General features: G+C 36.0%; 5 protein-coding genes across 7 annotated transcripts; 3 read left to right on the top strand and 2 right to left on the bottom strand.

Annotated features, from left to right (window-relative positions):
- Positions 1-8001: 8001 nt before the first annotated feature.
- LOC121407680 (DNA replication complex GINS protein PSF2-like) lies at positions 8002-14692 on the bottom strand. Its single transcript, XM_041598867.1, has 5 exons — positions 14585-14692; positions 11162-11832; positions 10189-10288; positions 8955-9081; positions 8002-8150 (listed from the first exon to the last, which is right to left on the bottom strand). Exons 2-5 carry the CDS (start codon positions 11364-11366, stop codon positions 8025-8027), a joined length of 558 nt encoding a protein of 185 aa, XP_041454801.1. The 5' UTR covers positions 11367-11832; positions 14585-14692; the 3' UTR covers positions 8002-8024.
- A 6981-nt stretch (positions 14693-21673) lies between these two features.
- On the top strand, positions 21674-53068 carry LOC121407679 (anillin-like). The gene is made up of 18 exons (XM_041598865.1): positions 21674-21811; positions 26675-26822; positions 27492-27617; positions 28749-28930; positions 29982-30989; positions 31856-31936; positions 32820-32937; positions 33235-33392; positions 34019-34216; positions 34596-35030; positions 36562-36697; positions 37330-37509; positions 38637-38757; positions 39285-39441; positions 40985-41116; positions 41724-41918; positions 49478-49650; positions 50362-53068. The coding sequence occupies exons 1-18, from the start codon at positions 21794-21796 to the stop codon at positions 50477-50479; spliced, it is 3684 nt and encodes a 1227-aa protein (XP_041454799.1). The 5' UTR covers positions 21674-21793; the 3' UTR covers positions 50480-53068.
- A 5045-nt stretch (positions 53069-58113) lies between these two features.
- LOC121407678 lies at positions 58114-108532 on the bottom strand. Of its 3 annotated transcripts, none has more exons than XM_041598863.1 (4): positions 108411-108532; positions 84360-84445; positions 66279-68421; positions 58114-65691 (listed from the first exon to the last, which is right to left on the bottom strand). In XM_041598863.1, the coding sequence occupies exons 3-4, from the start codon at positions 68376-68378 to the stop codon at positions 58876-58878; spliced, it is 8916 nt and encodes a 2971-aa protein (XP_041454797.1). In that variant the 5' UTR covers positions 68379-68421; positions 84360-84445; positions 108411-108532; the 3' UTR covers positions 58114-58875. The 3 variants fall into 3 exon arrangements, with proteins under 3 accessions (XP_041454797.1, XP_041454796.1, XP_041454798.1); XM_041598862.1 differs by lacking the exon at positions 108411-108532 and adding an exon at positions 88812-89209; XM_041598864.1 differs by lacking the exons at positions 84360-84445; positions 108411-108532 and adding an exon at positions 80510-80876.
- Positions 108533-113321: 4789 nt separating this feature from the next.
- On the top strand, positions 113322-121333 carry LOC121409707 (cysteine-rich secretory protein 2-like). Its single transcript, XM_041601616.1, has 7 exons — positions 113322-113843; positions 117306-117542; positions 117980-118095; positions 118972-119063; positions 119591-119620; positions 120327-120416; positions 121116-121333. Exons 1-7 carry the CDS (start codon positions 113463-113465, stop codon positions 121331-121333), a joined length of 1164 nt encoding a protein of 387 aa, XP_041457550.1. The 5' UTR covers positions 113322-113462.
- A 1409-nt stretch (positions 121334-122742) lies between these two features.
- LOC121409706 (cell wall protein RBR3-like) lies at positions 122743-129187 on the top strand. The gene is made up of 6 exons (XM_041601615.1): positions 122743-123220; positions 123673-123834; positions 124888-124946; positions 126576-126682; positions 127736-127959; positions 128967-129187. The coding sequence occupies exons 1-6, from the start codon at positions 122743-122745 to the stop codon at positions 129185-129187; spliced, it is 1251 nt and encodes a 416-aa protein (XP_041457549.1).
- The last annotated feature ends 264 nt before the right edge of the window (positions 129188-129451 follow it).

Below are 129451 nucleotides of genomic sequence, written 5' to 3'. Positions count from 1 at the left end.
AAAATCTCTTGTAGGTTTTATATTGATGCATTAAGGTAATTGATAACTCAAATAAATCAAGTCATTACTTATTCTCTATCATGTTAATTGTGACAACAGAATTGACATCTAAATTTCTATTTTGGTACTTGAATGATCATGATAGAACTTTGTGTATAATTGAAGTCCAGAGATAATTTTTACAGAAATTGTAATGTTGCAAAAAACTTGTATGTTTACTAAAGATGATAAATTCAATGTATAAACTGAATACATTAAATATTTAGCTTTAAATAAGTGGACCAAGATCATTCTAATTAAAAGTCCGACTCCTTACTGAAATGATGAATTTTCCTTCTTTTTTTTTTCCAACCCCTAAAGTGCAGCTGTTAAATTTGTGAAGTTTTTAAAATTATTTTTTACCAAACATGAATACCGCAGTTAGGTTCTTTGCATGCCAAAAGAAAAAATAAAACACAAGAAAATACCTGCAACTAAAATGCGTTAAACATACGTCAGACAAAGTCTGACCTAGAATAGATTTTTCCAATGTTATTTCCTTTTTAACAGATATCAAATTTAGTTACTTTTTCTCACTTTGGGAATACTTGTTTCAAAGAATTTTCTTTCATTAAAAATTAAAAGAAATCAATTTCAAGAAAATAAACGCAAAATGATTGTGCAGTCGGAAGTATTGTACAAATGGATGTTAATGTTTGCAGACCTATGTAATGAAGTATCTGCTGTTAATGAAGTTACTGTGAGCAATGCACATAGAGCTGCGTGGTGTAATTGAATGGAAGGCCAGAATCATCAAACTTTATATTTCTATTTATTCTGTGACTCGATATGCTGTCTTGAATATATTTGTCCGGCTAGCAGGGATATTTCTATTTATTTTATTTATACACTCAATTAAGTTATGATTTGTCTGCATTAGATTCTTTGTGTTTTTGGCAGCTTGTCTATGTAGGTTAGCAATTTCCATGTTAGTTTACCATTTTTCTTTACACTGAAATGTTATTATTCAGGATATAAGTATTATTGCTGATTTAGTGCCTAACACTTACCTTATCATTCGATACACAATTCTACAAAATATTGGACTTCCTGATCAGTTTTGTAATTATTTTTCTTTTATCAAATAAGGAGGAAAGGAATTTGAAAATAAAATATAAAAACATGGTTGGATTCCTCCTCCATGTGCGTTTCTGAAATCTATATAAGAATATATTTTGATTGATACAATTTCTCTTTGGTCTTCGTTCTTTTCCAAATAATGATAAAAATGTTTTCAAGCTCCATACTAGATTCTTCATGGTGGTGTTACAAAATGCATAAGTTTTGACTACTTCTTAAAAATTCCTTACTCAGTAGGGGCTTTGATTTTGAAGACCCTTTACAAACTCTATACTAAGTGCTGCTACTTCTTTCAAAGTAAGAACATTTGTTTGAGGCAAAGAGAGTATGACTTTACCCTTTTAGTTTAAAAAAAAGAAACTTAGGTACGTGTACATGTCTTGATTTCATGCAAGCGTTTTTTCTATCTTTCTAATTGTTATGTATCCAACTTCTCTTTTGTCGTCCCTTATCGTTATTATTAAAATTAAGAATATTTTATAAGATTTTGAAGCAAAGTGCAATCATGTATCATACATTTCACTTCATGTTCTTATCTACTATTATCCATTGTTGGATTTAAATGTAGTTTTTCTGAGATGGTAAAAAAATCTTTCATTATTTATTTGAATATGACACTTCCCCCACCCACATAGAATTTTGCACCAACTTTTTTGTTTTTGTATGTTGAAATGCAAAATCAGTGCACCTAGTTAAGACTCATTCATTTATTCTTTTATTATTTTTATGCTTTTGGGGGGAGATTTGCTGTTTGTAAATTTGTAAATATGGCAGGTTTTATAATTCAAAGCATTTTTTGTCATTGCATAGTTCCCTCGTGTATGTGGCAATATATGTATACACGTGTATAGATATGCACATTTGCATATATATATTGTCATATTGGCAGTTTTATACTTTGGATTTCATATTCAGTAGATTTTTCTAGTTTTACACAATTAACCATGAAAATGAGCAATTATAAATGTTAAATATATAGAACTTTTATGTTTGATGATCATGTGATATCTTTAAACAAGACAATCTCTCTATCAAACGTAGTATAAATACTTCGATCAATCCATCCATCAAGGTATTTGCACATGAGAATTACAATCTTTGGTTATATTATCAAACATTTCTTTTCACCTTTTTGGCCATTAATCACAAATCTTGGGAAACTATCTCAGCCCAATTTCCATGAGAAAATAATCTCTTACAACTTACAATTGCACTTCAGTTTTAGAAATTTATGGTGTTGAAATGATTTAGTAATATGAGGACCAAAAATAAGTGTCAACGGTGGACCAACTCTTCCTATATTCTCCCATTTTATTGTGTGTAATTCCATGCCCACCTAAGAAGTAGATCCATGCAGTTGGGGGGGGGGATGTTTAATGATTTTCAATACATATATCTGACATTTAGCAGCAAAAACTATTCAAATCCATTGTTGTGTACACTCTGAAAAAAATTATTGTCTTTCGTTTAAGTTTATTTTCACACAGGGTAATGTTCATCCAATCCAGTCTGCTTTCTTTTTTTGAAAAAAATGTATCCAAATTATAATATAAAGAGAACTAGAAAAATAATCAATTCAACTGTCAGTTATTGCTAAAAAAAACATGCTATAATATTATACATAATACATAGTTGTAATTCCCAAGCCGAAGCTGGTTTCATTGTTGAATTAGTGATGTTGACATGAACGAGATGAAAATGGCTTCCTGACATGTTGCAGTCAATTCATTCTTCTTTTTTAAATTAATGTAGTCTATCAGTTGACTTAAAGTCCGTACAATGCGAATGAAACATTATTAAAATCATGAAGTATATCTATATGTATATGTCAATTCAAAAGAATTAATTTGCAATCCTCATCTTGATAAATTAAGAAGGCAAAAGGAAGATTTTTTTAAAAACATTGAACAGCCTCTTTCACTGATGTTTCTCTTGATTAAAACAAACCTTGTATAATGTGACTAGCATACATGTGTGCAAGTGTATGATAAGTTTATTTTTTTCTTTTTTTTGTTTGCGTTCAATCAAAAATACAAATATCTGTACTTATTGTGCATTGTTGTCTTTGGAAGTAGTGTAAATTTTATGATCTCATATGATATGAAGCACATGACTTTAACGAATGGTTACAACTGTAAATAACACATTTTAGAAGAGACAAATTCTATCACGTGATTTGAATGTGATTTTAATTGAAATTGGATGTTAATGAAAGTAGACACAAACTATGTGTAGGTCATGTACATTTCCATTTATTTGTAAATCTTTCGAGATTTTTTTTTTCTAGTGTGGTTTAACTTAATAAATTGTTTGAGTATATGTAGTGGGAGAGAGAGAGAGAGTATGCAAGAGAGAAAGATAAAGTGCACAGAATATCAGTATGAGGAAATGTCCAATGTGTCTTTTTTCATTTCCTCTTCAAATTTTAGGACCGAAATGTTATTTATTCCACGTTTTTTGTGTTTTGTGATGAATTAGACATTTGTGATGTCTTTACCTAGTTTTTCTTTGATTACTCTTCTTGCAAGAGTCTAGAGTGCATTGTAGTTGTGTAAGATTCTTTCCTTTTTGTCTCTCAACCTTCTTATTTTTGGTTTTTTTTTTGTTTGTTTTCTTTATTCCAAAGATATGTTTCTTGAGGAATAAAAAAATTGCAATCACTCGTACATGCCATGTCCTTTGTATTTATTTGATGTAGCCAAGATTTGCATGAAAGAGAGAATGGGAGACTGAAGAGAAAATGTCAGTGCAGACAGAAGAACAGGAGAAAAATTAGCCTTGTGTCACCCCAGTTTTTTTTCACCAGCTCCAACCAATGATATTTCTGCATTGACTGGATGATCATGATAAATTAAATAAAGAAATACATAAGAAATTCAGTGTAAAAAAAAACTTTGAAATTTAATCAATTAAAGAATTTAATTTCGTATCAATATTAAAGCTAAACCTTGATATCAAATTTTGCACCTTTCAATCAAACGATGGGAAAATGGAATTAAAGATTTCTGAATTTCTTGATTTTCTTACTTGAATTTATTGGTTTGTTACATGATGATATTGTTGCATTCTAAAATCCTAGTACTTTCAAATAATATGGCAGCACCCAGACAGAATAAAGTGATATTGTAACATGAATGATAAATTCAAGCCATCCTACTTCCAAAGCCCCACTTGATTTACTATTTTACCATATGAAACTTTAGGAAATTCAGTCCTTAAATTGAATAAGGTTCAGTCTTCGGCACTAAATTTTCTTGCGTATTTCTTTGTTTCATCAGCCTGCCAGTGGCCTGTCAAACTCTACTCTGGCCTAGAAAAATGAAAGATGGATGATGAAATTGCTAATAACATTGTAAAAGCCAAGCCAGCCTTTAGTTTGTACCATACTGAAGTTGAGCAAAGCAGAGATAAATAAGTAACATTTAAAGAAACCAATTTTTTCATTATACACCAATGATGATATGCATGGCATTAACTGAATCATGAGTAGTGAACTTGCAATTTTGAAAATCACAGGAAAATTGAAATATTTAGAATCTCATTTTACATCGGTATGTCGTCGATTTTAAAACTAGATTTTAAAATGCTATAATGTTTAAATTTTGTAGTAATTTGAAGTGATTTCTATTTTCCTTGTTTTTCAACTCTGCCTGTCCAATTTACTCAATTTGAACAAAAGCGATGTTAGGATGGACTTGACCTCTAACAATTATAAGAAATATTGGAGATAAAATTGAAACAGTTGAAAAATATGTATTTACATATATATTTATTAATGAATTGAATTCAATTTAGTCGTATCGGGAGACATTCTGGTTTTTTGAAGTATAATTTACAAGGCAAACATGGCTTGAAGACACATATCTTGAATATTTACATACTGTATACAATTACATTGTAAATTAGTCAATTATTAAACACCCTTTGGAAGGGTGTTTTATCCAACCCATATGGTATCTATCTGTGGAGTTTCTTAGATGAACATGAGACAGTGAATGCAAAGATCACCTTACCCCCAAAGCAATGCATAATAGCAATGCACACTTTCTGCCATTGAGGCTATTGAGACAATGTATAACAATAATGAACTTTCAAACATTTATTTATCCACCTGACTTTAAAATTTAAGATAAAAATTAAAATTCATTCATGCCACAAAGGAAATTTGGTGCATTAACACTCTACATTTTACTTGAATGTTTCTCCCAAAGGATCCAATGCTAAAGTTTACAGATTCCAGGTTGACGACACACAAAAAATGTGTCATATTACAAAAAATGTTCATTGTAAATTCTCTTAAAGCAGATATCCATGAAAATATTGCCATATGTTGTCTCATTACATGAGAGCGAGGAAGAATAGTCAATGATTGCCTCTTATGATATCAAACAGGCACTGCTTTAGCCTTTGGCACAAGTCAAGCTTTTGCACTCTCACAAATAATGTCCCCTGTTTGTTCAAACAAATACCACACAAAATTGATATCATATAATTTCAGAAACACTTCATAGAAGTTAACATCAGGAACAATATTGTTGACCTACACCATCTCAATATAGCCTGATTAGCCTCCATAGCATGAAGGGAGAGTGGTGAATGGTTGCCACAGAGAATGACAGCACTACTTAGGCATTACTTTGCCTTTGATTGGAATGTATTCCAATTATAATCCAAGTGTGAAGAGATACCACACAAAATTGATACAAAATGATTTGGGACAAATGAATTATTCTATCATATTGTTTTCAACATACTAAGGGTAATTTTTACCGGTACTCTTTTTTTTCTTAGACCGTGGTATGTTGGAAATCTGACTTAGAAGAGGAATACAATTTCTTTGCATAATCTCGTCTAAAAAATTGCTTCAATTTAAGTGAATATCTTTACTAATGAAAAGTCAACTTATGCAAGATTTAGAATTCTTAAATCTTTTCCAATAATATTGGTGTAAATTTGCTTTTTAGTCACTTGGTCAATTAACTTTAGGTACTGGTATAACCCAGTAAATAACTGCTATTACACTGCTCCAAGATAAAATACATAGTCCTTATATTGTTTATAAGGGTTGCTGTTTACAGATGTTATTGCATCATCACTGGAGCGTGGTAACTTATAGATTGAGACAATTAACTCTCTCATTTGCCATTGACTTAATTATCAAAAATATGTGAACTTCTTTGAAGCACTTTTACCCTCAGCAGTAATTGAATATAACATCAGGGCCCCGTCTTACAAAGAGTTACAATTGATCCAATCAATCGTAACTATGGAAATCCATCAGTGTCATAATTTTTTCTACAGGAAATGTGCAAAACATCATTTGTAAACAAAGGTGAACGCACCAATCTGTCAAATCAATGAATTCATGGATATACATTCATATCTAGAAATTTTTTTGAGCAAACATGCATTTAATATGTTGAATTTTGCTGGCTTTCCATAATGCCGATTAATAAGATAAATCGCAAGTCTTTGTAAGATGGGCCCCAGGAGTTTATTGTTATCGTTACTCAAACAAGGAATGCACAATTCTGAATAAATCTTTTGACTGGAGCAAAAAAGTTGCCCATTCCCCCCCCCCCCCACATCACAGTCACAATATCTTCTTTGGCCAATTTGAAATCCCCATCTAGGTATAAATAATGAGTCAAATTTTTGAAAATTCCTCACTTTCTTATTTCTTGTCTGATTTTGTCCAAACTTTCACAATCTGCTGCCTGTCTGATGCCTCTTGGGATCATTCACCTTTAATGCAGACATACCACTTTGTATTGTTGTGCAGGGAATGGCTGGAGGTGCCCACATGAGACATCAATCTGAAGAAACAGATATTACCAGTCAAGTAACACCCTCTCAAATAAAATGTTACTTTTTTATGAAAATGTTTCTTTAGCAAGATAACTTGAGTGGATTTTCTTGCACTTTTCTGTGAATATGGGATTTTTTTTTTTTGAGTAAGTAGATCAAAGATCATCACTCTTCTAAGATCAAAGGGTAATTTAGTGAATTCTGCAAAGTGTGAGTTTAGTTAATTTTATTCATAGTGCCAATGTTACGATTGGTGTTTACCATTCATCATTTGTCCTCAGAAAGAGTTTATTTGGTAGTCATTCCCAGGCCATATATGAGTTGCATCATGGGCAGCTGCTAGAATCAATTTTTAGAAGTAGTACACCAATCGCACTTTAAAGAATTATTTTAACTCATATAAAATTACTGCTGTCAGAAAATCACTTGTCTAGATATAATTCTCACATGAATTTTTAGGAACTGCTTCCACAATGTACAATAATTGTTGGAATGCTGCAAATACAATTCAAAATAATAGCTGTGAATATTCTCTTAGCCATTTACAAAGCCTTTCATCACTATATGCTAGGTTTTATTGTATGAATTGAATTCAGAGTCAGTATGTTACAGACATGTACTCAAAAATTCATTAATATCAGCATGTTGGCACCAGATTACAATTGGTTTTACTACTAATCACAATTTTTCTGAATAGTCAGCTCTGACAATTTCAGTGAAATCACTGATTTGTTTGGCACCAGTTAGTCTCTTATTATGTAACTGTCGAAGAATGACAATTTGTCAGAAATTTCAGCATTCAGGAAAGCGTTCCTAGGTGAAGTAAGCGTGCCTAGGTGGATAACTGTCTCTCTTTCCAGGCTTTCTGTGTGCTCTTTGTGGTATATGACTTTGCTGATGCCTTCATTTATAGATCCTGATCACATTAGAGGTTCATGGAGGCACTTGATTGCTTAATGCTTTACATTTGATGAAAAAAGCATGCATTACCAGAGCAGTTTGTCATTGCTAAACAATCCACTGGGTACTAACGAAAGTGCAGATCCAAGTAGCAAATAGTCTCATACAATGGTTCAAGTCTCTTGACAGACCCAGTCTTAGCTGTCTTGAGTAGGACCTGGGCCTGCTGTTAAGAGATTCATGCGTAATGTGTGCATGTGGTCCAGGGCTTCTGTGAGGAATGGTCTTATCGTGTTGATCTCCATCAGTGACAAGTTGTCGAGCTGCAAATGAAGTAAAAGTTTATATGATTATTTCATAGGAACATATTTCTTACGTTACATTGCAATAATTTCTAAGGTACATGTATTTTTCACTATAGAGTTTGCAAACTAAAGGTACATGTAAATTGCAATCAACATGTCCTATTTATACTAAGCTTAATTTATACAAAAGTCAAGAAAGAAAGCAATCAGAAACTAAAAAACATTACAATTTAATCAATAGACAGTGAGCAAATCAGAAGTAAAAATGGGGGAAATGCAAACAACCAAAATAATGTTTGTAATGCTTAGTTATTGTAAAGATTCCATCATATAAGAAGGTGGATATAAGACAACTGGTTGCATATAATAAAGATAAATATATCTAGATTTTATAAATTAGATAACATGAACATTATCTAAGAAAAGTGAATAAAATAATATCATGAGGAATGTCAGTGTCTCTCAGCATGTTTACAAAATAGTCTTTATGGATTATTAGCTTCACCTACAATACAATAGTCAAGTTTATTAGAATTCATCAAATGGCTTTAACTTTACAAAAACTCATGATACATATATCTATGAAATAAGAAAGAAAAAAAACACAGGTCTAAAACAGACAAGTCCTTGTGAATATTCCCAATATAATGCACTTTTCTGCTAAATGGAAATTTAATCAGTGTAACCTATTATAAAAAGGTAACCATAATCTCCTTCCCGTGAAATAAATCTGACATTTTTTCATTACCTTTCTTGACATAAATGTAACAATTTTTTTTAAAGTTAGATGTGGAACAAACAAAGAATGATGTTTAAACTCACCCTAGCATGTGTTTCCTGATCTTTGACAAACTTGTCAATACTCTGCCTCAGTTTGGCCATCCTCACGTCCCATATATCTTTGATCAACGTGTTTACTTCATCGGCATTGGGAATGTCATCTGTAGCACTGACAGAGGATAAAAACTTTCAAATATATTTTTTTCTCTTATGTATATCATCCCTCAAGAAATGGAATAGAATATATTTTTTTTCATTTATTTTTTTTCATTCGCCTTTTTTTTAAATTATCTATTTATGATTTGGGGGAGGGGTATACATACAATGTTTATCATGCAGTGATAAAGGACATGAGCAGTGTACATGTATATGCACGTACAGTCATGTAGTCACTTTCCTTTTTGGTTGAACTTTACAACTAAAGGCCTGGTCACACCGCCCGAGCATTGTTGGAGCAGTCGTGGAGCAGTAGGGAGAGAGGGTCGAATTTCCCTCACAAAAAATCGAAAAAAAAAATTAAAAAAAAAACAATCGAAATTGAAAATGGTGAACGGTAGCGAGCGGTGATGATTTTTTTTCTCTCCGCTCCACGACTGCTCCAACAACGCTCGGGCGGTGTGACCAGGCCATAAAGAAAAAGTTTTTATTTCAGATGAGTCGGTTTTTTACTGTATTTGGCTAGCATAGAAACGTTGCTTGATTAATATTCAAGGGTGCTGTTGTCGAAGCTGTACATGATCATCACCACCGCTGTCGTCAGAAAAGCAGTGCCTAGAGTCTAGAGCTCTCTGCTATTCAGGCCAGACAAAAAGTTATTGAAATACATGTACAGACGGATGTTGATAACAGTGGTAATGATAAAGATGAGTGATGATGATGATAATGATGGTGGTGATTTTGACAAAGATGATAAAAGCATTGGCAGTAAAAACAAAATGTCAGTGGCCCGTATTCTGGAGTCAGATTTAACTTAAACTCAGGTTTAAAGTTGTGGTTTAAGTATGGATAGCCAATTGTTACATAAATCACTAACAGTAGAGATATATTTCAGTTCATCTGGCTCTCAAAATCATTATTCATTATTGTCTAGGAAGTACAAATAGATGATTGTCTTCACCATCGATGAATCAGAAAAGAGCACAGTAAACATAAGAAACATACAACTTAATAAAAAAAATTGACACTTTTGGCTTCCCATAATTTTAGCACAGAGTTAGACCATGGTCTAAGTTAAACCTGACTTCAGAATACGGGCCAGTAACTTGATCAAGCTTACTGGCTGAGAAGTAGTTTAGTAACCTCCATATAATGTGGGTTCACCATGGGTTGAAAAACAGCTGAATCCTGCTCTTGTTTCTTCACTTCTTCTAGTTTCTCTAGTAATCAAAATAGAAATTATTTTTGTCATCGTTAAAGACATCCATCCACTGGCATTTCTCAATAATTCCCGTGAACACCAATAAATGTATTTCCCACACAAGTACACAATAGTGATCACTTTTTCTATCTTTTTTTTCAAAAAAGATTATATCCGATCTTCCCTAGTATCAAATCAATATTTGTATTGCCTGTAATAGCACCACAAACTCCATCCTAAATGCTCAATATCGACATCCACCATTATCCAATGAAATCCTGACTTTATTTTTTAAATTACACAGATCATGTTGAGCTAATAGATAATGAAACAATCCATTCATCTAGATCTTTTCTTATTCAGTTCTGATTTGGAAAAAAAATCATATTAACTGATAAGTATAATTGTAATAACTTGCTACATATTTTATTTCATTTCATTTATTTCATTTTCAACAAAACATAAATCAAATAAATACAATCATAACAAGTCAACATCATAAAAAATATACCAATGTCATAAAATCAACTTGAGAAGGACATGTTATAAAGAAAGTTACATACAAAATAATCATGTGTAAAGGATTTGTGATTTATAATTTGTGAAAATGGAGGATCCCACTAAAAAGCAAAGCTTGTATGTTATGGGCTCCTCAAAACACATAAACCACCTCCCCCCTCCACCCCACTACCTGCATAAACACCTACATGTATTCCATTCCATTCAGTTCATTTCATGAACTGTCCCACATCCTCAATAATTAAGTTAATCTTTTTTTTAAACGTATGATTCCTTACTTATTCAGAATCAACTAGAATATTTAAGAACATTTCAAATCCCTGTCCCTCTCCCAACCATTCCATCCTCCTTTCACAAACCATGAATTACTTACCGACATTCATCCAATCAGGAGGTTGGATCCTGCACTTCTGTCTTTGTTTCAGATTGACAGCCATCCAGAGGGGGACCTTCATGGGTAAACTAGGGTTGAACGGTCCAACGTTGCCCGCTATCAAGAAAACTTCATCATGGGAGAAGTTGGGAACAATCGTGACCTCCTGCTTCTCTGCCAGGAACTCCACTTCAGATGGATCCATGCCCACGCCGTTCAATTGTTTTCGGATGAAAGGTCTTATGAGTATGACCTCTGTGATTTAGTGTGCACAGCCGATATTTCTCTTCAAATCAGCACCATCTGAGTTGTCTCGCTTCAAGGAATATGCACCAGAGTGCAGTCTCAAGTCTTGATATTCCAATGTTCTTTAGCAAAGTAGGAGCAATTCAGCAAATCCAACACTATATGTCCCACTTTAATCCTCTTATCTGTGATTGTGTAAAAGTGCACATGACACCTTTAGACTTTCCCTTCCCCCTTTTTAAATTAAAATTCAAGGGTTTTTTTTAGATCCTAAACTGACAGGTTATTTCTTAATTTATCAGTATCATCAAATGAGGTGAGTCTGTCCCTTAGTTCATGAAAGTACATTTAGAGGCCTTGAAAGTTTGTGAAGGTAAAGTGACAAGTTTCCTGTTCCGCGGCCTCTAGTTAGTTGAAAATCAGTCCTGAAACAAGTGAGAGAAGAAAAATACATACTGAACTTAATTTAGTCAAATCAGTTGTTATATATGGGCATAAGTACAAAGAAAAAATATGATTATACATTTCAATACATTCAAATTTTTAAGTGGCAGCTCTTACTTTTAAAGTTAGAATAGCCTTACAACAGTGTCTATGGTTGAACCCTTCTTCGTAAGAATTACTCAACTTTTTTATGAAGCCGATGGGGGGGGGGAAATACAAAGAAAAATCCTTAGAAAGACATCAACTACAGACACGTCCTCCAGCTAAGAACAAAACCCAAACAAGATGTCACTCTTTTCATTTACAAAATACACAAGTTTGACAATTTTCTTGTTGATCTCCATGTCAAAACATAGAAAAAGAGACTTTTGGAGTTAAAACTAGAGATGCTCGGTGGGTCGAGCAGCCGAGCACATGTATCCCCCGAACTCACTGTGTCATCCATCATTGTATCGGCGATATATAGAGTTCACAAAGAAATTTGACAAATAAATACAATTATCATGGCAACAATGACCCTAGCATGCAGGTCCCCCAAGCCCATCTACCATCCAAGTGTGGTTGAAAAGTGACTTCAGGTGCGGAGAAAGAGAGTCTCGCACATTTACCTGAAAATGACCTTTGACTTTACCATGTAACCTCTGACTGCAGCATAACATGCAGGCCCCCCAAGTCCATCTACCATTCAAGTTTGGTTGAAAAGTGACTTCCTGTTGCGGATTTAAATGTAGGTGTCATAAGAGAGTCTTGCATGTAAACTTTAATGTTGACCTGAAAATGACCTTTAACCTTACCATGTGACCTCCGACTGCAGCATAATATGCAGGTCCCCCAAATCCATCTACCAACCTAGTTTGGTTGAAAAGTGACTTATGGTTGTGGAGTTATGTGTCATAGGGTTTGTGACGGACGGACAGACGATGTTTGGATCCATCATCGCTCAGACTAAGTCTCGCCTTCACCTCTGGTGGGCGAGACAAAAACTCTTGTTACCAAGGCAACAATTTCTCCGCCCACACCAAAATCAATAGGCGGCTTTGCGTTACCATAATGTACATTCATTCCACATTAAAAGATGATCGGAGAAGAAATGCAGCGCGTAGAGCGCTCACAAGGGCATCTCTGCTAAATTTCCACAAAAACTCGTTACCATGGCAACGATGTCTCTGCTCACACCAAAATCAATAGGCTTCTTCGCTATACCATACTCAACCTTCATGCCAAATTTGAAGATGATCGGAGAAGAAATGCAGCTCCGGTTATCCTCAAAATCACCTATTTTGAGGGTAATTGGAGGATAGACACAGAGTGAAATAAGGGTGAATAGTAAGAAATAAAGCTATTTTTCATTCTTGTTATATTTTTTTTCTATAATATTTACAATAAACAACCATTTGATCCCACCTTTGTCACTCGGTATATCCGAACTGGTTCACCGTCCTGAAGTATTTTTTTTAATCCAAGTAAGCAGCTCTACAGTATAGAGCAGCCAACTTGGATTAAAAAAATACTTGCATCTGCCGATAGATATCAGGAATCGCAAAATATTTGTTTTAATCAATAAATATCATATAAATTACTTTATATTTATCAACCGAAACAAATATTTTACGAATCGTGATATTAATCGGCAAATGCAAGTATTTTTAAAATCTAAGTTGCAGTTCTGCACGCGTGTATCTAGGTATCGATAACAAAAGAAATAAAATGGCGACGTAAACAGACGGGGTAAGTGAACGCTCTTGCTCTTAACTTTTTTCAATTTTACTACTATTTATTTAATGAAAATTCAGAAAAATGCAAAAAAATGGGGGTAAACATAAACTTGCCCATGTAGATCTACCGTACATACAGTAGAGGCGCATGGCCAATATGGGAGACTCTCTCTAATAAGGGAGACAATCTCCCATATTGGAGACTTGCTTTGCAAAAGAACAAAAGAAACAACACCAACAAAAGCATGATTTTTTCCACCCAAACTTTTGTCCCACTGAGGTCAGAAGCCCATTTGTTTTGTGTGTGGATGACAACAAAAATCCTTATAAAAACAAAAGTAGACGGTGAATTTTCAAAGTAGACGGTGAAAAGGGGTAATTTCTCATGAGGAATCTGCTTATCACATTTTTATTTGCTGCCAAGTTAATCCTTTTGAAGCAAATGTAAACAAAGAAAATTGGTCTCCCAAACTGCAACTGGAGACCGTCTCTGAAATTGGATACCCAAATTCTTCACAGAAGTCTCTGATATTGGAGATAATCTCTCTCTTGGACTTGGGAGACAGTCTCCAATATTGGCTGTGCGCCTCTACTCACTACTGACATAATTTTGGGCGAAAAACAAAAAATAAAATTGGTGATTTAGGTCTAGGTTCAACACCCTCACCTCTACAGAAAGGCATAAAAAGCAAAGCCAGGCGTTAGGGGAGTAACCTACATAGGTAGATGAATTAATTCCAGACGCCTCAAGGCCACCTAGGCCAGGTTGCACTTGCAGTGAGTGGTGAGTGAGCAGGTGCCCGGCGCGGCGCCGGCTCTTCTACTACTACTACTAGCCTACGCGAATTACAATGAGTGGGACCAGAGACAGAGTAAGCAGTTCACCCAGTCTTAAAAAAGAAAGCATTGATCTTTATGAATTATAAACCTCAGAACCTTTGATTGATCTTAGATTTGGAGGAAAAAACGAGAAAAGCATTAATCGTATGATCATTCCAAACCAATGCATAATACATACCATGTTAAAATATCTCCCAAAACCATGAATATGGATACAACTTGCCCAGTTCTCTCATACTGAATCCAAATATCCAATTTCCCGCTGGTGTACTATCATTTCGCTGCTTCTTCTCGATCTCTCGATCTCTCTAATCTCGACGGCTTTTTAGCTAAAGCTAGCTACTACCTCAGCGAAATCCCATTAAAGGGCTCGGGGGAATTCACCCCGACTAAAAAATTGGTGAAGGTTTGAGGACAATCCATCAAAGTTTTCAAAAAAGCTATTAGAATTAAAAGAAGAAAAAGGGGAAAGAGAAGAGAAACGGAATAAGAATAAGAAAAAGGTTAAAGAAGAGGATTTTAGGAATCGGGGAAGAAAAGTGAAGAAAATGAGATGAGGGGAGAATAACAAAGAGCAAACATTTTCGCTTTTTCTTGTCTCCATATCATAACAAAAATTATGTTAACGCTTCAAGATTTCATGATAGAAAATTAATATTATTCCATTTTTCCATAACCTATAATCATTATCATTATCTTGATTGTCACTTTATGATGAAATCAAATCGAGAAAATGTTGATTTTTTTACACTCGCTTCGCCCGCTCGCAATATGATATTGTAAAAAAAATAAATAAAAAGGCAAACGGGTATTTACACATAAACATACATAAACTTATGGTTGCTTGTTGTATACACTGACATACACACACCCACGCACACACGTAGAGAATGGGGGCATAAATTAAGGCCCCTTTGAATAAATAGAAAAGAAAAATCCAAATATACTGAGGAAAAAAAAGGAAACCAAAACAAAAATGGTGAAAATTATATTCTTCTAAATAACGAGTCAAAATTTATGATTTCATTGGAAAATGTAAACTGAGATCGAAGCCCAAATGTATAATTTCTGCACTAGCCCTCAAAATTATTTGATCATTGCATCACATCACACATCTACCGTATATTAAAGGGGAAGTTCACCCTGGCAAAAGTTTATTGTAAAAATAATTTTAAAAAATATTGACGAGGGTTTGAGAACAATCCATCGACAAATAAAAAAATTAATTATTTGATTAGTGACGTCATATGCGAGCATTATTCCTACACATGTAAAAAAAATCAATGAAATATCTTTTTCTCAGAAAATTGAAAATGGTTTTATATTGTACCTTTCACAAAGATGCTATGAATTATGACCCCCCCCCCCCATTTACGTCAGTGCATTCAAATGATGCTTAATTGGTTTATGATCTAAGTATATTGGTATCATGGACCTACAAGTATAAAATGAAAGTGTTACACTGTAACTATATGTTCTCATGCATGATGCAGCTGATGGAGCTGATATAACCTGTGCAGAAGCTAAACGTACGGTTTTGCCAAATTAGATTGAGCGCGGAGAGCGGAGCGACCACGAGAAAAATTGCGGCCATCGTTAGAATGCAAAATTCATTGGGCCAAACTAAATGGAATCTAGCCTCGGTCATAAAATGTTGTGTTGGAAAGGGGAAAAATAAATAAAACAGAATGGCGAAAGTTTGAATGAAATCGGACAAGCATTATGAAAGTAATGGTTGCTTTAATTGAGATCCCTATTATAGAGTATATAGATTTCAAATTGGCAACTGGCTAAGTTTATATGCAGAGGGATTTGTTGCTTTCTTTAAGTACCCATCCCCCTGGGATTATAATCCAAATTTAACCCAGGTAATAAATTGTTTTGAAGTGAAACTTTTTGGGGAAATGCCATTTTAGCCATTTTATGTAAGAAGAATTGCCCATGGAAATATTTACTAAATATCTCTATGTCCTTGGGGGTCCTTGCCTCACATCACTTTACATCATATTTGTGGCCAGTTTGAAGTCTCTATTTTACAACTTTATATTTTGTCCGATATTGTTCAAACTTTTACCTATCAACATTATGCCTGATATTTCCTTTAAAAACAAGTTTTTATTTGGGTTGGATTCCCCTTTGAGCACCTGTTGACTGTAATTAAAGATTAATCCACGCATAATCATTTGATGATTAAAAAATTGTTCTGTCTTGGGGGGATCACCCCCATCCCCGTGGATTTACGCCCGTGAATATGAATAAGCAATGAATCAAACTGGCCTAAAATATGAAGAATAAATTTGCAGTTACCTATCCCCCCCCTCAGGCCTATACCCCTTTGAAAAAAATTACAGGGCCTATATATTCTTATTGGTGAATAAAACAAATCTCATAACAATCACAATATTTACAAGTAATCCATAATTGGAAACAATCATATAAAATAATAACAGCAATAACAATGAAAAAAGGAGTTTGGGGGTCGATTTCAGTAAAGACAATTTATTTCAAGTTAAGTTCAAGATATGGCTAACCATACTGGAACCCCCCCCCCCCAAGGGCCCACACACACACACAGAGTAGGCCTGTTATAACGTTAAAATTTGATGTTCTCTCCCTCCCCGCTATACATCAACGATCCGAAAAACTGCCAAACTAAATAGGCCTAAACCCTGTAGCTTATAGCTCAGGTATGGCACGCATATAGGGAATCAATTAAATATATATTTCACTTAAAAAATATATCTTTCTCTTCCACTAAACCATTTCACTTAAAGAAATTTATATTTCACTTTCAAAAATATATTCCACTTTATCAAAAAAATATATTTCACTTTAAAAAATATGTTTCACTTAAAAAAAAAAAGTATTTCACTTTTCCCAAAAAAATATGTTTCATTTTTCAAAAAAATATATTTCACTTTTCAAAAAAAAAGATATTTCACTTTTCAAAAAAATATATTTCACTCTTCTAAAAGATATATTTCACTTTCCAAAAAGAAAATATTTCACTTTTCTAAAAAAAATATATTTCACTTTTCCCAAAAAATATATTTCACTTTCCAAAAAAATATATTTCACTTTCCAAAGAAATATATTTCACTCTTCAAAGAAATATATTTCACTCTTCTAAAAGATATATTTCACTTTCCAAAAAAATATATTTCACTTTTCCAAAAAAATATATTTCACTTTTGAAAAAAAAAATGTTTCACTTTTCAAAAAAAAAAATCATTTCACTTGATACATTTTAATTTTGAGAGAAAACAAATCCTTTCACTTTTGTTGGATAACACATGCGGCTGCCGTATTAGACCGTAACTATCCTCACGGAAATATCCATTCCTCTCGCTACGAAAAACATTTCACTCGTGTTGCAAATTCATTTCACTCAATTGCAAAAAAATACGTTCCTCTTTTTTCTCGGCCTGTAGGCGGCGCGCACCATTGTTGGCGGGACGAGGAGAAGGTACATGATATATCTATCTATCTATCTATCTCTCTCTCTGCCTAATATATATCTATCTGTTTAAATATGTCTATCCTTCTATCTATCTATCTAATATCTATTTATTTCGTTTAATATGTCTGTATATCTGTGTATTTATCATTCAATCTTTATATCTATCTATCTATCTATCTACCTATCTATCTTATGTCTATCTGTTCAGAATACATATGTCTATCCGTATGTCTACTTTTTATCTTTCAATCTAATAACTATTGATCTGTCTAAATAGTTATGTCTGTTTATTTGTTTGTTTAACTATTTAATATCTATCTATCAAATTTGTTTAATATGTTATTCTATCTATCTACCTATCAATAAATATATCGATCTATTTTCTCTCTCTCTCTCTATCTATCTATCTTTCTATCTATCTATCTATCTATTTATCTATCTGTCTGTCTATCTGTGTATGTACCTATGTATCTACCTGTCTCTGAATCTATGTGTATATCAAATATGATATCATTATCACCGCTGGGAATCATCGTATTTTTTTCATCAATCATTATCAGTATCAGCCTCCTCATCGTATCTTTTTATCGTCTCTGTCTATCTGTCCGATACCTATCTATCTGTTTATATCTATCTACCTATCCATCTGTCTATCTATCTATCTATTAATCAGGGGCCGCGGAACGGTTTTCAAAGCGGGGGGGGGGGGCTGACCATGCAAAAAATCACAATCATACGGTCATTTTTACGGTTTTGGAAAAAAGTAAAGGGGGCTGCCCCCCAGCTTCCGCGGCCCCTGTTAATATATATCTATCTATCTTCTATTATCTATCCACCTATCATTTATCTCTCCATCAATCTATCTATTTATCTATCTTTCTTATATGTATCTGTTTGAATATGTATGTCTGTTTGTCTATTTATCTTTCATACTTATATCCACTCATTTGTTTAAATAATTATGTTTGTTTATCTCTGCATCTACGACAGACCACCTAATTCGTCCGTACGACGAATTAAAATCTAATTTCACTTGTTACATTTTAAATCTGAGATAAAACAAATCCTTTCACTTTTGTTGGATAACACATACGGCTGCCGTATAGACCGTGAGTAAATTTCGTTCTTCACGTAAATATCCATTCCTCTCGCTACGAAAAACATTTCACTCATGTTGCAAATTCATTTCACTCAATTGCAAAAAATACGTTCCTCTTTTTTCTCGGCCTGTAGGCGGCGCACACCATTGTTGGTGGGACGAGGACAATGCACCACGAGGTGGGCCCATAAACACAAATTGTAAAGTTTGAATTTATCGCTGATTATGCACAATAGCCAGGGCAATCAGCTGTTGCATTCGGCCCTACGATCAATCTTTAACCTTAGCACGGTCTGGCTATACGTTTTGTAGGCATGAGGCATGAATACTTCATACATACACTATCTACGGAGCTGAATGGTCAAGGTAGAAGTGTTGAAATTTCCCTTTTCTCCCTTCCGTCTGTCTTTTACTTCATTGACATACGATGGTCATAATGATTGATGAAATGAAGCTTACAAAAAGCTACATTTCACCGGTCAACTCGCTTGTACCTGCACTGCAAAACCAAATTCTCTCCATTTTGTATGAGACATGAATGGGGGGTCACCATCCTTAGAACAGACATAAAAAGTGAGTATACGGGACTGAAGTTGGGTAATGACATCATGGACATTCTCGGCTAACACCACAGAGATGTATACTAATTGCGCGTTATATAAGTATCTCTATGGCTAACACCAACCTTTTCGAGCTGAGCGATGACGTCATCATCCATCTTCAGTCCCGAATACTCACTTTTTAAAAAAAAATACGATGAGGAGGCTGATACTGATAATGATTGCTGAAAAAAATACGATGATTCCCAGCGGTGATAATGATATCACATTTGATATACACATAGATTCAGAGACAGGTAGATACATAGGTACATACACAGATAGACAGACAGATAGATAGATAGAAAGATAGATAGAGAGAGAGAGAGAGAAAATAGATCGATATATTTATTGATAGGTAGACAGATAGAATAACATATTAAACAAATTTGATAGATAGATATTAAATAGATAAACAAACAAATAAACAGACATAACTATTTAGACAGATCAATAGTTATTAGATTTAAAGATAAAAAGTAGACATATGTATTCTGAACAGATAGACATAAGATAGATAAATAGATAGATAGATAGATATATCATGTATCTTCTCCTCATCCCGCCAACAATGGTGCGCGCCGCCTACAGGCCGAGAAAAAAGAGGAACGTATTTTTTTGCAATTGAGTGAAATGAATTTGCAACACGAGTGAAATGTTTTTCGTAGCGAGAGGAATGGACATTTCCGTGAGGATAGTTACGGTCTAATACGGCAGCCGCATGTGTTATCCAACAAAAGTGAAAGGATTTGTTTTCTCTCAAAATTAAAATGTATCAAGTGAAATGATTTTTTTTTTTAAAGTGAAACATTTTTTTTTTCAAAAGTGAAATATATTTTTTTGGAAAAGTGAAATATATTTTTTTGGAAAGTGAAATATATCTTTTAGAAGAGTGAAATATATTTCTTTGAAGAGTGAAATATATTTCTTTGAAAAGTGAAATATATTTTTTTGGAAAGTGAAATATATTTTTTTTGGGAAAAGTGAAATATATTTTTTTTAGAAAAGTGAAATATTTTCTTTTTGAAAAGTGAAATATATCTTTTAGAAGAGTGAAATATATTTCTTTGAAAAGTGAAATATCTTTTTTTTTGAAAAGTGAAATATATTTTTTTTGAAAAGTGAAACATATTTTTTTGGGAAAAGTGAAATACTTTTTTTTTGAAAAGTGAAACATATTTTTTAAAGTGAAATATATTTTTTTGATAAAGTGGAATATATTTTTAAAAGTGAAATATAAATTTCTTTAAGTGAAATGGTTTAGTGTAGGAGAAAGATATATTTTTTAAGTGAAATATATATTTAATTGATTCCTTATATGCGTGCCATACTCAGGCCTATTTTTACATTATTCTTAACCCGAAATTCTATAACCACTGGCGGATGAAGGGTGGGGAAGGGGGGGGGGGGGAATCTGACCCGTGGCTCCATCCCCTTTTTAGAGCCATAACCCCGCCACAATAGGCGTAATATGTAAATATACTGCTTTTATCCAAGTGTGCTTCCCCCCTTGAAAGTGAGGACTTTTTTTGGGGGGGGGTTCAACTTTTCTGCGGACGAAATGACCTCCGATTTTAGGCGAAAACTTTCTCTCTTTTTTTTTTTTTTGGCTTGTTAAATTTTCATCGGAAATGTGCCCCCCCCCCCTTGCAAATCCTGGATCAGCCCCTGTCCCTTTCTGTAATTCTAACCCATCATGCACTAAAACCAACCAACCGGAGCAAATGTCGTGTCAACATGTAATTCAATTAAAACCATATTCCCATAAAAAACAACTATCCGGTAGGCCTATAACAAAACTGTTTTGAAAGCCTATATTCATTTTGAATCTCTAGCTCTCGCTCGCTTATAAACGCTTGCAGCAAAAAAGAAAGCAGCCGTCGTATTTAGAAGAATCCAGTGATTATGACTAGACTTTATTTTATACAGTTTAAAATCCACCAAAAAGTATAATAATATATATTTTAAAAACAAACAATAATAAAAATTATTATATTATTATGAAATATTTAAAAATATAGATAAAAAGATTTTTATTTAATCTTTCATACTCTAAATATATGTGATCGAGGACAACTTGAATCGTGATCGCGAAATTCAAATTGCAACGTTTATTTCAAAACAACAGTTCGCAGTTCCTGCGCTCGGTTCATCAAAAAAACATTGAAACGTAGACCGTTTAGAAGTTTGAGAACATAATTTTGCTGACTTGTGCTACTTCCAGGGAACATGGACCCTCTGACAGAGGTTCGTATGATTTTTATCATGTAATGTAAGCGAAGTTGTTCATTATTGTTGTCTTTAATTTTGGAATTGGATAAATGTTGTTGGTGCCGACTTGTGTGACTTTTTTGTGTGTGATGTGACTGTGACTGAGGTGGCCGTATGTGTTGGCTGGCTGCAGCTGCATGACTGTTGAACACGATGACTTGGTTTTGGGTGCGGCTGCAGCCTCGCAGTCGCAGTGCAGTGCCAGCATGGCCAGTACATTAATGGTTATGAATCATAACCATTAAACCTTGTTCATTGAATGAGTGTACTGGCGCCATGCTGGTTTGTTTGTTCTCAGTTACATCTCTATGTGTGGCAAAATATTAAGGTTGGCAATGTGGGACCTAAAGCTACGCACTTTGTTTACAAACGATAGAAACTATGCCAATTTTAATATTTGAACAAATTATCTGTCGCTAACTTGTGGCAAATATTCTAAAGATCTGTAGTAATTGGTCCATGTACATGCAGTACCCTATATGTATTAATATGTATAAGTCTATGTATTGATCTATGCTCATGTATGTATTAAGTCTGTGTGTGCTGTGTGTAGGCGAGGAGCACTCCTGATTGGAGGAGCCTTTATATGCTCCTACGCCTGCTACGTACAATGTATGTACTAAGTCCGTGTGTGTGCTGTGTGTAGGTGAGGAGCACTCCTGATTGGAGGAGCCTTTATATGCTCCTACGCCTGCTACGTACGTGTGTGCGTTGCACAGCACGTACACAAGCTGGTGCTGGGCCTTCAGAAGAGATCCAGCGTAGACACCAAAGAGAGAAAATAGAGAGAAGACCGCCATCGAGTGAGGACATCCCAGAAGCTCCCCACTCGGCGCCGTGGTCTGTTAGTTAGTGTATAGAAGTCTGCAATATCTGTTGTCTGTATCTACCGTGTGGCATCGTCTGTACAAGTGTCAGGTGAGTATTAGTTGTTGTCTCTGTCTTGTACCGTCGAAGTAACCCATTCGTGATTCGTGAGTAATAATCCTTGTCAGTGTCGTACCTGTCAATAACCACTCGGTCATTCGTGTATCTGTCTGTCTCGTGCCATCACCGCTAACCCATCCCTCACTCATTCTCTATCAATTTTACTTCAGATCATTAAGCAAGAACAAAATATCACAAAACTCACTAATACGAAAATCCCGCCGTGTTTTCCGAACACCTCTTGAATTCGCCGCCCGATGTTAGAAGGGGTCCTAAAGCTACGCACTCGATTTATCATGCAGAAAAATAGAATTTCCTGTGCCTCAATTTCTAAGATATGTTCATACTATTATAGGATAATATGAAATTAAAGAGAATATAGCTAAAAAATTCAAAAAAGTTGTGGGTGTTCTCTGCATTTAGAGATTTACTGCAGCCTCTGTAGAAAAAATTGAATAGGAATCGTTCGTCACTCTGCAGTCACAATTCCACACAAAGTGCGCATTTGCCATTAAAAACTGCATGCGCGATGAGTGGTGCGTAGCTTTAGGACCCGCGCAGCTTTAGGACCCCCTACCATACTATCGGATTATTTTCTCTTTTTCTTTTGGACAAATGCTTGATTTTTTACACTGTCAAGTGTCAGTTTTGATTAGACCTGTTCATCATATACTTAGACTAATTACAGCTGGCAGCCGTCTGTTTCGAGGAGTTTTTAAAATTTTTTTTAAAAATATCTCCTTGCACACAGACGGCTCGCTATTGACATTGTGCAGCCACAATTAGGGGACTTGCAATGCAAAATCCCCCCTCGGGGCTCTTCAATTTTTGTCTGTAATAAATAAAAATTTTGAAAATTAACGCGACCAAAATGCAAATTGATATTCCCTCTTGGCATTAATTGCCAAAAAACGGAGAAAAATAAAGTTAAAAGGAACAAAAACAGTGACTTACCTCGGCTGTCGCGCAAATTCACTTCCCTGTTTTATCCGATCTTAAGTACATAAACACAGGCTTGCATAAACATATGGCCATTGAGCCCACCCCCTGTACAGATCGCGCTAGAACTTCGGTCTCTGTATTTGGTGAGTGAAGTCAACGGAGTTCAGCTGAACAACCAACATAACAGAGACCGAAGCTTTTGGTCTACATATAACTTGGCTTGAGTCTTATGTAAATTTGATTTTAAAATTATTTTTTCTTAATTAAGAATAGAGATTGAAAAATGAAAATTTTCTTGCCATATTAATTTCCACCAATAGAGGGCATACACAAAAATATGCCCAAAATTCATGTTTTTGAGCGCTCTGGTGAATACAAAAATTATTCTTAATTACTAATGAAAAATAAAATGCAACTGTATGAAAATTAGTAATTTTGGTCACAAAACTTCTAAAGTGACATTTTATTTAATGTCATGATTTTTTATAGTGTGTGATATGTTCAGCATTGGCAGACCATAGCATAGGCCACTCACACATTGTACGAGGTTAGTATGTACTAACCTCGTACAATAGACCGTGTTTGACCCTGGATTTCGAAGTAGTCGGCAAACATCGCTTCATTGCTGAAGTAATATTTGCCGAAGCTCCTTCTCGCTACGCACCGGGGCTCTTGCCGGTAAGTAGCAAGAGTTTGTTGAATATAAAAATAATAATAAAATAATAATCCGATAAAAAAAGCACATTTTGCTTACCTCGGCCTCGAAAGTGACTTCGCTTGTCTCTTCCACGGAAATACAAGGAAGCCCGTTGGTGGCGCTAATAATTTCACAACCTTGATTCAGCTCCTCGGTAATTTTATAACTATCTAAATTCTTTGAATGCGCAATCCTCATGATTAATTTACTAATTATGGGCACCAATTAATGAAATGCCTTCAAAAAACATAATTAATGATTAAAATTTGGTGATGATAACACTCATTTGCATTAATTTAAAAAGATGACTGATAAAATACGTGCCTGGAAAGAAACCAGCAGTACAAGCTTTGACGAACGTCAATAATACGTATACGGTATACCAAAGTCTATACAATGAAAAGATTGGACACTTCACGGACTTTGCGTAATGCCTTGCGTCGATATGCGTGTAAAATAGTGTAGGTGCCTATTCTTTCCCTTGTCGTGTCTTTGATATGAATATAAATCGCGCGCCCTCTTCAGGAGAAAATTGATATCAACGCTGACTGATTTCTATCTCCGTAAAATCTTCACTAAAGATCAAGAAAATATACATATTTTTAGAAAGAAACTTCAAGGACAAGTCACGGAAGGATCTAAATGATTCGGTAAGTGTCATAGCAGGATGTGGAATATTTATTTATACATAATATTTTATGTGGGCAAAAGCCCACTGTATTTTCGAAGTGTAGTGGTGTGTCGCATGCGTATGACTGATAATCCTTCGCTCGCGAGACGATATGAACCCATGGGTGAGCATAGGCATAGTCCTACCTGTACTTCACCACAGGCAGGGTGGTAGTAGCCTGGAGGCATCTGGGAAGTAAAAATCATAGTACTATCGTACCTTTACTCCCCTAACGCCTGGCGCTGGTCTATATAGGCTCCCACGCACCGAGGGAAAAGGCAACTATACAAATGCACCAAACTGCTAGTTATGTTTAGAATCTGAAGTTAACACTTCTGTACATGGGTAAAAGTATCGGTTGGCAACGTTTGGCAAAAAATGGATAGTAATGGTTAAGAAATATCGCAGTTCTAAATGCGATGAAGAAATAAAAGTAGAAGAGAGTTTACTCACATTTGTTGTCATCGCCATCTTTGATCCATTGTTAATGCAACCTAGTTACGTGACGCGTATAGAGGGCGGCAAAATCATGAGCGGTGCTAGATTAAAAAGTGCTAACATGTCCCGCTTCAACCACTGAACTGAAAATACGTATTTCTATTTTCTAGTTGTCGCCAGGACAGTACAGCGCGCGCGACATTTGTGTAGTACACATACGGAGCTCACGCTCGTCCATTCTTATGCTGCAGCTTACATACAGTAGCTTATGTAAAGCACGCTAGCGGCCGGCTGGCTGGCCAGCTGTGTATAGCTAGCTCATCGGCTTCGGACTAGACTGCATACATGCACTGGACGTCGCTGGTAAAGCTAAGGTATTGAATACTTTTTGAGATCGGAGAAAAGTTTTCCTCGCTCTGAAAAAAAGGTGGACTTTCAAAAGGGGCACATAATATATCAGAAAAAGGGCACCACGGCCATATAAAAAAGGGCATATTTTTAGTGGCCGAAACTTTTAGCAAAAAGAAGAAGGGCATGACGGCCAGTAATTGGGGCATTACGATTATTTCGTCGATTATTTTGAGGCCTGCATTATAATCATCTTCACTCACAGGCCTTCAATTTTTCTATTTAAAGAGAAGGTTGGTTCACGTCAATGCACATGTACATCACAACTGATAATAAATAAAAAGGGCACATAAATATCCAGGGCCAATTTAAAGGGCATCAAAAGCCATGAAGTCAGGTTTAACTTAGACCATGGTCTAACTCTACTAAAATTATGGCAAGCCAAAAGTGTCAATTTTTTCATGTTTCTTATGTTTACCGTGCTCTTTCCTGATTCATCGATGGTGAAGGCAATCATCTACTTATACTTCCTAGACAGTTACGAATGATTTGAGAGCCAAATGAGCTGAAATATTATATCTCTACTGTTAATGATTTATGTAACAATTGGCTGTCCATACTTAAACCACAACTTTAAACCTGGGTTTAAGTTAAACCCGACTTCAGAATACGGGCCATGATCTTGGTGGCCATATCTGTAAAATGCTAATTTGTAAATTTTGCTTTGTTCCCTCACCTAGTCACCTTCCTTTCTTTGATATTCACATCAGTAATTACAGCTCACCCCCCCCCAAATGTTATGTGTTTTGCCTAATAGAAATTACTCGAAAGAGCTAGGGCAAGGCGAGAGAATTTAGCCCGGAAGATGGCTGAATCTAACATGTCTCCTCGAAAGACAACAGCTACCACGGCACCATCTCGGGTGCCCCTGAGGGAAAATCAGCTGCACAATTTAGAACCAAGAGGTAAGAATTTTCTGGACTTGAGCTTTTGATTACTTACACCAAAATAATCTGGAAATTGAGCAAATTTTGGGGGGATGAAAAAAAAATGCATTACTGCATGTGTTATAATTGCTGTATTCATCTTTATTTTAGGTATTTACAATTTAAGATAAATTCCAATAGCATTAGACCAAATAATGCTTCTAAGATTCATCACACTTACATTGGTCTGAATGTCACCAACCTGTGTCATTTGATCATTAAGATTTGTGTCAAAACCAAATGTCATTTTAATAATTTCATCCTTACAGAATTTAAGAAATCACATTTCCACTATTGGACAGGATGTTACATTGAAATGGGGCATAACTTTGAAGAAATTATCTGTCAACCTGTTAGAAATGTTAAAAGTGAAAGATTGAAATCATTTTCTATTTATTTGAATTCTTTAGATTATTAGCTCGGCTGAAATTAGCTTTAAGGTGATACCAAATTTGTTGGATTAGCCACCTTAGGTTTGGAAATAATTGAGAATAACTACATGAAAACACCAAAATATAAAAACCACCACCCGTTTGAGCAAGTGACCTCTTGACACATGGCCATTAATATTATATTAACAGATATTATGATTTTCTTTGCTTTGGATTTTTAAAAACAATCACACAACTTTTCCTTGATGTGATATAGGTTCACCAGTGAAGGCGAGAAGCGAAGAGCTTGCACTAAAACCAGACACACCGGCAATTCCTTCTGTCAAGAGCAGATTACATCGCTTGGCTGAACAAAGACAAGACTGGAATGTTTCAAATACATGTAAGATTGAATAAAGGGCAGTCTAAAAACTTTTTTTTTGTTTGTAATTCATTTACTCTTTATTACTTATTACTGCTGAGTCAAAATGTTTAAATGCCATTCAAACGATGGTTGAAAGCATAATAATAATAGGCACTTATATAGCGCCATCTATCTAGAAATATTCTATTCCGAGTCGCGTTATTATTATTACCCCGGCTCTAGCTCGAGCTGACTTTCAGCGCTCATGTATTCAAGGAATTAATCCTGCCGGGTACCCATTCACCTCACCTGGGTTGAGTGCAGCATGGTGTGCATAAATTTCTTGCCGAAGGAAATTACGCCATGGCTGGGATTCGAACCCATGACCCTCTGTTTCAAAGTCAGAAGACTTACAGTATCCACTGGGCCACAACGCTACACGTTTACCTATTTTGACGATGACTAGACATTTGCTCCAGGCTTTATTTCATATAAGATATAGGGTTAGGTTTGTAATAGGGTTTTATGTTAAGTTGGTCATTCCATCAATGTGTGGAATTGGCAGCAGTTAACCATAAAGGTCGGTTTATTAATATCATTTCAACGTTTTTCAAAATGAATATAATGACTGACCTACTTTTTATTGAGGGTAATGATTGTTATTGGCCATGGATTACGCTCTTTTCAAACATGTGTATTGTTTGAAAAGGGCATTCTTCTTTTTCTCATATAAAGTTTAGGCTACCAGGGGCCCGTTTCATGAAGGACTTGCAACTGTTGTAACTTTGCCAAAATGGCAACTAACATGGTAACAGGGCTCAGCACCCAATCAGAATCAAGGTTTCCATGGTAGTTGCCATAATGGCAAAGTTACAACAGTTGCAAATTCTTTATGAAATGGCCCCCTGATCAGTGAATCTTAGTACTTGACATTGTCAAAGTATTTTGGGAGAACTTAAAAATGTTGATATACATGTAGGCATGTATAATAATAATATTAATTACTCAGGGAAGCCACTTCGGTTCTGAAAACTGTTCTCCCAGCGGGCCTTGCTATTATTATCATTATTATTTACTTCCATGTTACCTTCAATTAAATATGTACCATCTATTTGAATCATTCTCAAGTACACCAAGTTTTTCCTAACATCATCTCCCAACCTTGTACAGGTGGAACAGAAGTGGATAGTCCTAAGAATGTACTCCCACCAAAACGACCAGACTTTGAGGAAGAGGAGGTAGCCCCAGCCCCTAAGGCACCTGTTTCACGTCGATCCAGATTCGCCGCTCTTGCTGCCAATATTAACAGTTGGGAAGATGACACAAACCACCCTAGACACGATTTTCCAAAGGTTTGTGGAATAGTAGTAATAAACATTTTGTGGGTAAAAAAAGTGAACTATATGTTTTGCATACTGTCTGTATGTGTACACATTTTTTCATGTCTTTGAGATATTTTTAAAAGTAAAACTGGAAATTGAAAAAGTCATGCAAACAATAAATAGGGCATTTGGTCGAGAGAGATAAATCAATGATCTCTTTTCAAAATGTTCACATTACTAATTTCTGGGGAAAATCACTTCCTTTCATACCATGTGATGTAGTGCTATACTAAACTGGAGGTGTCTTATCTTACCATATATATTTAAAGGACAAGTCCACCCCAACAAAAACTTGATTTGAATAAAAAGAGAAAAATTCAACAAGCATAACACTGAAAATTTCATCAAAATCGGATGTAAAATAAGAAAGTTATGATATTTCAAAAATTTCACTTTATTTCACAAAAACAGTTATATGAACGAGCCAGCTACATCCAAATGAGAGAGTCGATGATGTCATTCACTCACTTTCTTTTTTTTTTATTGTTTGAAATATGAAATATTTTGATTTTCTCGTCATTGTCATGTGAAATGAAGTTTATTCCTCCCTGAACATGTGGAATTCAACTATTTTAACCTTCAGGCAAGGAGGTCCTAATCGTTAAATTCGTAAAAATTGAAATATTGAATAATAAAAACAATAAAAAACTAAAGAAATAGTGAGTGAGTGACATCATCGACTCTCTCATTTGGATGTAACTGGCTCGTTCATATAACTATTTTGTTAAAAATATGCGAAACTTTGAAACGTCATAACTTTCTTATTTTACATCCGATTTTGATGAAATCTTCAGCATTGTGCTTGTCTGATTTTTCTCTATTGATTCAAGTCAACATTTTTCTGAGGTGGACTTGACCTTTAATTATGACTTAACAACTTTTGTCATACATTTATTATTTGACGTCATCAACATTGAAATATAGATAAGTCGGTTCTGGAACATATTAACCTTCATTTGGGTGTAAGCATCTATTTGGAAGATGTATTTTACATACAATTGTTTGGTGGTTGCCCTTTCAGGAGAAGCCAGCCACTCGCAAATGGCAACCGCCGAAGAGACAAGAGCCAGTTGAAGAACCTACTCCAGTCCCAGCCAAACGCTCTGCCCCCACCACCTTTTCCCAAACAAGCTCTGCTGAGATATCAGCCCCCTCTACACAGCCCTCTCCTCCAAAACGCACTAAATACGAAGAGGAGAGCACGCTCCAAAGAGAGCCAAGCGGCAAAGGTAAGGCCCAATTCAAAAGCATTCCATATGACTGGCACTCCTCTACCAGGAGTGGCCAGAAAACTCACTCCACCTCCATCACTAAGTGTCCATCTAAGATAGTGCATGGTACTAGTAGTCAAGACACCTCATCTAAATTATCATCCTCCTCATTCAAAACCGTAATAACCGTGCAGTCCAGCAAGAACAGTCCCATCAAGAGACCTAAATCTCCCCTCTCTGGTCGCCTATTTGTTGCAGTGGGCACCAGGAAACAGTCTTCATCCTCTGACGAATCAGACAGCTCCTCGGAACAGCCAGTGCCTGCTCCTCGAGCCGCCAAAACCGATGGGCCAGCCGCTAAAAGTCCTGTGAAGACACACGTCACAACTGCCACACCAGTGAAACGCCCCATACTGCAGTCCTGCACACCAGCGACCCCTAAAATTGAATCGCCCCGTAAGCAGGCGAGCATTACAGTATCCCCCAAGAAAGCTGTCACAAAAGTCGCATCCTCCCCACTAAAACACAACTCCCCCATCAAGAAATCCCCTGTCAAACAGCAAGCTATCAGGTCTTCACCTGTCAAACAGGTCAACAATGCAAGAAACACTCCCCTTGCCAAGAGAGGGGCAACATCACAGAAGTTTGCACAAGCGAGGGCGCTGCTGGAGCAGGGCTGTGGTGGGGGCGGGGCAGCATCCAGGCAGAGTCCTGTCAAGACCACTCCGAGGGTTGGAGCCATGGCTCAGCGAATCCAGGAACGACTGAAGGCAGACCAGAGCAACTGGCAGAAAAATGCTATCAACAAGAAAGTACAGGTAAGACAGTTGATGTATTTTCCCATATATCTGTTTTGCAAGTCTATCATTCAATAAATTGTAATGAGAATTGCAGACAAGCAGAAACTAAACCAAAAGTGTAAATTTCTTCTAATTTGAAAATGCCTTTTTCATTTTTAGGGACCAGCAATCATAGAGAATGGTAATGCAGGAATGAAAGAACTACAAATTAGATTTTTTAATTTGAGGTAATACACTGCGATGGACGAAGGATAGATGGGACCTTTGATGATGTATTTAACTGAAAATCAACTTGAGTAATCACCATGAAAACCATTCATAACTGAAAAGGAATCATGCTTTCTTTCCACATCCATCATATGCAGTTTACCATGCATTCCCACCTTCATTTTCTCTATTATCTCAATTCTCATTCATTACCACAATATCCTCTTTTCCATTTTTATATGTACTTTGTACAATGTACCAGCACCATTATAGATTTCTTTGTAAAAAAAAAAAAAAATTGTGACTTTCTTTTCATATCAATGCTGTCAAATTTTGTTCATTCACCTTTTTTTGCACTTAATGTTTACTTTCACTTTAAAAAACTTTTTTTGCACCCTCATTGTCATTTTATATACATACATGCATTAGATAGAAATTATATGTTTTATAATAAATGAGTGGAGAATGTGAGATCCTGCTGTGTAGTATCAAGCAGGATTCATTTTAATCGACACGGCATAGAATTTTGCTATTAAAGGTGGCTTTACCGTAATTCAGAGCATTTCTCCATGGTTATCATTCAGGAAAAATAAACCAATCGATGTCAGCTATGAAATATATAGGAAAATGGCTTACTTACTTTCTGTGTTTGTTGTTTGCACACCATTTGTTACCAGGAGGAAAGACAGAAAGAAATGGCCCTCATTAAAGCACGTTGGGAAGGACAAGTAGGAGGAAGTAGTGGAACAAAGGAAGAGGTTTGTCCCCCCCCCCCATTCTTATTTACTCCATCGATCAGACCTTTCTGGTCAGAGATCTAAATTGGGGGTCATGACCCCTCCCCGATTAAAAACTTGATAATGCTAAGTTGATATATGATTAAATATGTTTGAACCAAAATTTCTTAATTTCCTTGCTTGAATTTATCGGTGGGAATGTAATCCAGATTCATGCGTGCTGCCATTATGTTATGTTTATTTGGTTGCAATCGCGCTGCGAAGTGTTGATGCCTGTACATTGGTAGGTTGCAAACAGAACAATATGGCTGCGCACATATACTGGGGTTATAACATTTCAGGCCAATAAATTCTAGCAAGAAAATTGAGTTATCCTGCTTCATATTATTTTCATAGCTCTTCTTGGTAGGTCAAGGTTCTGAAATAATAGTATCATGCGTAAAATTTTATATACCAATATAGCTCTAGATAATATGGACCCAAACATGGTTGATAAGTCATAGACTCTGGTGACACTGAATTTCTTATATATTTCTTTCTTTACTTTTTTTCGAAATATTTTTCATCTTAGTTGATTTTTAAGTCAGCACTGCTACTATATTGAATTCTGTAATGCAGGCAATACTGCCAGAGGTGTTCCACTTCCACCTGTTTATTTGATTTGAATTTCTATCCTGGTGGAAATATAATATACTTACTGAAAATCTTTGTAATCAATTCTCATGCTTTTTTTCTTTGGAAATCTTATGTTGGTTTTATTTGAGTGGATATAAAGCAAGCAAAGAGCTATCTCATCTTATCGCAAATAGAAATGTAATCAAAAATTAAAAATGATGTCATTCACCGAGTGAAGTATTCTTAGAAATGACAATGATGGCATTGCCCATGGTGTCCTTTGCTACAGGTCAAATCCACACCAGTCCAAGAAGAGGAAGCCATTGATACTGAAGAGGAAGAGGAGATGCCCCAAGACGTAGAGACGGAAGAAGAGATGGATACAGAGTCTTGTGCTGATGCTGATGGTTAGTGGGATTAGTAAAGGGAACTCAATTTAAAAAGAAATTTCTTCAATGAAATTAAAGTTCAGGACTATTCTTTACTGTACAAAAGATCTTTGTTCAGTGCTTACCCACAAGATTAGGCTTTGGCATTCGTTTAACTTCAATATTACTTCCCAAGAGAATTTGTGAACCAATCATTTTTTACATATAGTCTGTTTAATTAGTGCATTGCTAACTATTCATAAATCATTTCTTTCTGCAGGAAACTTTAAAATCCACCAATTTGTGTCATTATTATATTCTTTCCAAATGTCACAGTGAGTGAGTCTAACGCAGAGGACGACTACAACACTGAAGAAGATGAGATCATTCCTACCCACACTGAAGGACAATCTAATCAAACTGGTATTGTTCAAATCACAATGGAAAGATCGGCTGCTCCCTCCAACGACCGTCTAGATATCATTGATGATAAGGTCAGTTTGTTGTCATGCACCCATTTGTAAGGCATTTTCTTTTTAGTTTACTTAGAATTATGGAAGATATGAATAATTAAAACTTCAAAACGTGGAAGGAAAGTTTGATATTGTCTGCATAACTGTTCCTCTATTGGATGTTAGTTCTTTCCTGGGAGGATGGCATACTGTTACTTTTTGTTTTCTTGTTTATTTCTTCATTTTTTAAACTTTTTTAATTTATTTTATTTTGCCTTCACTTTGGCTACCACTGGCTTCAAGGGATTGATTTATTACAAAAACTCTAGTTCAATTTAGAAAAAAGTATTTTATTAATTATTTATTCAAAAGATTAAAAACAGATTAAAATCAGAGTTCAAACCAAGATTGATGATTCTCAATTTGTATTTGATTTAAATCTCTTTGTAAAATGTGAGCCAGCTCATGCAAGATCCATACTAGCCAAGGAAAACTACTAATTGTCCTTTAGATTGAATATAATTTATGAAAGAGAAACAAAAAAATCCTTGTGTAATGAAGAGCTGTGTATTGCTTTGCAAATGTTTATTCAGCAGCATTTTTTTTATATTGATTAATATTGTGGTCACATGACAAATCATGTATTTTTTTACAATATGATTATCACTACCACTCAGAATGCTGACGAGAGTGAAGTCAACATCAGTGATGTCCTTGGAGACATCGATGAACTCATCGTAGAGGCCGAGCAAGCTATGAAGGAAGAAGAGAAGGCTAAGGCCGAGAAGAGACGAGATGTTGAGGAACCTACGCAAGCTACAACATCCAAGGCAGATTTATCTGGATGGGATTATAACATTGACAATGTATGTTGATACTAGAAGAAACTTTTCCATAACGAAAAGATAATTTGTTTTCTCTAATTATGGAGTTACTGACTGATTTAGTGCTTGTATGGCTTTGTATGTAAAGGATTAGATTTTTGTCCTTCGTCAGGGATCTATCATCATGTTTGAAAATTTTCAATGCATAGCTGTACTCTTCTCAAACTATGTTCCAAACCCATGTATCTATAGAATAAGGATATTTATGACAGCATGAATGAATCAGGGTTATTCAATAGAAATAATAATCAAAGTGTATTTCTTAGCCTCATTTGCATTTTACGACTCATTGTGTTAAAGTGTTTAGTGATCTGATAAAGTGCATGTAGTATTATGCATATTTCTTAATTTTTTTTGTCAGATGGAGCCAATTTATGCAAACATATCAGAAGTTACCAACTCAGCCTCCTCGTCATCACAGGATGAGGGAAACCCTGTCCCTGCTCCTAGAACCAGACGCAGGAGCTCCAGTGTGGGCTCCGTCGATTCCTGCATCTCAACTGCATCCTCCCTGGCCCCGATCAGCCTTGAGAGCTACCGGTCCCAACAGCAACAGAAGACCCTGAGCCCGACCACCGTCACCCACCGCACCGTGACCAGGGAGACCGCCTCCAGGACGGTCATCCGGGAACCTTCCTCGGCCTCGCGACCAAGGTCCTCGTCCACGTCATCGGCGATGTCGTCGGCCCCTTCATCTAGGGGTAATGACAGAAGGCATCCCCAGCAGCAGGGTAGGCATCAGAATGATCAGAAGAGATTGGTGGCCAAGAAAATGAGCACCAAGGAGAGGATACAGGTGAGAGATTTGGGTGATTCCAAGTTGGGTGTTGGTGCTGGTGTTGGCGTTTAAAGTTTGAATCAGGCTGCCTATCCTAGCTGACACCGAACATGAGCTTATAAAACTTATACCTATCAGAAGATATTTGTTTCCCTGTGGCCAAGAAGATGAACACCAAGGATAAGATACAGATGAGATTTCCAAATTAGACAATGGGTGATTGCAAGTTCGGTGTGGAATCATTGATTTTGGTGATGAAAGTGTTAATAAGGCTGCCTAACAAACTAACACCAAACATGGGTTTGAAAAAAAAACATGATATACATATCAGAAGATGAGCACCAAGGAGAAGATTCTAGTAAGACTTTCAATTAAAGGCAAAAGGTGATTTCTCTTTCGGTGTTGGTTCTGGTGTTGGTGTTTAGATTATGAATCAGGTTGCCCACCAAAACTAATAAATGAAACTCTGGTGTATAAAAATGATTCTAATCCCATCACTAATGTCACAACACCTAATGGTGTCAGTCCCTACACCTTGTTTAACCCTAACTAGGCCGGGGTATTTTGGGAGTTCCTATGGCCGTATTATATTACAATGTATTATATTGTTTTTTGCAATTTCTTATGTATTTCTTTGTTTTTTTGACCTTTTGTTTTTCATTGTTTTTTCAATGAAATTTGTTGGGGACTCTTCTGTGGTCATAAAAAGCATAAAATGAATACATTTAGACTAGAAAAACTAAAAATAATCATACATTTATGAATTTTGGTTGAAAACACAATTTGCATTGACTTTGTACACGAAATCACGTTTTTGAGCAATTTTCGGTCTGACCTGCACTTACATAATGTTGCGTAATTTCGGAACACGTACCCGGGTGACGCAAAATTGGTCTCAAAAGTTGCGCAAGACTTGAAAGTAAAAAGTCAGCGAGCGGCGCGGTCAAAAAATTTCGCACGGCGAAAATATCGCGCGATTCGTTGAGGGGGGCCTCCGAGGCCCCCCCCCCCCCGGCCTAGATAGGGTTAAGATCAGTGGAGTGGCTGGTGACAAAATCTGCCCAGCACCTACATCCCTTGTCATCAAAATGATCTCATCGATTATAAATTGTGAAGTGTGAGGCTAGTAGTAGAATGGTTTGTGATTAAAAGTAAACAACAATAGTGTCAGCAAAGAATTATTTCATAATTGACAAAATATTATGATGCATCTAGATTTGGTACATTAATGTAAACTCATCTTTGTAAAATCATGAAATCTTGGCTCAAAATACATAGTTCTGATGATCACCAACTCGAAAAAGCATATGTGGGACAGTGTATTAATATTGGTTAAAAAAATATGCGACATTTAATGGAATTCGGTGCTTTGCTCATTTCTCAGCAATTACACATTTTCTTCCAGAGCTATTTCGCACATATTTCTTTTATTTATACATACAAACACTTTGGTGGTAATTTCATTGGATTCTGTTCGAACTCATTTTGAGATCGTTATCACAACTGGTATTTATCTTTAAATTATATTTATTTGACTTTCTTCTGTTAGAGGTTAATGGAAGAGGTATCAGCCCAACAGAGTATCATCCATCAGACCAGCCAGGCATTGGAACTCATTGCTGCTACAGAGGAATATCACGGCACCAAGGAGGAGATAGAGGCAGAGAGACTACTTGTCGTTACCAGTAAGCTGTTGCTAAAATAACTGAAATTGCGGAAGTTCTGAATCTCTGGGGATTGTCAGGGAGACTTTGTGAAAATTTAATAAAAAAACCTAATCTTTGTTAACAGTTTTCTGACTTATGAATATGTTGATTACTTTCGAATGGAATATGTGTAATTGAGAAAGATCTCCCTGGTTTTGCAGTTTATTTTCCCATAGAGGGCAACAGACTTTTTCCTAAATGAAGAATCTGACATTTAATTCAATTTTTGTAACCATTGGCCTTTTCAGATTATAAACGTAGTCTATATACGCACAGAATGTCAAGTTTAGTTTATAATAGATGGACTATGAAAAAAAGCATGAGGGTAAAATTAATTTCATGAAAGCCGTTTCGTTTTACTGCAAATTTTCTTCTTGTGTAAAAGTGCTACCATGTAAATCACACGTCAGATGCCATTCCATGAAATAAACTTTCCAGTTTTCACTGACATTTTTGCTTTTGCATCAACCTCAAGACCATTTACCTTCTGCAAGTTGAATTAAAGTTATTCATTTGTTGTATTAAATTGTAAACATACAACAAGAATGTCTACATTGAAATGGAATGGTTATGCTAATAACATTAACTTTCTGTTCAATTGCTTGTTACAGCCCAGCGCCGCCAGGCCTGCCTGTCAGAGATCCAGTACTTGAAGAACCCTGTAACCGTCCCTAAGACCATCATGACTGAAGATGGAGAGGAGATCGTACCGTGCAGGGGATCAGTCACTATCAAAGACATCAGATTACCACTCAAGACTCAGTACCTCATGGCTTTAGACTCGGGCAGAGGTAGGTCTTACATGCCATTTATGCATTCATTCGTTTGCTGGTTTCCATCATAACTTATCTGAACCATATTAAAAATACATGCCACAAAAAAGTGATGGTTGATTTTAGCAGACCATGTACAGTGATACGCAGACTAACAATGTCAATCATTACATGTGAACAGGATTTTAATCTGTTAGATAGAAGGTGCAAAGAAGTTTATTGTTATACTTGAAATTTCAAGAGACAACTTATTGGAAGAAAAATTCTTAATGTTCATGTTGTTTTCCCGTTCATGACATACTTATGGTGTTAGGTTCAAGCACTGAATACTGTATGGCAAATTTTTTAAGTGTACCTTTGTAATCCAATACTTAATGTCCAGAAGTTCCAGTTTAAAACATGCTACACTTGATGAGGTCTCCTAATATCTCCCTCAAGTAGATTCTATTCTGGGATGGTTTTGGGTCTAGGAAGTATCTGTAGCAGTCCTTATATGAGCTTATGGTGTGATATTGATGCAAGGCTCGACATTACCCCCCTGGGGCAACCAAAAATGAGAATTGGGCCACCATTTGGTGGCCCGGTCGGGCTACCATAGTTTTGATAAATTGTAATGTTTTCTACTGTTTCAGGCCATTGAATTTGCTTTGCAGGCCACCAAGATTATGAAATCAATGATTTTGGTGCACTGATCGGGCCATCAAGAAAAAATGTTAGTGTGGAGCCTTGATTTATGAATTCCCCTTTGTTGACTTTTTTATATTGGCATCTATTTGGACAGGAGACTGGTTTGTGCATCACAAGGTTTTATTCCATGTGTTTCCTACAACAGGGTTGACAATTTCTCATAAACAATTCATAATGAAGGATTGAGTAATGGATATAAATTTGCATGAAATGTATCTAAGTAATTAAAATAAGCTCTGAACACTCCAAATGCTTATAATTTCATGATAGTTTTCTGTTATCATGTATATCTTGAGTCAAGTATCTTGAAATTTCTACTCTTGTCAGTAGATAACTACAGCCACACATGTAACATATAAAACAATGGCTATGTAATATTCAGTTATAGGTAGGAATGCATTTGTGAAGCTTTTTGGATCGACCTCTCTGTAAATTTTTGGTTTTTATATTGTTTTTAGATCAAATTCACCACAGTTTCTTTGTGATAGTGAGATGTCAGGAGCATGTGATTGCCACTCAGATCCTATCTACTAGGGAGATCAGTGGGGACTGTCTTCATTTTACAAACCTAGTCTGCCTGTAAGTATCTTGTGTGTGTTTAATAATTGAGTTTCATGGAATTTAAACAATGTGAGACAACTTTTTGTCATTTTTATGCCAATTACCTCATACTGAAGCTTCCATGACATGTCATAAGTTTAGATATCTTACAGTTGAATTGATTTGAAGAAAAATATATATTTTAGGTGTGTTCATTCCTCTTAGGGTGGGCCTTTTCACACATGAATCTTGAATCATTGTAATAATGATTGTTCTTGTAATCATGACTGTGATTAGCGTTTGTGATTCTAATCTGTTCTTGTGTGGTTTCACACGTGCTAAATATTCGTCAGCATTATTTTTCACTGGAATCATCGTTCAAATTACAATTTCTTTACCGTGTGGAAGGGCGGTTAGTTGAGTCATTTAAAAGTGCACTTTATTCAAGAATTTCCTTTTGCTCTTGAAGAGTAAAAGTTTGTAGCTACTATTAAATGTAAGGTGCTCTTTTATTAAGTATTTTTGGTTGACACCTATGCACACGGAATTATATTTCAATGATTTAGGAATGATCTTGGTAGTGATTTCACCATTGAGCTACTTGTGTATGAAATGAGAGGAAGATGTGCTACCCTCGACGCAGTTCAGAGCAAGAAAGCCGCTACCATGAAACACGGATGGAGCCTCACTCCGAAGAAATTCAAGGGAGCATCCAATTTCAGGGTATGTACATGTCAAAAGTCATCACTGCAAAACGTAATGACCCGAAATCACAAAGGTGGTTTTTAAAACCATCGGTATAACCCATGGTTTATGCATATTTACAGTATAAATTACACTTATTTACCAATGCTGATGAGTGCTTTTGTCACAGTGTGCCAAATTAACGCCAGTTGCCGTGGTTATCCACTCTATTTTATTCATGAGTCCACTGTTTTGAATTAGTCAACTGTTTGAACAGTGGACTAATTCAAAATAGTGGACTTATGAATAAAATAGCGTACTTAACCATGGTAACAGGCATCAATTTGGCGCACTGTAAGGGATATAAGCATAATGTATACAGGAAATCTGCATATAAACCATAGGTTCAACCGATGTTTTAAAAAAAAAAAACCTTTGTGAATTTGGGCCATGATGGATAATTCTGCATGGTTTACTGGCTTGGACCAAATGTACAAGCTGATAGGGAATTCCTCTGATTGGTTTGTGTGTTCAGAAGTATACCACTTTTCATCTAGAATTGTTTGCAGTCTTTAAAGCATTTTAGAGGGTTAGCCCACCTAATTAAGATTTCATAATAAAACAACATTACCGACAGTTTTCTGACCAACCGTTCCAGCTAGCCTCCCATTTGTTATCTCACCCCCTACTTTTCAAATTCTAGTCATTTATTGAGTTTGCTAACTTTGATGTATGAATGTATACAATCAAATTATATATAAGCGCATGACTCACTTGGAGAAATGCCTGACTCATGGGTTTGAACTCCTGACAAGATTTGAAAAAAAACACTCAAAAAAGATGGGAGTTTCTACATTGCCATTAGCTGCTTAGCATATAAGAATGAAAAAGGGAGAAAGTAACATACATGTATTTCAAAGTTGTGCATGGCACACTGGAAGGGCAGCTTAAAACTGGAGTGTTGTTCATGGCAAATAAGGTCATTATCGTCCCATGATCAGTAACAGAATACAAAAGATTTAATGGATGTATAGATAAAATCAAGTTGTTGGATGGTTTGCAAGATACAGACAATCCCATGAGTTGCAATTCCATTGTTTCTGATGTCGATTTGAAAAAATCATATGGTTTTAACCAATCATTTAATTAAATATTTAATCATCTGAGCTGGATGATGGACTTAAAAGATGTACATTAAATTCTTAAGGTCGCCTCTTATTCTCTGTCCGTTTCCACCTCTTGCTTTCCGCTTTCTTTTGTCTTAAACCTATTTCGTTCCCTTTTCTCATCCTTTTTCTTCGTAATCTTTCTTTCGCCCTATTCATTGGTGTCTCTTTGTAGTTATGTTATGGCCTTTGGTATTTACTTGGATACATTCCTTTTTCATCTATATTAATCTGTATTGTATTTAGATATTTATTTATAATGTTTACTTTATATATTGTTGTGTTTTTATTTGTACATGTAAGCTTTCACACATTTCAGTCTTTGACCGCTTATGATTGTATTTTGATTGTTTTTATTGCAATAAAATAAAAAAAATTGCATTAATTTCCATTTTTCTTTTGCCATCACCTTACAGCAAGGCGGCCGTTACCCACAATCCCCCGGTCCATCAGGCCAGAGTACAGTACGACAGAACAGCTTCGCCATGGTGGGCTCCGCTAGGCTAAGCCTAGCCAGCTGTCAGCTCAAGAAATGCACTCTCACAAAGGTTGGTTATTCTATCCATGATATTAATCTTTATTTTGTCACCTAAACAAGACCTATGGGATACTGATGTAACTCATCAAATATTCATTTTATGTTAACGTGATGTCCCTTCACCTTTTCACATAATATACATTCATCATGACTTTGCCATATTTTGTTATTTGATTTTCATTGGTGCCCCTTGGAACAAACAAAAATTATCAAACATGATGACATACTCCAAATATAAACGAGAATAGCTAACATAAATATGAATATCAAGTTTTAAAATGTACATGATTAAAAAAATTAACAAAATAAATATACAGATTAAATGTGTACCAAATGAGGAGAAGGAATAGATTCCAACATTTCTCCCTTTTACATCTCAGATGTCTTTTTCCATTTTGCCACTTTCTGTTTCAATTGTAATGGGTCTATGACAAAAATTGTTTTCCTGTTGCATGTTAGTATGACAGTCATTTGCATTCCCACTATAAGAAGTGCACACAATGCACTAGCTCTACAGTTGAGAAGTCTGCATGTGGTGTTAACTTCACATAAGCTCTTTCTCTCACGAATAACAAAATAACACATAAACACTGATTATTTTTCTTTCCTTGGTGCAGGTTCCCTTCCTGTCACCCCTTGAGGGCGCCATTCACCTGACCATGTCGTGCCACACAGACAGCCAGACCCATGCGGAGGGTTTCCTGACAATGTTTGATGACTGCAGCGGACTGGGTATGTGGCACAGGAGATGGTGCGTCCTGCACGGAGGAAACCTCTCGTTCTGGAAGTATCCTGGTGATGAAAAGAAGAAGGTAAGGGGAAGTTGTTGAAGGAGAGTAGCAAGTTTATCAGTGGATATCGATGGTCAGGGTTCCCACAGTCATGGAAAATCCTGGAAAAATTTGTGGTCATGGGAAGTCAGGGAATTGGAAAATTTGTGAAAAGTCATGGAATTGCATTTACCTCTTGGCTGTGGCAGCTTTCCAGTTTGTTGTGTTTTGTAACTCTCATACTCAGCTATTATAATTGGTGTTCATGATTTCCAATTTTCCCAGTTTAGTGACATCCCAAATTCAGTGATTTAGTCATGGAAAAGTCATGGAATTTCTGTGAGACCCCTGACAGTGAAAGAGCAATGTGAAGATATCAAAGCTACTGGAATCATTAAATTTGATTCATTGATAGTAAATTTGTTATAGAATTTGTACATTTGTTATTCTTAAAAGTCTCTATGAAATGGGACCAAAATCTTGGAATCCTCTGTAAATGTGATGATTTTTCTTTTTAAGATTTCCCATTTTCAGATGGAATGATGGAATTGAATAAGTGCCCTGTTACACCCACAAATGTAATAATCGCCCACAAATGTAATAACGCCCACAAATGTAATAACACTTTACCCACAAATGTAATAATTTCACCCACAAATGTAATAATGCACTTTACCCACAAATGTAATAATTTTTGATCGCCCACAAATGTAATAATGACTTTACCCACAAATGTAATAAATTTGAAGGGATTTTTGGCAAATCCGTTCTGAACTAAAATCGTATAGTAATGCGTTCATTTAGCACAAAAGTGCAAAGTCTCTTTTCCAGACCCGGTTGTTTCAAAAATAATAATATGAGCCCAAAGTCTTTATTCCAGACCCGGTTGTTTCAAAAATTATAATATAAATCCAAAGTCTTTATTCCAGACCCGGTTGTTTCGAAAATAATAATATGAGCCCAAAGTCTTTATTCCAGACCCGGCTGTTTCAAAAATAATAATATGAGCCCAAAGTCTTTATTCCAGACCCGGTTGTTTCAAAAATTATAATATAAATCCAAAGTCTTTTTCCAGACCCTGTTGTTTCAAAAATTATAATATAAATCAAAAGTCTTTATTCCAGACCCGGTTGTTTAAAAAATAATCATATGATCCAAAAGTCTTTATTCCAGACCCGATTGTTTCAAAAATGATAATATAAGTCCAAAGTCTTTTTCCAGACCCTGTTGTTTCAAAAATTATAATATAAATCCAAATTCTTTATTCCAGACCCGGTTGTTAAAAAAATAATAATATAAGTCCAAAGTCTTTATTCCAGACCCGGTTGTTTAAAAAATAATCATATGAGCCAAAAGTCTTTATTCCAGACCCGATTGTTTCAAAAATGATAATATAAGTCCAAAGTCTTTATTCCAGACCCGGTTGTTTAAACAATAATAATGCAAGTCCAAAGTCTTTTTCCAGACCCTGTTGTTTCAAAAATCATGATATGAATCCAAAATCTTTTTTCCAGACCCGGGTGTTTAAAAAAATCATGATATAAATCCAAAGTCTTTTTTCCAGACCCGGTTATTTCAAAAATTATAATTTTAGTCCCAAATGAGATACATTAATGATATTCCAGTGGAATAAAAATGAGAATCGAGCTTAGTCTTTTCTCCAGACGCTAATGGTAAATTGAAAATCAAGCATAGTCTTTGCTCCAGACCCGGTAACTAAAAGCTAAAACTTTATAGTAATGTGTTTATATAGCACAAAAATGCGAAATCTTTTTTTCCAGACCCAGTTAATTAAAAAATTATAATATAAGTCTTTTTTCCAGACCCATTTATTTCAAAAATTATAATAATTATAAAAAAACAAAGACCCACGATCCTATTTATGTTGAATAACATGGAAATGTAGCGTAGTCTTTCTGTCAGACCCAGTTATAAAAGTCATTAAAAACACAACAACAACAACAAAACAAAGACCCTGCAACCATTAAAGGTCAAGTCCTCTTCAGAAAAATGTTGATTTGAATCAATAGAGAAAAATCAGGCAAGCACAATGCTGAAAATTTCATCAAAATCGGATGTAAAATAAGAAAGTTATGACATTTCAAAGTTTTGTTTATTTTTAACAAAATAGTTATATGAACGAGCCAGCTACATCCAAATGAGAGAGTCGATGATGTCACTCACTCACTATTTCTTTTGGTTTTCATTGTTTGAATTATACATTATTTCAATTTTTACGAATTTGACGATTAGGACCTCCTTGCCTAAAGCACAAAATGTTAAAATAATAAATTTCCACGTGTTGCAGGGAGGAATGAAACTTCATTTCACATGACAATGACGAGAAAATAAAAATATTTCATATTTCATTTAAGAAAATACAAAAGAAATGGTGAGTGAGTGATGTCATCAGTTCCTCATTTGCATACCGACCGAGATGTGCATATAACTGTTTTGTGAAATGAAGCGAAACATTGAAATGCCATAACTTTCTTATTTTACATCCGATTTTGATGAAATTTTCAGTGTTATGCTTGTTGAATTTTTCTCTTTTTATTCAAATCAAGTTTTTGTTGGGGTGGACTTGTCCTTTTAAAAAAATAATTTCTTGTATATTCCTTCCTTTTTTCTATGAAAAAACCTAAATAACAAAACATTAAAATACATATTGAAAAAAACTGAGAAATAAGATATCAGTAAACAATAGGGAGATTACTTCCCGAAAACGATAAAGTTGTTGATTGACGATCTATGATATATTATATAAAAGAAAAACATTCTAACAAGAGGGGATAACCATTCCATTCCATGTTTTTATTTGGCAATAAGTCATGATTGACTATTTTTGCCACCCACTGTATGAGAAGTAGGGTAACAATTTTATTTAGTATTATTTTTATTACTTCTTTTTGTCTCACCTGCATAGCAGAGTGAGACTATAGGCGCTGCTTTTCCGACGGCGACGGCGGCGGCGGCGTCAACATCAAATCTTAACCTAATGTTAAGTTTTTGAAATGACATCATAACTTAGAAAGTATATGAACCCATAATGTTAATCAAGTATTACTTAACATCCTATCAGAGTTTCATGTCACATGACCAAAGTCAAAGGTCATTTAGGGTCAATGAACTTAGACCATGTTGGGGGAATCAACATCAAAATCTTAACCTGAGGTTAAGATTTTGAAATATCATCATAACTTAGAAAATATATAGACCTAGTTCATTAAACTTGGACATAAGTTTAATCAAGTATCACCAAACATCCTGCATGAGTTTTACGTCACATGACCAAGGTCAAAGGTCATTTAGGGTCAATGAACTTTGGCCGATTTGAAGGTATCTGATGAATTACAATCAAAACTTAAAAAGGTTTTGGATCTGATTCATGAAACTTGGACATAATAGTAATCAAGTATCACTGAACATCCTGGGCAAGTTTCAGGTCACATGGTCAAGGTCAAAGGTCTTTTAGGGTCAATGAACTTTGGCCGAATTGTTTTTTTTTGGTGAATTACCATCATAACTTTGAAAGTATGTTGGTCTAGTTCATAAAACTTGGACATAAGAGTAATCAAGTATCACTGAACATCCTGTGTGCATTTTAGGTCACATGACCAAGGTCAAAGGTCAATGAACTTTGGCCATAATGGGGGTATCTGTTGAATTACCATCATAACTTTGCAAGTTTATTGGTCTGACTTTTGAAACTTGGACAAAAGAGTAATAAAGTATCACTGAATATCCTGTGCAAGTTTCAGGTCACATGATCAAGGTCAAAGGTCATGTGAGGTCAATGAATTTTGGCCACATTGGGGGTATTTGTTGAATTACCATCCTATCTCTGTAAGTGTATTGGTCTAGTTCATAAAACGTGGAAATAAGAGTAACCAAGTATCACTTAACATCTTGTGCGAGTTATAGTAGTTTTCAAAGTCAGCACTGCTGCATTTTGAATCGCGTGATGCAGGTGAGACGGTCAGAGGCATTCCACTTGTTTATTATTATTATTTCTTGTATATTCATTCCTTTTTTTATGAAAAAAAAACACAAAACCTTTAAATACATATAAAACAAAAAACTGAGGAATAAGATATCAGCACACAATATGGGGATTACTTCCCGTAAACGATAAGGTTGTTGATCGACGATCTATGAGATATTATATAAAAGAAAATCATTCTAGCAAGAGGGGATAAAGTTTTAACAAGTTCTTCGGTATTTTAAATTTTCAGTGTACCAAGCACCATTTGTAATATATTCAGCATTTCTTTTTATTAGTTACAATTCCAATAATCTCAGTGGCCTAAGATATATTTTCTGGGGTTATATTGACCCGTTAAGTAAGTAAAGAGAGAGAGAGAGAGGATTTATGTGATCAAGAAGTGATAAGATAGGAAAAAAAAACTGATTTGAAATGACTGAAAGAGAGACAGGCAAAGAAAGAAGGGCCCCCTCCCACACCCGTACCAGAGTTAGGCTGTCCCGTCGGTGGATTCAGGTCCATCAACATCTTGAGGTTTAATCTTTCCAGGGGGCAAACGTGTGTGTGTGTGTGTGTTTGAGTTTTGTCAGACGTGTCTAAATCAGATATGATTATTTACGTCTGGGACCGACCTTTAACGTCACCATCCGAAAGACGTGACCAGGGCTCGAACCTCGACCCTCTGCATCAATTTGTAACTTCCCCACAGCTTGGATTATAGGCACACGCCACAACGCCCAGTCTTTAAATATGGTGTAGTCTTTGCTCTAGACCCATGCAGTTATTTCAAAATAGGAAATTATTAGAAACGATAAAAACAGACAAACAATATTAACCAAGACGCCACAATATCATTGATGTAGAATAACGTTGTTGTTGTTGTTGTTATTTTGGGTTTTTAAGGCGCGTACCATTCAGATCTGAATATTTACGCCTTTTATTAATTTGACGTTTTTGTGGTATTCAATTCAATTCAATTTTATTTATTTCACTTCCATCAAACAAAAACAAGTTGTATACCAACTTACGGTATGCCTTATCACAGGGTTTTATAGTTTGGGAGATGCTGGTGTCTAAGTTTTTAGATTAATCTTTTGCTTAATTGTATTTTAAGAGAACTGGATGTGGGGTAAAGACAACTCTCTAAACCCAAGCATTTAACTGGGTTTAATTTTAAAGATTGGTCTTAGCTTTGATTTTTTTTTCAATATTTGTTTATCTTATAAATAGCTGGGTATAGACGAAGGTCTAAGCATAATAATAATGTTATTCAACAGGAATAAGAATATGACAAAGTCTTATGTTTTTAAGATTGTTTGAATTAATTTCTAAATGACTGGGTCTGGAATAGAGACAATGCTCTAAACATGTGCTTTTGTACTTGGTCTTAATTTGGAGGATTGTTGGTTCTTAGATTCGTTGTGGGGGTTGGGTTTTATTGTTTTTTATTCTTGAAATAATTGTGTCTGGAGGAAAGTCTACAATCGATCTCCATGTTATTCCACAGTAGTTAGATTATTGGGTATTTGTTTTAGACAATTTTATTTTTAAATAATAACCAAGTCTGGAAAATGGACGTTTTCTTTGCAAATGCATAATTACAATGTTTTGTAGGGGTCTTAGTATTATTATACAAAAGAATCTGGGTGTGGGGTACAGACATATTTTTTACTGGGTGTAACTTTTGAAAACTGGTTTTAGATTTGATTTTCTTTTTTAATTCATTTCTTAGATAACCTGGTCTGGAGGAAAGAGTACGTTTTACGACTCATGTTATTCCAAGAGAATATGATAGGGTCTTATTTTAGATTTTTTTTTCGTAATTTTTGTAATAATTAGGTCTGGAATAAAGACAACATTCTAAACCTCTTTTAAAAACATGTTCTTAGGTTCAAGGATTGCTTGGTATTAGATTTGGAGTTATTTATATTTTTACTCTTAGCCTTATTTTTAAAAACAAATGACTGGGTCTGGCTGAAAGACTACGCTATATGTCCATGTTATCCAGCATTAATAAGATTATGGGGTCTTTATACGGTTTTTGTTGTTGTTGTATTGTTATTTACAATTTTTGAATAACGGGGTTTGGAGAAAAGGCTAAGCTCGATTTTCTTTTTTTCCACTGGAATATCATTATGGTATCTTAGTTTGGACTTATATTATAATTTTTGAAATAACTGGGTCTGGAAAAAAGACTTTGGACTTACATTATAATTTTTGAAACTACTACGTCTGGAAAAATACTTTGGACTTTTGTGCTATATGAAGGCATTACTATAGGGTTTCATTTTTTAGTTTTAAATAACCGGGTCTGGAGAAAAGACTATGCTTGATTCTCAATTTACTCAGAGCGCGTATATTCACAATACGTTCAGTATAATTTAAAACAACAACAAAGACTTTGATTCCACCAGTTTTAATTAACTGGGTCTGGAGAGAAGACTAGGCTCGATTCTCATTTTTATTCCACCGGAACATCATTATCGTATCTTAGTTTGGACTTATATCATAATATTTGAAACAACCGGGTCTGGAATAAAGACTTTGGACCTATATTATTATTTTTTAAACAACCGGGTCTGGAATAAAGACTTTGGATATATATTATAATTTTTGAAACAACAGGGTCTGGAAAAAGACTTTGGATTTATATTATAATTTTTTAAACAACCGGGTCTGGAGAAACGACTTTGGACTTATATTATCATTTTTGAAACAATCGGGTCTGGAATAAAGACTTTAGGCTCATATGATTATTTTTTAAACAACCGGGTCTGGAATAAAGACTTTGTACTTATATTATAAGTTTTGAAACAACGGGGTCTGGAGAAAAGACTTTGGACTTATATTATCATTTTTGAAACAATCGGGTCTGGAATAAAGACTTTGGACTTATATTATTATTTTTTAAACAACCGGGTCTGGAATAGACTTTGGATTTATAGTATAATTTGTTAATTAACCGGGTCAGGAAAAGAGACTTTGCACTTTTGTGCTATATGAACGCATTACTATACGATTTTAGTTCAGAACGGATTTGCCAAAAATCCCTTCAAATTTATTACATTTGTGGGTAAAGTCATTATTACATTTGTGGGCGATCAAAAATTATTACATTTGTGGGTAAAGTGCATTATTACATTTGTGGGTGAAATTATTACATTTGTGGGTAAAGTGTTATTACATTTGTGGGCGTTATTACATTTGTGGGTAAAGTGTTATTACATTTGTGGGCGTTATTACATTTGTGGGTGCAACATGCCCCTCCCCAGAAAAGAAATAAAATAAACAAATGAAAGTATAAGTGATTGAACTAAGATTTGATTTGATTAATGCATTTCAATATTTCATGCTGTGTAAATGACAGATATGAAACCTTGCACTATTTTCCAAAAAGCTCCCCCCCCCCTAAATATTATAACACTTTCAGTTGGCCTATGTCATCTATGAGATATGAACTTTTACACTTTCACCCCCCATCCCGAATATGCACTTGATACCAGTAACAGTCCATCTTGATTTTTCTCTTAAAATCATTGCTTACTACTTGAACTCGTCTTTCATAAAGGACTTCTTTTTATCCATTTTTCATTTATTGAAATCTTTCCCCCACCAGCCACCCATTGGTACGATTGACCTGAAGTCGTGTATCACGAGGGAAGTGAAGCTGATTTCTAGAATACACTGCGCCCGACCCAACACCTTTGAGCTCCAGACGAGCCGACCTTCTAGCAAGGCGGATAGGGATACCCTGGTCTCCAAAAACACCAACTCATACACCGTCACAAAGTGAGTCCTAAGCTTCAAGGCTGTGAATACTTACCTATATAGTATCAACGATTTGATTAGTATTTTTTTGTTTATTATCATTTTCAACAATTTAGTTATATTTATGCCTCCATCCTTAGCCCATAGTCACAAGAGGCAATATGTTATTTGGTCATCCATCCAACTGTTTGTGTTCTCACGATAACTAATGAACTGTCTTAATTAATCAACTTAAAACTTGAAGTATGCATATTAGAAGTGACAATGATCTGATTAGGTTTTAGGGTCACATGGTCAAAGGTCACAGAGGTCATCATTTGAAAAGTTTGGTGTGAAATATATTCTTGATCTGGCAATGGCAGAAGCATAAATTTATGCAGTTTATGCAAGAGAGTCCGGGCCCATAACAAAGCTTAGTAATCATCGTAGAAGAATATCTTTATGATTGATTGCACTGACCACAGTGTGCAATCAATCGTGAAAATCAAGCAAGTGGATCAATCCCTAACCTTTGTGTTACAATACCCTGCCAGTCAGATTATTTTTTTTGATGCAAGACTTCATAAATTTCCTACATAAATCACCTGCCTTCTTGCAACCTTCTTCCATGTAACATGTTCTATTTCTTCTGTTTTGTATTTTTTCCTCCAATCTCTTCTTTTCTCTTGCCCTGCTCTCATTGTTTCATGTTTTCATTCTTCCTCCTCTGTTCATTCCTTTTTTGTTGAACAGGCATCTCCTATCAGCAGACACCAAAGAAGATCGGGTGGAATGGACAACCTCCCTCAACAAGACTCTCCTGGAGCTGAGGTTGTGGTGCAAGGATGCTGTCAGGCCAAGCCATGAATGAAAAACCCAATCTCATCACAGATGACCTGGACATGAGGTTGAGGTAGTGTTATACCAAAGCTGTGAATGAGGCCAGCCTAAGATCTGTCATTTATCATGAGCATTTCATTACAAAAGAAACATTAGCCAAACACTTTAGACAAAATAATGATGTATAGCTCATCACCGAATATCCAAAATTCTCACAATAGTTTTTTTTTACTATGTACAATGTATGTTGTGTAAACGCTGTTTATTTATTGCATTTGGGCTTTGACATTTTTATTTGATGATATGCAGGGCAAGTTTATTAAGTGGGTAGGAGCACCATAAGGAAAGCTATGTGTAGTATGGATTTTTGTTTTTCATGTGGAACCTTAGTATGACAAATTAAATGCAAGAACTCGACAAAGAGTGGAAAGGTACTCAACTCCCTATTCAGGTATTAAAATGTAACAGCCAAGTATTTCTAGTGCGTTTATGACTTTTGGGGCCAATTATACTAGAAAACTAATAAGGTCACAAGGACATTTCTTCACATCATTGACAAATTGATTTTTCCATGTATTTTCCTGCTATTGATTAGCTATATTTTCAAGGTTAGTTTAGGTCTAGTATAATGATCTTATCTATTCTTTCATTTTTTTGATGGAGGCAAGGCTAATTTATGTACAAAGTATCTCCTGCGCTCATGTATCATCAAAGCAGGTATGTAATGAAGCAGTATTTATTGGGTATTCTTATTAGTTGCTTTTCTTGCTTCTTTGATTGAAATTAGATTACATGATATTACTTGCCTTGTAGTAGCAATCTAGTTGAGTAGATGGTACGAACTGCTTTACTGGTATTTAGAAATTATATATATATTGACAATTGATATGGAGATGTATAAAACAAAAAGCAAATGATTCCTGTTTTAGCAAATAGTGTTCTTAGCCCAAATTCAAGGATTATTATAGTGTAAGTATTTATCTAAGTTTGGTCCTGGCTTACGTTAGATTCAGCATAGACAGAAATTCCTCGTCAGTTTAGGGTCAATAGTTTGCTAGTATTTGGAAAATGTACTTATGACAAAGGGATTATAAATTTAAGTGATTGGTGGGAGCTTAAAATATTTATTAGAACCAACATTTTAATCATTGTATATTCCTTTTACCTTCAATTAGCGACTTGTGCTATATTTTACACATACTACACAGGAAGAATTATACTGTGAACATAGAAAAGCACCAAGAGCGCAGATTTGTAATTGAGAGCACCATCTAGGAATTGTTGTTAGGATCACAGAAAAGGATTATTCAGTGGACAATAGTGAGGTGTTGGTATTAAGTGCGAATCAGCCTGCTGACCTGGGGCCCGTTGCAGAAAGAGTTGCGTTTAAACGCAAGCCAAAAAATCAATTGCAAGTCCCAAATGCACGCTTTTGATTGGTTGAAAATCAAGTTACGAATGATTTTTAGAGTTGCGTTGATTGCAACTCTTTCTGCAACGGGCCCCTGAGCTCCAACACCAGCTGGATGTAGAGAAACATTGGGCACCAATTGCATTACTGAAAGCTTATCACCACGAAATGTCTACACCGACACCAGCTTTTCAAACACTGATGCTGGTATCACCCAGTACTTTGAAAGATAAAGATTTTAGTTTTTGGACTGGACCCTTTGGAATGGTGCAATAGGGAGGAGGCAGGATGGAGTCTAGTTGGGTTTGAAACGGAAGTGAAGCTAGTTCCAAGTATCAATTTCATGAACTTGTTAACATGTAATGTGTACATTCTCTGTTATTAAGTATGATTTTGTAATTCAATTCAAATAATTTTTGTTAATATTGTTTGTACATAGGAATATATATTTTAATCAAGTTTGTGTATCTTTGGATGAAAAGGAAATGTGGGTAGGTTAGGGTGATTATGCGATCGGGCTCATCCTATTGTACATTTTGCGAGTGTGAAACAGGTGAAGATGAGATATGTAACTGGAGATGAAATTATTTGTGCTGTAAGATAATAATTGATAACAAGTGGAGTGCCTCTGGCATACTCTACTGCATTGTACCATTCAATGTGGCTGCAGTTTTTACTTTAAAAGCAACTTCATGTAATATGAATAATTCTTCGAGAAACCAAATTAATTTCATAATAAATTCCTGATTTCCGAATGCCTGTTTACCATTATATCCATGTTTAACATACTGGATGATAATTTCAAAATCTTAACCTTGGTTACTTATTTGATGTTGACACTAAATGAACTTGATCATGTGACCTGCAACTTATGCTGCATGATCAGTGATGTCCAAGTTTTATGAGACAGGACCACTTATTTCAATGTTGTCATTTCAATGTTGTCGCCACCGTCTGAAAACCGGCCCATTTAAATCTTGCTCTGTTATGCAGGCCAGACAATAACCAGAGGAAATATTTGATGTTTCAATGTCATTAAATGCACATTTCTGCTATTTTGCATTGCATAATGCAGTTAAGACTAGTCCAGAGGTGTTCCACTTGTGTGTTGAATCATTTACTATCAAATATGTGACTTAAATATATTACTCATGAGCCCCCTTTTTATGTGTTTTATGATGACTAATGTGTAGCTCCAAATAATTTTTCTGTGAGGAAAAAAAAAATAAATCCCTTAAAAATTAATTCTTGCTTTTGTTATTTATTGTATTGAGTATAGGTGTCGTGATGGGTCAAGAAAGAGTAATGGGAAGAGACAAGCGAGATAGATTTAATTCCTTTTCCTTCTCTCTGTATATTGCTGGGGGGAGGGTTAAGGCCCCCATGCTAATTTCCCATTTCCTTTCCCTTCTTGTTTCTCTCCATTTCTTTCCCTTCTTGTTTCCATTTCTTTTCCCTCTTCCTTTCTTTACATTATTTTCCTTCTCTTTCCCCTCTAATTCCTCTTTCTTTCCTTGCCCTTCTTTCTCTCTCCCTTCTCTTCTTTTTATTTCCTCTCCTACTTTCCCTTCATCTACCCCCCCCCCTGGAACTGTGTCTGGTCTCATTTCTTTGAAGGGGTACAGAGGCAATTGATGTTTTCACAAAGGCTTCCTCAAATATGACAGTTTATTAATGGTAGATGTTTGATCTATCAGCAAAAGTTATCAGAATTTATTTTTTAAGAGCCTGTTGTAGGGGTAGAGTTTTAATGCAACTAAAAAAAAAATTCAAGTCCAAAATGCACTTTTCTGATAAAAAAAAAATTGATTTTACTTTTCAAGTTTCAGAATGCTTATTTGCATCACTTTCTGCAAGGGGGGGGTCCCAGTGGTAATGAAAGGAAATGCCATCACCTAAAGAGTTATATTAAACCTACCCATGATTACACAATGAAGATTCAAACCATGCTTTTAGCACCCTTGTGAAAACAGGCGCATGACTTTGTTTAAAAAGATTGTATAAAAGTGAAAGGGAGATCCATGACAAGTTGACAAGATAGTTTACACCGAACACCAATCTTTATCATTTGTTATTTGTGCTTATTCTGCTTTTAATATAAAAAAGTTGTCTTCTTTTTCTCCTCTAACAAGAAAACGGCTACAATATACACATTTACATAGAGTTTCTTTCTTTCTTTGAATAAAATAGTAACTGTTCGTGCATTTAAAAAATGACATAATATAACGGTCAACTTCCATAAAGGCCCGGTCACTGAACTAAACTACGCTTCAAATCAAAGACTAGGAAAAGTATGGGGCTAAAAAAAAAATGTAAATTACTTTATGCAACATTGTTAAGGTGATGAAAACTTTCAGAAACGGGTGAAGTATCAAATAATGATTGAATTTTGTCAACAAATTCATGGCAAGTAGACAATAAATTTTATGCATCAATGTGAAGTGAGATGCATTTTTCTTTGGCACCATCTTTTTACAATTGCTCACTCTAACTTTTTGATGACAAACACTACTTATTAATTTATCAATAAAAGGGAAACACATTTGTCATTCATTAATCTAATACAAAACACCCTTCTCCCCAAAATATAATTATTCCTTAGTAGTATGTATACAAATTAAACTAGCACCTGTTTCAAATAAAGGGAGGATGCATATTCCACAACCACATAAAAATACATTGATGAATATTTGGGGAAACACCCATGAAATGTGTAATAATGTAAGACTTCAATATTTAGAATATTAGATTTCGACCACATGAAGAGAATAAAGAACCACGTCTCTTAATGGAGTTGTTTATATAGCCGAGTAGTCCGGCCATATGAATTAAATGTGCATAAAAGAGAAAAAAAGAAAATACTGATCACAATATCAGCCAGATATATGTAACTTGTGCTCTGTAAAATAGACAATACATTCAATAGGATAAATCAACTGCATATATTTGTGTCATATTGACCTGTGTCTGGTTGCATAAAAGTTACTATTGCCTTGCTACTAGTATCCAATGGTAAGTTTAACAGAATCCAGGATTTTGATTGGCTGTTGAGCCACATTCCCATGTAATGGTAGATACTATTGGATAGCAGAGTTACCACAATATTAACTTTTATGAAATAGGTTCCTGGTCCTACACAACTTGACATAAACTCAAACCAGTCCCATCACCAGTCCATGTTTCTTTCAAAGAAAGTAATTTAAAAAACTCACGGGTGTTTCCCAATTAAAAGGAAATGAACATTTAACCCCAAAGTCAATAATAAGATAAATTAGTTTTCAACAATTTGTATCTAAAGAGCACTTTCATCTGACTCAAAGACAAGTTTATCTCCAACTACAGCTTGATTCAAGTACATAGAAAAAAAATATATATAACACTGACAATTTCACGAAAATCAGATGTAAATTTGAAAGTTATGGCATTTAAAAATTTTGACTAATCGCACAAATGAAAATGCCAATTGAATCACACACTATTCCATCTATGTTTTGTTTCTTTACTATTGTTATCTTGAATTTAAGTGTCAACTTCTACAGATCTAATAATAAAGATGATCCCCAGCAAAGCACAATATAGTTTACATGGGTCCAAATGAAGATTTGGTGTGTTCCAATTGTAACCAACCATACTTTGCTTTACTGGTGAAAAATTTGTGAGCCTTCAAATGTGTAAGCAACATCTTCTATTACTATATTCTTTGGATATTCTATTGTTACCTTGATTTGTATTCATGTTTAATTTCATCTGACTTTACAAAAAAAAAGTTTCCTGAAGTCAAGGGAAGATTAAAATTATATAACCTTCCTATTTTACATCTACTCTTTACGAAATTGTCAATGTTACGCATGTTTTATTTTCCCATATTCATTCAAATAAACAAGTGTTTGGATCATGAAATCTGTTCAAGGCACATAATATAAGTCATTCATAAATCAACAAGAGCTGAAAGTAACATAACCAAGAAAGGTACACTTCTCAAAAAAAAAATTAATATTGTACAAAGTTTAGAGATATAACTTGATACACTCTAAATCTAATACATATAGTTTTAAAAAATATTTACAAAAGGAAAAGATCATGATCAAAATTATTTTCCAATTATCAAGAAACATATTTAAAAAACAGACTAAAAGTGTATAACGTACACAAAACTACAAAAGATGTTTGTTTGTTGTGATGCTTATTTTGAATACATTGACATGACATAGTGTAATATATTTTCTCATACAGTTAGATATACTGCTGATTATGAATTTGAGATTGTGACATTCAAATGATTTCTAAACTAAATATGTATCTGCCTAATAAAGTGAAACTCGATTCTTTTTCACAGTATCATCATATATTCAGAATGAAATAAGTAACAATGTGATTTTGTTTTAACCATTCCCATACCAAGTGCATTTTCAGAATGATCTACTTTATCGCACTGGACAACATTAGAGAGAGAATATGGTCCATATGATAATGCAATTAAATCAGAGACGTAGCTTCTCCTTATAAGGATAGTCTGCATACCAGTATATTTTGAATGTAAATGTTAGCAAACACATACATAGTATACAAAATATGAGCTTATCATTGAACTCTTTAAATTGGCAATTCAATTGAAATGTAAAGTAATATCCCTTTATGAGAATTTTATCAATTTAGCAATACTCATTCATTCTTTTGCACATTATATTCATTTATTCTCTCGCACTACATCTGTTTGTATGAGAGGACAATCCTTCGTGTTGCCAATTGAGTAAAATGAGATCATTCAAAACATTATCAAATGCCCACAACTCTTCAAGTTAATACAAACCCATGAACCATCGAACCATGACCGACTATTTGTTATTAAATGGATAATTTGCCTCAACCAGTCAAACAATGCAAAATGATCTCTGAGTTTTGAGCTGAATTAATTCATTCAAAAAGACAGATTGCAACTGTGTTGCTGTCACATGACAAAAGGAAGCAACCCTGGAGAATGAGTTTCTTAGTAAATGAGCAATTGTTTTATGTGGAAATATATACCGTTATGTGCTTTTGAAATGTCTATTCCTTTAGCATCATGTAAGAGAATACGAAAAATATCCCACATCAAGAAAAAAGTCAATCTTGAAAGTAAATCAGAGCCGCTTCCTCTTGTCATGGGACAGCAGTGTGAGAGTGTATTTTTGTTTACACCTACTGCGGATGTGTGTAAAAACACAGCAAAATTAATTAATTCTAAAACTGACCAAAAACCTTGAATACTACTGATCAGTAGAAAAAAATCACGTCTACCCCAGAGTAACCACCATGACAGAATTATGCCTTGGTAAAAAAAGAGACTACATTGACAAGCTGATTGGACTGGTAACAAAGACGAACATGGGATGGATTTGACTGTTTTCATGATTAAAAAGCAGTTTTTCACTTCTGCACAACTGAAAACAAACAAATGAACACAGTGATCATGCATTCAAGCTTGCATAACTCGCCATTCTGTGCTGGAATGTTTCCAAGAGCTTTCCCTTTGTAACTCTACATCAATTTTCTCATACATCTGTTTGACCTTTGAAAAGAAATAGGTGAGTAGAGTTGTTGTATTTTAAAAAAAAAAACAAGATCCATGAACAATTTCCCAATACTAAGTTTTTACAAAATAATTGGATGCATTAAAAAACAAGTCAACAATTACACAAGAACTCATCAAATGCAGCATTTAAATTTGAATAAATTACAAATAAGGTTTTCAATTGAGATCAACTATATCAAATCGTATCATTTTCAAAGCAATGTTGGGGGGTTAAGAAAACAAAATATTTCACTGTATTTACAGTCACATAATGCATATGATGTGTAAGTTGTTTAAGTCAAACCCCAAGTACAAGTCTTCATACCATACAAGATACTCTGACTACTCTGACTTGAAATTAATATGCAATAGTGATATCAACATTTAAATATTAAAAATCTAATAGGCTTTCCAAAAATGAGTTTCTGACTTGGGAAACAAATTGCATTTGAATATTTAAAATCTACCAGACTGTCAAAGAAATAAATAAGATCTATCAAATATTATTGAGAAATTTTATATTTCCGGAATAGAAGGAAGAGAAACTACATATAAATATCCATAAGAATATAATTCCCATGCAAGTTTTCAACCAACCAAAACATTTTTAGTAACCAGGGAGCCATTTCGTACAGCCATTCATAAATTATATATGACTTTACACATAACCAGCAATTAACCCTTTCTTTTGCTGAATGAGATACCCCATATTTTCTGGTTTAACCCGACAGGAAAGGAACTTTCTAAAATTCTCCTCATAAAATCTTGACATATGACGAACTTCGAATTCAAATCCTTGTTAACAAAAATTTCAATCACCTACGATGGGATATTAAATTAATGAAAATCTGATCTAACACAAAATAGGGTCACCAATCACGTGTAAAGTCATACATAACTCAGTTTTATGAAACCACACCCTCCTCTAATCTACATTCATTCAATCTTTAAAATGGATTCCCTAATTTTGTTTCTCATAGGACAATAGACAATTGAGTTGCTTTTAAATGAAGATTTTTTTTTGAGCCATTAGGCTGGCAAAATATGGAATTTGGAGACATGCAAATTTCCCACAGAAAATAATTTGATTTGTTGTATGTTTTAAAAACTCTATGCTACCCGGTACTAATGGCTTCTTAGAAAAGACTAAGATGCTATCATTGAATTTCATCTGAATAGAATTTAATTGAACCTCTGACCTCTCAGAAGTTGAGAACTTTAACAAATTAAGGAGTATAACTTCAAATAATGCAAGAAAGATCTGATAGCTGAAGGTTTTTTAATGTATACTATACGATTATATAATCACCACGATTTAGATCTTCCATTAACAAATTGTCCCTATGTTGATCACATGTCTTTTCAAAAAGTTTGTGAAAAATAATTTGAAGACCAATACTAATTGGTCTAAAATATATTGTTTTCGTTTGAATTTCAAAAATGAGACTCTAAAATGCATGCCATTTCAATGACCAAACATTACATTCTCATGTAGCATCTGCCTCTTTTTGTCTTTACAGTTGGCACGATATCTAGAGGAAGTTGCTCTGGCATTGGCAAATTTCCTCTTTGCAAATAGTTCCTCTTTGGTTGGATATACACCATGATCTTCTTTCATGTGGAAGGCTAGGTAATCAGTACGGGCAAACCCTTGGCCACAGTGGTCACACCTATACGGCTTGAGGTGGGTAAAGAGATGTTCCCTCATGTGCTGCTTGCTCTTAAAGTTCTTTGAGCAATCATCAATGGTACAACAGAATGGGCGGGCAGGATCCTTGGTGATCTTAAAATATTCAGACAACTGAATGCCTCCTTTTGGATTGAGGAGAACGTTCGACGAGTGATCAGAATTCCGTTTCCTTTTCCTTCCGTCAACTTTAACATTCTCACTTTCATTGAGAACCTCAGGTTGAGCTGGTTGAGTTTGAGACTCCTCTTCTGATCCAGATTTCATGCGGATGCGCATGACAAGTTCTCCTTTCTTTGCATGCTTTGGTGGGCGACCCCTTCCCCTCTTGACAGGAACAACACTGACTACCTGAGCAAGCTGCTCCTGTGGTTGTGGGAGTGGTGGCTCAGTCTTGACTGGTTCCTGGCCCAACTCATTATTGTTCTTTTGTTCAACTTGACCAGGGTTGTAATTGCCTGTGCGGCGTTTAGGCCGTCCGCTAGGTGTGTAGAGTATATCATCTTCTGATAGCTCACTATGAAAGGATCCATTAGGGGCAGGAGTCATAGGGGTGGACTCTGAGGTGACCATTTCCAAAGAATCAAGGTCTCCAGATGATGGCAAAGACACATCTTCTGGCTTAACTGGAAGTGATTCTTGACTAATAGAGCCTGACGGAGTGATGACAGAACCAATACTGTTATTAGTATCACCTACAAGGTCTTCCCCCACAGTATCTGTAGTAGGTGGTGTTATAATTACAGTCTCTTTGACCTGTTGAAAGTGATATTTCCTTGGTCTTCCTCGACCCCTGCCTTTGTATTTAGCAATAACGTTCTTTGCTGCCCCCCATCGCTTGTGGAAACGCTTTTTGCGACCAAACTTGGATTTCTTTCGAGGCACTGGAGAATAGTCCTCATCTTCATAATCATCTTGGTAATGGATGTCCTCTTCTGGCTCCTCCTGAGACAACTCATACTCTTCACTGCCCTGGGAAAATGAGGACTCTTCAGGGGCAATTGGCTGAACAGTTACTAAACCAATGTTATCAGGTTCAGGAGCTGGTTCAGGAGCTGGCTCTGGTGCCTCTTCTGCAATTTGGGATCCCATTTCAACAGAATTTTCTGCAGCTTCCTCAGAACCCTGAGAACCCTCCGTTCCTTCCTTTTCTTCCATTCCTGAATTACTTTCTGGTCTTGCTGATTCTTCAGCACACTTTCTTTCATGTCCTTCAGTAACCTCTGCAGCTGCTGATGTTGTAGCTGGAGTGCAATTGGTACTGTCATCCTCATCTGCCTTTCCAGATTCAGCTTCTGAATCCTTTCCAAAGAAATCAACTAGATCAAGGTCATAGTCCATGGAAGTTTGAACAGGTGTAGTTCTAGAAAGGTCACTGCTTATCATAGTTGGTGCAGTCGGAAGGTTTGGAATTACAACACCCATGGCTGGTGTCAGGCTTGCAGCTGGAATACGGTCAGTGGGAATAAGTTTCTTGGAAGAAGATTTAAACAGCATCTCAAGGTCTTTGGCATCTCCTGAAAAACCATGAGCTTTTTTCATGTGCTCTGCCAGGTATTGCCATCGGATAGTGTCAAAGGAGCACTCACCACATTTATATGGTCTGGTGTGAGTTCGCACATGATCAGTCAGATTGTTTCTGCGTTTAAAACCTTTCCCACAAATGTGACAGATAAACGGACGCTCTGGATCTAACTTGTACTGAAATGGTTTTGTTGTTCTTGGAGATCTTGGACTGCGTGGGGGTTTGACTTTGTGCGGTCTGGAAGCAGAGTGATCTGATGCAATACTTCCAGCAGGTGGTGACTGAAGCCCACCAATTACCTCACCACTGGATGTTCCAACTGATCCAGAAGGCGAACTGCTCTCTGATGACTTTGGAGTGATGATAGGCCTTACTTCAGCATTTGGCGGTGACTTGTCTGTCATGCTACGTGCAACTACTGTAAGAATATCTGGACTTTCTTTACATAGGGTTGGTGATTCTGATGAATCACTTTGTTGACCCATATTTGGTTTAATAACATTAGGTTGTACAGTAGACAATGATGAGGTACTAGATCTCCTTGAAATCTGTCCATTACTGCCGTTCATAACAGCCTCAGTCTGTTGATTGTGCCCTTGACTTCCTGACTGTTTGCGTTCTCTATGTTCAAACACCTGACCTGGATAGTGGGGAGGATGGTTACCATTTTGATGTCCAGTGTGCTGAGGATTAGCTGGACTTACTGAATGAGGGTGAGATGTTGCTTGTACAAATTGCTGTGGCATCTGGCTTGGTCTGACCTGACCAGGAATGGTGGTCATGTTAGGCACCATACCCTGTTGAAGTCCTTGTTGACTGTACTGAGCACGCATCATCAGCTGATGAGTAGCCCACTGTTGGTGTTGCTTTGCAAGTTGTTCTTGTTGCTGCTTTTGCTGTTGCAGTTGCTGCTGCTTTTGAAGGTGTTGCTGTTGTTGAAGTTGTTGCTGTTGTTGAAGTTGTTGTTCCTGTTGCTGCTTCAAGGCAAACTGCTGTTGAATTTGTTGCATGGCTGTCAAGGAGAGCTGTGATCCTGGTGCTCCAAGGTTTGGTTGGGCAAGAGATGTTGCAATATGACTGGGCATGTTCACATGTGGAGCAGTGAAACGCATACCTTGAGCTGCTGCTGAAGACAAACCCAAAGGATTCAGGTTAGGATTCATCTGGAATCTGTTAGCTGTTTCTGGTTGTATGAATACAGGCTGCTGAGGTTGCACATTATGCGGAACCGACTGCTGCATCATTCCTGGGTATGGAGGATGACCCATTGGTATATGCAGAGCAGGATTTTGCTGCTTCATAGCATTGATGTAAGGATTTCTTTCCATGGGATTGCCACCAATTGAATTATCTGGTTTGTAGAACACTGGCTGCTGCATAGGCATCCCCAGTTGTCCTTGCATTCCAGGTGGCATTAGTGACGAGTCTGGTACATTTGAAGGTGCATACTGCCCGCCATGTAGCTGAAACCGGGGAGCCTGTGGATGAGAAAATCCTTGAACATGTGCATTTCCGACAGGGCCTTGCGTCCTGAAGTCATTCCCTTGCTCTTTCATGTGCTCCAATTGATGATATTGAGAACCTGTGGGAAAGTTTGGATCATCTTGTGATTCACTGCTCATGTCTTCCTGTTTTTCTTTTAGCGATTCTACAGACACAATCACTGGCATAACCATATTATTGCCATTCTTCTCTTCCTTCTCAGAGTTTTGGGTTTCTGCATCATCCTTTAATTTGCCATCATGGGAAGCATCTTCCTCATCTGCTACTTCAATGATATCACCAGATGTAGCTTTTTCTTCAACGCTTTCCTTTTGTATTTCTTTTTCCTGATGCATCTCATCTTGGTAGTCTGTGACATCTTCACAAGACATGTCCAGTAAGAAATCACCTACAGTCTTGATACCAGACTTTGGCTCTTCAAGCTGTATGTCAGAATCATTTTCAACAGTTTCCTGTTCTGTTCTGCCTTCTTGATCATTAGTTTGTGAAGCTGTGCCATCTGAACTCTCAGGACATGTTGCATCCTTTTCTTGTTCTTGGTCTGAATTTCTTTCAGGTTTCTCATCCTCAATAGAGATAAAGCCATCACTCGCTACTGAAATACACTCTGACTGCAATTCATGGGAAGGTGACTCTTCCTCTTCTTTACCTTCAGATTGTTCATTTTCCATATGTTCACTCTCCTGAGTAACTGAATCCTCAGTAGGTGTTTGTGCTTCTTCATTTTGCCCAAGAACATGGGCATCATCTATCTGAGTTTCTGTGTCGTCATTGCTGCCAAGGGACATGTCTGGGATATTGTCTGGCAACTTATCCTCCACATTTGCATCTGGTTTATCCAAATCTCCAGTTTGCTCAGTAACATCATCTGAACTCTCTGGTTGGGATCTCAAAGTGCTGTGCTCATCATCCTCAGCTGGGTTTCTTTCCATATTATAAGCCTCATCATCTTTTGCAATAATGGTAGTACAATCATCTTCCAGAGATTCATCACCATCTTCGACAAATTCTATGTCTGTAACTGTCAACTGATCTTGCATTGGAACAGTTTCGTGATCTGTAGCATCATCAAATTTGCCATCTTCTCCACCTTGCACACTGGCAGATTCCATCTCCTCATTACCATCCACTCCAGCTGTCTCGATATCTTCTCTTTCAGGGCTAAGATTTCCTTCCATTTCAACTTGTTCTGTGGATGCAAGTCTCTCTGTGTCATCCCCAATGTCCATAGATTCAAAACTCTCTACCTGATTCAAGTCAATGCCCCCTGCATTTGCTTCAGCAGCTTGTCGGTTCATCCGCTTGCGCCAACGCTTCATGAGTTTTTTCCTCCTATGTTTGGACATGACTGTCTTTTCAGGAGTGTTTACAGGCTGCCTCTTTGGAACATACTTTGGACCTCCATGGACAAGTTCAATATGCTTGGCTACATTATCCTTCCGTGATGCCTTCAAACCGCATGCTCCACATGAATACGGCTTTACATGTATTTTAATATGTTCGAGTAGACAGTGTGTCGAGTTAAAGTTCTTCGGACAGAGATTACACTTATAGGGACGTATCGTACCATTTTCATATCTGCCATAGGTTCCTATAAGATCAGTTGTTGTGGCCTTGGGGTCTTTGTAAATGATGAATGTGGGTACATCATCACTACTCCTTCGCCTGGGCCTTCCTGGACTCTTCTTTGCATTAACATTGATGTACTCAATTTTAATACGTCCACCATACTCATTTTTCACTGTGGTAGCTTGGTCTCCTGCTTTCCTGCTCCCATATTCTGCCCTTATCTTCAAGGACCTCTTTCTTCCTCGTCCTCTTCCTTTTCCTCTACCAAAGTCCAATGATGAAGCATGTACAAATTCAACGTTTGAATTAATGCTATTACCAGCATTGATTTGTGTCAAAGCATTGTTGCTACAACCAGGTTCTTCTAAGCTGCCAATACCACTTACACTTGGCATACCATCACTCTCTGTTCTATCTTTATCATTCTGGAGTTGGGCATCTGCATGGCATTTTTCCATGTGAGCAGTCAACTGCCTGTCATCCATGAATTTAAGATGGCACAACTGGCAACGTACCATGAATTTAGCACCTTTAATAACTACCCGAGATTGGCTGTGGTAGTATTCTTTGTGAGATAGGAGTGCCTCTCGATTCACAAATATCTTCTTGCATTGTGTACAGATGTACTTCATTCGTTGCTTTTTACGGTGAAATTCTTTCCATAGATCCCAGTGTCCAGGAGTGGTTTGCAGATGCTTTTCATATGACTCTTCCTTTATAAATAGGCGGTTGCACAGTTCACAGTGCTTCAAAGTCCCACTTCCTCCAGAGCTCTGACTTGAACCCTCAGAGTTTCCATTCCTATCCTCTTCACTGCTATCATTCTGGTTTTCGGGAATTGCAGAATTATCCTTTTTATCAGAGGTTAACAATTTCAACACATTTGGCAGGTTTTGATGCTTCCCTGCTTGGTTGGTTTCTGATAAATCTGAAGATGATTTAGTCGGTAGGGTATTTTCAGTTGAGTTGATTGGCCGCGGAGCGATTGGGACTGTTGCTCGCGGATTGTTGACAACTGGTGGAATGCTCACTGGAGCTACAACCCTAGCCTGCGGCCTTTCATTCCCAAGGAGAATTGGCTGTGGAACCTGTTGAAGCTGAAGCTGCTGGGCTGGATTTTGAAGAAAATGCTGATTGTGATGTGCTTGTGAGAATGTTCCCTGTTGGGTATTAGGCTGGATATGCTGAGGATGGCTACTCGGATGATGATGGACATTATATTGTGGACGATTTCCAAGTTGTTGCTGCTGCTGCTGCTGCTGCTGTAACTGCTGAACAAGAATAGACTTGTGCTGCATCGGCTGCTGAGGTGACTGGTGCTGCTGTGGTGATTGATGCTGCTGTGGTGATTGGTGCTGCTGTGAAGACTGATGCTGCAATAAAGCTTTTTGCAAGACAGACGTGTATTGACCCTGAGGTACATGGACAACTTGGTTAGTAGGGGCAGGTGGCGCAACACTATTAGGGGTCCAGTTGGAAGAAGCTATCATACTCCTTACAGTTCCACGGGGGAGGAAACGGCTATGGTCTGGTTCCTCAGAGCTGTTTTGTCGCATCATTGCATCAGATGCCCTCAAGTTTTCATCAGAACTGGACCTACGCCAGTGATTCTCCCGGTCTTGTGAAATTTGTACAGGATGTGGTGCAGGACGTTGGGATGTAGGAATAAGTGGTGGGGGCTGCCCAGATGGTCGTTCAACTGGTCGTTGCTGCTGTGCTGGTGGTGTTAGAGAGCTGGGCAGGGAAGGCCTGGTCGGTGCAGGTTGAGCCACAGGTGAAGACGGCACGGTGCTTTTGTTTGCTTCCTCAGCAGCCTTGATAACAGTCTTTGACAACACAATGCCATTAATTAAACTACTGTTCACACATGCAGTCTGCTTGCCCTGGCTGTTGAAGAGGATGAGATTTCCTTGCATGTCAACCTTGAGAGTATCACCTCCTTGTAGCATCAAAACAGTCTTCTGACTAGCTGGTGTTCCTGGTGGCATCGTGACATTCTAGAACAGAGGAAAAGAAGATGGACAAAATTATAAGAGAAGTGTCTTGTTATACTACCTATAGTTATTGATATATAACTAACTACCTGAATGGCACACATTATTGAAATAGGCATAATATAAACTTTTCTTTTACTTTACTTTTGGCAAAACTTTAAATTCTACCTTGTTATAATAAATTTATTAATGAACTGCTATTACCTTTACAGAGGGCATTTCATAAAGAGTAAAGAATGAGTGACTTGGAGTGGCACTTATATTCCCAGTTGTGACCAGAATAAAAGGCATCACAGCATTGGTCAAATCATACTTAGAGGATGCACACTACTGCATACTATGTTACATTACTATATTACAGTATTTTACATATCATTTGCATGACAGCACTGAAACATGACTTTCAGACACACTTAAATCTTGGTGAAAACCCCCGCTGGTCTTAATTTTCAACTTTATTTCAACCCTATGACAAAAATACTTTACATCAATCAACCAGGCTTGGAATCAATCCATCCACCAATAGAATTAATCCAACAAGAACAAAGAATTAATAACTGAGATTGCAGATACAGGGAGAATGTACTCACCTTTAGGGTGGTGCTGCCTGGGACAGGTGGTGCTGATGGTGGTGGTACTGCTGCCAGATTATTTGACATCGCTTTCGGTGGCAGGGCTCTTGGTGGCGGGGCAATGGTTAATTGTGGAGGATTCCCTTGCATTTGGTACACTCTGCCACTGTCCTGTGGCAAAGGAGCTGAGGGTGAAGAATTGGCAGGTAAAGGTTGGAGCAGTTCATTCATTTGTGGCGGCACATCAGGGAGTGGCCTCGGAAGTTCTATAGGTGATTCATGTCCATCCTCAAAGGCAGCTTGTTGACATACTTCAACTGGTGATGATCGTGCCGAAGAATTTTGTTGGTCATCCCTTTCTTCTTCCCTACCCTCAAAGAATTTATTTGCAATGTCACAGAAATCGGTAATGTCTGAAGCTTCATCAAGCATGTTTTCAATTGCCGGGGCGATACGGGGAGAGCTGGAATTTCTCCGCCTCTGGCTGCTACTCTTGCCCAGCATACTGCTGACTGGTTTGCAAAGGACACTTTCTGGTGCTCCAATACCATCTTCGGAGTCCATTTCATTATTATCATTCACTTCATTAGTACCTTCCGAGATATTAAGCTGATTTAAAGACAAATCACCGTCCTCATCTGACTGTGAGTCATCTATATCTGAGTTTTGAAAGCATGAAGAAGTAACGGCTGCAGGTGATTTTTGTTTGAAAATTTTTCTCCTAGACTGGGACTGTAAACCAGTGGGACCACTCTGATCACTCTCCTGGGGCATGGCAATTTGACTACAAGTACTTGAAGAATTGACCCTGGCTAGCATATTATCAAGAGAAAACTTCTTTTTCTGCTTAACCTTGCTAATAGGGGTGGTTAGAGTGGAAGAGTTTGCAACTTCGGTTGAAATAACACTATCCTTTGGTCCAAAACTTGAAGAATCATGTATAATTTCCTTGTTAGAATCATCATGTAATGAAGAGTCATTGGACTTTTCTGATATGCTATTTCCAACAGTAGAACTAAGGTTTTCCTGTGCTGTTTCCATTTCCTCAACACCATCTTCAGTTCTAGAATCAATTGCGTGGTCTCCTTCCTCATGAATCACTGGTCTTTGTTCTTCACAAACAATCACATTCTGCATCGAAAGTCCTGAAGGAAGCTTGGATGAGTCACCAACAGGATTTGTATTTGGAATGACTATGGATGAGTGATCATTGGTTGGGATCTCACTACCAGAAATATTAGTTAAGACATCACTCTTGCTGTGAGCATCCATGGTTACTATTTGCTCAAGAATGTCATTTTCTGTATTTTCATGCTTAGCACGACTTTCAGTATCTGCTTCTTGAGTTTCGAGTGGGGAAGCAGGTGCCATGTTGTCTGAATCATTGACTTGACTGCCTGATAATATAGTGCTCTCCATTTCAACATCTTTATGCATCACATCTGTTAATCTGGTGTTCTTCTCTGATTCTTCCACAATGACCTCAGTGATACTTTCACGCTCTTCAATATCCATAGCTGATGACACATTGGATGAAACGGCATTCACACTTTGTGCGTGGTCATTAGGATCAATGCTTTCACTATGGACAATGTTGGCTTCTCCTTTTGAACAAAGTGGAGGATCTTCCTGGGAAGTTTCTGCAGAATACTCTACAGACAACTCTGCTTCATGAGAAAGATGACCAGGTTCAGATTGAAATTCCTCCTCATGAGGGTTATCAAAGTCATCAATGGGCACGGATTGCTCACACTGCAATTCACTTGTTTGAACAAAGCCTTCCTCAGGAGAGCCATCAATTTCAATGTCCTCAGCATTCATCTCAACAATCTCACCACCAGGGGCATCTCCGCTGCTATTCACAAACGCATCTCCTGCACTGTCTTCACCCTTCTTAAAATTGGATTCAGAAAGGTCACTTTCTGGTGGCGTGAGGTTGCTGGAGAGACAAGTACGAAATGACTCTGTGGCTATCATTGGTAAGACGAGTTCATCAGAGTCGGTGTATGTCCGCTCACAACCCAGGGTTTGCTGGTCCACAGGGGGAGGAGACTCTGGGGATTCCATGATGATGGGCTGGGAGGGTGGTCTACATGGACTGGCAAGAGAATCCATCATGATCTTCAACTCTGGAACTGTCACGCCATTGTTGTTGATACATCTGAAAGATACAAGCAATACAGACACAAATGTTAAAGAAAATATCCCAAGGTAAAGTATGGTCAGCATTTTATTTAGGGATTAACAAAGACAGAGAAATTCACCAGATCAGCTAATCTCTAACAAGCACTGAAATACGATGCCACAAAACGTACCAAGCAAGATTTCCTAGTGCTCAGATATAATGCAACAGTGCTTAGCGACATTTTTACAAGTTCTTATGTCAAGACAAATCACCCCATTTTGCTAAGGCCCCCCCCCCAAAACTTGTCTGGTTGTCCTTAACCGCCCAACCGAATTTTGTGTCGCCAAATTTTTTTTTCAGTTTTTATTTAAAAATCCAATATTAGCAAAATTTGTGTTGAATAAATGACAAAATGAAAAATATAGATTCATAAAGCCTATAGGCCTATATGTAGTCCCAATATGTGTTGTAGGCTGTATGTATGTGTGCAATAATATAATACACTATACAGATCAGTGATCAAAACATAAGCAATGAAAGAGGGATATTGTTGCCTAGTTCAAATGTAGACGTTTGTATTTATATTGTTGTTTTTAATGAAAAAAGAACTGGAGGACAACCATACAATTTTTTTGCCCAATGAATGCATATTACAGTATACATGTAGGCTTCAAGTCTCATAAAACATTAGGTTGTGTGGATGAACTCACAAGATCATGACTTCAATATGATATGTCATGACTCATGTAATATCATTTTAACGATTTAATTGTTATACACGAGTCAAGTTGACCGATATCATGAGTACAGCAACACAGCTCTGAACAGATCATTCCGTGCAAACTTGTTTTACTAAACTTTCATAATTGGAATGATTTGTAGGTTTTATATCCCCTCGTAAATAACAAACAAGTGGAATGCCTCTGGCCGTCTCACCTGCATCACGCGGTTCAATATAGCAGCAGTGCTGACTTTGAATACTACTCTAACTCGCACAAGATGTTCAGTGATACATGGTTACTCTTATGTCCACTTTTTATGAACTAGACCAATAAACTTACAGAGATATGATGGTTATTCAACAAAAAACCCCAACATGGCCAAAGTTCATTGACCTTACATGACCTTTGACCTTGATCATGTGACCTGAAACTCGAACAGGATGTTCAGTGATACTTGATTACTCTTATGTACAAGTTTCATGAATCAGATCCATAAACTTTCAAAGTTAGGATGGTAATTCAACAGATACACCCAATTCGGCCAAAGTTCATTGACCTTTGACCTTGGTATGTGACCTGAAACGCGCACAGGATGTTCAGTGATACTTGATTACTCTAATGTCCAAGTTTAATGAACTAGACCAATAAACTTTCAAAGTTATGATGGTAATTCAACAGATACCCCCGATTCGGCCAAAGTTCATTGACCCTAAATGACCTTTGACCTTAATCATGAGACCTGAAACTTGCACAAAATGTTCAGTGATGCTTGATTACTATCATGTCCAAGTTTCATAAATCAGATCCATAAACTTTCAAAGTTATGATGGGAATTCAACAGATATCCCCAATTCGGCCAAAGTTCATTGACCCTAAATGACCTTTGACCTTGGTCATGTGACGTGAAACTCATGCAGGATGTTCAGTGATACTTGATTAACCTTATGTCCAAGTTTCATGAACTAGGTCCATATATTTTCTAAGTTATGATGACATTTCAAAAACTTAACCTCAGGTTAAGATTTCGATGTTGATTCCTCCAACATGGTCTAAGTTCATTGACCCTAAATGACCTTTGACCTTGGTCATGTGACATGAAACTCTAAAAGGATGTTCAGTAATACTTGATTAACCTTATGGCCAAGTTTTATTAACTAGGTCCATATACTTTCTAAGTTATGACGTCATTTCAAAAACTTAACCTCAGGTTAAGATTTGATGTTGACGCCGCCGCCGCCGTCGGAAAAGCGGCGCCTATAGTCTCACTTTGCTTCGCAGGTGAGACAAAAAGGGTTGCTTGCTGAAGCATATCTACATTCTTTGCTGTAATCAAATATATATTTAGACCGGACCCCCAAGAGTGCCGTATCCCAAAAAACAAAGGAGAGATAAATTCACTTTGTTCTGTTTTAATTAATTAAATAACACTGAAATATTAACTACTGAATAATAAGGCAGACAAGGGTTAATAATTAATTAACCACGTACGAGAGATGCAAGGAGGATTATAAACTAATCACATAATCCATCAGGCCAGAAGAGGCAGAATCAATAGTAAAGAGGAGCGAAACCAAGCTAAAAACCTATAAAAGGGAGCTGAATAAAAAGATTTCAAGTCCAGCTGAAATCCTGAAAGGAAAGCAGAGTAAAGAATCCAGGTTTCAAACCTAAGAGAAGAGACAACGCCCGAAACTACGGCTGGAAAGCAAAGAAGAAAATATTTGTGTAACAAAAGAGAATGAATTAAAACTGGGTGCCAAACAAAGAGCTATCATGCAGGAGAGAGCACGGGGAAGCTATGGGAGGAAGAAGACATCGCATAGACACTATGCACAAAACGTTACAATGGGTTAAAAAGGAAGAAGCAATTCAGAAAATCACTTAAAAAGTCGCGCTCAGATAATTTTAAACGAGCCAAACCAACAGTACTGAAGTATAAGGGTTGGCGATGAATCTGGTTCCAAAGAAGCAAGAAAATACAGCCTAAAAATGTATTTTGGAAGTGTACTTCGCTCTGTTGCGAAGCCATAAGTGCATCCTCTCACATGCGGAGCTCGTGCTTGACAAGTTTGGCAGGGCTAGGGAACTGAGATGTCTCGTAACGGCGGTCTTGCGAACAGGGCTGGGCGGCTTCTGAACTGAACTTTTGTCATTCGAAGTATCTTGAGAACTGAAAATTAGGTCTAAAAAAGCGGCACGTCTTTGTACCACCAATATATTGTGAGTGCTTCCCACTCCCGGGCGGGAGATGGTGTTATAGTGCAAAAATCTGTGTACTATATCCAAGGGCAATTCATGAAACATAAACTAGCAAAAGAAGATGGATACATCACGATTACTGAAGTAAATCAGATATTTATCTTTTTGTTTAAAGGCAGGCCATGACACTATCTGTTTTCAATATGGCCAATAAGTGACAATGGTAATGTATCTAACCCAGCTAGCTTTATTGTGTATTTTACTGATCTGAGAAGATTGAAATCACTTACTTGGGCAATTCCAAATCTGGATCAAAATTTTCTATCAAAACTCATATGGAAGTTCAGAAATACTAAGGGGGACACAATTAGCCACAAACATTGTTCTTACACATCTTATAGGAAAATCCCAACCATACAAAAAATTATATGCATGGGACTACATATTTTTTTTTTAAATTTGATTTCAATTAACGGAAAAAATATTGTTTATATTTAATTTCCTTTAGAATAATATGAAGGCCATCATATATCATCATATTAAGAGAAAATTTTCAAATATAAGTTGCAGGAAGGGTTATAAAATGTCATCTCTGTGGTGCCCGACAAAGTGTAATGCGACTGAACGGAGTTTTTACATCTACAAAAGAAACTCGAAGTTGCTCCCAAATTCAAGTGTCTTATTTTGAGACTTCTATATGTAAGTAATGCTTTGCAGGTATTGAAATTGGTAAAAGTGTTTTGATTTGAAAAAAACTATTAAAAGCAATCAGTCACTTTTTTTCCATGATCTTTTTGTGCAATGCGACTGACAGATTTTTTGGACGTCATGGTAGCCACAATTTACATGTACAGCATACAACCTTTCTGTATGTAGTCTTTTAAAGTCTTGGTTGTCAAGAAAAATTGACATAATAAACTTGACAGAAACACTCATCCATTTCAATCTGAAAGCAAGCACCAAGTATTAGAAAAGACACATAAAAGCGTACTGCAACTGACTGCGGAATCGCCCATTTCATTGGTAATTTTCAAAGAACTTTGCTGTAGTGTAAAGAACCACCCAAAGAATCAATTTAGGGTATTAGTATTTTTATGCAAAATTTGACCCATTGAATACAGGTTCTTGGTGGTTGCTACATGAAGCCTAACTGGTATTGGCGATTCGTGAATTCTGATGTCAGTGGAATAACTACATAAGATGCTTTTCAGACTACAGTTTCTGAACCCCGGACAATCCTCAACCCCACACTATTGTTTGCTTTCAGACTACAGCTCTTGGCACCGCAATTGCCCGGGCAGCATCGCAATAAGCCAGGTAAGCCCGCTTTTTTAACAAGGCCAGATATCTTATTTTGATGGAATGACAGATATGCTATACATTCTCCTCATGTATAATAAGCAATAACTAGAAGTTTTGAAGGAAATGGAAACCACCAACTATTCAAAGATGCAAATAAATATCAAAGTTTGCTGTACATCATGCCTGAGAGTGCATAGCATACATGAATCATGGAGCTAACAAAGATGGAGATCCATCTTCCAATTCCTCTATTTAATTGTTTGTTATCGCTTCCTTCAGGTGAAGAAACGAGATCTATCATCAATCAGTGAGCCGCCAGGCAAAAGTAAGAGCTCGCTTATATAACGCCATAAGCCCGCTCATAAAATCTGAGGTCCGAGATTCTGTGAAGGTCCCTTCGATGCACTGCCGTAAATGACGCTCTCCCACATGACTTCCTCCCGTGCTCTAGTTTTCAAAATCAAAACACAACTTGCTGTGCTTCCAACGTCCATATCTCTTCGTACGGATTCCTGATGTATGGTTGAACTTCTGAGATGATCCCCTTTGCATACATACCAAATACGTTACAATCTGATTTGATCCAGCCACAGTAGGAACAGAGAAAGTTGGAGATTAGTCATACTCTTGTCTTTTTGCTTTATTTAAATCTTTTCCTGTACGCTCCAGTCTTGAAAATTACGAGGGGAAAAAGCATATTTTGAAGTTAATTTCGAATTTTCGATGCTAGGATTATTTGTTTTGTTTTGTATGCATTGATAATGTAACTGCAAATCTATGGGGCATTTCTACGGCGATTGTTGCATCGTTGAGTATCCTCCAGTGCCATACCTACTCTATTTGTGTAAGTTGAAGGCGAGCGTGAGCGGGAGCTCTGAGCTCGCATGCTCAGCTCATTCACACAGTACAGCCTCAGCTTCGAATCGTTTTGGAAAAACAGAATCGATGTATTTGGAAGAGATAGATCTAGACTTATTTAACTTTTATATTTCATAGATTATGATCTGTAAATTTTCTTTCTATTAATATTACCCATTGGGTCTGAATATCAGCATTTTAAATTGAATTTGATCAACTTTCCCCATCTGATCCCATGCTGTGAGGGGATTAGTGGTGCCGCGCATGGGGTAAACCATTCAAGAGAGCCAGATCTCCATCTTTGTTAGTAGCTCCATGCATGTATGTATGTACTGTAGTGACACAGTGAGATGCCAACTAGTAAACCAGAATGGTGATTCTTTCGAGAAATTAATCTTCCATCGTAATTAACTTGACATAGGAATGAAAGTTAATAAGTTAAGCCTCAATCAAACCCTTGTCTCACACACGTCACACACAGAGCATGTGAGGTAGCGGTTGGAGAAATAAAAAATATGCTACATGCAGCGATATGTTCTAAGTGATGAATAGAGTCATCACAAGTCCTGCAGGTACTTCTTTAAGTGCTCAAACAACCAAGGTCATCTGGGGAGCGTTTCATCAATATTTTCATCCGACAAGTTATCGGATCTGACATATCTCCTTGATTCTGATTGGCTGAGAGGCACTCTTCCTATGGTAATTGTCGGATAAACTGGTACTTGTCGGATTAAGTCTTTTCATGAAACACCCCCCCCCCTCCGAACTTCATGATTAAATACATGTATGGAGTGTTAGCATGTCCTTAATCAGTTGCAAGTCTATTGTGCCTTGCAACTGCGGCACTCACATTCATCCACATTTTTATCAAAGTCAAAGTAAAAACCCAAAGAAGATGCAGACAGGGTTGCAATTTGCTCATAGCTGTTAGCAACGGCAATGCGCGTGCATGCAAAAACATACAATGGATCGTGATCAAGGCTTGGTCATATTTGAAATCATAATCACAATAGTGGCTGGAAAAGGTGATTTTTATCTCTAATCCTTGACAGGGTATTAACTGCATTTAAATGAGAATTAATATCTTATGAAAGATTCATGTGGATTAAACAAAAATTGTGGTTGCTAAATAGGGAAATACGTCGCTCCACCAATTCAGCTTACGTGATTGCTAGTCCTACTGAAAGAATTTACAGGATAACTTTTTCATCAATTGGAGTTGCCCTTAAATATTTTTCTTTCATTTTCATATTCAGCAAATTTGATCAAGAAATGTGTGCATAATTGGGCACATTTTTCTATTTACATGTTAATAACTGGAATCTAAGAATATACATGTAATTAATTCCAATTGACCATTGGAAAAAAATATATATATGTAAAAAGGAGATGGTTACATTACAAAGGGATAGGGTTACAAAAATGAGATTAATCAACCAAACTTGCATATAATCAAAACCAAAAGCACATTTCGCATTTGATACAAATATCTATGCATTTTCAAACAAGAACAATATGTCCGGATAATTGACATGATCACAGCCACGTTTTTTAACTAATAATCTTTAATATGGGAGGGCATTGTTGTAAAATACAACCTGTACCCGGTTGCATAAAAGTTAATTATTATGGTAACTTTGCCATGCAATGGTACACTCGCATTGAATCCTTGATTTTGATTGGCTGTTGATCAGCTTAACCAATTTTTGTAGACCATTGGATGGGGAAGTTACCACAATATGCAACGGGGCCAAGAATTCCATAGGCCTATATGAATATGCATGCTAACAGTACATTAATCACAATGGCTGATGTGTACCTTTAATTTTACAGATTCTGTACTCGGATTGCAAGCAGTCGAAAAGGCACTACTCGATAAAAATGTTCATTGTACCACGCGAGTTGTCTTCGCATTAATGCATTCCCTCGCAGAAAAGCATGAAAATGACCATGTACATGTATATACCTGTGAATTTACCCAGCATGCATGGACAAATAAGCCCTATACACTCATTTTATAAGAAAAAACCCCATAATATCATATCCTATGCGTACAACAGCTTACATAATAAATGCACAATGAACAATGACTCACTGCCATCTCTTTATAGACAAAACATACATTGTTCATGTGAGGACAGAGAGCCTACTGATCACAGATTCAGTATGGATGGGGAAGGGGGGGGGGGCGGGCCTGGGGGTAGGTGGAATAATCCTTGCAAAATCTTTCATGTTGTCCATGTACTGGTACATGATAATACAATCGAGTTCGGGTACGTGCAAATGTGAGGCTTCCTCGCGGAAATTTATGCATGACCTGACTACTCATCGTACTCCAGCGCTGAATTTAATTTGGACAAGTGTGATGAAGTGCGGTAGATTTTCACCAGCACTGAGCCAATGTCTATTGAGGGAGGGGCATGGTACGCAGCGTAACAGCGTCCATCGGGTAATTGCTCTCACTGGGAAATGACTCATGGTCAGGAGTACCAGCGCAAATTCACTGTGTGTTATAGAAGGCTTCCAAAACGAGTTGTACGGGTAGGAAGCTGAGTGCGACTATTTACAACAGCGTGTTCTAGTCAATTCGCATTTTAAATGTATTTTTCCATCCACTGGATTAATTAATATCAAGCGATGGTGAACATGATGGACCTGCCAATTCCCATAATTATTATCAACTATGTGCTATAAAAGAAAATTGCTCTTTCTTTCATGTCCATTTTCATTTTTGACGTGCCTCTGTTAGAAATATACACTGTAAATATCTAGGATGAAAACAATCCTAATACAACACGAAATGCTATACAGCCTTGGGTATGCGATAAGATATGCAATATAGGCCTACATGTACATGCATGAAATTAAATTGTTACCAATTCCGGTCAGTTTTCACACTTCTTGAACTCCTAGGTTATATTGTAATTGTAAGGATTACCAAACAAGTCTGCGTACAGTATACAAAAACACTGTGATTCAAAGTAAATGAATCTGTCGCCTTTATATACAATTTAAATACAATTTACATGACTGGTACACATACATGTATACGCATAACAATAATGTATAATGGCAGTTCTAATCATCGTTTTACCTTTACCGTATGGGAAGAAATCAATCTGCTTATGGATTGTACAAGTACTTGTTGCATTTGAATGAATCAAATTCAAACATCATTGCCAAATAATGAAATAAAATCAGTAAATTTTCCTGATTACAGAATCCCTAAATAGTTAACGTGAAAATGTCCCTCCCCCTTTCTGTTTGCAAGTGGAATAATCCAGGGGTAGCTGAAATACACAGCAGCACATCCGTCTTCACAACAATCTGAACTTTACCTCTCTGCTTGCCTCTCTACCCGACTCTCTCTCTCTCTCTTCATGCCCAGATAGCTAATACCGCAGACGACATACGCTAAGAGCAAGAAAGGGGGAAAAAAGAGGGTCCACGGCAACTGTGCTAACCAATGGGACGACAGCACAGCGTAGTGAGTGACCTTTGCTTCTTTCAGCATTCCTGGCTTGAGCTAGAATTTGGGCGTGTATTCAGGGGAAATAGAGAGTCACGTGACCCACCCTCTTTAAACAAGAAAATGTTCAAGGGAGACACAAAACTTCTGTAAAGTACAAGCAACACTCATTTGGAGCTACTCTCACCCCCTTCTGTCTTCATGTCCGCAAACGATTCTAAACTCAGAATGTTTTCGGCCGTTATATTGGACTAAACTTAAAGCGTAATTTCTTTTACAGCTAACGATGCGCAGTGTACAAATTGCTTGTCAAGTGTAGCTTCTCCATTGTTTCCAGGAATACATAAACCTTTAATAGCAATATTCAACAGAATCATTGTAAGATTTGTTTTCTTATATCACATGTTATACAGTTCTCCTCTTTTTAGTTTACGACAATTTGTATCATGGATAAATTTTGTCTACATGTATGTTTATCAAATAGCCTACTGCACTGAATACTTGTTGGAATTTTAAAATCTTAATGCCCTCACTCTCCCCCCCCCTGGACCCCGCTAGGCACGTATTGACATTGTTACATATAACTACATGTATATAAAAGTTAGAACAAAAATGCTACTGGTACCCAACTTTATACTACCTGACCGAGATGATAATTGGTTAATAATAATAACCCTCAATATAAAAAATATTGATGCATGTTGTGGAAAAAAAAGATTGCACCAGGGATAGACAATTTGAATCACCACAGATTTTTTATTACATAAATAGAATTATAAAAAGAAAAAATTAACAGATGGTCGAAAAAATCCCACCAGCTGAACAACTGAACTTATCAAAAATTTCAGAGCAAGATACGTATCAGGTAGGTTTGTGATAGACAGATGAAAATTTAAGTACATTCAACTGGAAAGAAATGATGTAACTTGGTATTTTTACTGAATGCTCGGTGATATTGATAATGACTCTGTAACATTAACTACAGTGTACATGTATAAATTGTTTTCAATGTGAATATTCAATTTACAGTAAATACATCAAAACGTCCATTAACTTATTTCTTATCATGAATACAATCAGCTCATGAGATTAGTTGTTATTTTACAGGTAATGTAAAATAAAATAACCATGGTGCTTTTGATGATTTTCGAAAACCATTATGGGGGGGGGCAGTGGACATGGAGCAGTTCAAAATATAATACAGCACTAAGTATGTTTTCAAACCTGCAAATTCTACTACATGTAGGGCAAGATGTTATTATACTTCCTACATGTAGATCCAACTTCGTTTGAAAAGGAAACTTTCCTCAAATTATCAGTACCGGTATTACACTGCATTTTACTGGTAAATTTTGTACCACAGTATGTTAAATTTCCATAAATTAAATCAATGGATACATATTTTTATGGTTAGCCTTTTTATAGCATTCACACATAAAAAACAATAAAGGGCACGAACAAGACCATGAACCATCATACACAGCAAATTTGTCTCACTGTTTCTTGTCGCCTGTACTGTATTTGGTCTCAGGAAAATGGTACATACATGTACCCTATCTTAAAGACCCTGACTGGTGTAAAAACAATCATATATCAAAATAAAGGTGATGACTCATACAATACAAATATACCAAAAATATTACATATATCTCCTTCCAATAGTTAACAATATTAAATAGAAATCAAAGAAACTGCTCCTCCAAATTACGCTTTGATTGCGCACCCCCACGTCGCCTGGAAATGATGACGTCACGTTGTGTCTGGAGGGTTGTGATTCCGTAGGTTTGTGTACAAAAGCATTGGGTATTTTCTTCCATTTCCATGTTATGAATCCATTTTTTTTTTCGTTTTCAGATGAAAATGGCACTCAAAATTATTCACTGTTCAAATTGTTGTAAACCTACAACTATTCACTACCTTTTTTGTGATTTCTTTGTTTGGCTCTTATTGGGCCTAAATTGCTATGTCAGGAAAAGTTGTTATACATAATCTAAATGCAGATAGAATAAGCAGGAAATAAAATATGGCAAAAACTAGTTCAAAACTGTAGATTCCATATATTCAAGCTTGTGGGAAAAAATATATGTGATATTCCTCTGTGATAGAAGTGAAGAGAATGAAATGTGTTATCTGGAAAGCAAAAAAATCACCCAGTTTTTCTGTGTACAAACCTATGGAATCACGACGCTTCTTACACAACGTGACGTCACGGTCTCGAGGCAGGTGAAAAGCACAATAAAGCCTATTTTCTAAACGGGGTTCGAAGCCCGATAATTGGAATATTCTTAAGCAAAATACTCAGCTGGGAAGCGGTGAAAATGCATAAAGCATACCTTGCTGTATTTAGTAGCTTATAAGCTTTCGATTGGTATATAATTTGTCAGTTTCATTTTTTGGTCCGGTCTGGATCTTTAATAGGGATAATTTTCCAGTTCTTGCTGATATGCTGAATTTCTTTTTGAATTGAAGCCTTCAATAATTTGGGTCTTTATCGTGACTTACAGGTGCTAATTTTATGCATATTTTGGCAGGCTAAATTTTCTACATTCAGAACATTCTTTTATGTTTTTCATATATACATTCCAAAGTATGTTACTATAAAACTCAAATTCACATTTTCCTGAACTGCACACATGGATAATTAATATCGAAACTTTGGTTTATGCTTGAATGGCTTATTGTCTTCTTGTCCTCATCAATAGTGATTAATAGTGAAATGAAGAAAAAAATGTATAAATTATTTTTTACTAAATTGAACATCATACTGAAGGCATAATGGCTTTGGACAGGGTCTATAATGAGTGGTTTCATGTTAATATCTAACTTTTTTATACAACGTTTAATGATAAAGAGCCCTTGATGATGGATTCATAACGTATAACAGATTAAAATCACCTAAAAATATTATACATACATATACGCTGATAACTATATGTTTTTACTTTTAAGACTTTTTTTGCAATTTCACGTTAAATCTCTTTTTCAAAGTTTTCTTTCCTTCTTTTCTCCATTTAACTTCGAAAACATTCAGTTTTTACTCACAACCACATTATGAACACAGAAAAGTACATTCCGTAACTGTGAACAGGGTGATCGTGTTATATGACATCGTTGATGAGAACTGAGAAGACATGTACAATTTTTTTATCCAACGTTAATAAAGAGCACACATTTAAACATTATTACATCATCGTGACCAAATCATGTTGATAATGAAATGAAAATATACAAGACTGCTCAAATTCAAAATATCAGATAGATGCGCACACGTATATGTGATGAAATGAAGACATGGCAGTAATGACTATCGATGCATTTGGATTGTATTTAATAACAACTGTAAAGAGGAAAACTCCACACGTCAATCTGGAATTACCGGTAGTCCACTGAAACTGAAAATGTGGTTTAATGTATTTTCATACATAAACCTCACCGTGAAGCCAATGAACGCAGAGCAAGTCAAACAAAGAAATTGAAATTTCACTAAGCAATATCACGTATAGTGTCCGAAACGTATAACTAAAATAACGTGACAAATCTTCAATTTACAAATATAAAACATGGTATTGCTTACCCGAGTATCAAAGCGAACTATATAAAGCAAAGGTTTATGACGCAGTGTGAGTCAATTTGTGATATTTTCACACGCAGATGCCGCCCAACATCAACCAACGTTGTGTGCACGACGGTATGAGCCACAGCCAGGGCACTGTTTATCTGCAGTGCGGACGTGTTCATAATGAGCATGCATTCCGGCTGCGTGCCTCGCTGACTGAGCTCAGTGCAGCTGTTAAAAGCCCACATCAGGTTTTTCACATGGCTGAATCAGTACGTAGTGAAAAACACTTCCCCCTGTTCCGTGTAATGGAATGGTCTGCTGATTATGCAGGCGGTATGGCTGACTGCATACATACAATGTACTCGGCACACAACTCCCTATACAGGAAGTATAATAGTGTGTGTATAAAGACAAGCACGTGAAGTGATGAATCTTTTCTAGTCTTCCTGCTGATGTTATGCTAAACAAAGCCGGGGGAAATCTGATCTTTATACTGAACATGCAAATTAAAGGCACATACAAACAAGAAGAGCTAACGTGAAGTCGTAACCCTTCCATATAAACATCTTGTTTTATAATCACTCTTCATAACTTATCGTCAATGATGGAACTTTTGCATGTTTGCGCACAATATGTCCATAATTTGAAAAATAAACATTTGTATTGTTCTCCCAGTGCACGTGACAGCATTCTTCACTTTAAAGCCTGTCTAATGATCTGGTAAAGGGTCAGTAAATGTCAACTAAACTCAAGTATCATCGAAAACTGCAATATTAAAAGATCAAAGGAGTCATTGAATGCATTTTTTACCCATTTCTGGCCGTTAGGATGTAAATCTAGTATTCTCTCCCTCTCAAAAATGTCTTTATGTTTATTTGAAATAACCATTATTTTACCAAAACCATAGACTAAAAGCTTTACCATGTTTAGAATTTCAATAGCAAGAATAGGCCTATTGTATCGTGGTGGTGGTGCCCCACCCACAAGTTTTTTAAATGTAAACTTCTAGGGGCTCCAATCCCATGTTTTTATCTAATTTGTATATACCTGTATTTTTATAATTGATTGAAATAAATTTTGAACTGAATTGAAATTTAATTGCCTATATACATGTACCAGAAGATTCACTCTGTGCAAATCCAACAACGAAATAATATTTATGAACACATACATGTACAGGGTAACCTTAGCTAGTGAACAGTAGATACACTCAAGTTTGTAGTTTAACGTGAAACCCTTTAAAAATACAACAGGTACAGGGGGGGGATAATTCTACATTGGATAAGTAACACACATGCCCCATCCCATGGAAGGCATTTTGCGGTTTCAAACCGCCTCGATCACAAGAATCCCCGTTAAATTACGAGAACTTTTTAAGGCTAAAAAATACCCGTTAATTATTCCTGCATTCACACCGCCCCGAAACACATCCTTCGGGATAAGTTCCCGAAGTTACGAGCATGCGCAGTATGGTCTGATAAGCAGGCAAGGCGCGAGATTCAAAATCACTAGCCCAGCAGCCACCCACGCCGCCGCGCCCAACGACACGCTGGGCTAAAAGTTCCAGTAATTTGCTTTCACATCGCCAAAATACCTGCGACCTTGGAAAAATCCCCACGAAAGTTCTCGTAATTTCGCCAAGTACCTACTATTTAGCGGGTATTTTCTTTCGGGGATATTACGCGTAGTTTGCTTTCACATTACCAAAATACCTGGTATTTTCTGATCGGGGTAAATTTCCCGATCAGAGAATACCTGGAACTGGCGAACTTCGAGGCGGTCTGAAACCACCTATTGAAGATCAAGGAAAGATTGTTTTCCACCAGGGGGGAGGGGCAAACAAATTGTGCCTCAGGAAACCCTGAAATGGGGGTCTATTAAAGTAACTAAGCTCACAGGTAAAATACAGGGCCTTGGGAACTGAATATATATCGGGTGGTGTGAAAAGCGGTCTATGGAACAGAATCGCGGTTCTGTAGGTATGATGCACGCTAGCGCTGTGCATGTATAAGAGGGAGTTGTCAGTTGTGAAATCGTGCATGCAGCTCTCGCATGTGGTGCTCTCGCTGGACAATTTTGGCAGGGCTGGGGAACAGAAACATTTCGTAATGGGGATCTTGTGAGTGGGGAGGGGCGGCTTCTGAATAAAACTTTTGTCATTTGGAGTATCTAGAGCACTTAAAATTATGTCTGAAAAAGGGGGTCATCAAAGCAGCACGTCCCCATACCAACAATATATGTGAGTGCCCCCCCTCCGGTTTTCCCCCAGTGCTATCAACATTTGACCACTTCTGGACCTCAAAGTCTTGGTAACGTGAATGCAATAAATTTTGCTCCATACTGGAAGGTATGGTACCTTCATACCTTGTTTCATTTCTTTGCATGGAAGACTGTATTCTCAGACTAACATCAGGAAGCAAACATATTGCAACGCCAGAGTACGGCTCGTGTTGTCTCGTATCAACCACTTAAAGGGAAGTTTGAATTGATTTCTAGCTCCTTTTTTTTAAATCACGGCTAGCCCTTTTTTTTTAGGATCACACCAACATCACTTTGCATTAATTGGAATGCATTTGCCAGTGGAGCGACCTGCAATTATATGTTAGGACAACTGTCAAGCAGTCTGAATAAGCAATATTGTTTAAAGAAGTCTTTGAAATCGAGGTGAATTTTATTCAATTACCGGAATACCGGTATAACAATCATGCTGAAAGAGTTTTAAAAGCAAGGTAAATGTGACTTAAATCTACATGTAGCTGAAACTTTCCTGAAAGCCAAGTAATGTTGAATGATTTTGAAAATCACCAACAAAGTATGCTTTATAGTTATATTTTTATTGATTCAATTCATGATTAGACTGTTTTGATATAGACATATGCCTAATATTCTAATAATACATATAAAAAAAATTCAAAAAAAGATGTCTTCCGTTTTTTAACTAATTACTGAGATGTTGCTAAAAATTGTTTGGCACACAATATCTATTCATAAATTCAAACACTTTCCTGCATTTATAGTTCATAACAAAAGGCTGTTACATTTGGTATTAAACCAGAATAGTCAATTAAAAAAGGTTTACAACTAAAAATTTGCTCATTATTTACAAAGTTGTTTAGGGACAATAAATCATTCTCACACATGAACATGTTAGATCCCAAATCATTTGATCGAGTTTTTATTTATTTATTTATCATTGGACAAGCAAGACAAATTTCAAGAGACCAATAATCGACTTGAACTATAAAAGAATTGCCTGCCATAAGCTGCCATTGTCTGGGTTCCAGATCGATAATTTTCTCCTTCTGCCACAAAGCTTTTTAGACTGTGTCCAAGGATGGGCACAGAGATGATATTTTTGTGCCAGGATGAAAGTTATAATGTAATCAACATAAAAGAAAAATTGCAAAACACCCCCCCAAAAATTAAAACGGAATGCAATTTCAATCATAATTATGTCACAAATATGCATTGTGCATATGATTCCCAAATGATTCCTAAAAGGACGGAGTATGAATCGTATATATTCCGGTATTTTTTTTTATTTGCAATTTTACAGGAATGTTCCAACTGTAATAATAACTTGGCTCCAAATGTGTATTCCTGCAAAATATGTCATCATATACCCTTGCTATGACAGAGAGGGAGAGAATTCAGAGGGAGATTAGTCAATTTTTGCACTCTTTTCATCATGTTTATCCCATTATGAACATGTGCATTAAACATATTTTGGGATGAAACACAATTTCTTGTGATGTATAATAATAAGCCAATATTTGAAGCACATGGAAATTGTATAGCTGTAGACCTTTTGACTCATCCTGCACAATGATCGCTAAAAAAGAAAAAGAAGAACAAAAACACTTACGTATTATATATAATGTGAGTTGAAGCTTATTTCACTTGTTTCCATATATAGCTCAGCACAACAGATAACCCATTGACACGTCAGATCTGAAAAATACGAAAGAAATTTCAAACATTATCAAACAGTTAAACCCTGCCTACGTTATTTTAAGCAATTTTTTCTTTTTTTTGGGGGGTACCATTATACATGTACGTTTACTTAGTTGTTTAAATACCTGTATGGTACAAGAGGTCCACTCCTGGCTCATTCTCAAATAATGTTGTTACTACTGCATTTATGCAAATCTTTACACACTCATACATGAATGCTGTTGGCTTTTCATGAAAGAGCGCTCATGCATTTTAATTTTTTTTAAATAGTTCATGCTTTTTACTTGAGAATAAAGCTTCATTCATTGGTCAACTAAATAATTAATTTATAATATAAGCCTGTCATCAATGTGAACATGAATTGAAAACTCAGCTGAGCCTGAATAAAAAAATAATTTGCTCCATTTTTCACATTATCAATCCTCCATGATGAATTGCCAAGAATACAAAGTTATTGGCAGATTAATATGCTTTTTACAATGGCAAAAATGTCCTTAGCACGGGGTTAAGCTTAGCCCACTTTCTTTTTACACAACATTTTTGCGCAAAGTGGGCAAACCCCACCTATATGTACATGCACATAGTACAGGATTATTTGGCCCTGCAAAACAGCAAGATTTATCCGAGCAAATGCGGTATTCCGGGGTTAAGATCCCTAGTGTAGAAATAAAAGCAGCCAAGTTAAGGACAGAGCTCGATATATGCCAAGGGGCAACAGGGCCAATAGGGTTGTCTAATCAGAGATGCTCCCCTAATGAATGGCTACCACTAGTCAGGGATTACTAAATTATTTTTGAGATAAGCACACATTCCCCCCCCCCCGGGGGGGGGGCACAGTCAAATATATTGCTATACACATGCATGACAAAATTATTTCCAGACACCCCCTACACAAGTTTTTCTCACTGTGCAAAATAACCCCCTGAACAAGTTTTTCACGGGCTTCGTTTACACATTTTCGCCCCTTAACAAGTTGTCACCAGAATGAAACCTGTTGCCGGGGTCGTTGCTTACAATCAGGAAGAACCTGAACACTTTTCAGAAATGAAGAGGAAAAAGCCCCAGGAAAAAGCTTGCGGGCGAAACATACCTTAAACACATTTGGCTAGTCTTAAATAAAAATTTTTGGGAAAAAAAACATACCCTAAATATTTTTGACCCTGTGATTGACCAGTCTTTCAAAACCACCCTATTTTGTTAATACCCTTAACAAGTGCATGCGCAGCCTGCATCCAAAACTGAAAAAACGCCCCTTTAAACATGTTTTTTTTATCACGCATGTGTACAGCAATATATTTGACTGCCCTGCCCCCCCCCCCCCCCCCCCGGGCATTACCTTAGCAGCGATTAGGCAGAATATTTGGCGTGTGTGAAAAGGAAAAAAAATAGTACAGGGTTAAGAAAATCAATTGTAAAAAGTATATAGTAAACCAGCAAGAAATTAGTATATTTTAGACTTCAGACACAACCAAAATTTCTTGAAAGGTTTAGCCAAAAGGCTCTTGGATATGAAAAAACATTAATTTTTAAGTCTAATAAATGAATAATTAAAACGTTTATAAAAATGTTGTATTACATAGTTCATATACAGTAATGAAACTAGGATCAGAGCATTGTTTCACTATAAAGGATGGAAACAAATCCCTTTTTCCTGAGGAATCCATAAAATTTGTCCTTTTCGTCATGTACTCTAGCAACTGAATAAATGTTTTTAACGTTTTATTACCAAGTAATGTAATGTTACGTTGAATGAAACATTTCAAATGTTTGGTATCAAGCCAATATAAAGCTGAATGGTGACAATTTTAATGTTTTGTTATCAAGGAACTAAACGCTCCTTTCAAGTGTTTGGTATCAAGTCCAAAATGTTGAAATGTTTTGATGTTACAAATGTTTGATATCAAGTTGATCACCTTTCTAAGTACTCGGAGGCTAATTATTTTGTATCTCATCAGATCGTGTGTATCAGACAAATGAAATATGCAATATTCAACAGATTTTTTAGAAACTCATAGGAATCTAACTTCAAATGTGAGTGATGTTACACAACATACATAAATTCAAAGAATGTTTCATAGGGCCAAAGTTTAATGGGGCGATTCCATGCTAGGAAACTCGCAATATTTTCCAACCTACTGTCCAAGCAAACGAGGAACTTTAATTTGTTTTGTGAATGTGATAATGATAAAGTACTTATAGTATTAGTATTATTGACCAAAAATAATTTTTTATTGCTCAAGCAATCAATTAAGAGACTAGATATTGGTGTCAAAATGTCCCATACCACACATGGAATCGCCAAATATTGTTTTATTATCAATGGTGGATAAACAAATTATTCAAACATTCAATAAGTTTTTCAGTCAGTTAAGAGACTAGATATTGGTGTTGAAATATCCCAAACGACACATATGGAATCGCCAAATATTGTTTTATTATTCATGTTGGATTAACAAATTATTCAAACATTTAATCAAGTTTCGTCATATGAAATCAATTTTTATTCTTTCCACTTTCACAGATGAGATATTCTTGTACATGGCAGTACTTCATTCACAATAACAACCTTGACGGCAAATTGAATCCAACATCGTATATCCATTTTATAGTTTAAAGAAACAAAGAATTATAATCTCTGATTTGAAGGTATTTATAGAATAACTCCAGGTAACATCTGTCATAGTCACCTTTTTATGCATTCATGTTACATTGCCAGAAATTCACGTAGCGATCGACAGTTTCAAGAGAAAATGGCAAAGTTAACAATGTTTAATTCACGTTTATCGTTCTAAAAGAGAAAATGCTCAAACCTCTTTTACGGAAACATGTACAAAATGAATATTTTTCACGTCATACTAGCAGCTACCCAATTTGCACGTCCTATCAAACATCAGCAGGTTTCTAAAAATATCCCTCTGTCCAAATGGAACATCCCTACGTAATTATGCAGTCGTCGACTGAAATCCCACGCTTGGTTAGCATGAGGCTGCCCCGGCTGTCTGAGTCAAAGGCTGTTTGTTTGCGGCGGCGCAGGGCTCTTGGTTGAATGCCAAAACCCTGCTGCCACGCCAGCCTACAGGGAAAACTGCACTCTGGGAGTCTCTGGGTAATATATTCAAGGCTGGCGTAAGAGGCCACAAACAGGGGACAGACATGGACAATGGTGCATAGCAATACAACAGCACGTACAGTGAACAGCAGTGTGGAAATGCAAACATAATACACCATACTCTCCACGTACATGTATCTGCCGGGCGTGTGTACAATGACAACATGGCATGCACGGCATGTAGGATTCATGCACGTGTATTGCCTATGTATGTCTGAACAAACTTTTCTGCAAAGAATATCGAACAAAGTTTAGAAGTTTTCCAAAAGTTGATGAAGCCGAAGTAATATTACGTGAAAACCTGGACGTTAACTTAAAGAGCAACTGATTAGAACAAACATCAAGACAGTAATTTCACTTATGTGAACGTTCGTGTAATCAGGAAGGAAATTCTAACGGATATCATACTAAATATAGAAAAATAGGATGGTGAATTATGAGACTCTTCTTTTGCAGGGTATATTGCCTTGGATGTTTGCAACATTTTTTTGCAGTATATTAGAACTTAAATACGAATCCCAATTTCGGATATATTTTTACTCTAAAACTTCACGGGAAAGGACAAAAGGAATATTTCACATCGCAGATGTTTTATCATTCTCTTTTCCCCTGGAAAATGGTCAACAAATGAAGTATCGAAATCACTTATTTCCCCCATTTCACAACAAGTGATACTCTCTTGGCAAAGTGCATGTCAAGATGGTTTAAACCAGGCTTCCAATAGGTCAATGACCAGTATTAGCTTTGTGGGAGGGGTATTATTTCACAATGTTCATTACCAACTATCAATCAGTAGTTCAATGTTATTACTATGTTACATCCATCTTTGCTTTATAGGCTTATTGGATGATTCTATCTCTATTCAATCCTCTACTAAATCTTGTACCATCACATTAATGCCCATTTCCCAATTACATGTATATTGAAATACATTAATATCTCATCGACATGAATAAAAATATTACGTAAATTTATTCAATTTGAAAATATTAATTGAAAAATCAAAACAAAATACTTATGACAATACAATGAAAACTGACACTCATATCTCCACCCCACAATGTACAATGTAATTTATCTTTATGTACGACATGTACCTGATTCCATTTGAACGTTAAATTAACTCCAAACTCCACAATTGGCGATCTCATGTGCTGATGAAATTCACGTCACAAACCAAAGACCAGAATCGTCAAACAATCACAACAAAAACATTTCTGAACAAAACTTAGAATACATGAAGCAGCATCTTACCAATCCGGCATCTGGAGAAAAAATGGCAGTAAACAGCAACCTGCTTTGGTGAGAGCGAGCAGATCCCAGTTCCCTGCTCTCTTTCCTCTCTCTCTCTCTCTCAAAGTTTGAAAGTTTTACCGCATAACTTCACATGCAGGCATCATCATGAGAAAGAGAGCCCAACTCAACACACACTAGCATGCCAAGTGGTGTATAATAACAGACCTCTGACCATGCATGCGTCTGTCTACGTAGCTAAGCCCAACCCCCTTTTCTTGTTATGTGTCAGAGCAGCGGACCTGGCAAGCATGCCCCATACCAAAGCCCTGAATAGCCTCATTATCATACGGGCAGAGAGAGAGGCATTAGCATAACACCTCACAGCTGTGCATTCACAATACATAGCTTAGCAGGAAAATCAGAGAAAAAAAAAGACCAGCTAGTCTAAACACACACAAAAGCAGTGTTGCATAACAAGAGTGGTTTTCTTTAAAGCGACTGTAGGAGTATTCCATTATCGGATAGAGGGAGAAGAGTGTGAAAGATGTGCCATCAATTTTCACGAGCACCGCTAAAAAGATTGCAGAGACAAAAATTTTAATATATCATCCCTCAAAAACATACCTGCATGTGTAGTAAGACGTGATATGTACTGACTTCTTCAGGTCTATTAAAAATGAAATAACGGTTAATGACTGATACTCTCAGCAAATACACCACTACAGTAATTTCTTTTAAACAATAGTGCCAATATGTTATGTTCAACTCTATGACATCATTAATCATCATATTCCGGACCACTTAACTGGCTCGATTTTAGATCATGAACCCCGGGCCGTGAACAGTCTGAATTCCAATTCCCGGTCTCCCTATTTTGTGCATTTACAGTGGTAGGCTCACCCCGGCCTGCCCTAATTTTCAACCCTTCAATATTTTTTTTGTAGTAGTAGTGTACATGTAAACAAATGATTATTTGGTTGCAAGCCAGGGGCGTGGTGCACTACTACCCTTTTTACACACGCTAAAATTTCCTTAACCCCGTACTATAGGTGGGGTTAAATTGCCACTTAGCCCCACCTATAGTACGGGGTTAAGTTTAGCCCACTTTCTTTTTACACAGCATTTTTGCAAAGTGGGCTAACCCCAACTTTAGTACGGGATTATTTGGCCCTGCAAAAAAGCAGGGTTATCCCAGCAATTGCGGTGCTAAGAGCGATAGTACGGGGTTAAGATCGCTAGTGTAACACAAAAGTGGGCTAACCTTAATCCCGTACTATAGGTGGGGCTAAATGGCAATTTAGCCCCACCTAAAAAGTGTATGAGTAAAGTACTTGTACTACGAATGATCGACAAATGTATTTAAAGCATGAGCTACCATTAGTCCGGGGTTAGCGAGTTTCGTGTGTGAAAAGCAAGCATGTGTGAAAAGGAAAAAAAATAGTACGGGGTTGAGGATAGTCCGGGGCTAAGAAAATCCTGTGTAAAAAGGGAGAGTTGCATTTGGAACTGCATTTGGGTCTGCATCCTTTACAGTGAATAAAAGCCAAGCCGAAACAAGCTAATGCGCAGGGCTAATTGCATGGCTGCTTTTGGTACTACATGTATATTGGCCTTGTGAACATTTGCAATAAATTTCAGACCGGGCTGAGCCCGGACATATCTCATTGTAAACAGGGTCACAGCATCAGTGAGTAGGCATGCTCTTTCTACTTTGGAACACTTACATGTACATGTAAAATGTTATGCAGTGGGTTAAAAGGATTCAGGATAAAATTCAGAATCCTTAAATTTTTTTCTTGCACTTTAATTTATAGACGTGAAACTTTCTGACCAGGCACATGAGTACCTCTAACCTACCACTTCCCCGGAGAAGCGTTACATTGCTCCCTGGCACCATTTCAATTCACAGTAAATCCATGAACCGGTCAACAAATCAAATTCATCAAGATGACCACATCACAAGCTGGCTTTCTGAATCATAGTTCATTTGAGACCCCGTTCTAAGTATACATTTTTGAACTGGTTTCCCTTAAACCAGTTTTGAAGCGGTCTTGTTGCTATGAGAACGCTCTCTGTTGACGGTGAAATGCTTTGCTCAAAATTTGAAACCAGTGTACAGATTCTACAAACAGTGTGTAGAGTAGCGCGCCACACATTGACAAAGATCACCTCTCGAAGAACAGTTGTGTCCTCACCAACACTTAAACTAGATTAACAAGGCGAAGTGGTCTTTAAAAACATTGCGAGGTGGTTTTCTAAACCAGTTAGGAAGATCACTTGCAAGACTGCTTCAAGCATTGCCATTACATGATAAACTAGTTTCCACTGAGCTACGGTAGTTTCCACTAAACTAGTTTTAGGACTGTAAAGAGAACGGGGTCTAAGTTCACACCCAATCTGCAACAGGTAACCTGAAATGTGTTTTGAAAACTTAATTCTACCACAGAATAGAGATGTTAAATGAAACCATAGTGAACAATACCTTTGAAAGAATAAAATCAAGGTAAATTGCTAATATTGTATCTATGCAGTTACTTCTGACATACATAAAGCTTAAACAATATTTTGAAAGAAGAACAAATAAAGCAAAACATTCACGCTTGCCTGAAGCGTTGTTAAAGGGTCAGTAATGTGAATTACACTGGAGTAGATAACATTCCGATATTACAAGCATGTAGTAGTCACTGAATGTGTTTTAAGCCGTTAAAATTCAAATTTGGCATCTACCATCCTCCCACACGAATGTTTTTGAAAAAGCCTTCAAAGCAAATACGTACTTTACCAATTTAGTATTAAATTTGGTGGGAGAAAGCTACTGACAAGATATTTCATCCTGAAATTTTCAGCCCATTCCATGCATTAGAATACAAGGCCATTCTCATTAGGCTTTCTAAAACAAGTTTACTGGAAAACGATTCAGGAAACCAGTTTGGAAGATCGCTTTGCTAGCGTTCCCACTTGATCACACAAAAGTTTTCTTCAAAATCACTTCACGTAAAGCGATCTTCTTGCTATGGAAACACTCTCAGTAGGGGGCCACGTTTTGCGCAAAATTCAAAACCACAGCGTAGGCATTCTACACCTGTCGTGTGGAGTACATGTACATGTAGCATGCTCAGAATGTGCGAAGATCGCTTCCTGAAAAATGGTTTGTGTCTTCATTTACGCTAAAACCAGTTAAACAAGGCAAAGTAATCTTCAAAACAACATTGTGAAGTAGTTTTCTGAACCAGTTTGCAAGATCACTTCCAAGATTGCTTCGACCGTTCTCACTACACGTTAAACTAGTTTCCCAAGAAAAAACAATTTTGACAGGACATCTAATTAAAATATTTTTTATGTTAAATTGGCTTAATTATCAATAACACATTTTTGGTTTATTTTCTTCAAACCATACCATTAGGGCACATCCATTCATACAATATGGTAACAATATTGAATGTGACCTGTACATTTGGAGAGGTTTAACTAAGATACATGTAAGCTTTAAATATATCAATATCAGTTTTCTGCTAATGAATCTAAAATAAAATAGTACAGTGGAAATATGCAAGAATCAAATCTATTAATTGATGGTACTATCTCTGGAAATTCTACACTCATCTTTCCAAGCAGGTGCAGCACAAGATTTCACATATTTCAATGAAGGAGAGAAGGGAGGTGGGGCATGATAACGTATGATGTAATTTTTTTTGTTACTAAAAATGACTCAGACTGACAGTTTCTTTCTACTCTTCTCCCCCCCCCCCTCTTTATTTAATAATAATAATAATGTTACTTGTAAAGCGCCAATTCCACTCTGTAGAGTGCTCAAGGCGCATAAAGAGCTAAGAGTTAAATAAAAAAGTTTTTAGAAGATTTCTGAAAGTTTCGACAGAGGTTCATTTTTTAATGTCTTCAGGAAGGCTATTCTACACAGTGGGGCATGCAAAATCAAATGATCTTTTCCCCCAAGATTTTTAAACTTTTGGAATAACAAGGAAGTCAGAAGTGGATGAGCACAAAGATCTGCTTGGTCTGTAGTAATTGATAAATGAAAGACTGTATTTATTTCTTGAAAAAATTATCCGGGGCAGACAACCCGTCCCAACTGTCCGTTTTTCAATGTGAATGGAACTTAAAAGTAGGAACATTTAAAGGCATGCTCCGGGCTACAAATATTTATATCTAATAACAAAGTTATTGAATTTTAAAGTTTAGCAATATTTTGTGAAAACAGTTATGTGCATGTCGTCCTGAATATCCATTAGGTTGGACTTATGATGTCACATCCCCACATTCCTTTTTCTTATGTTATTACATGAAATCATAATTGTTTCATTTTTTCATACATGTGTACAAGATGTGTCTCTATAACACACTTAATCAGTTGTCAATCCAAATGTTTTAATTCTTGGTATAATTTTTTTTAATAAACTTAATTTCATATAATAAAACACAAAAGAACAAGAGCGGATAAGACATCATCAGCCCGCCCAATGAATATTCATGAGACAGGCCTAGAACTGGTTCACCGGAATAGTGAAAATATTTAAAATTCAAGAACTTCGGTATTTGTTATCCGACTTTGATCAAATTTTCAGCATTTTGCTCTGTGAATTTTACTCTATTGATTGAAATATGAATATCTTCAGCGTGGAGCATCCCTTTAAATCATGATATATTCACAAACTGCTAAAGAAATGATCTAGGCCTACGAGCCAAACACAAATTTTATCATGAAATAAAGTAGCAAACATTAAATTCATTTCAACGTTAATGCAGGGTGATACATAACTTTTAGAAGCATTTGCCCTGTCGGGCAAGAAATTTTTCATATAGTTGGAATATACTTGCCCGAAAATCTATTTCACTTGCCAAAAAAATACCTGAAAAAAGTTTTACCTCTTCAGAAGAAAATATTGTGGTTTTATAAACCATTGACCTTTTTTCTCTCTTTTGACATGAACTGATGTATCTTGTTCTTGTATTTCTTTTTACAAAGTGATTTTATCTTGCCCGCCATGACCAAACTTAGGGTCGATATATCATATCTTTAACTTTTACTTGCCCCGGGCAATCGAACAAGTGCTTATGAGCACCCTGGGTAATGTTGTAATGATGTGACCAGTAGGAGCAGTAAAAAGAGGAATAATTCTGTTCTTTTTTTATTCCCGCTCAACTGGTACATGTACATCCATTCAAGAAATTAATTCTAAGTCTATTAGTTTCTATATCATGGTAAAAATATTATATTACAATTTTTTTTCCTTGAATCAAAAAAAAAAAAAAAGCTTTAATTCTAATGAAAAGAAATATGCACGCGAACAGTTGCACATTCACGTCCAATGGGTGCACCTGCCAATCCAATAGGGGATGATCCCGTTCTTTTTGCACACCGTGAAAATCCCTCTACTCTACGACACGCAGCTCCCCTCACTCGAAGTGGTATCGTCCCGTGTTGCAAACACCACTTCAGACTTGTCATGTGAGAGACGCATGCTCGTTAGACTGGCATGAAGCAGCCAGCCAATGAGGCGAGGCCTGAGCGTGCCGTGACCTCCAACCACTGCACAAACCCTAATACGTTACTGCACACAGCTAGCTGGCTGGCTTATGTTTTTTTTATGACAGTGTGGGCTGTGCATTACATGTACGTGTATAAGGCCTGACTGACTGCTCATATGCATTCAACTCAGCAAACCATGCAAACAGGAAGAGGGTGCCGTGTGAGGCCAACTGGAAATATTTGCTGACGATTATAGAAGGGGCAAAAAAGTCACACAAGTTTATCTTGGTGCAGTGTGATAATATTCATGACGTACACTAAAATACTGTACTTGTGAACACTATCTGCATGCAAACTTACCCAAATTCCTGTGTATATTATTTGAAGGAAAGACAACTTCAACTGAATACACTAAACTTCAATGAATATGATTCTTTCAAGGTATCAGAATTCAAAAGTTCTAGATATTCATATTTGATCAATCCAATGAGGAAGTGTGCATTTGCCGCTAAGTATCGCTTATTAATATTATTACTTTAAAAAGTAATATCTTATGCTGTACTTCTCCCAATAGTAATTACGTACAAGAGTATATTAGGCCTATATCTACTTCTTGTCTTCTAGAAAGTTTTCAAGCACTAGAAGCTCAAACCTCAAAATCATTTTTTTTTAAGTTGTTGGCTTTATATCAATTGAATGTAAAATGTAAGTTCTACCTATCAGCCTGAAATGATAATAATTGTCACTCTAAATGAAACAAAATATCTGCCGTAAAGTTCGATGAATTATCCAATTAGATTGCATTGAATGGTCAGGTATTGCAGGGTTATTCTGGACAAAACTTTTGCTTAATAATTCAAAAATAAAAATGATTACCAATCAACGGTTGTTGAAAAGATATGAAAATCTTGTTAAAATGCATACAATTCACCTGAAAATATTTCATTTCTGATATGTTCAACAACTCGACCTGTCAACAGGAGAGGGCAAACTAATAAACCTAAGCCCGACAAAAAGATTGTTGGAAAAATGAATTTCTGATAAAGTCCTTGACCTTTTTTATTCCTTTCATAACTGTCCATTAGACATGCAATGACTGTTCATATCACGCAGCACAACAGTAGTCACAAAGGTCAACGAACAAACGTTCAACCAAACTGACGACTCCTGATTTCCCAATTATTGAGGAATTCATCTAAAAAAGTTGATCATATTGATTCCACTGATCCGTACTAAGTCATCCTCGTATGTAATAATGATTTCCTGGTAACGACTGAATTCCAATGAAAGAAGGGGGTGAAAGAATTACATGATGAAAATGACTGATTATTATGAGAGATTTGCAAGACTCTATTAAAGTGAATCACACAGACTCTATTTGCCAAGTTCAATATTTCTTTTTATCTGGAGCATATGTCAAGCGTATTCTCTCTTTGTAAGATTCTATGAAATGGAGGATTATTTTGAGTAAAATAAGTTCCAGAATTAAAAAAAAAGAGAGAGAATCACAGACAAGGGGAATAACTTTGTGCTTGAATGCAGAGGGGGGGGGGGAGGTCATGCTTTAATGAATTAATGGCAATGTGAAATACAAGAAGCCCAGGCGTAAGCAGCTATCCCCTCCCGAAACCGGGTCAATCACTGGAATTTGCATGCAAAAAGAATGAGCAACTTTGTCCATGACTCAAAAAAATTACCTTTTTTTATCCCGTTCATATTCATTTTGGAAACCTACAGATCGTCTAAGGGTGTGTTTATGCTTCCATTGCAGAGACCGAATCAGCGTTTTCAACATTGTTTCAGAACGCCGATCCTAAATGAGGTTCTGAGAGTGCTGTTTAATGCTTTGACTTTTCAGTGGCAAAATATTAGCTGGTTTCGCATAGTAATTTTCATTGAGCAGAAAAGCAAGGTCAAATTGGGCACAACCTTTTTTCGAAAGTTTTTTTTTCTGATTGTTGTTATGGTCGACTATCATTTTAACTTCTAACAATTTCCGATCTTTTAGTAATTGCATGGAGCTACTTGACATATCCATACAACTTCCACCATGGTGAGGATAATAGTACTGTAAGACAAAACAAGAAAATAGAAAATGATGAGACATCATTTTGTTTATGCAAATGTTGCTTCTGGCTCAGCGATGTCTCAGCATAACTCATGTTAGGTTTCTTTTTAATCCCTCAACATTCATCTTGATGACAAATTAGAGGGGGTAGTAACAGTACTTAATTTTTGTATAATTTACATTGTTATTAGAACCAGGGAGTTGAGAGCTAATTCCTTAAAAGTAACTCTCTGTTAAAACCATGCAACTTTATTTGCCAGCGGATTTTCATTTCACCGAAAGCATGTACCAAATGACGTCATTTAAACACATTTACGATCGTAGTCCTGTTTATATTTCCCCAGAAACCCTGATTCTTTTCAAACAATGTTTTGAAATGCTTTAAAATTTACGATCTGCATTCTGAAATGGATGCAACCGTGTTTTGGACTAATCACGTATGACAATGCTGATTCTGGCCTGAAAAGTGGAAGCATAAACACACCCTAAGCTTCAAAGTAGTCATTCATATCATAAAGTGAATTAATCGGGTACCACCAAAAAATTGAGAACTCTCTCGTAGACATAGACATTCTTATCTATTTTCTTAAAGGGATGGTCCGGGCTGAAAATAAATAGAGAAAAATTCACAGAGCAAAATGCTGAAAATTTCTTCAAAATCGGATAACAAATAACGTTAATATTGAATTTTAAAGTTTATAAATATTTTGTGAAAACAATTATATGCACATTGTCATGAATATTTATTAAGTGGGCTGATGATGTCACATCCCCACTTTCTTTTTTCATATGTTTTTATTACATGAAATCATAAATGCTTCATTTTTTCATGTATGTTTGATGTGTCTCCGTTATGATAAAAAACATTCAAGTTGCGGCAATAAATTACTAATGCACTTACTCAGTCGTCAATCCAATCGTTTTAGTGCTTGATAGAAAAATTCTAATATGCTTTTCACATTGCATTTCCTTAACCCTATACATTCCTTAACCCCGGTCTATCCTTAACCCCAGATTTGGATTCACACTGTCTTTCTTAACCCCATACTACATGTACATGTATCTGCTTAGCCGGGGTTAACGCCTTAACCCCAGATTATCTCACAGCTCATGAATTTATTGATAATATTACCATACAGAGCGTGATTAACATGCAATTTCGACTTCTGTGATTGGCTGTTGCCTAGCCCCACTTTTCCTTAGCCCAGTTTCGTTTCACACTGCATCTCTTAGCACTCAATTGTGGTACTAGCACAATAAGCCGGCTAATCCTGCTTTTTTGCAGGACCAGAGCCGGCTAACCCTGCTTTTTGCAGGGCCAGATAGTACCAAACTATTTACTGTACTAGCCCACTTTGCTAAAACGTAGTGTGAAAATGAAGTGGGCTAAGCTTAACCCCGGGAAATTGGTGGGGCCAAGGCTCATCTTAAATCCACCAAATTCCTGGGGTTAAGGAAAAGAAGTACGGTGTGAAAAGCATATATATAAATCTAATTTCATATAATAAAATACCAAAGATCAAGTGGGGATATGACATCATCAGCCCACTTAATGAATATTCATGACAAGCCTAGAACTATTTCACCGGAATAATGCAAATCTTTAATATTCAATAACTTTGTTATTTGTAATCCGATTTTGATAAAATGTTCAGTATTTCGCTCTGTGAATTTTACTCTATTTATTGAGATAGAAATATCTCCAGCCTGGACCATCCCTTTAAACCAGTGTTACATGTGAAATATTGAATTAAACCCATGGAACACGTGTGAAAGCAGGAAAAATGAAAGAATAAGAACCTAGACAGTTTGAATAAAATTGAATAATCTATAAGAAAGTTATGAGCATTTGAATGTCAAGAACATTATACGGGTCGTGTGGTCCAGTGGTTGAGCATTGGACTCATAATCGCAAGGTTGTGAGTTCGAATCCCAATTCTGTTATTGTCTCCACTTTGATAAAAAGGCCCAAGAGTAATGTCGTCTATTACGTCAGCTACTAGAACTGATTAACCTAGACGTAAAATGTTTTCAAGATAATTGCTAATATACCAGCTTGGCGTTTACCAGCAAAATGCTGTCCTGCCGAGTTCCTACGGGAATTACCACAAACAGAAACAGAAACACTAATCCGTTGGAGATCCTCCTATTAGCATTGCAAACAAGATCTGTGATGTCATATGTACGTACAGCCCTCCTGTTTGGACAACGAAAATATACCACAATCACATACTTTTTTGCTCATTCAAAATATAGGACAAGCCATCATCTATGACAAAATATTGTAGAACCTGTATTACACGTCTTCTAAAGAATACAGAACACCTGATATTAATCAATAAACTACATGTACATTAAAATAGAAATATAAGATAAAGTAATTGGAAAGTTGTAGAAGTGTGATATCGCAGAATTAGGTTGCATTGCCAAGGAACGATCTACATACATACCATAGTGATCTAAATATTTAAATGCCACAGATTTACAGTACATCATACTGTGCCTTTGATTTTTCTAATTTTATGTGAATTCTTCTGGTTTCAAGGGCTTCATTCTCTTTAATGGGAACGCTCGAAGTGGTCATATTGAGTGGTCTTCCAAACCAGTTTGGAAATCTACCTCACCATGTGAAGTGGTTTTCAAGACCACTTTGCCTCGTTAAACTGGTTTAAGCATATATGAAAATAAGGACACAACCCGTCATTGAGGGATGCAATCTTTGCCCGGAAAAAAGTGTTGTATGTGCAAGTTTGGTGCACTACTTGGTACATACTGTACAGCGTCTGCAGAATACAGAGGCTGCACACACTCCAGAGGGCCAGCCAAATGTATTGCTGTACACATGCATGACCAAATTTTTTTTCCAAACACCCCCTAAACACGTTTTTCTCTGTGTGCAAAATAACCCCCTTAAACAAGTTTTTCAAGGGCTTCATTAGCACATTTTGGCCACTAAACAAGTTGTCGCTGAATATGACCCTTAAACTAGTTTTGTCTACTTGCTAACAATAAGAATACACAAAACTATGTTCATGGGTATTGCATACCCAAGTGCAGTAACTATGTACAGAGGAATACAATGTTAACACTGTAAATATTAAAGTGTCATCCAAAATTCCATTATCAGGTAATAAAGTAAAAAGCCCCAGGAAAAAGCTTGGTGAAAAAATATACCCTAAACAAGTTTGGCTGGTCTTTAAAAAGATAGCTTTGAAAAAAAAAAAACATACCCCATGATTGAACACTCACCAGTCTTTCAAAACAACCTTTTTTAAAAATCAGTGTTTTTACCCAAAACGAGTGCATGCGCGGCCTGTGTCCAAAACTTAAAAACACCCCTTGAAACACGTTTTTTTCGATCACATATGTATAAAGCAATATATTTGACCCCCCCCCCCCCGGGCATACACTGCATACAGCAGTACTGTACTAGATGATGAGCTACAATAACTACATTTTGCATTGATTTGACCCCTCTGAGAGCATTCTCATACCAACAAGATCACTTTACTATTCAAACTACATGTAGTTTTGGAAACGGGTTTAAGAGGAGACTGTGCTCCCGATGCAATCTTCTTTACTGGTTTAAGGTAAACCAGTTCAAGACAGTAGATGAGAACAGGGTCATACATGCATTCACCTGGACACTCTCAGGCACAATGTATAGAGAACTCTTCCAAAAAGTATACAAATATTCATGTATTGTTGATTTTAGACTAGAAAAAGACAGTTTTAGGTCTAGATTAATGTTGTGACCGATTTTTATTCCAATTCCCAATCCGATCTGATTTTTTCCCTTTTTTCTACATATTTCTAAACTCTGATTTTTGACGAGAAAAAAATCGGATAAGAAAAAACAAAACATAAGACAAACAAGTGGAATGCCTCTGGCTCTCTCACCTGCATCACGCGATTCAACATAGCAGCAGTGCTGACTTTGAAAACTACTATGAAATAATTATTTAAAAAAAACACCATTCATATATTGCTACAATACTACATTCATTGACATTTGACCTTGATCATGTGAACTAAAGCTTGTCAGTGATACTTGATTACCCCTATATCTACATTTTATACACTATATCTATAAACTTTGAAAGTTAAGCTTGTCAGTGATACTTGATTACCCCTATATCCACATTATATTCTATAAACTTTGAAAGTTATGACAGCAATCTAATAATTACCTCTAAAATGGCCAAAGTTCATTGACCTTAAATGACCTTTGACCTTGATCTTGTGATCTGAAACTCACACAGGATGTTCAGTGATACTTGATTACTCTTAAATGTCCAAGTTTCATGAATCAGATCCATTCAACAGATACCCCATTATGGCCAAAGTTCATTGACCTCTGACCTTGGTCATGTGACCTGAAATGCGCACAGGACGTTCAGTGATACTTGATTACTCTTATGAACTAAATCAATAAACTTTCAAAGTTATGATGGTAATTCAACAAATACCCCCAATTTGGCCAAAGTTCATTGACCCTCAATGACCTTTGACCTTGGTCATGTCACCTATGTCCAAGTTTCTTGAATCAGTTCCATAAACTATCAAAGTTATGATGGTAATTATACAGATACCCCCAATTTGGCCAAAGTTCATTGACTCTAAATGACCTTTGACCTTAGTCATGTGACGTAAAACTTAAGCAGGATATTCAGTAATACTTGATTAACCTTATGTCCAAGTTTCATGAACTAGGTCCCTACATTCTCTAAGTTATGATGACATTTAAAAAAAAAAGATTTTGATGTTGAGTCCCCCAACATGGTCTAAGTTCATTGACCCTAAATGACCTTTAACCTATGTCATGTGACCTGAAACTCAGGCAGAATGTTCAGTAATACTTAAAATTTCCTGTAAAATTCCTAAAAATAATATAACAATTTATTATTCAAATGATTATTAATTTTCAAAGAAATAACTAATTTCATGCTGGTCACTAGAGAAACCTATCGGTCTACAGTGACCGTCTGATGCTGCAGGTCACCAATACAATTTTCTAAAATAGTGGACTGATGAAATATAGAAATAAATTTAGAAAATTCACAGAGTCAAAGACTAAGAAATATCCAGTTTGAGAACTCAATTTCCAAAAAGTTTCATATATAATCAAACAGTGGGACAATACAAATATTACCAAGCAGGACTTCTCAATTTTCTTCCTCAATTTATCATCCTACAATGCTACAATATCTTTGCATATAATTTGCACTGCTATGTGTATATTTGTTTGTTTACAACTAGTATGATTCTTCACTAGTGTAAGAAGCATAATACTGCATGTAATCATACCATTATGGCCTGATAAATTCAAGCAAGAAAATTGAGAAATCTTTCTCGCTAATCTTATTTCCATACTTCATGGTTACATAACGGTTTGAAATTCAATATCATATTGAAAGAAATTGAGTACTTTAACTGGTAATTTTTCAGTCTTTGGTGACACTGAATTCTTTACATATTTCTATTTTCACACGTCAACTACTCTCTGCCAATAAATCACCAACCGACACTAGTAAAATAAAAGCTATGATTCAGGCTTTAAAAAATTGTTTCAAAAGCAAATTTCATTGTTTAAAGGATGACAAAATTGAGAGATACAATAACAAGAGTGTTGCTAAGGCGAGCACATAATACGCCCGTCTGTAAAGCGGAAAATGGAGCTATTGGTCAAGCAAGAAAAGTGGAAGATGGTGACTTTACGTTTGACATTCTGATCTCAAAATCAATAGAATCGCTAGGATCTATATGAGCCTAGGTTAAAATCAACTAAAGTTATCGCATTAACAAGGATTTCAGAAGGGTAAGATGAAAATATATCACTGTGACCTTGACCTTTGACCTTTTGACCTAAAAATCAATAGGCTTCCTGGGATCCATGCTAGTATCATACATACCGAATTATATGAGCCTACATGTAGGTTAAGTTAAACTGCAGTTATCGCGTTTACAAGGAAAATTTAATGGACGGACAGATGGACACCGAGCGTGATACCATAATACGTCCCGTCGAGACGGGCGTATAAAAAATAGTACAATAAAACATATGTAATTATGCATGATCTCCAAATCTACATGTAGTCGCAAGTTCACAACATCTTTGCTCCAATGCACATGAGGCAAGTTTAATGGGTTTTTTTCACATTATGGTTCTTCAGTTAATATTGTGAAAACAGATATATTCATTAGGTCATATGCTAATGGGAACGGTTACATATTGGTCAGATAATACATTTCTCGACAGTCATGTTGTGTCATTAAGTATACATACAGGTACATGTATAACCATGCATAGTACATGAACACTCTCTTGAACTAGTTTCCCTTAAACCAGTTTAGACGATCACTTCACAAGCATCCTCGTCACCATCTCCTGAACTGGTTTCCAGAACCACTTCATGCAAAGTGGTCCTTTTGCAATATACCAAAAAATGTGTAACTATTCACTTCCAAGAAGGACTGTATACACACCTCAATATACAGTGCACATGTACAGCCTTGTTACTCAACAGATTCTGAGGCTAATGATGCACATACATGCATCATGGCAACTGATGCAAGTATACATGTATATCATCTCCAGAGCATTCACTATATCTTTGGCCATTAACCTCAACACCTGAAGAGGTATTCCCAGATGAAAATTATATCTAAATAAATAGAGAACAATCCACAGAGCAAAAATTCATCAAACTCTACGTGTAAATTAATGAAAAATAAAGTTACTTATTTTTCAAATGTAATATTTTGTGAAAACAGTTGAATGCATGCCATCATAAATATTGATTATGTTGGCTGGTGATGTCATGTCCCCACTTTTGGTTTTCAGAAACGTGTGCCAGATGCTAAGCCTTTGGAGAGCAACCTCGCATTAGCAAATTATTTACACGTTTGATTAAACGTGCAAACGTGTTAATTCACCTCCGGCAATGATGGCAGTCATCAACTTTCAATTTTGCAAAAACACACACTCAATCCCTACCCAAATCCTTGAAATCATATGAATGAGATGAAAGATCCACAAATCCTCCTAAAGTTTAAGATAAATTTTTCTCCTGAAATTGCTCCATTTTTAGTATAACGTTGTGAATTGTTTAATATCATATGCCACAAAATAAAATTGCAAATTATTTAAATAACCATTCTGATCAGGCAGTGACACGTGAATAATATATGCTCACAAGAACAACATATACGAATCAAAATTACAAACACTACATCTGTATGAAACTTTTGTGATTAATTGCCCATCCACTTTCATATTAAGCCATTTTTGCATATTAATTTTTAATAGCTGGAATTTTTTGCCAATTTCCTCTGGGTCTAAAGGTGAAAATTTGTGCTTTCCCCTCATTTTGAACTCCGGTAATATGAAAACATAAAGTTCAGACTCAATTTTTCAGGTACTTGTTGGTGGTTAACATGTTAGGTGCCCCAAGGAAAAGTAACCTCTATACTTCATCAAGTTTTAAATTACATAGCTTTAAAATGGTAAAAAACACATTTTTGCCATATTGGCCACTTTTTGGCAGAAAATCTGCCTTTTTCCAAAATTTGATTTGGCCGTATCTCGGCAACACCTGATCCAATTTTGATGATCTCGATGTCATTTTTCTCGTGTTTCAGAGCTTATTCCAGTTAAACTATTTAAAACTAGATTTACAACACTTCAATTTTTGGGGTGGCATCCCTACATCGAGGTAAGTCCCTGGATTAGGACAGTCCATGTGGCTGTATTGTGAAATGGGATGATCCCAATTTGCCAGTTTCCAATGAACTAGTGTTAGGAAGGTAGTGGTAACGGTGTCTTAGACATTACGGGCTGTTGCAAGAAAATATTTGCGACCAATTGCAAATATTCTGTTGCAATTTTACAACTAATACTAGATCAACGTTAGCTGTAGCAAATCAGATTAAACTTCTTGTTTCAAGGAGCAAATTAATCAATCACTAATTTGCAATTAACTGCAAGACATATGATTGATTTGGGGACCGAAAATTAACTTGCAATTGATCGCAAGTTTCTTGCTACACCCCATTAGTCTCTGGAGCATCGCAGCGCATAGACCAAAAGCTTCAGTTTCTGTATTTTGGTTGTTCCACTGAACTGCGTTGGCTCACTCACCAATACATAGACTGAAGAGCTTGGAGGCCCGTACGTACAGCCAACGTATAAGTGAACTAACGTTTTATAGGTCGCAATTTAAAACTATTTTTAGGCGAAATTTACAGTATCATGGTTTCCATTATCAGGGAAATATAAGTAATTGCGTATCTTGGACCGGAGTTATTGATAAAAATCCTCTGGATGATCGAGAAATCTTTCATCTAAGACATTTTCACCTGAGCTGATGGTTTTTCTTGCAAGTTGCCATCTTGAATGACGTCATTATCGTTATTAACTTTTTAATGTCTCATTATATCGAATGTCCTCTGCTACCTGTGATCGTAGCAGTTTAGCTCGCATGTTGAGCAGATCGCATAATAATTAATATCGAAAGCAATATCGATATCACATTCGTAAATGCACTCTCCGTTTGTAACTTTGGCTGCTATTTCGGGAGTGATTCTGGTGTCCAAGTTGCAAGTAAACATCGGTAAAGTACCATTTTCATACCTTTTGATATATTTCTTTGACATTTATTCATTGCTAGTTAGGCCCTATTATATTATAAATTGATATCTTGTAGTTGATGTAGTGTAAATTCAATGTAAAAAAGCACATCGAAATCTGGACAGTTAATCGACAAAAGGGAGGATGTGATAACACATGCAAGCTCACACTAACACACTACCGTCGGTGAATGGGGATGATAGTAAAATGTCAGAAATCGTTGAATAAATCCCCAGACAAAAGACGGTTATCAATTTCCTGTCTACCAGTCACCTGAAAGCAGGGTTGGCGATTTTAAATCACATTGATTTAAATCATGATTTAAATCGCGATTTAAATCACCATGATTTTTTTTTTTAAATCATTGATTTAAATCACTTCCATTGAAAAATGTACAAATCATGGACAAAGTATTTGTTCAATGCAGTTTTAATTCTTCAAGTCAACTGAATAACTTTGAATTAACTTTATATCAACAAAAGATCAACAAAGTCTTCATATCTACTTAAAACAAATTAAAATCAAATTAATAAAATCAGGTAATTCCTTAAAAACTACAGATGTATGTTGTCAATATGTACTCATTTTTTGTAAATTATGTCAAGTTTTTCTTCTGAAATTTTACATTCTTTGTCAGTTATTATTAGTCAATTTCTTTCTTAACATAAAGTTTTCACATAATCCAAAGACTTTTCAGAGAGCAGTTTGTAAAAAAAAATATAATGTATAAAAGTCAATGAGAATAGGTTTGTTGGCAGTTTTCCAGTTTTGATCCTTCGCCTACACATAATTACATGTACTTCTGTCATGTAAAATAAAAAATGATACCTGCATGTAATCAACATATTTAACATGCCTCTTATTTCGTGTTGTTACATTTATCATACATTTGATGTTTTAAATAACATAAATTATAAAAATCACATTAACATAATGTAGTACAGTCATAATTTGACTGTTGAGAAAAGCTTTCTCTTATAAACCTTTTAAGTCACTGCAGCCCATTTTATGTTCAGTGCTACAAATAATGGAAGTTTTGTATCTGCATGTAATGGAAAGATGTAACAACAATTTGCAAAACTCAGAATAAACATTTAACACTGCATTAAAATGTTAAGATGCAGGTACTTCAGTTACAATCATTGGCAGTTGTAAGCTGTGTCTCATTTAAAATAAAATACTTCTTTTTTGTAATACATATGTTGTAATTTAAGCAGTTTTGCAGTTTTTATCCTTTAAGTTAAAAGTAAGATTTTTTTTCATACTTCATGGATCAAACAGATTTTTTTGTAGAGAATATGGGAATAAAAATTGTCGATTAATGTAAAAAAATCACAGTATCATAAAAAAAAGTATAGTCACCCTTTGACTCACTCACACAACATGCGAGGTTAGTAATACTAACCTCGCACAACGCATGTGGTTTCATAGTGGACTTTGACGTTTTCATTCATCACACGAATGTGAGGGAATGAAAAACGCCAAACGTTTCAGTATTTCTCCACTATCGTATTATTATTTTAATAATTAAATTTGTCTTAAAAATGATTTGGAAATTGTTTATAAAAGTGTTTTTATCGCTTACCTCCGAGTCTCAACCAGGATACTCCGTTCGATCCGTCCTTAATACTGCAGTAGAAAGTACGCAAACAACAAGCGAAAAGCAATTTTTCGTATCGAACATTCTCAATTCAAGTCGTCAGCGCATAATAGGAAATTGTACCAAAAATCAACAGGTTGCATCTCATGTATATACTTATTGGTAAAGTACGCCATCTTTTGACAAGATGATGATGAAAGTGGATTGAACGAGCAAGAAAATAATGCTGGTCGCCTAGAATGCAGCTAGCTTGCAAGACCGTAAACAAAGGTACGGTAGGCACTTAAGAACCAAGTTTGAAAGGACACTCGTGAAATTACGTCACTGTCGCAATGAATATTCATTAGATCGTGGTCGTGTGTGTTCAATACAAACTCTCTGCATGCATGCACTCAGTGTGTATTGAACACGCACGACCACGATCTAATGAATATTCATCGGCGAGAGTGACATAATTTTACGAGTATCCTTTCAAACTTGGTTCTTAAGTGCCTACCGGCTTGGTGAATAATATCGCGCGCCCTCTTGAGACAAAAATTGATATCCACGCTGAGCAGGAGTTATCTACGTGAAGATCACGAAAAATGCTCTTATTTTATTAAAAAAAACAGCAAAGAGTATTCAACGAACGATCCATATGGTTCGGTAAGTGTTATAGAACAAGTATAATTCATAGCTATGATGTAAAGTCATAGTTATTTTAGTAAAAATGGTGTGAAAGATTCGCGTGCACCAGGTGCATATGAATCCTTCACACACGAGACGATTTGAAACCATGAGTGCCTTTGACTAAGCTATCTCTTATATTGTTCTCCAAAACTGAGAGTTTTGCATCTACATGTATATCTGTAGCAAGAGAAGAGTTTTTTTATCAAACTAAAAAGATCCTAAACATATACAGTTGTAGTCTCTCCTTGACTATTGTAAAGCTGTGACTAATTGAAAAAAAAATCATTGATTTGAATTATTTCTCTTACAATATACATAAATACTAGTAATTGGCAAAGGGTTTGTTGGCAGTTTTGATAAGGGATTTTTTCTCTTGGATTTTTTTAAATATTTGAATGAAAAATCCCAGAGGGGAATTTTCTCTACTCACTGGGAATTCCCTATGGAATATTCCTTCATAGGCCTATGTATGATAGAATTAAGTTCAGATACATGATTCCTCAAATTTATTTTTAATTGTCCATTTTTACTGGATTTTAATTACAAAATATGTGGTTAAGAACAATATTAGGGGTGAAATGTATAACATCAATATTGATGTCATTGTAAGAGTAAGGGGGGTGGGGGATAATTACCCTTTTTTTCAAAGGAACTTCTAAAAAATCAAAAAAATCTGATTTAAATAAAAAAATCTGATTTAAATAAAAAAAAATCTGATTTGAATAAAAAAATCAGATTTTTTTTTTAAATCGAAAAAATCGCCAACCCTGCCTGAAAGGCTGAATTGGAAGAAATGATTAGGTCCTAGTGATTACACATGCACGCTCGCACAAACACACTACTGTCAGTGAATGGGGATTTATAATAAAATGTCAGAAATTGTTGAATAAATCTCCAGAAACGACGGTTGTTCCTGTCTACTAGTAGTACTACGCTACGCAGCGAAGCTCTCCGACTCTGGAATAAATCGACCGAATGGTCGAATGGCCCGCCCGGCCCGGCCCGGTACCGCGTCCGCGGCCAGGGGGTGCAGCCAGCAGGGAATGGTGTCCAATTAAGTTAAGATTTATTACTAGTATTAGGGCACATACAATTTCATTTTTGAATGACTACTCATACTTAAACTGTTATGTTTCAAAATCATTAAAAGCTAATGTACTTACCAGAAACATTTAATTGCTATTCGTAAGTTGTGATGGCGAATTTACTGCAAATATATGGAATTTTTACTTAGAGTTGACTCGAATTCCGCAGACAGCACGTCAAGTTTCATTTTCTCCAGTTCTTTACCATTTCACCGTTGATGGCGGCAGATCCGTAATCATGTCGTCTGCTTTCATCAAAACCATTGTCGCCTATGTGCCATCGACAGAATATACAGTGGAAAAAAATATCCTGGAACTAAACCCACATATTTAGTGGGATTTCCTTGAATTGTCACATTTTTTTCAGACTTTCGACAATGATATAGAAGTCTTAGTTACCAGAATTCATTTTTTGTTTAGCCGGCCACCTCCTGAAATAGGCGAAAAGCTCATAGCGCGAGCGCGAACGGAAACACTTTGAGCTCCAAAATTGGGCGAATTATCAAGGGCGGATCCAGCTTTCGCCAATAGGGGGGAGCCTAAAATATTTTCATCAACATTTTTCTCGATTGGCCGCTATAATCTGATTTTTTTTTGGGGGGGGTTCAGGGGGTAATCCTAACTAAAGACTGAAGTCTTAAGTATATGTTAGTTTTTATTGAAACAAGATAAGGTATCTCATGTGGTCTTAATATATAATGCGAACGCGAAGGGCGAGCTAAAATTCTTTGATATTTTATGTCCTTAGAACTGAAGATTCTGAGCAGTTTTTATAATCATGAACAAAGATAAGTATCCAACTAAACAATGCGAGCGCGAAGCGCGAGCCGAAATTTTATTATAGTACCGTGAAAAGGGACTCAATTAGGACTTTTTCAAGTTGTGATTAATGAAGAGGATACAAGTATCACCAATTAAATAATGATAGTGCGAAGCGCGAGCTCAAAATTTTTGATATTCCGACCTGAAAACTGGACAGTCTAAGCGCGTTTTTATTTAAATAAACAACAAGCTGTGTGTCTCAAACAATTAAATGCGAGCGCGAAGCACGAGCTTAATTTTTTTTTATACTGACATAATAAAGAAGCATTTTGACAAATTTTGGCAAGAATTTCCAAACAGGATAGGTATCTCACAAATCAAACAATGCGAGCGCGCAGCGCGAGCTGAAAATTTTGATATAACAATTTGTGTAAATCAAACAAAATAATGAAAGCTTGATGTGCGAGCTAAAATATTGTGTGTAAATTAATTTCAGAACTGGATATATGAAGTGTCATTTAATCCTCTTAAATGGAATTCATTACACAGGCAATGCGAGCGCGAAGCACGAGCGAAAATTTTTATATAAAGTCTATTTTTCAATTCTTTCCCTCATCTTTTTCTTGTTTCCTTTCGGGGTCGGGCCGGCCGTTAACGAGGCTGTAAATTGCACATCATGGGTATAATACCTCTTTCTTACTTTTCTTTTTGTTTTTCTTAGTTACTATTAAGATAAAGAGTACACTTTTTTCTGCAGGTTGTCAAAAAATAGGGGGCGGGGCCGGCTCGGCCCCCTCCTGGATCCGCGGCTGATTATTACATTACATCATAACTACTGAAATCAAAATATTGTATACCTTTTTTATATTCAGATTTCCTGGAACTATCTTGAATTTTTGATTTCCAGAAATTCCCCCGGAAAGGTAGGTCTCCCGGATAATAATTATGGATAAAAAAAAGCCAAAATTTGGAAACATTGTTGTAAGTTGCACTAAATCCAAACATCACAGCGTTGAATCTATAGCATGTTGAAAAAAATCTAACATTTCAAATATATATGTTCACTACTTGGTCATTTAAAAAAAAAAAATCAGGAGTACAATTACTTTTATGACTGTATAGATTTATTCTCTTCTTTCATCTCATCACATTTCACTCATGAAATCATAAAATCACGTTTCCATGAATGTCAGGTTATGCCCTCATATTTGACACCTAATAAGATAAATTATTTCTATAATTTTACCAAATATATAATGGTTGCCTATCGTAGCATTAACATAAACTACATAAAGCTTATTTTTGAAAAAAAAAGCTATTAAACAATTAGCATGACAAGGTCTTTGTTCAGCGGCGTACCGTGGGTAACGGCCTTGGGGGAGGGGGCACCAGCAAAATTTTTGAGTCACTTAGTGAGTGCGCGAAGCGCGCTAAGTTGCCAGGTATACTGACCAAATAAGAGGCATTTTAAAGACAGTGCCATTTAACGGATATGTATTTTACTGGTAACATAATGAGAGCGCCAAGCGCGAGCTGAAAGTTATTGATATTCAGACCTAAAAAGGGACATTACAAGCAAATTTTTATAATCATGGTATGTACCTGTCTCGCTACACAAACAATGCGAGCGCGAAGCACAAGTTTAAATATTTTTAAGGACTACATTTTAGGAATTCATTAAGAGTAGACATATCTCACCATAGTCATCTAATACTTATTATTTTACTTGAAGTCATTCATGATTAACATACGCAGAATAGTTTTTGCTTTGTTTTTTTTTAAACCAAGGTTCTTTTTTTATTTATAAAGATTGTGTTAGATGATCATTTATCTTTTTATGTAGTTAAGATACCAAAGAACTTATATTTATATTCAATCACAAAATGTATTTCATACTAGATGTAGAATAGTTTATTCATTAGATTAAGTATGTATTCAACATTTATTCATATTTATTCATTATATTGTATTATCATTAGTTTCGTAAAACTCTCCATATCTCAAAAGTTAGTGAAATTATTTTGAACTTTTAACCAAGGTTCTTGCCTTTTTTGTAAACATTATGTTTGATAATGATTCATTTTATTTAGTTATGATACCAAAGCTTTGCATTTAATCACAGAATATAATTCTCCGCAAGATGTAGGCGCATACATTCGTAATTCCGAAGGTTTGTATTTCCGAAGGTTCGTAATTCCAAAGGTTCGTTAGTCCAAAAACGAAATGATTAACGAACCTTATTTCGTTTTCGGATTAACGAACCTTCGGAACATAGAACCTTATTTAGTTTTCGGATTATCAAACCTTCGGAATAACAAACCTTCGGAATAACGCCACAAATGTTCGGATTAACGAACCCTTTTACGTTTTTGGATCAACGAACATCGAGGTATACTATAGGCAATTTACGTGTTTCGGAATTACGGACATTCGGAATAAAGAACCTTCGGAATTACGAAGTGTAACCGATGTAGGATAGTTAGTAGCTTGAGTATGTATTTAACATTTATTCATATGTATATCATACTGTATTCTCATTGTTGTGCTACTTATATGTGTTAATGGTACCAGACACAAATAGCATTTCTGGTCCCATTTATCCATTTAATACCTTTGTAAAACTTTCAGTTTCGCAATGTTTTGTTACTTATACTTTTTTTTAATAATAAAACATCAAACTCAAACTCAACTCAATACCAGTGCCAAGTGCTTGCTGATTTTGTTTAATAGAATTATATAAATCTACACACATGAAGCACTTGTAGTCATTGTTATCATGATTAACATATGCATCTCACTAATCAAATATTACGAGCGCAAAGCGCGAGCAGAAAATTTTGGAAATTCCGACCTGAAGAGGGACATTTTTAGGCTTGTTTGTATAGGAATTCACGAAGACCATAGGTATTTCACTAACTAAATTATGCAAATATTTTAAGGACTATTATTTTTTTTAGAAATCCATTAAGGGTACACATATCTCACCATAGTCATCTAATGCGAGTGCCAAGCGCATGCTGATTTTGTAAGAATTACATCTAGACACATGAAGCACTTTTTGTAGTAAATGTAATCATGATTATCATACGCATCTCACTAATCAAATATTGCGAGCGCGAGCTGAAAAGTTAAGAATTTCAGACCTGAAGAGGGGCATTCTAAGGCTCAAAATGATGTCAGCGCGAAGCGCACAATGAAATGTTTTATATTCAGATCAGAAAAAGGGACATTTTAAGGACTTATTTTAGGAATTCATGAAGAGCAGACATATCTCACCAATCCACTACTGCGAACGTAAGCGCGGACAGGAAATGTTTTATACTAAGACCTTAAAATGTGGCAATCACTTTAAGTAGTCATGAAAAAAAGAAGCATATGTCACTACATAAAACAATAATAGGTCGAAATGCGAGGAAATATGTTTGATGTAGTATTGACTTGAAAACGGGAGGTTTTACTACAACAGGATTATATATCTCGTTGAACAGACAATGCAAGCACCAGGAACAATGTAGACATAGGCCCTGAGCAAATTATGTTTCATAAAGTTATTAAATTGTTTTTTTTATGTAATGTAACATTACATAATCAAAATATAATCTAACATTATAATGAACAATAATTTCTTCTTTTCCACTACGTTTCTTTCCCTTTCTCCCTCTTTTTCTCCTTTTCCCCGTTTTTTTTGGGGGGGCCAGCCAATTTTTTTTTTTTGGGGGGGGGGGGGCACGTGCCCCCATACCAACCCCCGTATTTTTACGCCACTGTCTTTGTTCATAATGAAGTTTGTTATCAAGTCTTTCTCTGATCGAAGTAGCTGATATTAGCAAATAGGGAACTTTCGAAGAATGTGATTTTCCTTATACCGTCTGCCTAATCATGGTACTCTTTCTTCAAATTGTTTATAAGCCTTTGTAGATCTTAGATCTTGTCCGGGATCTTGTAGGACTTAGATGAAGGCGGGGCAAAGACATACTTTTGGCTGCATCACCACTGCCATCAGTGCAAGGCACATACGGTAGGAGCGCCATCTACGCATGAGGTAATCTGTATATTCTGCCGGCAGCAGTGCATGCATGTTTCACCAAAATATCCGTTGGTCTTGGTAACAAGTGTCAAGATAAAGTTTCGAGGACTATTGTGGACAAACTCCCGTTGGTTCCTTCAAACAATTAGATTACTTATTTACACTTACATATGTGTTTGGGGCTCTCATGCCAAATTCGAATCAATCGGAGAAACCCGAATGAACACGGGTTGATCACTGTTTAATCAAAAAGGATTTTGCAGGAGTCTTCTTTTAAATGCCCATTATTGGAAATCCAAGATGAGATATATAAACGATGGAATAGCAGGCTTCGATGACAGATGAGGGAGAAAAAAATGGAAAGGATGGAAAATATGTCAATATACAACCTCGTCTTCTTGGTTGGTATGATTATGAGCGTGTTGTTGACGAGATGCAAAGGATTCGAATCAAATGAAAGTTTCATCCTTGGACCACCCTTACATCGAACTCGAGATGACCCTCCTGTCTTCGGGATAAGAGCCCATAAAACAGGCATCGATGACTTCGATAATACACTCCCAGGTAACGTCAATGATGATGGAATAGCATCTGAAGTCCAGAGTCAACGTCGGTATCGTAGATCTACGGATTTCTCGTCGGAAGAGAGCGCGTCACTCGTCGATAAGCATAATGAATTAAGAGGACAGGTATCCCCAGAAGCTTCCAATATGGAGTTCATGGTGAGAAAATGATAACAGTAACATATAGACTTGACTGCTTGAATATAATGGATATTGGTTACTGCTTCCAGAAACGTCCACAGCAAAAACTGTGGTGTTAATCGGTGTACATAGAGGAACACACCAGTTATTTTACACCGGTGTTAAATTGCTGGTGTTATAGGTGTTATTACACCACCTATGGTTGTTACATTTACACTCTTTGGTGTTATGTTCAATCTCTAGGGTGTTATTTTAACACCTCAGGGTGTGGTCCTCTATTAACACAAATTGGTGTGAGTTTTAACACCACAGTTTTTACAGTGTATGCACCAAGTTGTTAACATGTCATAAACAAGGAAACAATTTATTTTCAATATAATTGAATGCTAAATGAGTTTCGAAATAAAATGGAATCTAGAATAGTAAAAACTAAATACAAGACTGAAATGTCCTCAATAATGAGGGTATCTGACATAATAACAAAATAATATACGTAATCTGTCAATAAGAAAATACAGACTTAATCGGAAAACGGGAAAACAAGAAAAAGGTGATTTAAAATACAGTTCACTTCTCCTAGAAGAAGAGTATTTTGTTGGCGTTAGTAATTTTCATCAACTGATCACCTCCTTTTAAAGTGCATTATTCCAGCTCAACTGGCATATAAATGGGGAGGGGGGTGGCTTCAGGGCATGACCCCAAGGTTTCACTACCAAGGGCAAAAAATGAGACGTGGACAAAAAGGACAGTGCCTCATTAAGCTTCTGAACAAATATTTATTCGGTGTTTTGTCAAATACGATTCAAATTTATTACTGTTTGTATAAATGAGAAAATAAAACAAAAGATTTAAAAATCGATGTTCATTATTTTTCAAATCTAAAAGTCTACTGTACATAAATATCTCTAAACATTCGTTGGAAATACTGTATTTAGCCAAACGAAAAGCCAAGTGTGAAAATGTTATGTTTTATAACATTTCATTTTATTTTGGTAATATACCTGTAATAAAAGCCGGACGGTGAAAATATATTGCACCTACCTTGGCGTATATATAAGCTAAAGATAATCACTGGGTATTTTTATTGTCGATGATATTCATTCACACAGTCTAAAATCCAATAATTTAAAATAGATTCAGATCGGCTGTCAATAGTGACCAACCAAATACTGTTACAGTTAGATTTAAACTTTGTGGATTTAGATATAAAGCTAAAAGATTAGACCTTATATCTTTTCATTTAAAAGTTGATTCTTAAGATTAAATACAAATCCACCATTCACAGTCGATCTTGATGTATTACAATCCTTTAGGTGCAGTTATAAGCTTTTAACTGTTACAAACCAGTTCCTCAGGTCAAGCAATTTATTTTATGTCTACGCCCACATTCTTTGTATAAATTATAAAGTTGTTATGAATATTCCTTTTTTTCATTGTAATCATATACGATGTTGAGTAAAGGAAAATAAATTTTCATTCGAACTTGCCCTTCAACATTCTTGATATAAATTAGGCAAAGGCAAAGATTTGACTTAATCTGATATTGAGTTTTTCCACCATCATTGAAATTAAGATATATTTTAAAAGACAAATAGAGTGATATATGATAAATAACGAAATATATAGAGTATAAACCATATAAGATAAGAAAGAGATAGAACAAATAACAGTATATGATATAAAAATCAAGAACTATAATGTTTAGATAAACAGAAACATTAATAAAATAATACAAAAGGATAAGAAGGACGATGGATGATGAGAAGAAAAGGAAGAAGAAGAAGAAGGAGGAGGAGGGAAACAAGAAGAAGAAGAAGGAGGAGGAGAAGAAGAAGAAGAAGGAGAAGAAAAGGGGAAAGAAGAAGGAGAAGAAGAAAAGAGAAGAGAAGAAGAAGAAGAAGAAGAAGAAGAAGAAAGAAGAAGAAGAGGAGGAGGAGGAAGAAGAAGAAGAAAAAGAAGAAGATAAAGAGGGAGTTAGATAGATAGATAGATAGATAGATATGACTGATATCGATTTATTTATTAATTTTCAATCGATCGTTAGTCGTCATTGAATAAATACTAGAAAAGAGCTCCATGACAATTTTTTGTTAAACGTTACTATGGCCATGCATGATGGCATCGTAATTAAGTGGGATTCTGTATTAGATACTCTAATAAAAAAGTTTAACATGAAAAGCGTTCCTCTATGTGAACCCAAGGTCTGTCTTCTTTTATATTACGTAACAGTATGTATCCATTTGTTTCATTTGGCTTTTTACCTTAGAACATCTTTAGGTGTCTATAAGAGGAGTCCTTGGGCTGAAAACTGTCTCCCGACGATCAGAATAAATGAAATTCAATTAAGTAGGTGTAAATTTAGCTCAAGTGTCTGTTTGCCTACCTATCAAACACAGTATCTGACTGGTAGTTGAAAGCACATTGTCTCAGTCACAATAAATGGTGTAGTAAGAGTAAATACAAATACAGACCAGCCCCAAACAATTGATGTTTTTCGCACCAATTCGTTAACATCAACGGACGAGATTTAGGACAAGATTTATAAGTCTCTATTTATTGGCAGGTTTTGGGAAAATAAATCTGTGATGGAAAATGGTTTTAGATATTTATTGCAGCTTTCAAATTAAGATGAACCACTTACATGAAACACCACAGCCACTTCCACTTCTACTACCATCTCCAACACCGGCACCACCACCACCATCATCATCGTCATCATCATCACCATCATCATCATCATAATCACCATCACCATCTTCATCATCGGTACCATCATCATCATCATTGTCGTCGTCGTCGTCGTCATCATCAGTTATATTTTAAAATGTAAAAAATATAAAGAATATTTTGTAAACAAAAATCGTTCCTAAATACTGAAAGACTTATTCGTGTAGTTCCCGACATATTATAAGTATGTCTGTAAGATACCAAGTTATCTTCATAAATTACAGGCAAATACAATACAGTAAGTAATCTAGCAGGATAATTATTATAGGGCCAAGACACTGGCGTACAGATGGGGCGCTTTGGGAAGACCATGACCACGCCCCCCCAAAAAAAAAATCACGACAAAGGAAAAAAGGAGAAAAGGCCAATGAAAGGGCGAGGGAAATATATAACACAATTAAATTTTTTTGTATCAAAGAGGTAAGAAAATAATGCATATTTTTTCCCACTACGCTGTGTCTGGCCCCTCAAAATCTTTGGCTCATTACGCCATTTAGGCAAGGGCTTGAGCCCTAAAGCATTTGATAGAAAATGACATAGTTTGGGTTATGGGACATGTTTTTTAACATTGTAACTGCAGCGAGTATGTCTTTAACCCCCCTTCTCCTTTTTTTTTTAAATGTTTTATTGCTATTTGTTTGCAAAGCGCCTCCACCAAAACACTTCTTAGTCTCCCCCCAAAAAATATATATATATTATCCTAAACATCAATAAACTAGGATTTACACTTATTCGTAATTTTTTTTTCTGTAGATCTGGGATGACGACCTGGCTATCATGGCTCAAGAGTGGTCAGATACCTGCTACTTCGCCCACGGTCAACCCGATAACATCTCACCATTCAGCACATTGGGGCAGAACCTATGGTTGGGGTCGGCGGGGAAGAACGCCCCCGACGGGACGGGGGCGGTCCAGGCCTGGTACAATGAAGTTCAATACTACGATTACAGCACAACGGAATGCAGCTATGTTTGTGGTCATTATACCCAGGTAAAAGCTGGATATGATCAGATAATTATTAACTTCATCAAACCTTTTGGTACCAATTTGATATTTAATCTTAAATAATGTATCATATAAACTGTGGATAATCGAAATTGGGTATCAAAGCATGCGTTTTGCATGATTTTTTTTAAATAGATAAAAGAAAACAAGCTATATATATCGCTTGCTTTGTTTTAGTCGTTGGCTTTTGTTATTCTATAAAATAATAATATAAAATAACGATTTTAGTCATTAAAAATGTCTTTATTCTTACGTATTTTTGTTTAGAATTTTCATTGAATGTAAAACCATTTTGTTGGAAGTGCATACATAATAATAAAATCAGAATAATTGAAAGTGATTCAATACTCACTGTTCGCTGCTCATAAGAAATATAATTGAATGCTAATTTAGGGGTTGGTGTTTTCCATTTGAATATGCAGGTAGTATGGGCTTCCTCCTATGCAGTTGGGTGCGGAAGGTCACTCTGTGAGTTTGCTACATCAGAAAGCTCCAACTATACAAATGTCTACATTATCACATGTAACTACGGACCTGCGTAAGTAAATGAAATTTAAAAAAATTGTTAGTAACGATCTTTCACTGTAATACGCTGTTCCAAATTTTAAGCACGATTTTAAGTCCGTCACTCTAAAATTATTGTTTATACTTTTTAAACATTTGTTTACACTTTTTAAACAAGTTGTTGAAGGGTTTTTAAAAATTAGAAAGAAGTTTTAACAACTTGTTTTTAGAGTGACAAGCTTGAACAAAATGCTATATTTTTTTTACCGTGTTTTTCCTTTTTTAGGGTTGGGTCTACACTCTTAATTGCAGGGATCTAAACTGATTTAAAATAAATCTAGGTGGACTGTAGTTAGGAACCAGTCAAATTTGAGATTTAGTTTCAAATATTCATTTCCAAATCTGAAAGGATTCAAATTTAAATCCCTTGATATTTCAAAATTCGATTGATCCAGTCCACCTGGACCTAATTAAAATCCTTACATTTCAGAGTGTAAAATAGTTTGTATAATATGACCCACAAAACGAAGTATTTTTTCTCATCCAATCGAAATACAGGCATTATAGATAAAATACATGTTTGATTTGTTGACAAACAAAACAACATATTGGACATTGGCAGAATCTATTTTTTTTTAAAGAATCAATAGTATTTCACTGATATGTGGATACACGTATCCTGTATGTCACACCATAATGACAAAGGCGGATTATTTTTCATACTATTTCAGATTCAGACAAGAGGCTTCCCCCAAAAGATATAATTCATTAATTGCTGATGATATTGGGAAAAATGTTCTTGAACTATAAACTGATAAAAAAAATAAAATAAAACGAGGGATGAATAGTGAAACATAAAACATGTAAAAACGATTTTTTTTATCCCTTTTTCCTTCTTTTTATTTATCAGAGGTAACTACGTTGGATCACAGCCTTATGATGATGGTCCAAGCTGTACTCAATGCGATTCAGGAGTAGCACTCTGTTACAACAATCTTTGCAGTATGTTTCGAACCAAAATAATCTTGCCTCCAAAGACATACATGATAACTTAATGGATTTTAAAGTTACAACTTAAATATCTTTGGCATTAGTTTCATTCATTTAAGAGATTTATTGGGACTGCTTATTGTTAATAGTATACTTTCCAATACATAGTCATGTCAATTATTTATTCCATCATTTTAATGGATATCAATAACTATGTAAATCAATATATAGTAATCATTTTATGCAATTATATTAAACTTTTCTCTGTGGGGGACGGGGGGGGGGGCGGGGGTGGTAATGCGTAAAAAACATCTAAAAAACATCATTTTCATAGAAAATTTCTTGGATATAATCGCTAAAAATAAATAAACAACTTGGCGTAGAATGGGAATGAGGTCTGAAGAACTGAAGAAGAATACAGTAAGATATTAGGAAAATGTTTCGAGGGGGGGGCTAGTAATACACTAATCGAATTGATAGTTTTTAAAGATCTTTCTCCAAGATTGTAAATATTGTTCGCCTTTTTTTCTCTCTCACAGATGAATGTTCTCTGGAAGAGCAAGGATGTGGTAAGATCAACCTCAATTTATCTTAATCTTGATTAGACAGACGTAATGTTGGCTTTAATTTGTACTATTAAGTAAAGTCTAAATCTATTTCGAAGAATACTTCGAAATTTTATTGTAAATGGGAGCAGTGAAATGTTGTCTTGAGATCTCTTTAATACTTTCTGGGCATACATCGATACAAACCGAAAATAAAAACTTTCAATGGTTATCAATAAATGTATGAATATGAAGTACAAAATTTTTATTTGTTAACTTTGTGTTCTTTTGAAGATCAATAAAATTATTTTTAGATTTCATTATAGGTTTTGATTAGAGTAAGGTGTGACGAGAATTTGACTTGATTCAAATCAAGGTTTCGTTTCCATTTATTTTTTTTTCAGTAGTATGATCCAAATGAAACGCATTTGTTCCAAGCAAAATAAAAAGTATATGTAATCATATTCATGTTTACAACTTACAAGTCGCTTTTTGTATAACATCAATTTCATACAAAGCAAGTTTGATATCAATATATCAATATCATCAACACCAATATGTTCAATGATGAACTATAAAATCATTATATGTCCTCAAAAATTATAAATTCACAAGGGGAGATAAATACTGCCATTTGTGTGAATTAACATACTAGAAATCGATAGTATATCTTTTATCAAAAGTTTTATAGTTTTGAACTTGTTTTTAATGTGTGTCTTTTTTACTTCAGAGTGTCGAGTCTCTTGTGAGAACTGCGCCACAATATCAGATAACTGTACATGTGAATGCCGAGATGGGTGGTACGGCACTGATTGCTCGAGTAAATAAAATTGATTGACTTTATATTTAATCGATTAACATATCATTTATTAATATTTAATTTATTATATTTAACTTATTAATATTTAATCTATTAACATATTAACCTATAGTCTTCTAAAGCCAATGATTCAGTATTTTCAACTGATTAACTTAAGCGCGTAATAGCCAAATTTGTAAACATACACGATTGTTGTTTTAATATATCACTCGGATAAATCTTTTCAATTAATCTGATATTAATTCGATATCCAGGTAGGCCCTACGTAATGATTGCCTGAAAGTCAAACCACGGCAATCAACAACTTATCTTTTATACTAATTCAAATTTTCTTAACCATATAGAGTGTTTGGTATATATTTCATGCCATCGTCATCCATTCAGCTTCATCAGATTTTCTGTGTTATTCGTATTCTCATCAAGCTCAATATTCTATCAATATTCGCAATATCTTTCCCCTTTTATTCCACATTCAATGATACCATTTAAATTCATTCAAATCTCCACATTAATAGAAATTTAATTGATCATCAAGCTAAAAAAGGAAGAAACTCACTTATCGGAAAAACAATATAAACCTTCTATACCACACGCGTTTATGTCTCCTTATTCAAGGGGGGGGGGGCGGCGGTATTAATACTATTCTTTATTTAGTGCCACTTTCTTTAGTAGTTCATTTTCTAATTTTACAATTTCCAGCTGAATGTGCTGACACCCACCAGTACTGCTGGAATAGCCCAGGCTGGCCAGGACCAGAATACTGTGGCGTGCACAACGCAGTGCCCAAAAGATGCCCATACATGTGTGGTCTATGCAGTAAGTTCATCTCGATGATTATATCTGAGTTCGTTGGTGTGTTAAATTTCAGTTTTGCAATGAATACTAATGGAATTGAATACTGTGAATTATTTATTTGATATATATATATATATATATATATTTCTACATGTCATACTTTATCAATCATTTTCTGTCCAAGAGGTGAATTTCAATACTCTGAGAATATTTAGCAATCTCGCTCGAAAAAAAATCAGTTTTTAAAGCTAACATAAATTAAGTGATTATTTTTCTTATTTCTGCTCTTCATTGGTTTTCTTTTTATAGACCTTGCAGACCAAGACTTCGTTTGCGGTAAGTGAGTGGTCCCCTTCTAGTAAATTGTCAATTTGCCCTCATTGCCAGGTTTTGGCAACATAAGGACAGGAGGGTGACGATGAGAGTATAATGGCAAACCCTTCAGTTCTCATTTCCAGATAAATATGTCTCGAATATACGTTAATCATATATGCTAAATGTAAGAATGACAAAAGTAATAAAACAAATCGTCGCAAACTATAATATGGTGACAGCATGACAAATGAAAACCTCCATTCAATATGATTGATTGATGGAACCTTATTTAAACACTATTAAAAGCAATTGGGGCAGTACTTTGTGAAACAAATAAAACAGCAAATATTAAAAGGTAAGATAAATCTGAACATGAACGAAAAATAAAGAATAGAAACGGATCGTAATAGTATATGCAAATCACAAAACATATAATTCTTTTTAATAACTAAATAAGTTGGAATATTAGAATGGTTGTTTAGAAATGCTAGGACAAAATAAGCGTGAATTATCAATCACATCTAAATCGAATAAGGGACTTTAGTTGTTTATGAGTCAAATCGAATTTCAAGTACAACCCTAAACTAAAGGTGTGGAAGAGCCGTGGTGTAGTGGTTTTGACTCTCGCGTTGTAAACAGAGGGTCGTGTTTTCGAATCCCACCGCGGTCTAGCGTCCTTATGCAAGGCGTTAATCCACACTTTGCCACTCTCGACCCAGGTGCTAAATGGGTACCCGGTAGGATGCGAAAGATATTGTATGTTTGATTTTGCCAGCGCCATAATGTGGCTGCGACGAATGCAAGGAATGCTCCCCAGGGAGTGGAAATTGTGCACTTTTCGTGCTTGATTGAAATGAATCCAATGACAGGGGTAATAATATGCTGTAACGCGCTTTGGGCCATTCTGGGAAAAGAGCTTCATAAACATTGGCTATTATTATTATTATTATTATTATGCCTACCAGGTTCTTCTACAACACAAGTATCCACTAATTCGACTCTTACGACGATGACCACAAGCAGTCCTAATCAAGGGGACAGCTCGACTTCTGTTCCGCCCACGACGTCGACAGCGACAATGACGACTAGCAGTCCTGATCAAGAGGAAAGCTCGACTTCTGTTCCGTCCATGACGTCGACAGCGACAATGACGACCAGCAGTCCTAATCAAGAGGAGAGCTCGACTTCTGTTCCGCTCACGACGTCCACAGCGACAATGACGACTAGCAGTCCTGATCAAGAGGACGGCTCGACTTCTGTTCCGTCCATGACGTCGACAGCGACAATGACGACCAGCAGTCCTAATCAAGAGGACGGCTCGACTTCTGTTCCGCCCACGACGTCGACAGCGACAATGACGACTAGCAGTCCTGATCAACAGGACGGCTCGACTTCTGTTCCGTCCATGACGTCGACAGCGACAATGACGACCAGCAGTCCTTATCAACAGGACGGCTCGACTTCTGTTCCGTCCACGACGTCGACAGCGACAATGACGACTAGCAGTCCTGATCAACAGGACGGCTCGACTTCTGTTCCGTCCTTGACGTCGACAGAGACAATGAGCGCAGTTGAAACACAACCCTTGAGCACAACGTCTCATTTGATGACGACTTCAGCTTTAATGGGTGACGAAACAACGTTTGCTAGTGAGACGACACCGCCACCGTTGACATTTTCCTCCACCACTGAAGGTGATCTTTCGATTTAGAATGTTAAGCACCATCGTTGATTTATCTTTTATACGATCTGGTAAATGTGATTCAAGCAGATGACTGAAACTCCAATCAACATAGATCTTAATCAACAATTTAGAACGTATTGACGAAAAAAGGCAGGGATCCTCATTTTACAAGATACATAGCTTTCACTTGTCTGAAAAATGCTTGGAATGCTTTCAGCAAAAATGTCATAATACAATTTAGAGAGATATATAATGTTAATCCTTATTATTCATTCATATAAAATTCAGGGACCTCCTTATATTCACGTTCCCAATACAACCTTACCCCAAGCATTACTCATCACGACAACCATCCCCAAAATGTTAAACTATTATTTACTTTATTAAATATGTTCAGTAACCTTACTGTTTCAAAAGATTTTTTTTTATTCTTCAATTTGTCAATGAACCAACCAATGACAGTATCGATTTCTTCTACCGGTCAAAATAACGGTGAAAGTACCACAGTCTCTGCTGATACCAATGCTGGATGTGATGACATCATCTGCCAAAATGGCGGAACGTTTGAAGAAGTTTCCTGTACTTGTCGATGCACCAATGGATATCAGGGAGACGCGTGTCAAAGTAAGTTTTCTGGATTAATTTTAATTTGGTCATGTCATCAGGTCTTCTTATTAACGATCCTTTTTAGTCGAGATAGCAAATAAAATTTGCAGTGAAACTGTTACTCTCGTATAATTATAAATCAAGTCTTTTGATATTGTAGAATTTTTCAATCTAATATTTTTTTTGTGGAAATAAACTTTACCTACTTCTTGAATTCATAATCTACATCTTGATATGTATGTAGCCATTCTATTTGAGCTGAAAAGGTTGAATGAAATAAATCAAACACGATTATAGACTATTTTCAATCTAATATTAATTTTTGTGGAAATAACTTTACCTACTTCTTGAATTTATAACATACATCTGGATATGTATGTAGTCATTCTATCTGAGCTGAAAAGGTTGAATGAAATAAATCAAACACGATTATACACTATATTCAATCTAATATTATTTTTTTTTGTGGAAATACAGTTTTCATCGGTGATTATACTCAGAAAGGCATCAAACACTCCCATCTCTTAAGTAGTTTGTGATTATAGTTTTGAAATTACATAATACCACACAATTAAATTTGATATAAACATCAATGATCTAATAAAAAAAGCGCAATATAATTATAAGGCTGATTGCGTCCTAGTGTCTGCGGATGGAGTTACCAGGTTACTGAGAGCCAATAAACCTGATAATTGTCTATGTTCTTGGAGCTTTGATTAATTAAGACATGCTGCAATTGCATGAGAATGTTGTATCTAATAACCTTTCTAAATTCTTAATTCCACCAGCTATCACCGATAAAGGGAGAAGGGAGAGGGATGACAACATCAGAAATCAAATACTCTCTTGTCCAATTAGCTCATTAAAATAACATAAAATCATATAACGACGATCAGAGATATGAGTTTTGAAGGATTAATAAAGTAGTCTGAGCATTCTTGACGCGCTAACCCTTTGTCATCTGTATTCTAGAATGACGACACAAAAGCCTTTGAAAATTGTGTGAAGTTTATTCAATTATTGCACATGCAACTGTATTATCTTTAAGTTTTATATTTCATTTTCATACAGATTTAGAGTCGGAAGCCCAATATGGTGTTGAAATTACACTTCAAGCATCTATCGACATGGTAAATAAATCGAACTGATCGTTATCATTTTTCAGTGATGAAACATGTATCAGTTAAGAGAAAATTATAGATTTGTTAGATTCGATATTTATCCATAAGATTGAAATTGAGAAGAAAATTAATACATAAATCTCTTGAGTTATATTTTCAATCATAATTATTTTCGATTTCTTCATAATCGAAAACAATTTAGAGAGTACGCGATTCTCTAACATCTCGTGTGTATTAAATTACATCTGGCAATTACACGAAAAGTGGTGTCGAATGCGATACATACTGAGACATTTTGTAATAACACAATTTATATTCATAACTATTCGGCTATTAGGAACAACAAAATACAAGTAAGATAATAATTATCATGCAAGTAGCAATAACGAATATCGTAACTCCTAGATAGATTCGGTCCGATAACCATGTGTGTTTAGTATATGTCATAATGAGTCAACAAGAACCAAAAAATAAAAAAAAGGAGCAGAATAGGTCGTACAGGAGAAAAAAAATGTCTAAATAAGCTGATCAGGGGTCCGTAACACAAAAGTTAGTGATTAACTGTACACTTGATTCTTATGATTGATTTTACATTGTAGCCAATGTAATCAATCGTAGAGAAATTGCTTGGCTTTGTGTTACGGACCTCACGTGTGATCATCTTGAAACGTTTCCATTCTCAGAACTATGTTTTTTTCGTTATTTTGACCTTCAATTTGAATCAATTCTGACCATTTTATTCATGGAATGCATATTTAGGGTTATTTTGACTTATCCATTTTAAGATTCGAAACATAACATTTGAAACATAATTATATTCCATACACTTTATACTTACGCATGGATCAAGTTTGTATAAATAATGTATAATCAAATAAGAGTTCCAATCGGCTATCAAGTAACAAATTACTTCTTTGTTTAAATTCTGAATGCGAATTATTCTGAACATCATTTTACTTTGAGAGGTTCCTTCAAATGCATGGCTAATTTAAAGGACAAGTCCACCCCAACAAAAACTTGATTTGAATAAAAAGAAAAACATTCAACAAGCTTAACACTGAAAATTTCATCAAAATCGGATGTAAAATAAGAAAGTTATGGCATTTTAAAGTTTCGCTTATTTTCAACAAAATAGTTATATGAACGAGCCAGTTACATCCAAATGAGAGAGTTGATGACATCACTCACTATTTCTTTTGTATTTTATTATATGAAATATGAAATATTGTTATTTTCTCGTCATTGTCATGTGAAATGAAGTTTCATTCCTCCCTGAACACGTGGAATTCCATTATTTTAACATTTTGTGCTTCAGGCAAGGAGGTCCTAATTGTCAAATTCGTAAAAATTGAAATATTGTATAATTCAAACAATAAAAAACAAAAGAAATAGTGAGTGAGTGACATCATCGAATCTCTCATTTGGATGTAACTGGCTCGTTCATATAACTATTTTGTTGAAAATAAGCGAAACTTGGAAATGTCATAACTTTCTTATTTTACATCCGATTTTGATGAAATTTTCAGCATTGTGCTTGTCTGATTTTTCCCTATTGATTCGAATCAACATTTTTCTGAGGTGGACTTGACCTTTAAATAACACGAACTTGCATCTGTTTGAATACCTGGTTATTACCAGTGGCAGTCAATAAGAGGTCTGCTTCTTCGGGTGGTTGCTGAGATTGTTACAGACTGGTGTAACATCAACTTCTCAGTCTGCTGTCCAAACCAGGGAGAAAAGAACAGGTAATCACTTATTTCAAACTGCCTCTAATATGAAATGATACGGGGCCTTTAAAGTGCCATCGACTTGATGACATGGCGAGATACTTTATCTTGCCATGTCGACATAATATCCCTATTATGTCGACATGGCGAGATACGTTATCTCGCCAAGTCGACTTTGAAAAAGTTATATGTCAACATGGCGAGATATTCTATCTTGCCAAGTCGACTTATAAAAAGTTATATGTCAACTTGGTGAGATATTTGGACTCTCGCCGGGCCTTGGACATTTCATATCATGTCGACAAATAATGTTTTTTAAGTCGACTTGGCAAGATGAAATATCTCGCTATGCTGACATATAACGTTTTATAATTCAACCGTATCTCGCCATGTCGACATAATATGGTTATTATGTCGACATGTCTGTATCTGTGTATGTAGGCAATTCTACAATAATTTTTAGAGGGGTCCACACATTGCAAGCATTTGCTATTTAGTGGATCCCTCCGTTTTCTCAGATCTTTATAATGTGAATGATAATTTGCTTTCGTATAATAGTTTGTTTTACGTATATGAAAAACTATCATACATCGCACCTACCTCAATTTATATTGTTTGTATAAGTTTCATTTGCAAATGTCATTGTAAATATTTACGACCATTTTATTTAGCTCTGTTGAAAATGAAATAAACAAATTTGAACAAAAATGAATAGGATTAGTATGTTGATGTGTTTTCTCTTCGTTTGCCCTTCGCCATCATACGGTCAGACACCGGAACATTTAATACACTAAGAGATTATGGGTATATTTTTCAATGGTTTCAGTTATTTTAGTGCAAGCTTTATTCCCCCTATAAGTATATAGAAATAATGTGGAACTGTGTGAATTGGACTGATTAAAATAGGGGTAAACTTTAATTCTTGTTAAATCAATGCAGTTGAGTGGCTCAGGGACGTTTTGTAAAATTGGTGATAGGGTTATAAAAAAGTTGAAATTCTTATTGACCTTTTATTTCTATCTTTCGCTCCTGTATAATATCCCTTTCTTTCGATTCCATTCATAAAATCAGTGAAGAAATCCTCGATTACGTGAATGAGACCGACATCGCCATCGCAGTCGGCTATCCCGAAGAAACCACGGCCTCTGGGTCGAGCGACCAATCGTTCTCCGTTATGCTTCTGGTCACGCCCCCTCTATCGACGGAGCTGTGTAATTCGGGATCACTCAGCAGACGTCGACGGAGCGTAAGGTTGACTTTGTCAAATATTCAAAAGAGATCAAGTGAAACTGAAGGTATTCAAAACTAATTAAAATCAGTTGGTTGGTAGCTAATATATAAAAGGAGAAAACAATGAGTTTGAATACATGTTGACTATTTCATCCTACACAGTAAACCCATGCGTCTGAAATTTTTATTGTTTACATTTTCATCAATCATGTTAACTGGTTAAAGTTAAAATGCGATATTACAAGAAATACTTTAAACATGTAGAAAGCAATTAAAGGTTTTTCTTGAACATGAAACCAAAATTTTGCAATATATTCTATAAGTCATGTTTATGTAAACAAGTCTGTTTATTGATGACTCGTATGTATTTTTTTCTTTTATTTGTCTAATGTGCATAATTATTTCCCTTTTTGAAGCATTATCTTCCGGCTCTCTTGAAAATGCAAATTGATTTCATTTCGTTATTTCTATTCCAACATTTACAATATGTTTTGTTCCATACATCTTGAAATACATTTTAGCAATAAGAAAGAAAATTTCTACGTACATTATAATCGAAATAATCGTAAAAGCAGGTTGGGAATGGAGGAGGCTTCTAAAAAGCGGAGTTTGTAGAGAGCAACCTCCTATTATAGTGTTCATACAAATAGTGTAAACCAAATAAAATATCTTTCAGAACCCTAAAAATTGCTCTTGTTCTATAAGTTTTTTCTACCAGTGGCGTACAGATGGTCTTGGGCGCTTACCCCCAAGGTTTTTCACGACCAACAAAAAGAGAGAGAGAGAGAGAAAGGGAAAGAAAATGAAAGAGAAAGAAGGGTGAAATGTGATATTTTTGACTGAATTATTATGACAAAGTCCATCGCGAATTTGATTTTTTTTAAAATAAAAATGTCGAAAATTTTACTTGCTTCCTTCGCTTCCTCGCAACTTCAAAAAAAAAATTTGCTCGATACGCCATATCTGGCCCCTCAACATTTTTGGCTCATTACGCCACTGGATGTTACCTCTCTTAAAGCTCTGAATATTTAACACAGACGAATTATTATTATTTTTACTATTTTGTTTTCAGTCTCCTATCTTGATCAGGAAGCCCTGTATTCCGCAGTCACAGAAAATCTCGACACCATTGAACTCGAACTCAATATGACCATCGAGGAAATCGTTATGGGAGAGGTCGTGAGTGCTCCGTCCGAATTGTCAGCCGCGGTCATCGTCGGGATCGTCGTGTCTTCCGTCGTCGTTTGCATTACCATTATCATTGGTGTGTTCATTTTCATACAGAAAAGGTAAACCTTTATTAAATTAGTTGATTACCATGACAATGTTTGTTCTTCTTGTTCTGGTTGAGGTTGAGTTATATTTATATAGGTAACTGGCCCCGAAAGTTAAGTAAAAGTTTCCATGGCTGTGCCAAAGGTGAATAGAGAGAAGAAGATAAAAACACAATTATTTCGTAAAGGAAGGGGGGGGGTTGACTGAATAAATCCCCAGAATCTTCAACTTTTCAACATTTATGATAAATAAGTTTCATCAGTACACATACCCCTTGACCAA

The sequence above is a fragment of the Lytechinus variegatus genome, chromosome 2 (assembly GCF_018143015.1).
Source record: "Lytechinus variegatus isolate NC3 chromosome 2, Lvar_3.0, whole genome shotgun sequence".
Classification (NCBI taxonomy): domain Eukaryota; kingdom Metazoa; phylum Echinodermata; class Echinoidea; order Temnopleuroida; family Toxopneustidae; genus Lytechinus; species Lytechinus variegatus.
The sequence above is the reverse complement of the archived record's forward strand: the minus strand, read 5'-3'. Positions and strand labels throughout refer to the sequence as shown.

Bases quoted from the DNA above. Each gene is read 5' to 3' on its own strand.
- LOC121407680 (XM_041598867.1), bottom strand. From the start codon at position 11,366: ATGGATCCATCTGAAGTGGAGTTCCTGGCAGAGAAGCAGGAGGTCACG. The intron at 10,289-11,161 runs GTAAGTAATTCA...TTTGATTACTAG, and splicing joins TCCTGATTGGATGAATGTCG to AGAAACTAGAAGAAGTGAAG. The intron at 9,082-10,188 runs GTAAGCTTGATC...ATCCTCTGTCAG, and splicing joins ACTAAACTACTTCTCAGCCA to TGCTACAGATGACATTCCCA.
- LOC121407678 (XM_041598863.1), bottom strand. From the start codon at position 68,378: ATGATGGATTCTCTTGCCAGTCCATGTAGACCACCCTCCCAGCCCATC. The intron at 65,692-66,278 runs GTGAGTACATTC...CCTCTGTTCTAG, and splicing joins CAGGCAGCACCACCCTAAAG to AATGTCACGATGCCACCAGG.
- LOC121409706 (XM_041601615.1), top strand. From the start codon at position 122,743: ATGACGACTAGCAGTCCTGATCAAGAGGACGGCTCGACTTCTGTTCCG. The intron at 123,221-123,672 runs GTGATCTTTCGA...AACCAATGACAG, and splicing joins ATTTTCCTCCACCACTGAAG to TATCGATTTCTTCTACCGGT. The intron at 123,835-124,887 runs GTAAGTTTTCTG...ATTTTCATACAG, and splicing joins TCAGGGAGACGCGTGTCAAA to ATTTAGAGTCGGAAGCCCAA.
- LOC121409707 (XM_041601616.1), top strand. From the start codon at position 113,463: ATGAGGGAGAAAAAAATGGAAAGGATGGAAAATATGTCAATATACAAC. The intron at 118,096-118,971 runs GTAAGTAAATGA...TTTATTTATCAG, and splicing joins ACATGTAACTACGGACCTGC to AGGTAACTACGTTGGATCAC. The intron at 119,621-120,326 runs GTAAGATCAACC...TTTTTACTTCAG, and splicing joins TCTGGAAGAGCAAGGATGTG to AGTGTCGAGTCTCTTGTGAG.
- LOC121407679 (XM_041598865.1), top strand. The intron at 36,698-37,329 runs GTAAGCTGTTGC...TGCTTGTTACAG, and splicing joins GAGACTACTTGTCGTTACCA to CCCAGCGCCGCCAGGCCTGC. The intron at 41,117-41,723 runs GTTGGTTATTCT...TCCTTGGTGCAG, and splicing joins AGAAATGCACTCTCACAAAG to GTTCCCTTCCTGTCACCCCT.